The 121,896-nt window shown below is 37.9% G+C and overlaps 1 protein-coding gene across 3 annotated transcripts; it reads right to left on the bottom strand.

Moving 5' to 3' along the window:
- Positions 1 to 2,141: 2,141 nt before the first annotated feature.
- insyn1 (inhibitory synaptic factor 1) lies at positions 2,142 to 75,495 on the bottom strand. 3 transcript variants are annotated; one of them, XM_026913489.3, is made up of 4 exons: positions 74,990 to 75,495; positions 74,129 to 74,478; positions 73,008 to 73,905; positions 2,142 to 3,087 (listed from the first exon to the last, which is right to left on the bottom strand). In XM_026913489.3, the coding sequence occupies exons 3-4, from the start codon at positions 73,149 to 73,151 to the stop codon at positions 2,287 to 2,289; spliced, it is 945 nt and encodes a 314-aa protein (XP_026769290.1). In that variant the 5' UTR covers positions 73,152 to 73,905; positions 74,129 to 74,478; positions 74,990 to 75,495; the 3' UTR covers positions 2,142 to 2,286. The 3 variants fall into 3 exon arrangements, with proteins under 3 accessions (XP_026769290.1, XP_026769289.1, XP_053090971.1); XM_026913488.3 differs by having other exon boundaries at positions 73,008 to 73,489; XM_053234996.1 differs by having other exon boundaries at positions 73,008 to 73,489; positions 74,129 to 75,495.
- Between the last annotated feature and the right edge of the window lie 46,401 nt (positions 75,496 to 121,896).

The following is a 121,896-nucleotide window of genomic DNA, read 5'->3' as shown; positions in this document are numbered from 1 at the left end:
TTTTTGTGGTGTTCCTATTGGGTTTCTACTAGATGAGTTATAAACAACATAATACTATAGTTTACAGACAATGCACTGTGAATCTCATATGGACTCTATAATTTTAATGGTCAGTCTGGAAATTGCATGGAAGTCACATGGTATCTTATAGGTTTATGAGAATTATGGGGCTGCCAATTGTGCTTCATGTCAGTCCCAAAGACACTCTATGTCTTTCATGTCAGGAGAAGTGGGAGTAGCATAGATTTTCATATATGATCGCATTGGAGCCATGAGGGCCCAATGAGTTTCCATACAGTTCCAAATGATAACCCATGGATTGCAATGGAAATCCTACAGGCATTTTTTTTTTCATATTTTTCCATAACTGATTAAATTAGAAACAGTTATTGTTGGTTGGCTCAACTGTTAGGACACTCCTGTACCTCTGCTGAGTGGTGAAATCTGCCTGTGTAAAACCCTTTAAGATAGAGCCCGTTCTTATAGATCACTGGGGAGAACCTAGTGCCTTTCCCATGCCCCTGGGAGATGATTCAGCACTAGGTGATTGGGAAACAAATGACCATGTTTGGGGGGAAAATTAAGACCAATCTGTCTTCAAATGCTCCTTTAAAGGGCTTCTTGGCCCTTCATTCATAGTATTCCCCAGTCTCTCTCTCTCTCTCTCTCTCTCTCTCTCTCTCTCTCCACCTGTTTCTCACTTTTTTTCACTATCTCACTATTTCTCACTTCCAGATAGTTTTCCCCCTGTAGATTAAATACCAAGCTCTCTGACGGAGAGGTGGGTTTTGTTAAAGAATCTCTGAGCACACAGAGTAGAAGCCCACTTGCTGGGCCTTGAACCAACGCTATCGATCGGACGCTATTGGCATCATCCCTGTGAATAAAACACAGTACTATTGAGTCGCAACTCCCTGCTGGGCCTCCGAATAGAGAGACATAACCTTTTGCATCTTGGCTTTATGCTCTGGGTTTTAAGTCGTCGCCCCCAACAACCTTGGCCTACTACTTCATGGAGAGGATGGGGGGTGGTGCTGGTGGCTAAATGTCACAGAGGAGAGGAGGCACTCGAAAATACAGTTTTTCATCCCTCTAACCACTTTCAAACTCAGCAGCAGATGAAGGGATTCATTGCTGAAATGGTTTTTAAAAATCAAGGGCAACAGCAATGGTCTAAGATCAGCTAAGATCATATATGAGTGCTCAGGATAATATACTGCAATATGTTCAGTGTGCATAATACCCATGATATACGTGTTAGGCGACAGCTAAGTATGACCACTTAAAAATGAAAAAAAAAAAAAAGGTATTATACTGAGTTTTGCAGTATGGGTCGTATTCAGAGAAGGTTCAAAAGATACAGTATGTCGGTATTTATGCAGGGAAAGCTACTTGTGTTTAGAGTCAGGTTACATTGGTACTAAAGTTGGTTTTCTAGGTGGACCACTGAAATAATTAAAATTGCTTGCGTGCAATTTGCATTTTGAAGGTTTTGAAGACTTTTCTTGAGCAGGAACATTTGAAATGGGGTTACTTGTTAACATCTGGACCACTGTTTTGAAACACAAGCACTTGCCTTCAAGTCCAAAAAAATCATTTCTAGAAAATGTGGACTGAAGTAAATGACATTTTTTATACTTTAAAATGTAATACGATATAACATAAAAGCAGGAGATGATTAAAAATAAAAAAAGACACATATGACGATATATGACTGAGAAAATGGCAAGCACTGAAATAAACATTTGATAATAGTCTAGTACACCACCATGAATAGTATGCTGCATGAGTAGTCCTAATTGTAATTATCATATTAGTAAATGCAAATTTGGATTAACAAAATGGCTTTCACCCTCATTATTGTGAGTAGTGCTTCGTAGTAGTTACCTCTGAGATCGGAATAGCAATGTCCACAATTTCAGTATTAATTCCTCACTAGACATGCATAACCCAATTCTGAATACGGCGTTTAAGCATGACGTCAGTTATTCATTATGCATAGCAGGCATAGTAGAAGACGACCTTTATATATGAACATTATTAAATAAATATATGAGATTCTTTCCATAAAAGTTGGCACCATGTTTTACAAATTGGACCACTGCTTACTTCCTGAGCTGTAGAATGACTTCAAAGTCAGATTGTTTTCCCATATATTATTTATTTATTTAGTAATTCATTTATTAATTTGTGTCTTAATCTAGTATCTATGTATTTGATATTAAATAGTATACAGTCACTCTAATATTCATTCAGTTTGCTTTGCTTTTTCTGCTGAAGGTCTCCTTAGGGCTCCTTGCTTTTCTGTTTCGCTGGGATGTATGGCAATACTGTTTGCGTGCTTTTGTCTGATACTGTCTGAGTGCTGCTGTTGCGCAGCAGTTTTTTCCTGCTGCCTGGTTTTAATGGACCCTTCCTAGGCAGAGTATGTGGCCCGAGCATGGCCATCTTAACGGGTGATGGCCCCGCTGAAGAGGTTTCCCGCCATTTGTGAAGAGTGGTTGAGCATTTGGAGGAGGAGAGAGGAGGGACAGGCGAAGAAGCCAAAGGGCTCGGTTCGCTGTCTGTGTCAGGCATCCCGCAGTCCACTTTATCTTCATCCTCTCCTCCTTCCTCCTCCTCTGGTTCGTCTTCATCGTCATCGTCGCAGCAAAGTGCATGGTAGAGGACCTTATCGCTGAAGCGAACTCGTTCTCTCGTCCCAGAGGTGCGTGATGTTTTCTGACTGTGCGTGGAACTTGATGCCTCCTCGCTGGAAGAGTCCGGAGTGACCATCAGAGGTCCGTTGGGGATTGGGAGGCCACCGTTCATCTGCGAATATGTGTTGACCGTGGGGGTAGGTGTGGCCGAGGCGGAGCTCCCCGGCTCTTCCTCTTCCAGCAACTCATCTTCTTCCCGAGCCGTTTTGCGGTAGCCGCAGAAATCCCAGGCGTCGGAAAGCACATCATGGCCGAGGAAGTCGAGCCGGAAGGCCTCAGTGAGGCCACGTTCACTACTCGACGTGCTGCTCGCCGTTGCCACTGTCCATTCATCTGGCTCTGGGTCGAAGTCAAAGTCCGCTGTGAGCTTGTCGATCTGACCCACCACCTGGTACAGAAAAAAAGACAGAGATCAATGACTGGAGTTGCGCAATACATCCTAGGCAATTGTTATTTATACGGTTTATTGTCAGTGGAATAATATCTTGATAACATGCCTCTAATTTGGTTTACTTTGGTTTTTGGTACACTTAGGCTAAAAACTTTGCTTTACTACAAACTTTAATTATTGATTGCTGTTCTCACCATTGTCCAGTTTGGTGCAAATATACTAAGTACTTGTAATCCAAAACTTTTTGTCCTAGTTTCAACTCCTTTTCTTCTTGTCCTATTTCTATATTCTAGTCCTATGTGTTTTGGAATTATTGATAAATTGCAAGGCCTAAGTGCATAACAGGGGAATAGAAAACACCACAAACTAGTCATCATCAATTGGACATTGTCAAACTCAAATAGAAACAAAGGAATCCAAGGCTGGGATTATAATTACAGTCTGTTCTCACTTATATCCACTTATATCCAAAGCAACAAAGCACTTGTATGTACAGCAGCTTGGCAATCCTAACTTAAACTCTTACTTTTATTAACTTCCTGTTTCTTTCTTTCCCAATTCCTCGTCATATAACCCACACTCTTAGAAAAGTTTTATCCAGCAAAAAGAAGGGTTCTTTAGATTGTCCATAGAGGAGAACCTTTAAAGGTTGTGTGTTGAATGCTACAAGAGAGCACCCCACCAATCCATCCAAAGAACCATGGAGGATTTTTTTTTTTTTCTGTAAGTGTTGTGATGTGCATTTTAGTAGTATTGGTTAAAAAGTGAAAAATGAATAAAGGCATCATTAGCGAAGGAAAACGCTGTGTTTTAATTGGAGGGAACACAATTAGGAGCTGCATCCATACATACCCTGCAGTCACCCGTGGTCAGTTTGGTATGAGGGTAGAAAGACTTATACACTCTTAGAAAAAAAATGTTCATCAAGGGTTTTTGGATAGTTAAGGGCTCAAAGTTACTTTTATAAGTAAACAGTCTGTTGTAGGGTTCTACATAAAATCTTTAAGGGCTTCCCCAAACAGACAACCAAAGAACACTTAAGGGATCTAGATTCCACTTCTTTTTCTGAGACTGAATGTTGCTCAATAATAACTCCTTTATTCATTTGTTCCTTATGTATTTTTGGTATTTTTATGTTTTGTTTTTTTTGTTTTTTTATTTAGACATCAAGCATGGATGAAATATGTTTTTGCCAGTGATCTGTCCCCTGACGCGGACCCTCGTTGTTTCGAATACTTGAATAAATGAATAAAGATGTACAGGACATGCGCATACATTCAGTTGCCTCTAGATGCTATGCATTACACAATTTCAGAAAGCGTGTCATTTCTTTCAGTATTCTTTGATTATGAAGGTGTTATAGTATATAGGAATAATGTTAATGTTAGGAATAATGCTATGCATTACACAATTTCGGAAAGCATGTCATTTCTTTCAGTATTCTTTGATTATGAAGGTGTTATAGTATATAGGAATAATGTTAAACAAAGTTGCCTCATTGTAATTTTTCAGTTTGGATAATATTCTTGCTACTTATGGAAGGCTTTTGCCTATTAATGACAGAAATGATGAGAATCTCAAAAAGCTGGCTTTGGGATTTAAGTCCCAATTTGTTCCCCAAGAAAAGTGCCTTTAAAAGAGCAATTACAATCTCCGAAGTCCTGCCTATGCCACAGTACAGATTAGAAAAGGCACAATGTATCACTGATCAGTGACTTTTCAGTGATGTGTTAAATCAGTGATTTTCTGACTGATTTAACAGATGAATGGCTGCTGTGCGTTTGTCTCCTCTGAGTCTATAATCACTCAATGTGCTTTTAATACGCTTTATGCACATATACACTGTATAACAGTCAAAAGACAAACAAAGAACATCAACAGGGAATTACTTGTTCATCATTTGGCTGCCAGAGAAAATCTCTGTATCTTGTGGAGACAGTTGCTTCATTGTTTCATGAGGAGTGCTATTGATAGTTTTTGTTTGGCAGTGTATAGAACGTTGGTCTGACCGTGTTTAAATGTGAGTCACGTGGAAGAGGAGGCCGATTCGTTTATGGCTATAAATAAGACAATTTGATGTGGTTATGTTTTGTTTCGTACTCACACTTCATGTTATCACTTTTAACTAGCACCATATACTCTGAACTGATGAGACAAATCAGTTTTGAATTTGATGCAGGGAGAATAAACATATACGTACCTCTTTGTGTATGCATATTTAAATATGATCTGCTTTTTTTAGTTACAGAAGCTGTATAGTTTTTTTTTTTTTTTTTTTTTCCCCAATTTGCTCGTCTGCCAATTCCCACCCACTAGCTAGCTCTATCTCCAGACGGGGTTAAGGCTAGCAAGTGCTTCATCCCAGACATGAAAAGCCAGTCACCACAACTTTTCTAACTACTGCACCACAAGGCAGCATAACACACTTGGAGGAAAGCGCTATCTACCCTCTTCCTTATAAACAAGGTCACATGACTGGTTAGTGTCTCACTGATTGACAAGTGAGAAAGAGTTTTACGTCTTCATCTTCTACAATTCGTCTTCTTCATCCATTCATCTAAACATGTTTTAGATTACCAGAGAGGGGTAAATATAATGAAAACTCTATGAATGTCTGTGAAAACTCTCCCCTTTCTTTCCTACTGTCTCTAAACTTGTAGCTAGTCTTGAAACTGATGCGTTCATTCGTTTATTCATTCATCTTCAGTAAGCACTTTATCATGGTCAGGGTGCCAGTCCATCACAGGGCACTATGGACACACATTCAAACCTAGGGGCAATTTAAAGGGGGAGGAAACTGGAGAACCCAGAGGAAACCCACATGAACATCAAGAGAACATGCAAAACTCCACACAGACAGTCACCAGAGATCAGGATGGAACCTTAGACAGTGGAACAGATGATCTTCTACATTAGCTGAGCTGGTTCAGAACTAGAACCAAGTCTAGAACCATCACTGAACTATGGACAGTTTTTTTTTTATTTCATACGTTGATCTGCTCTGCTACAGTGGGTTTACAAGTACGCGGTTTGGTCCGCTGAAATACTTTTTCTGGGTCCACATCCAGAATGCGGTTTGCCAGTTGATAATCCCTGGCCTAGAGGATGGACCATGTTCTAATTCCCTTCCATTTCAGACAAGTTATTGTTTTATGAACAGATGATACAGTATATGGCTGGTTTGTTAACAAAATACTAATCCCAAAAATAGGATTTAATTTAATCAGTGAATTTTCACAAGGTCCAGAAGCTTGCAGTTCCAAAATTATTTCACAATCCTCTGTCAATCAAAACGGTGACCTAATTTCCTCCGCGTCTGGTCCATCATGACTCACACTATTTTTTAATATTAATTACTACCATAACACAATAACATATTTTGCCTGGAATAAGTGAACTGTCAGTCAAGATAAAGCTCCATTTAATAACATTATCGTAATCTACTCAAGCAGCACAAGCATCACGTTTTTCTAAAGTAGAATGCACCAAATTTCTACAGCTGTCTACACAACTGCATTTAGTCCTGCTCTAGAAACCCAACTCAGCATAGAAATTATGTCGGAGTAGTTTCCTGGGATAAAACCAAATCACACAAATGAGCATGCATTCAGCTTTGCACCCGTGCTATAACGTAGCCTGCAGCTCCACCAGCAATTCAGCTAGATAACAGTGCCAAAAGCTTAAAGGGGATGCTAAAGCTTTCTAGGTCACAGATGGGCTTAACAGAGCTACAATGAGAAGAAATTCCTGAGCTTTTTTGCCTTCAAGAGGCGCACTGAGCGGGTAGGCTATGGAGTAAATTATTGGGTAAACAGATTGCCTAAGTGCAAAAAGGATGAATGAACACATCAGGAACAAGTCATTAGCAAAGGGACACAGTGTGTTTCAAATGGAAGGAACACAATAAGGACCTGCAACCGTAATTGCAGTCTATAGACTAAAAATCACATCCTTTTGTTGGCCCCGTCCCCCAAAATGGTGGAGATTGCAGCTGGATTATTGAAGGTGGAAAAAAAAAGTCCTTATCCTCCTCATCCTCTGGCTCTCAGATATACGTAGATACAGTGTGAGCTAAATTATATGCACCAGCCTGCATGAAAAGAGCTTTCGGGCCACATATGACGCTTAGAAAGAGATATAAAAAGAACGAGCCAAGGAATACTAATGTTTAAGTTCCCTAATAGGATCGAATTGTAGCAGAATCTTGGTTATTCTAAAGACAGACAAACATTAGCTAAGATTAGCACCTTTAGCAATAAAGAAACTCAGCATTTTTGTTCGATCTTGCTTCTTGATAATAAAGTACATGACGTGTGAGGTTTCCGGCACCTCTTTGTGCAGTGAAATGTGCAGCTTCATGTCCTTGCTGTGCAGTGTGTATGTGTATGTGTGTGTATGTGTGTGTAGTGGTCTGAGTGTGACTCCAGCTGAGCTCCATCTGCAAAGATTGGGTCGGGTAATTGCGGGTCAGAGTGGAGGCGGCCTCTTTCCACCATTTGGGCCGAGTGCAGGCTGCTGTAACTGAGAGTGACAGTTGACACTCTGACTGCGATGGCTGCAAAATGGCATTGGCAGCAGTGATCCATGAACGTAACCCACTGGTGCCCATGAAACAATATCCACTACACCATATACGTCATGCTCACACACTTCCTATGGATTAAGGAGTCCCTAGGAGTCTGTGATGCATAGCAGGGACGGTCCATGATTTATTTTTATTATTTTAGCTCTATAGTGGTTTAAACCACGACCCACCATTATCAAAGGTATATATATATATATGTATATTATTGCATTCTTATCATTATTAGTCTGTTTGAATAAAATGAATTAGGTATCAAATGCCAATAACTGAAAAAACAAGTGAGCCTATAAATAACATCAAATTGGACCTAATGTGTTGTGATTAGTGTTGATGGTGTTGATTAATTTTCTATAACAGCAGCATAATTCCAGGGGTAAGGCAAATTGCAGGTTTATATTAACGCACTCCTTCTTATTCTTATCATTTCTATAGTACCAGCGTACACAGCAGACGCTCCACAAACCGGGTGTCATTGTTCATAAGGTGAAGTTTTCTGTTCGAAGTTTATTAAGCACTTTTGGAAGAAGTCTCCAGTGTCAGCTCTTTGTAACAGTCAAAGGTGAAGCTGTAATTTTAAGTTTTCCCTCATGGGAATATCTTCAGGATGGAGTGCTTTGTGCTTTCTCTGTAACATAACCAGCTGCTTTTTTTTCTTATTAACTTTAAGAGAGAGAGAGAGAGAGAAAAAAAGACAGGCTGCTGCCAGAACAACTGTTTAGATCTGCTGTAACACGAGGGATAATATTAACTAACTTGATTCATGGATATTCCAAAACATTTCTAACTATAAATGGATTAAATGTACAATGTGTCTTTCTGTAAATGACATAATCAAAAGACATTATAAAGAAATTGAAGCAAGAGAACAGAAGTGATTAAATGAATCGGTGATTATTTCCCCATATTTCCCCATGTTCATATGTTAGTATGAACAGAGCTCAGTGGAGTGAAGAGACAATGATGAGCCTTGCATTTAAACTCTGTGAGTGACTTGTACCTCAGCTGATGAGACAGAGATTGATGTGGATCTGATAAACTTATAGTTCTTAAAAATTTGTCAGTATTGTTTGTTTTTTAGATTATGAATATAGAAGTAGAAATCCTTAAAATGTGATTTTCTACTTTTTTAGTTTTGGTGGTAACTAGACTTTAAAATTATCAAATTTTACTTATGGTTCAGAAACAACAGGAAAGGGAAACATATTTAACTATATACAGTAAAAAAAAACAAAAAAAACATTTGACCATATAAAAGGTTTTCCTAAGACTCCACACATGTGCTACAATTTGTCTAATTATGATTTTTACAGCTTTTTTTTCAAATAGATCTACATTGTTTCCAAAAAAAATAAAGTCACAACCTTGTCGATTTTCACATTTTAAACAAATTTACTTCATGCCTTAATGTTTAAAAGATTTGACTTTTATTGTTTATGCATTTAGGGTTTGTTGTCTATCCTTTAACCCTGCTACTGTATATGAGAGAGAGAGAGACAGAGAGAGAGAGAGACAAAGAGAGAGAGAGAGTACTTATTCGCCATGCTCTGCTTGATGCGGATCTCGTGACTGACTATGCCTTCCTATATTAAACTCTTGTAATTCAAAGCCAAAAATGTGACAAGGTGTGCATGTGTGAAGGTGCGCGACAAGCTAATCAAGCCCAGATTTTATTTAAAGATCATCCTGATCAAGGAGACTGCATTTATTTAAACATAAACATCCCATATTTAAATATGGGAAATTTGTTGATGATCCTGATTCATTACATTTAATCAGAATAAAAGGATAAAGAGTACTTCGGGATTTGTTTGTGCATCTGCTCTGTGCTACTTTTTATTTCTCAGGCTAATATCATGATTTGAATGTGTTTTTGTCATGCTTAATCACATTTCTTCTTGAACTGAAGAAACTCTGTAGGTGCAGTGCATTTCGACTTCCACAGAGAGACATCTTCAGCAACACGTTGTGTCCCAGTAGACATTAAAGGAAAGTTTGTCAGGCAAAGTTTTTTTGATTCTTTATATAATATCCAGCCTCTGGTGTGAGCTTTCTCAGAACCTGACTGAAAACTGAACATCCTATGCATGATAATTAGAAACTGCACATGATTACAGCGTTTTTTTTTTTTTGCCTGCTGACTCCAAAATAACATCCCGGCAAACAGCATTCACTCATCCTGTATCCCTGTTGTCTTCTTAGAGGTTTCCGTGGCTTTCTCTTCTCAATTTCACTCTTTTTTTCCCAGTGCCCAAGCAGAGCGGACTCTGTTGACTCTTCCTCTGTACTGTTTATTATATCCCGCTGAGGGGAATTCATCATCTTCCATATTTTTCTGAGCTGCAGGGATACTCCATTACTGCCGGTGCAAAATGTGGAGTAGGTCTTTAGTTGATTATGGATGCTCCTTGTAGAAAGTGTGTACTTCTGTGTGTTTTTCAATCATTTTCTGATGAGTTTTAGAGGAGGGTACTCTCTATAAGTGTGCATGTGAGAATGAGAGAGAGAGAGAGAAACAGATGCTGCTCTTTGAGCATGTATAGGAGTCTGATCTAGGCCTGGTTAGACATGTCACTTGCACTTGGCTTTGCTATAAATAAATTGGGTCTTTGAAGTGCTCCTTCTGACCGTTAGCGGCTAATTATCATGTCATACATGGGAGTACCGGCCAGTGCATTCATTAAGAACGCAACTCCTTCTTTTTCATCTCACCTCCAAAATTGCACTTCAGCCAAGACCTTAGCGTGGGTGTGAGGATTCTTAAAAAAAAAAAACACCATTGTGACGAGTGCGTTAACAGGCCTCTCGACAGCCGGCTAATCAAAGGCAGCGTCAGTACGTTAGTGGGTAATGGGCATCGGGCATCAGCCGGCTTGGGCAACATGGATTTGCCACAGAGTGTCTGATCTGCTGTATTCGGATTGCGCTACTCCTAATTGCTTGTCAAAACAGGCCATTATTTTTGCATCTCTTTCCCTGGACCCTAGCGTTTGAGAACTTGCACAGTACAGCTCACAGTTATTGTATGTGGGCCACTGCTATAGATATGGGTAAGGCTATCTTTAGATATGGGTTTGGCTATTTCAGGATGTGGGTTTTCTGGTTATTAATGGAAGTATGCAGATGGTAGTGAGTGTCGAAATCCTTTTACATAACTCCAAACCTGCAGGAAGCTTAAAGTAGGCTACGCATTAAGTCAATGCTGCAAGCCTAAGAAGGTCATTGTAAAATATAGTTATTTGCATGTTATCCATTATTGAGAATCATTTCATTCATTATGAAAAACTAACACCATTCCATTAACATCGAACAAACTTCCATCACACAAATGTGTATCATATAAGGGATATTAATTGTGTTTATATAGGTTGTGTCAGGAAAGATAGTTGGAGACGGATGCAAGTGCAGGCTTTTATTTAAACTAAGAGATACACAAACACATAACCACAACAGGAACATGAACTCTAGATAAGTAACAAACCACAACATAAGTGACACATGACAAAACCTTGACCACAAAACACATAGCCGACACAGATGAGAGTGATTACTGAGGCATGTGACAAGCTCATGTGATGTGCAGGGGATGATGGGTAGTGCTGTTCCACGCTACCATGACAAGTTGTTAGTTGTTGAGAATAGGCGTGATGAAACATTTCTCATATTTCTATCTACATATTTTGTGATGCTTTTATTGTAATGCTGAAAAATGTGTATTATTTATTGAATAAATTAATAAATAATAAGCTATTGGTTTAAGAGTTGTGTCAGGAGTATAAACATCCTGGACAAACAAAATTAAAGAAGGAAATGATGTCAGAGCAAGATATATGTCCATGTTTCAGTCTTATATGGATAAAATTTTGCAAACAGCAAAGTAAATAAATACATAAATTTTATTAACTGACAAAAAAAGTAGAATTTTGTTATTATTATTATTATTATTATTATTATTATTATTATTATTATTATTTGAGGTTTTCTTATTGTTTTATAATAACAGCAACTTTTATCATAAAATAATAATAATCATATTTGTAAAATTGTATATTGTATTATTTCTGTTACTTTTAGAAAAATGGCAAAGAAGCAAAGAATTTGAAAATTTGTCGATTTTTATCCTAATCAGTACAGAGGTTCACACTGTATTCACACCAACACCATGCAAATGACTCAGTCACTGAGTTTCTCTCCTACTCTCAGTATACGAACACTGTGTGTGTGTGTGTGTATGTGTGTGTGTGTGCATGTAGGAGGAGAGTCCTGACCCCTGAGTCATGGGTTCAGGAGGAGGGAGAAATAAAAGACTTATGATCTGTATTTCTGTATTTCTGAAGCATTGCATGCATATATGAGTGCAGATCTACAACCAGATTCACTCAAATCCTCGCTGTTGTTGAGACAAAGCAAAAAAAAATCATTTTGCTAAAATGATTTACAACTAAATGGATAAATACATGAGAACTGAATGAATCCTGTTCCTGCTGATTATCCTATAGTCAAGTCATTCTCAGAATACGAGGATAAACATGTCTCTTAACTTAATGGTCGTGATATAGTTGAAGAATTTTCAAAAAATCCCACATAACAGATGCCATTGTATAACATTAAAGGTTCCTAAGCAATAAAAATGTATCTGTAATTTATTATTGTGTACATTGTTTTTCTTCTGATTTTCTGGAGTGCCAAATGCTGGAAAAGTAGCTTGTCCCTCTGTACAGCCAGTTGTACTGCTTTAGACTAAATATGTAAATTATCAGAATAAATAAGTTTATAATAATACAAATAGTTTAAACAATATGATTTGTCCTTGTATTTCATGGTATTACCCCATCAGGGTGTCCCCCGCCTTGTGCCCTCAGTTCCCTGGGATAGGCTCCAGGCTCCCTGCGAGCGACCCTGTGTAGGATAAGCGGTACACAAAATGGATGGATGGATGGATTTCATGGCATTGGTCATATGGTCATATAATGGTCTTACGGTGCTATTTTAACAACTCGTATGTTGAAATCACAAAAAGGTGCAGAAGAAGAAGTGCTTCCAGGGTCAAAGTTCAGAAGAATGAGCAGCCATTTTAACCAGCACTAGTAGTGTTTCCCTCCACACTCTACAAGTTATTCACTTACTTCTAAATTATTATTTTTTCTTGTGGATAATTTAGATGTGTCATTGGAGTTGCATGTTATATGAGTTATATGTACATATATATATATATATATATATATATATATATATATATATATATATATATATAAATGTGTGTGTGTGTACATATAACTCCAGGTTCCTCCCCAGTCCAAAAACATGCGTAGTAGGTTGATTGGCATTTCCAAATTGTCCGTAGTATGTGATTGTGTGTGCATGGATATGTATATGTATTCAAAACGAATTTCAATACAGTCATAATTGTGAGCAACTAACATGAAACCATAATCAAAAATTTGAACATATTGGTCAGAAATTTGCCATATTTTGAGAACTACTTTGCTAGGCTTGGGATGATTGACAGTAGTATCAGGATTCACCGACTATTGCGATGGCTATCAAGTTGGACGATTTAAATATCTGTCAGAAAATGTAGTGTGTCTGTAGCTTTAAGCACGACAAAAATAAATTGTGTTATATCTCATCATATGTGTTTCCTTTTCTTATAAATCTTAACAGCTTATGTTGTCTGACTTCAGAGCAGAGCATCTAAAGAGCAGAGCATCTTTCTCTGATGCATCTTTAGCTTCCCTTGTCCACGCTTGCTAAACTGATAAAGCAGTGAATGTCTTCCCTTGCACAACATGAGCAGGGATTTAAATTAGGAAATGAAACAATGTGTTGTTTATCAGGGCGACTTCACTATACAAGAATTCAGTAAGTATCTTTGCTGCTGTTCACCACAGCGCACATGCATGTGTAGTGTATATAATTTTATAATCAGCTCAGGTACAGCTAATCACTTGTTAGGTTTATTTACTGTCCTGAGTTCAGTTTTGCAAACGTTCCTGACCTTGTTAAGTGGTAATTAATCTGAAAAAGTGACTAAATGCTATTGCTAGTGATTAGCAGCTACAGCCGACTTGTAACCTTCGGTATTCTTTTCCACTGTGATGACATCAGGTAAATGACATGGGTTATGTATGTCTGACCACGCCCCCACCAATACTAGTCAGCGATGGTTAACAGAAACTACGATATCACATAAAGACTGTTTTTTTTTTGCAACATGTTTACCCTTAGCCATTTATTTAAGATTTTCTTTTCATGTTTGAAGAAAGAGTAGAGTTTATTTATGCATTTAATGATGGCTTAAAAAAGAGTGAATTATACATTACAGGGAAATCGACTGCCCTGTCTCTGTGGTCGACAGCTTTTACTGCACTTCTCTCAGATTCACACTGTGTAGCGAAGAAAATTGGAAGCAAGATGAGGGAGTGTGTAAGGAAAGACTTAATAAGACCTCATTGTCACTAATGAATTCGCATGCATTTCCTTTCCCCTGACGCATTCATCAGCTTTTAAAACCTTCCGCATATTTCCAAGTAAGAGAGATTGGCACCGGTGAATTGAGAGAGAGAGAGAGAGAGAGAGAGAAAGATTGAGAGAGAAAGATTGAGAGACAGCAAAAGATTGAGAGAAGGAGACAGAGAGAGAGAGACTGAGAAGATGAGACAGAGACAGAGAAAGATTGAGAGAGAGAGAGAGAAAGATTGAGAGAGTGAGACAGAGAGACGGCAAAAGATTGAGAGAAGGAGACAGAGAGAGAGAGAGAAAGACTGAGAAGATGAGACAGAGACAGAGAAAGATTGAGAGAGAGAGAGAGAGAGGGAGAGAGAGAGAGAAGGATTGAGAGAGTGAGACAGAGAGACAGCAAAAGATTGAGAGAAGGAGACAGAGAGAGAGAGACTGAGAAGATGAGACCGAGACAGAGAAAGATTGAGATTGAGAGAAGGAGACAGAGAGAGAGAGACTGAGAAGATGAGACCGAGACAGAGAAAGATTGAGATTGAGAGAGAGCGAGAGAGAGAGAGAGAGAGAGAGAGAGAGAGAGAGAAAGATTGAGAGAGTGAGACAGAGAGACAGCAAAAGATTGAGAGAAGGAGACAGAGAGAGAGAGAGAGAGAGAGACTGAGAAGATGAGACCGAGACAGAGAAAGATTGAGATTGAGAGAGAGAGAGCGAGAGAGAGAGAGAGAGAGAGAGAGAGAGATGGGTAGGTCAATATGAATTGGTTTACTAACTGATTTTTAGCAGAAGAACTGCTGTGGTTTTATATAGTTTTTTGTTGTAGCACACATAACATCTGAACAAACAAGAACAACATAGCTGAATTTTGGCAGAAACATATGAATGCTAACCTTGTTCCTAACCCTAACAATAACCTCTGTAAGTTATCACATGACTTGAATTGTTTCCAGTTTGCAATTATGTAAAATGAACATTAATGCCCAGATTTCAAATCACATCACGACACACATTACACACTGATTGTCAGAGCTCATGTCAAATCATCTGCTACTCTAGAAAAAAAAAGCACCAACAGAGCACAGATGCAGATTAATATTTGCTTTATGTAACAGAAGCCAATGTGGGACAAACCATTCCTTTACGTGAAGCTGAATGTGGCTTCATGTATTAATTAAGAAACACTACTGGGCATGCTTTTATAGGAAAATAATCAATGACAGGCTGGTGTGAAGCGGCCTGACCCGAAGCAGAGCTCCTGTTACTGTCCCACAGTTAATTATTTTCTAATAACAGCATCCTGACATGTTATATTCCTCTTATACCAGAGAAATTTGCCAATTATGCAAAACAAATTAGTTCCTCTTATCACTTAGGTTATAGCAGCTATAAACTCATTTCCTTATACCAGCTTCTTCTCTCTCTCTCTCTCTCTCTCTCTCTCTCTCTCTCTATCATGTTACCAAGACACTAAAATGCTGGTGTTTCTTCAGCCTTTCTTCAGCCCTCCATCCTGAAGACTTATAGATTGTTATGAAGCACTGACATTGGAGACTTCTTACATACATGTCATATAACCATTTCCTTACAGAAAGCTTCACCATATAAACAAATATTTATTTTGCTTAGCTAACTAACAACATCTATTTATTATTATTAACATTACAAACATTAAGTGAAAACCATTTTAGAGAGGAATTATTACAACGAGTTAGTACAGGAGTTAAAACTGAGTACACGTTACGTTTTTCCCTCATGTTTTTAATCCTTGTTTAAGTGGGCTTTTAGTCTACTTTTGACCTCAACCGGTGACTCAGCAGTTTGGTCATTCAACAGAAGTTCAGTTTACCTCCTGGGTGCTAATGCAAAGAAGAGTCCTGAGGGATCCTGGGAGATCCTGGGTCAAGTCAAGCCTTGCTAGAGACTCGAAGGAAGTGTAATGCCTTCAGGCAGGAGGGGGTTAGTCATTTAACTATATATCTGTATATAATTATATAACTATGCCATATAACTAATGTCATATACAATAACTATGTATAACTATGTCATGTTGGTGCAAATAGAACAATTATTCAAATATGTAATTATTCAATTGTAATAGTCAATTATTTGGTTTAGACAATAGCCAAAAGACAATAGACAATATGTTTTTCAACTAAGTTAAACTATTTGCTATATGCCTTCAGTAGTTTATTAAAATAATAGGAAAGATATTTTAGATATCAATGACAGTTTTTTATTGGGGTCACTTTCACTATCATCTTCATTAGTTAACATCCATAAGTCATTAACTTCTCCATTAATACACTTTACGTACTGTAATATTAACCAAGTGACACATATTGTTTCTACGGGTTTGCGAACTAAATAATGAGCATCTATGGTAATAATATTCCATTTCTTCTTATTTCTATTGCATCTACTGGTCTAATCCATCAATCACATAAATACTTGTGGCGTGCTGTTATATGAAACTAATCAATGACATAATGGTGTGATGCAGCCCAAAATAAATTACCGTTACCAACCCAAAGTTGATTATTTTCCTATAACAGTATGTCACAAAAAGTGGTTGATTCCATTTAAACCAGAGTGATCTGCCAACACTCTATTAGTTTTAAGCAGCAATAATCAACAATTGTACGTTTCTTAGATTATGTACAACGTCCACCATATAAATTCCTGTGAATATGTTGTTACTATAGAAATGATAATGTATTAGAATTAGTACATTGATGATGAACCATGATGTAAAACATTATCCATATTTTCTTACCATGATACAAGTCATAGTGATATACTATAATTCTTCTAATTCTATATTCTATTCTAAATATCTCATGAGAAAGCCAGGATTTGCATTATGTGTCCAGGGACCACAGTAAAAAAAAATGCAGAGGCTGAAATAGAAACTAATTAATCAGGTTTAGACCTTACAATATGTTGAGGAAAGGTTGTGTTTGGTCATAAATATGCAAACGCTGTAACTAAGCAGCCCGAGGCCACGGCTCGAAAAGGAGAATAATGCTTGCAGTACAGCAAAAGTCATTTTTTATGCTCAGGTACTCAGAAAACCCAAATCACTGAACATTAAGGAACAAATGAAGAGCGTATTGTGCAATGTTTATGGAGTATGGTAAAAGCTCTTTTGCCAAAAGTACAAAAAGTTAGCTATACACTGGTCAGCCAAGCACCAGGTAATATAAGACACTTGCTAATTCCGAAAATTCAAATCTCATTTAATAATATTTTATGTTAGTTTCACAAAGTTTATCAAGCTTTTGTTACAGCACAACATATTCATATTCTAGCCACAGTTCCTCAAAGGGCAAGGCAAGCCCTTAAAATAGAATAATGACTACAGAGACATTGCAAAGCTCTTTCTCTCATATTCTCTCTTTCTTTTTTCAGTCACTTATTCTCTCTCTGTCCAGTATAGGGCAGTGGATCAATTGGACTCTGGCATTTCTCCGCTTTTTCTTCTCTTCCCTTGGCCTACAGTGCCGTTTTAATGGCACCCCTTTCCCATTCAGTTTTATTGTGCCGTTTTAAGTTCCATATATCATTACCCTACAAATGAAGCCAGCTCGACCATAGCAAAGTGGAAATACCTAGGCCCAGGGAGAAACAATTTATGCAATTTATTTTTATATTCACAGAGCTGCTCAGTTGTTTTGGGAGGCATGGCTGCTACAAATTTTTTATTTCTCCTTTTATTTTTTTTTTTACTTGGTTCTTTTGAAGTCAAGGCCTCTGAAACCTTTATAAACTGCATATCTTTAAAAAAAATGTTCACAATCAATGATGCACTGATTATTATGTGGAATGTCTCCCCTCAGACTGTAAAACAGAAGGAGTGAGCAAAACATCTAATAACACTCAGTGAAACATATGGATATGTTCTTCAAATAATTTATTTATATAATGTCAAGACAGTTAGAATAATGAAGGCTTAATATTCAGTATTTACACCACAGCGCTGTTGAATTCACAAATCCGATTGGTCGGAGGGTGTTGATTTATTTTCTATAACAGGTGTAATTCAGATTTATGTTAATGCAGTTGTTCTAATACATTATAGCTTCTATAGTAACAGTTAAATCATAATCTACGCCTATTGATGAATGCTGTTATTTAACGAACAAAAATGTGTATCATTGATATGGTGACGCTTTTTCTAAGGAGACGTTTATGTAACATTCATGGATGGAGTCTCCAGGGTCAGGGTTTCAGAACAGGAAGTAAATTTTCCTCTGTTGGAAAGACTACAAGACAGAAGACTTTGTGCTTTGCAGTTTCTCTGTAAGCTGGATTTGTATGCATTATTAACTTCAAGAGAGAGAAAAAAAGAAAGGATCATGAAGGAATGGCCATTTATAGCTGCTATAAAGTAAGTGATAACAGGAGCTAACTTGTTTCTCTGTCATTTCACAACTATAAATGCATAAAAAAGTACGACATGTTGTGCTTTAATTAAAAAAAAAAGGAATCGTTGGCAAATTGCTGTGCTATAAGAGGAATAAAACACTTTGGGACATGCTTTTAATGGAAAATAATTAACAATGACTTGGTGTGATGTTGATTTCTCGTAACAACACATCCCAAAGTGGTTTATTCCTTATCTGCCTTACTGTTGCTCTTTCTGTAAAGTCTATCAAGGTTGAAGACACTTATAGAGAGATGATGGTTCATTCCTTCATGCAGAACATTTCAAAATCCTTCATGTTTTTGGCTTGTGCATATGAATACAGTAAAACATGTGGGTAAAACATTAGACTTAATACACCAGTTTGTTTGCCCACATTTTTGCAGATATATGTTTAGATGATATTTTAGTTTCAATTCAGAAATGAGTTAAAAAAATAACTTAAAACTTGTAGTTTCCATGTTATCATTATTTCCTGGTTTGTAGTTTGGAGAACAGCTTTAGTTTGGTTGATTTCTTAGAAGTGTTGTTGATTGAATATGTAACTGATTGTGCTGTGATACAAAAATAGCACCCTCCGGGGTGGTATCACACCACCCGAATGTGTATTATATTCACATGGTGTTATTCTGCTTACACCACAGATACTGGCAACAATTACAATGTTTAATTTAATAATGAATGAGATGTCACGCAAACAGTTTGTAGTTAGATTTAATGTTGTGGAACATCAGTGAGACAAGTTAGATCCTGTTATCACTTATGTTATAGCCATTGTAAACAGTCATTCCCTCACCAGTCTCTCTCTCTCTCTCTCTCTCTCTCTCTCTCTCTCTCTTTCTCTCTCTTTTGAAAATACAGCTTGTCATTTTACTGAGAAACCAGAAAGTGTAAACTCCTCTGTCCTACAGACTTTCCTGTGCTGGGAAACTTTACCAAGCACCACGAATGTTGCAAAGCATTGACACTCAAGACTCCTTCCATAAATGTTAAATAAATGTGCCCTAAAAAAAAAAAAAAAAAAAGGCCACCACATCAACAATTGTAGCTTTTTTTTTTTTTTTTAAACAGCACATGTTTTTATCTGTTTATTATTAGTCTTAGATTATGTGGAGTATTCTCCATACAAGTCCCGGTGTATGAGCTGTTACTATGGAAACCATAACATATTAGAATGAGAGCATTAATATAAACCTATAGTTCATGTTACAGCCAGAACTACTGTCTGAGCCATGCACAGCTTCTGACCAATCAGGCTTGAGATTTCAACCATGCTGTAGTAGAATAGTGTATTATTGAAAAATTGAGGTTCTTATTGGAATACTGTGATTGATAGCTCTATCTACAGTCATCATTTGAATTTGAATTACTCATACATTACAGAATTAAGCTACGTTTAAAAGTGTTAATAATTGTTGCATAGGTCAGATATTTGTCAGACACTGACTTGTAGGGCAAACCAAGTTAAAATGTCAGTGGAAACCCAGTGATCAGATGGCATGAGATAGAAAACATCAGAGGATCAGAGTTCACTAATGCTGCTGAAACTGTGGTAAAATTAACCGGTTTCAAGATAGCGCCCCTGTGAGATTGTTTCAGTGGAGCACAGATTACTGTCACACGCTTGGCATTGAAGTAATCAGTGAGTCTTCTTTTTCTTTCTTTTTTTTTTTTTCTTCTCTTCTGGGGACTGAGTTAAATCATTTTGGCTCTAGATTTATAATAGTGTGTTTTTTACTGGCAATTACATTTTTCAATGAGCTACACCTAGATATAGCATATACTTTATATAAGTAATTTTATATAAGGAAGAAAAAATGACAAGGCCTTCTGTTATAAGAAAACAGTCAAAGACGGTGGTGTGATGCAGCCTGATGCGAAGTGGCGTTTCTGTCACCATCCCCAAGTTGATTCATTTCCTATAACAACATGTCCTGAAGTGTTTTATTCCTTTTATACCTCAGCAATGTGATAATTACGATTTTAATTAATTGAACAATGACGCATACTTTATATGTTTATAGCTACATTTAATTGTTCCTGTTGTCGCTTACGTAATAGCAATATATCTCTCTCTTTTGAAATTAACAAGACAAAAAAATGGAGCTAGTCATGTTACAGAGAATCTGGAAAGTGCTCTTTTGTCCTAAAGACATACATTGTTTGCTTATAGTTACGTTTAATGTTATGCTACATTCGCAAAAACCTCTGACTGTTACAAAGCGTTGACACTGGAGATTTCTTCCAAAAAATGCTAAATAAATGTCTCCTTGACAGTAAAAATGTAAGTTGTTACTACAAAAACAATAACATATTAGAATGAGTGCATTAATATAAACCTGTGATTTATGCAGCTGGAGCTATTGTCTGAGCTATTGTCATAGAAAATTAAATCAACACAATTAATCAATGTACTTTTTTTTAACCTGTAAAACATCTATACGATAGGAAAATTCCACTTATATATTGTTATGTGAGCACTGGTTCTGTGAGGCTACCCTATGGAGATTCTGACAAATTCAGAAATAGTACAGAACAGTGTAGAATTCAGTAGTGACATTCAGCTATATTACATGAATCAGCAGATACGTGATGAAAGGCCTATCCTATGAGATGATTATTCATGATTTTGCAAGAACAACTCATTATGGAATACTCTAGTACAGGGGTGTCAAACATACTGCCCAAGCTTCAAATCCAGCCCAGAAAAATACTTTAATGTCTGTGTTCCAAACTAAAATCATTGTGTGGACGGTAATTGAATTGAAATATTTTGGAAAAAAGTCTGTTATTCCATTAGTGGGGCAGAATAGAGCAAGAAACTTTGATGCTGTGACCTTCCAAAAGAACTAATTTAGGAGTTTCACAACAATGGTGTCAATATTCATGCACTGATGCAAAGTTTTATGATTTTTATTTGCAAATAATTCTGCAAACTATACTGATTTTTTTTATTCTTAATATATAATCCAAACCAGTGGGGGGGTTTGGGGGGGTTGAATACTTATGCAATCTGTTTGCCAATTTATACATGGTAAAACAACAATTAGATATTTTTTCCTAAATGGATTGCAGTCTGTTCATGTGTTTTATAGGTAATACTGTATATGACCATCTGTCGGTGCATTCAGAGTGTACATTTAAGATAAATGCTGATTAAATGAACAGCTGTTACAAGGAGTTATTCATGTGGTATTGGCCACTAAAAGTTTTTTTTAATTTATTTTTTAAATTTTTTTATTCCACTTGAAATTGGACTATTACCTAGGAATATTAACTAAAATGAGGAAACATACCATTTGTTCTTATAAATTTAATAAATATATTTTTTTTATTAAATAAAAGTGATCGTGTTGATGGAGCTCTCAATGTCAAGGCCAAGAATGTCACTGAGATAATCCAAGATTTAAATAATAATGATAATAATAATAATAATAATAATAATAATAATAATAATAATAATAATAAAATTAAGCATAGTCTTCAAAGCAAAAAAAAAAATCCTTTCAAATCATTATTGTATTGTCTTTCATGTAGGTACTGGACATGTCTTAAGGTTTAGAAATATACAGAAGCATAGAAGGTTAAGAAAACATTTTTAAGTAAGGAATAAAACACTTGTCCTGAAGTTGTGAAGTGTTTCATTCCTCTTATCCTCAGAAATTTGCAAACATTTAAATGCTTTTAATTAAAGAACAACACATTTTATACATTTAAAGTTAAATTTAATTGCTTTCACAAATCAAGTTAGTTCCTGCTATCCTTTACATTATAGCAGCTATAAATAGTCATTCGCTCACTCATCTCTTTCTTGATGTTAAAAAGACAAAATATTTTATGTTACCGAGAGACCGTAGAAGTCCCTGTATAAGTTGTTACTATAGAAATAATAATGTATTAGAACGAGAAAATTAATATACACCTGTGATTTGATTGATGGCCAAACTATTGTGAGAGCTGCTGTTATAGAAAATTAATCAACAGTTTCTCACCAATCAGAGTCAAGCATTCAACAGAGCCATGAGATTTATTTATTTATTTATTTATTTATTACTGAGATGAGCTGAAATAACCTCAGGTTTGACTTGTTTGACATTATAAATATTTGTACATTTAGTACAGATTTTCAAGTGGACAAACCCTGTCCATCACCGGCCAATAAATTACCCCAAGAAGTGCAGTTACCATGTTGTCATCATTTTCTGGTTTGCAGTTTGGACAACAGCTTCAGTTAGAAGACAGAACGTTGATTACTTGTCACAGAGATCCTCAATTAACTACCTTTAAAATACAGAGAATAACACATTGTTTGTCAGGGTTTTCTTTCCTGCTGACAGCCTGCTCAGTGCTTTACAGCCCATAAACTGGCCATTAGTGTCATGATTCTATGGACCATGCCACTCCGAACGTCTTTGCATTACAAGCTGAATATTTCAGACTTCTTTCTTGCAAGTAAGCAGGTTTTCTGGATCTATGTCTGGAATTATACTAATTAATAGCTGCTGTATATAGACTTACATAGTAAGAACACTGTGCGCAGAACTCCAGGCTTCTCACAGGTCATTGTCAGGACCCAAAATCTGCTTGGGACCAAATTCTTTTTGCGTATCAGCATATTTTATCAATAAGTGTACGCCTTATTATTGGAGTCATGAATGAATGCATAGTTATGCAACAATTAAAAACTAACTAACTAAATAAAACAAGCAAAGAAACCTAAACATAGCGGTAATAAATATTTATAGAGATATATTTGAACACATAATTTTTGCCACTCATAAAAAAATGTACATAAAATTTTTTTTGTACGTAAAAAATGAACAGAATTTCTGAAAAAAAAAATCTCTGTCCACACTAAAACTCAAAAGCGATTTGAAAACGCTCATATGAGCATGCCAGCCCAGTAGGTGGTAACAGTATGTCATAAACCGTTATGTCAGATGCCTCAAGAATAACATTAAGAGTATGTGTATCGAGCAGTAGAGAAGGCAATATGTGGAAAAACACCAACATGGCCAAAAGATTTAAACCAGAAAATGACACAAGGATTGATGTGTAGACTGACAATGAGGTGGAACTCTTGCTTAAGGTTACACTTGGATACAAAGTGTACATTCAAAATCTCTGTTTAAGGTACAGTTTGTATATTCTAGTGTCTCCGCACGAAGGTGTAACAATAAAACAAAATAATTTAAATAGGAAACACATTACCAAATAAGATATTACAAACTACAAACCAACAACCAAGTCGTATGTGTTTTCAAAAACATATGTTTTTCACGTCCACATGAAAACAGCGAAAATGTAGTTTTAAAATTTCAAAAACCCTCAGTTTCAGTGACACAGGAGGCCAAAACACAGAAAAAACCCCACATTTTTAAAAATATCCATATATATGTGGACAGAGCCTCAGACACAGCACCAGATCAGCTCCTGAAAGATTCACAAGCTTTCTGTGGCAATAAACACATTTCCACAGTCTCGGGAGTTAGCGTGTGTCCCTCCTGAGCTTGGGAACAGCGTAGGAGAGCGAGGTTTCTCACTGAGCCTCATGGGATGTTTCTACACGGCAGACGGCTGGCGACAAAAGCGAGAGAGAAGAGCTCTATCCTTCCGGGAAAGGCATGGAGGGAGCACGATAAGTGACGTGTTCTGGATGAGTCAATGAGTGGGATGGGCTTGTGGCCCTTGAAAAGAAGGAGGGAGGTGATGTGAGGCAGAGAGAACGAGTGTAGAGAAGCAAGATAGGGAGCTGAAGGAGGAGAGAGTGAGAGAGAGAGAGAGAGTGACCAAGGAGAAGAGAGAAGAAGATAAAGGATGAGTGATGAGAGAGAGAGAGAGACAGAGCGATAAAAAGGCGAGAAAGATAAGTGAGCACAAGGAGATTAGGAGAGCAGCTTGGCCAGAAAGATGGTAAATATAAGAAAAAAGAAAGGATGAACAAGGAAGAGAAAGGAGAGATTGAAGCGTGGTGGTTGAGAGTCTCACAGCGGGGTTCCGGTTACGCACCACTACCTCCATCTTGCCCCTCTCCGTGTGAAGAAGATGATGACATCACGAGGGATCACCGAAAGCTCAGTCAGAGCCAAGAGGGGAGTTAAAAACAGTTCAGAGTCACAGAGAGAGACAGACTCGCTGCACTCCATCTTATCAATCTTCTAACAGAACTCGCACACACACCTTAAATCCAACGTGAACTGTGTGTGCATCATGAAGCAGTACAGTTTGACAACTGCGGTACTCATAATGTTATTTCCCTGGACGTATGCTGGTGTTTTGTAATTTGTAATTTGTCTGGTGATGGATTGACTGTTTATACATAGCTGCTATAACATAAGTGATAATAAGAATTCAATTCTTCCACAACGTTCTACAAACTTAAACGTGAATATGACAAGCGACAGCTCCACGAGTAGAAATGCCATGTTGATGACAGAGGTTCCAGAAGAATGGTCAACTCATCTTACTCTTTACAACCATGGCGTGCTGAAAAGCATCTCAGAAAGCACAACACCTTGAACCAGGAGGCAGATGGGCTACAACAGAACCACATCAGGCTCCACTCCTGTCAGCCAAGAACAGGAATCTGAGGCTACAGGAATAGCCTCAGTGGGCACAGGCTCACCCAAACTTGACAGTTGGAGACTGGAAACAGACCAGGTGACATTTTTCCAATCTTCATTTGTTCAATTTTGGTCAGCCTGTTCCCACTGCAGAGATTCTTGTGGCCACAGTAGAGACTGTGCCCGCTCAGATTCATGCTTTTCTGCTCAACACTGTTGTAAAAAGTGATTATTTGAGTTACACTAGCTTTCCTGTCAGATGGAACCAGTCTGGCCATTCGCCTCTGACCTCTCTCGTCAACACGGCATTTCTGCCTACAAAACTTCTGCTCACTGGATTTCTTTTCCACTATTCTGAAGCTTTTGTCCTGTATCTGCATGATTTTATCCATTGCACTGGTGCCACATGATTGGCTGATTAGATAATTGCATGAATATACAGGTGCACATGTTCCTATTAAAGTGTATGAGACTATTTGAACCTACAGTATATAAACCATAAATTAATCTGAACTGCACTGTATACATCGGTATGTGTCTATGTTTGATCATGTATTGTTCTCTCTGTGTGTGTGTGTGTGTGTGTATGTGTGTGTGTGTGTGTGCGTGCATGCATGCGTGCTGGTCCTCTTTAAATAGCTCCTGATTCTAATCTGCAGACAGCAGCACACTCCTGACAGCTTCAGCCTGCATGCCTCCTCCTCCCACCGCATGACACATTCTTTATTTATTTCTCCAGTTCTCGCTCTTTTTGTGTTTCTCTCTCTCTCTTCTTTTTGTCTATCTCTCTCTCTCTCTCTCTCTCTCAGCTCCTGTATTTCGCCTATGGTGCACCAGCCCCTGAAGCCGTTGTCACTTCTATTCTGCTTCTCTGTCTGAAAAAAACCCAATGGATTTACAGGCTTACTGCTTACTGTCTTCTCTCTCTCTCTGTCTCTGTGTCTCTCCCTCTCTGTGTGTCTCTGTCTCTCCACATGCTTCCTGCTTTCTCACTCTCTCACTCTCTTTTTCTCCGCCACATGCGATTCCATTTTTCACGCCATCTTCTCAGTCTGTTGACACTGTCCTTATTCTCATTATGGTCTCTGCGCCACTGATGTCTAGCTCACTGGAGAAAGTGCCACTATCACTTGGATGTGTCTCGCGTGTCTCAGTGTGTGTGAGTGTGTGTCTGTGTCTGGGTGTTTATGTGTCTCCATGTGTCTGTGTCTGTGTCTGTATCTGTGACTATGTCTGCGATTCTTCTCCCTTTTCTCTTCCTCTGTCTGGTGTTTTAATAATCATCATAGAATGAAGAACTCACTGTACACCAATAAATACACCTCCACCTGATACTGCTGATGCTTCTGTCAAGTCTGTAGGTAACATATTCCTTCCAGGACACATCAGCCATTATGACAACGCTACAAAGGTCCCGCTTGGTTACATAGTGCACACAAAATAACTTTGAGATCACCACCAGAAAACACTCAAAATGAGGGTTGACAGTTGCAGATTTATGATCTACAGTCCCCTGGAATATTGGAATGCCAAGACCAATTCTGTTGTTTTTGCTATACGCTGAAGACATTTGGGTTTGAGCTCAAACGATGAATATAAGACGATAGATCAGAGTTTCCTTTCATTTCCTGATATTTACATCTAGGTTTTAATTGATTGTTTAAACAATCATTAGCTCTGATTGTCTACTCCTGGATTAAGACTATATTTGTTGTTAAAAATAATAAACCAACATGAAGACCAACAAGCTGTCTATGGGACAAAAGCAAGCCTTTTTGAAGCTGAGAAAAGAGAGAAAATCTGTGCCTGTGCAAGCCTGTGCATAACCAATACAACAATTTGGAATGTCCTGAGAAAGAAAGAAACCACTGGTGTATTATCAAACAGATATCGAACAGGTCGGCCAAGGAAAGCAACAGCAGTCAATGGCAGAAACGTTGTGAGAGCTGTGAAGAAAAACCCTAAAACAACAGTCAGTGTCATCACCAAAATCCTCCACAGGGCAGCAGTGAAGGTATCACAATCCAACATGTGAAGAAGACTTTGATAGCAGAAATATAGAGGCCAAGATGCAAACCACTCATCAGCAGTAAGAATCAGAAGGCCAGATTGGAATTCACAGAGAAATACAGAGATGAGACTCAAAAGTTCTGGAACCAAGATTAAGGCCAAAGTGTGGAGAAAGTAAGGATCTTCTCATGATCCAAAACATACACAGTGTATGTCAAGCATGGTGGAGGTAGTGTCATGGCTTGGGCTCGCATAGCTGCTTCTGGAACAGGCTCACTACTCTTTATTGTTGATGGAACTCATGATGGTAGCAGCAGAATGAACTAGGAAGTCTACAGAAACATTCTGACAATTTGCAGAGAAATGTATCAAATCTAATTGGGAGGACCTTCACCATGTAATGACCCAAAACAGACTGCCAACACAACAGGGGAAAAATTGAAAGGGTTTAGACTGGCCAAGTCAATCACCAGACCGTAGCTCAATTGAACATGCATTTCATCTCCTGAAGAGGAGACTGAAGGGAGAAACCAACAACTGAAGGAAGGTGCAGTAAAAAACAAAAAACAAATCACAGACCTGAACTTGAAAAAAAAAAAAGCATATCACATTTTTAGGGGGCTGCATCACAATCCACGATTTTATCACAATTATTCACCGAGCAACCTAACATATTTCCCTATTGATGAAAATATAGCTTTACAAAGAAAATAACCTCAAAAAAGAATAACTGAGACTACACAGGCCGAAGTACCTTTTCCAAAAAATAAAAAAAGAAAGAATGCAAAATGCAAATAATTATTTCTAAAATGAAAACAATCAAGCATGGAGATCATATTAAAAAAAAGTTTAAATAAGAAAATACACCTCTACTAATGTCTTCAGTACTTAAACGTGATAAATGGAAAGTTGATTTACATTACTATTTCAATGTTCAAATACTGACTACACTAGCTGAGTTGGTTTTATATTTCTATTTAAAATTTAAATAGATTTTATGTTATTGCACTTCTCACAGCATCAGTGATGTCTTTCCAGTGCTTGCTTGTTTTCTCATAACTAGTGCCTTTTTCATTTGTTATTATTGTCTGTTTCTCCACTGTTTCTGGATGTGGCAGCGTTACACTCACGCATGCTTTTCTTTCAGCGAGCGCTTTGGTGTCCTTTTTTGGTGGTTAAACCAAGAAAATCTCACCTTTGTATATGTTGCCATGATGCTATGCTTGGCAACATAGCAACATGGCTGACAACATGGAGGAGTTGGTGTTTAAAAATTGACAATCAGTTACTTGGAACTGCTGAATTGTACATAACAACAACTGTTTGTGTCTGTTGTGTACAGTTCAGCAGTTCCATGTAACTGATTGTCAATTTTTAAACACCAACTCCTCCATGTTGTCAGCTATGTTCCTATTTTGCCACACAAAAATAAATAAATAAATAAAAAAAAGCTAAGAATCTGCCTATTTTTGGCTATTATTGGTTTCTTTATGTGTTTGTCAGGAAGAACACAATCTGGACTAGTGGATAGAGTAAAGTCAGGATTATAAAATAACTTGCGATGGCATATATGAGTGCAACTGAGAAAATGTGTTTAGTATCACAATACCCTCTGTAAAAACATATCATGGAGACATTTTAATTGATTATAATCTAAAATCGTCAGCTCACCCAGCCCTACCCCTGGCTATGAGAACCACTGCTTTAGGTTAAGACTTTGATTCTATGTAGAACCATATCTCAGGATGTTTCTGTAACACCGAGCATCCTAAACGAACTAAAACCAATTTTAAGGAAGCTAAGAAGCCTTAACTACCCAAAGAAGCTTTCAGGAGCCTTACATTCTTCAGTAAGATCTTTAGCATTGGATAAGTGGCCTATCTATGGAACGCTGGACACAAGGCAGAAAAACACACACACACCTAGGGGTAATTTAGAATCACCAATTCACCTACTGGCATGTTATTGGGAGGTCGAAGGAAACCAGAGAACCGGAGGAAACCCAAATGGACACATGGGAAATGTGCAAATGTCCACACAACTGGGGACCTGAGAGCTGTGAGGAGACAACGCTACCCACTGCACCATCATACCACCCTTCTGAAAGTGTAGCACACTGAAATACAATCTCTCAGTATTATAAAGTGAAATTTATTGTTTTAATAACTGTATTACTGTTCTCTTTTTCGTGGTTTTATCTTTTTAAAATTATGTATGAAAATATGTAGATCTTTCTGCTCTGCCTTTTAAAGATTGAAGCTACAGTACCCTGCAGTGTATAACAGTATGAAAAGTATATATGCTTTTTTTATATAACTACATGCTTTACAGTGATCATAACTTTGTGGTTAGAAGTGAAGACCTTCCAGTAGTGTGTAATTTTAATAGATGGAACTGAAATATTAATAACAGATAGAGGGAATGGTGTCATTTTTACTAGGGATGTAACCAAATATGAATACATTATTCAGAATGAACGGATAATGTTCAGGTTTATTTGCATTTTGATAAATACAACCAATACATTTGTTAGAAAATACTGTATAGTGGCACAGACAAAAATATTAACTGCAAGCAGGATTAAGAAAAAATAGTCCAGTGGACATCTCTACAATTATGGACTCATGTGAAGTAGCTGAGGTTGAGAAACTGTCAGAGCCAGAACTCACAGATTTCACAACTTTTTACCTCTAGATTTTTTTTTTCCAGTGTTTCAGTGAGCAAAGTGATAAGGGTCATATTTAATAAAAAAAAAGAAAAATATGGCTTAGGCCACACATACTTCAGGTTTAAATTCAAATACAGATAAGGATATTTGGAGCACTGAGCCGATACACATACAGATTGTGGCATAGTTTTACATCCCTAATTTGTATTAAGTGGAGGATTTTTTGTCGTTTTGGATTTTTTAAAACCGAGATGATGTCATTGCTGTGCATCAAGATCTGGTCCTGTCTCATTTCTACAGGCACATCAATGTAACTGCTGTCAGTTCTTTCATTGCAGTGTGGTTCAGTTCAACCCCTGCTTGCGCTAAGGACAAACAACTGCAAACTGTTCCCATGGCAGAAAGTCTGACCGCCAGAATCACCTCTCAAGAAGAACCAGAAAGAAAGCTGAAAAGATCATGCCAACTGACATGTTTCTACCAAAAAGTAGTCCTTGTCTCTCATCTACTGGGGAAAATAACTCATAAGCACTGCACTGACCAATCCTGGACTCAATAACTATATTCAGTTTGGACTTATTTACAATGTGCAACAGGCCAGGTGCTTGATATTTATCTCCAACAGCATCAATTCAGCAAAACTCAACATGTAGCAAGGTGAGACATCAGATCTGACACCAAGTGACAAAATATCTCCCCCAAATTCTCTCTTCTGACCAGACAACAGAAATAAGATCCTGTAAGATCCTAACACAAATAAAACACTTTGAATTCTATCTAAATCTAAATCCTATTTATTTATGAAACTTTATTTTTGTAATGCAATATAGCAACACTGAATTCTAGATTATTCTATTGACAGATCATTTTGCTTCTTTCTAGAAATAAATAGCAAAATTAGCTGCCAATATCTATATCTATATATCTATATCTATCTATCTATCTATCTATCTATCTATATCTATATCTATCTATCTATCTATATATATATATATATATATATATATATATATATATATATATATATATATATATATATATATATCTATATAATATATATATATATATATATATATATATATATATATATATACATACACACATATAAATAGTTAGTTAGTAAGTTAGTTAGTTAGTTTTGCAGGTCAGTTCTCAGGTCAGTACCTAACTGGTCTAGGTCTAGATTATTTAACTTGATCCCAGTTGTTGAAGTAACCAAAAATGTTTATACAGATCAGGATGTTCAAAAACTCTTGACTGGCAGTGTATAATGAACCCTCACAGCAACAGAACATGGCGGAATAGTTAGCAAGGCTGCCCAAGAAATGAAATAGTAAACTGATTAAAGGCCTCTAGCAGATGAATCTGTAAGAGCCTGGTTTTCTCTTCAGACTGATACGAGCTAACTGAAATACTGCACTTTTTTTACACACCCAATATTCTCAGTGTCGGTGGGAAATGGTAAGCACAAAACATATCAAAGTGTCCATCATTTCACTCCAGTAAACAATGAATTAATGACACAACAACTCAGCTCTGCTTATCACTAGTGTTACACCAATACGGTCTCAAACTTTTGAATTCAGAACAACTGACATGACTTACGATGCATGAAATGTTACAAAGGTTTAGTGTAGGGTTGGGGTGAAGCTTGCTCTTGTACATTTACTTAGAAGTTTGTTTATATGAATAAAAATGATGTTGTTCTTTTGAATTTGTATAATCTGCTCACCTTATCATATTGCATCACTTTAATTTTGGCACATGTTACACTTTTTAATCTCATGCAGTCATATCTTATGTAAGGAATAAAACATAACTAGGCATGATGTTATAGGAAAATAATCAACAATGGGGTCTTGTGATGTAGCCTGGCACAAAGAGTTCCTGCTACCACCCTGAAGTTGATTATTTTCCACTATCAGCACAACCGTGCTTTATTCCTCTCAAACCACAGCAATTTATCATCTTTTATTATTATTTTTTATTATTATTAACTCAATTTTATTCATTTTATCCATAGTTATGTTTAATGTTGTGGAACGCATAGCACCTATAAACAGTCATTCCCACATCAATCTCTCGTTTTTCTCCCACTCAAAGTTAATAAGACAAATTGAAAACTTTCTCACATTGAAAGACTTAAAGGAACAGCTTTACCTCTGACTGTTACAAAGCGCTGACACAAAAATGCTAGACAAACGTTCACTATAAAACTCTATGTGTAAATTGTCACTAGCTGGAACTGCTGTCTGAGCTGCAGTTATAGAAAATTAATCAACACTTTCTCTCCAGTCAGAGTTGAGAATTCAAAAATAATACTGTTTTTTCATTTGGTTCCATCTGAATTATACAATTATTACTTAAGCATTACTTCAACACTAAGAATTTGGGGACGTGTTTGTAAATGCCGTACATCTTTCAGCATTCTAAGAAACTCATTCTTCCACAATGAGTCTTTCATCCCGTTGCAGCAGTAATCACACAGCTTATGAGACATGCTCATACAGGTGCTCACCGCTCGCAAAAGCTGAGCCAGGAAGAAAGCAGCTCTTTCCCAGCAGCGTGTGACTCACACAGGTCTAATTTAGCCCGTATTAACTACACATCCAGCGTTTACACAGGGATAAATGTCTCATCCAGAGAGGAAGCCCTTCATCACAACAACAAATAGCAAGTGATACAGAAACAGGTAGGCTGGGGAGTTTCTGAGGATCATTCCACTGAGATGCCTGTGTGCTTATCTCTCCACAGGTGTTTATAGAGGAGAGGAAATCTCAATCCATCATCAAATGCATGTGACATATCTCCTGTAATTGAAATACAGTATGTTAAATCTGTAGCTTATAACGAAAAATCAGTTGTTGACTGAAATTGAGTTGTTGTTTTTTTTTTTTTTGCTAATAATATACTTTGACATCTCTACTCTGAGAAAGCGTAAATATATTTTATATATTTTATAAATATATTTATTTTATATATTTCTCACTTGTGGTAGTGCATGTTTCTGCATTGATATTTTGTAATAGAAACTTACATTGAAAAATTCACTATTTTTATATGAGCTGAAATTTTGAAAAAAATTCTAAAGAAAAACATTAATAAGAAGAAATCTGAAGTACTATTCAGACAGGATAAGATTTGTGGACATACCGTATGATTCTTAAGTAATGTTTCAGTTTGCACAGGATAAGTGATCTCTTTATGAATCACAGAGATGAGTGTGTCTTCTCTATTTACACACTACATTGTCACACTGAAAATTCCATGAATACTACACTTTACTGTAATACAAACATTGTTTTGACCTTTATTATAGGCAATAGTTGTGTGGATTGTGCTTAATCATTAATAGGTGACATGAACATAACATGTTCCTAGACTTGGAAATCAATTATTTACCTAAAGCCCCTGGATGAGTCGCTTCTCTGCCACGTCCTTTTAAATGTCCTCTATATTTCATTGGTCTGCATTTTAAACTCAGCTTAAATACTCGGTTTCATTTTGGTTTCAACAGAAAAGAGTGAGCACTTCCTGGAGTGTCTTTATATTAAAGAAAAAAAAAATGCAAAACTTCAGGATCCCACAAGCTAAAATGGAATCTACACCAACATGCCAATTTGGACAGGATATAGTATAGTTATTTCTACTGGGCATCACCCCACCTCCCCATGTAAAACTAGTCAAATCTGAATATGCCTTTATGAATCAGCGATTATTTCCCCACCAATATTAGCGTGAGATCAGTCGAGCAAAGAGACGGCGATGAAGCCTATGTTTAAATGCCTTGAGTGACTTTTACCTCAGGTGAAGAGACAGAGATTGATGTAAATGATGCTTATAATCAAAGTGAGAACTCACTTCCCATTGTAAACATATAATTCTTTCAAATTTGACAGTAATGTTGTTTTTCCAAGGGTAGATTAGGTTATAAATATAGAGGTTATGGTGCAATGGAACAGGAATGAAATCTTTAAATGCAGTTTTCTTCTTTTTTTTACATTAAGGTGTAATCAAAATTTGAAATGCCAGAGCTTTACTTACTTCTAAAGCTATGTGTATATATATATATATATATATATATATATATATATATATATATATATATAAACATTTGACCATGTGCAGGATTTTTCATGTATTATATGGATTTTCTGTGTATATGACTTTGTGTCCATGGCGTGAGGTGAACATATGGGAGGAAAATATGAGCACACCAGTCATCAGTCATACAGTACGAGCGTGAAAGATGGCGCGTGTGTAAACCGACCTTCCCTCGACCCTCAGAGGTGTGTTAGGCTGTAAAGTCCCTCGAAGCGCAGGCTCTAATCTCACTAAATAACATGTACAACAGCAGGACATGCACACACATTTGCAACCTGGGCTTTTCCATTATCTTTGTCCCTTTGAGTCATGCAATTCCTCAAACCCGGTGAATGATTTCCCTGCCCTCGAGGAAAGCCAGTAATATTTAAACACTCCCGTGCGTGCGCATCCACCAGCTCTGTGTGCATCGTTGCACCATCTTTTAGCATGTTAATTCAGAATATATTACACATGAGGATAGATGAGTGAAGTGTGTTGAGCATAGTGCATATTTTTTGAGCAATAGCACAAGAGCAAGGTGAAATCCATTGCTGTAAGTTATTCTTCTTGCCCTGTTGCCAGTATATGCAATTAATTTAATACAAGCCCCCAACATAAATCCCCTGATGATTATTTGATGTTCAGGAGAGAGGAGCGACGGATATTCCAATCTGCTTCCACACGAGGAAATTGTTTTTGTTGTATTATGCAAAGGTTGTTGCATTTGGCAGGTTCCACAGGAGAGGAACAGTGGAGGAGGGAGTACAGAAGGAGCAGATATTAGATTAAATATGACATAATTCATAGCACTCTGGTTTGATGATGCATACCAAAAGGCAATTCGTGTTCGTGTTCGTGTTTTCCATTCGCTGCTTCAACACTTTAATAGGAACCCCTTTTTGTCTTTTTTGTTGCAGGTTGGAACACTTTCCTTTTTTCTGCTCCATTAATAGTGTGTGACATGGAGAGCCTTTCTTTTATTCATCTGGAGCACACTTCTGTTCTTACCTTAACAAGTGAAAGATTGCCCAGTAGCTTTGAGTGTTTCTATGATTTTCCACACTGCAGTGCAGTAAATGCTTTAAAAGGTGCTTTGCTGCTCTGTAGACTTATATTCTGTGAATGCTGTGAGAGACAGAAAACTGCTAAACCATTACAACTTCTTTACCACATTCGTATTTTGATAACTGGCACAAGTTGGTAGTATTTTGCCTCTGAAATTATAACAGATATATTTAAGACTTTAAATGAATCTATGAATGATTATTTCAATTTATACCACAGTGCTGTTGAATTCTTGATTCTGACTGGTCAGATGGTTTTGATTCATTTTCTATAATAGCAGCTCTACAAGCAAATAACAGCTTTATATTAATGCAATTGTCAAAACGTGTGTAAACTGTTGGTAATATAGTGACATTTTCTGTGAGATGTTTATTTAGATTTTATGGAAGTAATCTTCAGTGTCAGAGGTAAAGTTTACAACCCATTTACTTAGATCTAAATGCACCAAAAAAAAAAAATTGTCAATACAATTCGTAGAAGTTTTCCAAAGACATAGTAGCTGTATTGAAACACACAATTCAAACTAAACCTAATAAAACACCTTTTAGCATTTTTTATAGAGCGTGTGAGGATGACTAACCTGAATGCATAGAACAAAATTGCTCACATGGTCATTAATAATGGGCACAAGGCACCGTGAGTTACACCTTGACCTTAGTGAGCGAGCGGAATGGAAGTGCGAGTGGTTCAGTGCTCAGTGCTCGCAGAACTGAACTGTTCATTCTCATGTATGACAGTTCCAGTGCATGAATGAATGAGTCTCTTCATGAATACCTTTGTGTGCATACAATTCATACTGACCTGCCATTCTCAAGCTCTCTATTAAAGACCGTTTAAACACCAAATGTTGTTTTATCATGTTACATGTGTTAAGAAAATAATCTAGTTTCTCCTCTTGATATTTTTCACATAGCACAGTTTGCAGTCTGCTTTGATTTCATTGCCATCAGTAATAGTATAAAAGTCCAGATTGCTGTCTTTTCATGTCACCTGTTCATTTGCACAACGGCATACATGTTAGTACTGGATGTAGTTGGAATATCGGATGTTGGTATTGGAGCAATTTTTATAAGTATGAGTAAATGAGGACCAGTACCTGATACCAGTATCATTATCAATACATCCCTAGATAGAACCCTTAACCTTTCCCCTTGTTTTAACCTTTACATCATAACAGGTGATGCAAGTTGGCTTGTGTAAATTCTTACAAATTTGCACTAGCAAGACCTTGTAGCTTATGGAGAAGGTCACAATTGGACCCTTTCGATACAATTAAAGCCAGATGTTGAGAATAAAGCAGCTTCAATTTGAGGTAAGTAAATCCCTGCCAGCTAACATCCATATGGCCAGGCAGGCTGCCGTGAAAGCTGGCATGTGTTCAGCTGGAGGTATGAGAGGAATTTCAGTGACCTTTTCTTAATCACCATCCACATGATCATAACACAACACAGGAAGATGTAGTGGAGGGAGCAGGGACAGGGCTGGAGCTGAAACCTGGACGAAGGCCAGATGTTAGAGAATGAATGGGTCTTGGCCAGACGGCGAGTTGACCGCTGGCGATGTTACTCCAATGGACGGACGGACGGACACACACACACACACACACACGCACATATTGAGACACACCGTCACACACTGCATGACCGCTGTGCTTGTCATTTGAGATGATGAAGCACCTGGACACTCCCTTTCCTTCGTACTCATTCCCTGACTCACTCTCCCATCTGAATCTCGCTCTTTCGCCACTCTCTTTTGTAATTCACTGTCCTTTCTGCTGGCTCTCATGCCGGGGTTATATCTGGATTTCTCTTTATCCTGGTCATCCTTCAATATCCTTCAACTTTCTTTGCTTCGTTTTTGATTCTCCTTCACCACCTCTGTCTCTTTTTTTCCTTTTCTCTTTTCTCACTCTTTGATTTCGATTTATCTTTGACCAACCCCCTTTTTTCTTCCTTTCTCTTCAGGTGTTTTTGTGCAAACCCGTTTGATCTGTATCCTGGAGCACTTGAGCTGCTGCACAGTGTCTCTGAAACTCAAACCAGTGCTACCTAAATGATCTGTGGGTACTTTAGATCATCCATGTATGATTTTACTGAATTTATACATACACAAAGTGGTAACTACAGCACTACAACTTCAACCCAAAGCTAATCTTGATCCTCTGTAATCTTGATCATCTGTAACTTTCCATATGAGATGGCCTGTGCGAATTCTTACACCAAATAGATAATTGTATCGCTGGTGTAGAGTTTCAACTTTAGTGGAGGAGAAAATCCATCTGGGCTTTCCACTGTTTTGGCCTAATTATCGCTAAACTTCAGTGGGTTGTAAAATACCCGAAGGACATAAGAAGCCCATCGGCTTCCGATAAGTTTGAAAAAGAATTTCAAAGTGAGATGCATTGCACAACATTGTCAAATATCCATAAAAGCTCTAGGGAACTGCACAAGGGAACATGATATCTGAAGTGAAAACACCTTCACTATATACATTTTTCAGCCCTTTCTCTCTCTGATTTTCTACAAATCATTTTCAAAGCCGCAAGGCAGAAATGTCTATTTCGTTGTGTGTGTACCACTTGTATGCCATAACTCTAGCAAACCGCTAACATCATCTGCTCGGATGGTTTTACGCAGATTGCATAGTAAACCAAACTTCTGAAGCCTGAAGGCCTTCCTCCACACGATAACCCATTGAATAACATTCTAAAACAGGTTGTGATAACATTGTTATGGAGTTATACTATGATTTAATCTGGGAAAAATGATATATTGTTGATGTTATGCTACACTACTATAGATTTTGACTTCACAGTTAAAGTGACTTTGGGGTGGAATTATTAAATTATCTAAATAGACGGCATAAAACAGGGGTGTCCAGTCTTATCCAGAAAGTGTGGATGCAGGTTTTCATTCCAACCAAGCAGAAGCCACACCTGAAAGGCTCTACTGAAAGCCAAGATCAACTGATTAAACAGGTGGAATCCACACAAGCCATTAGCCTGTGCATAAGATTGAAAGGATGTGCTGTTATTAGGTAATAATAATAATAATAATAATAATAACAGCAAGTCCTGAAGTGTATTATTCCTCTTATACCACCAACACAATTTTAGTGCCACTAACAATTTTTTACTTGTTAATTTATTAAAGAACACCATATCAGACATTTGATCCATTTATAGTTATGTTTAATGTTAGGGAATGTCTTTGGAGCAAGTGTTATCACTGGTATTATGTTACAGCAGCTATAAACAGTCATTCCCTCACCGAGAGAGAGAGAGAGAGAGAGAGAGAGAGAGAGGGAAGGCTGACAAAAAACACACACACACATTAATGAAACCACAATGTACAAAGTCCCCTGTCAGGAGTATCCAATGCCAACGCTTTACTTTTGTCTGCTGGAGACTCATTCCAAAAATGCTAAAACGTCTCCTCACAGAAAACTTACCAACATACCAATGATTTTATACTTTTTATATGGATCAGCCATGGTTTATATGGAGCATCCTCCATGTGCAAGTTACTATAGAGAATTATATTGTATTATAACAAGCCAGAATTGCTGTTGTAAAAAAAATACAAAAAAATAAAAATTATTTAACACCTGACCAATGAGCATCAAGAATTCAACATTGCTGTGGTATAAACCACAATGTTGGTTTTTGACTTGAATATGAATGCATCAATTTTGATGTAGTATTTAACATCAGCTTCAACATAACATACTCTCTCCTCTGAATTTCCATATTCAACATCTCCATGCTGAAGCTTGCCTAGATACAGCATCAGTCATGCAGGTGCATTGATATCTACACCTCTGCCTAATGTTGCCTTTTGGAATCTGCTGCTTTACATCGTCTGAGAGAACGAGAGAGAGAGAGAGAGAGAGAGAAGTGGGCACACGAGAGATAAACCAGACTCGGGAAATGAACAGCTGAGGTAGGCTGGAACTGTAAACCTTGTGAGAAGTTGTGCTATTTGAAGACAATTTAAACACACTGAACCAGCCACAGCTCTGGCACACAGCACTATATCCAAATACACTATATGGCCAAAAGTTTGTGGACACTGACCATCACACCCAAATGTGGGTCTTCCCCAAACTGTTGCCACAAAGTTAAAAGTACACAATTGTAATGAATGTTTTTGTATGCTGTAGCATTATAATTTCCCTTGACTGGAACTAAGAGGCCCAAACCTGTTCGAGCATTACAATATCCCTGTGCACTAAGCCAGCTCCATGAAGACAACTTTGCCAATATCGGAGTGGAAGAACTTGAGTGGCCTACACAGAGTCATGATGTCAACCCCACTTAACACCTTTGGGATGAACTGGAATGCCTACTCAACCCCAGGCCTCCTCTCTCAGCATCAGTGCCTGATCTCACTAATGCTCTTTTGGCTGAATGAACACAAATCCCCATAGTCATGCTCCAAAATCTAGTGGAAAGCCTTCACAGAAGTGTGGAGGTTATTATAACAGCAAAGGGGGACTAAATCCGGAAAGAGATGTTTAAAAAGCACATATGGGTGTGATGTTCATGTGTCCATAAACTTTTGGATATACAGCAAACATATGTTCGAGGATTCTACATAATTCTCAAGAGAATTTGTGAATTTGATCTGGCATGTATAACATTGAAGTAAAGGCTTAGTCTCGAAAAGGATTTGATGGTTTTTGGTCTTGATCTTGACTCAGTCTTGCTTTCATCTGGACTCGATCTTGACTTGGTCTTGACCCCCTTAAGACTTAGTCTTGACTCCATCTCAGCTAGTCCTGGTCTTGGACTTGACAATGGCAGTTTTGAGAACAGCACTTCTAAGAACAATTAACTATCCAATGAACTGTTGAGGAACCCTTGAAGAACCCTTATTTTTGGAAGTTGTGTTCATTCATTTATTCATTCATTCATCTTCAGTAAGCATTTTATCTTGGTCAGGTTGGTGGGTGATCTTGGGAACATTGGGTGCAAGACTGGAATACACCTTGGTTGGGGTATCAGTCTATCATAAGATAAGGTTAATACCATCTTGCTTTTACTTGCTTTTGATTTCAACAGGACATTATTACATAAAAATGATTTATTTCACAATAGGGTCATGTCAATCAACTTTTTGGGTCAGCTATTATGATTGCTTTATGGAAGACTGGACCATACTATATGTCATGTCTAGGTGGTGTACAACAAGTACAGTGGCATAACCAGTGACACTAAGCGTTTAGCAGTCAGTTAAGTTAAAAATGAATCGATTAAACTCAGATGGCCTCTGGTCAAGTTAGATAACTATATTAGTGAATGTTAGCTAGCTAATATTATTGAAAATAGGCTTATGTTGATTACTTAATCAAGTGTACTTAAGTTTGACCCGACTCCCCATCTAGCCGATTGGCTGCTGCTCTAAGAACATCCAGTATGGAAGGACTGTTAACCATCAACCATGTTCCTGGGACTTTAAGACACACAATATTTTGAAAATGATCATGGATGTATTACTTTGGTTGTACTATAATATATGTCATCTTTGATTGTGTACAAATACTATACTATATGTCATCTCTAGGTGGTGTACAACAAGTACAGTGGCATAACCAGTGACACTAAGTGTTTAGCAGTCAATTTAAAAATGATGTTTCAGTGAACATTCACTGATTGTTAACCATTTCCTGCGCTTACGTCTGTATCTTCCTACACACCTTTGGGGTTGTGCAATTTAGCCATACTAATTAGTATGTTAGGATGGGATATCAGCCGTGTCCACAGAGAGCCTTGAACACACATTTCATCTGGCTCACTGCTTTTTCGAAAATATGTGTTCATCACCGTTTATAGCGTCATCTCTATAAAGGTTGATCAATATCCCAACTCAGCCGAGCGTAAAACCATTTTGGCAATGTTTATCCTTTTTGTTCTCATTTTTTCTGGCATTCTCTTTCACTCTTTTTGTATATCAGAACAGAATTCACAACGAAACAGGTGGATGGAAACCCCACTAGAGCCTCTGTTTCATTCTCCCAACCATATTGGTGAATTTAACATGTGAAGTGAACATTATTGGGCTGGGAGATTATAGCACACTTGGTGTGTGTGTGTGAGTGTGTGTGTATGCATGAGCTTAACGGTGCAGAAAGATGAGTCTGCCACTTGCTATCCACTCTGGCTCTGGCTTCGCACAGTACTCATTAGTATTCTATCTGCAGAGAAGCAGGCCACTCTAAATATAGCCAATGAAAACAAGTCCAGTGGCACGATGCTGTGTGTAGCAGAACGCCTGACCGGCCGAGTGTGCGGAGCCATCCAAAAAAATCTGCACATTTCAATATTGATTTCAGGATTGTCCTCCATTGTCCCTAACAGGTTATATATTATAAAACATTATACAGTGATTTGTGTAATAGGTAAGCAAAACCTGAGCCAAAAAAAAGCTTGGAGGAGAAGAAAGAGGACATCATAATGCTATGACAAGGACTCATATTTTTCATGTTGTGTTAGAAAAAACAATATTCTCTCAATATTCTAAAGAGGTTCTGTGTGGAACACTCTACATAGACCTTTTAAGCTTTCTTAAGCCCTTTTTGTTTTCTAAAAACGAAATGGAGTTAAAATTTGCAATAACAAAAGTTGAATCCTTTAAGATGTTTATAAATGAGCCTCTGAAATTTAGCACATAAAAATAGTGAACCTGCATTCTTAGAAAAACAAAGAAAGAACCCCCAAAAGAAGCCTTCAAGGTCTCTTCAAGGGTTCTTTGGATAGTTAAGGGTTAATAGTTGTCTAAAAGCCAGTAACCCTAGTTTCATACAACCTTTACGGGTTCCTCATAAGGACAATCAAAGAACTGTCAAGTGTTCTAGAGGAACAGGGAGAAAAACACATCAGGGTGTTGAGTAAAAGAAGACAGATTAAAAGGATTGAAGTATTCATCATAATGCCCTTTAAATAAATAATCCAATTATTAAGGAGATAAGTATCAGTATTTGAAAATTACTAATACAGTATGTCAGACTGTTGAGAACAATGCTTACAACAGGCCAAGCTTAAGGGTATCTAGACAAAAAAAGAATTAATTAAAAATGACAAATATAATTTATGTAATCATTTTATTCATGTATTTATTCAGTAACATCAATGAGTTATTATTTATTATTGCAAAGTGCAAATGTCATAAACCCTCTCAGGCTATTAAACTCTATCAGTGCCAATCAATCACAATGATGCAGCCAATACTAACAAATCCAACTGCATAATCCATCGTGCAACAAATTGTCACCTTACAGAGCACAGATCACTGCAAGTGCCTCAGAGATATTTATATTTCAGAGTTTATGCTCAGATCAATTTGTAATTATTGATATGGTGAAGTCTTAAGTCTTACGGATTCTTTACAGAGATGTTAGAGCTTTGTAACAGTCACAGGTAAAGAATATGACAAGCTGCTTTTTATTTTTGTTCTTTTAACTTTGAGAGAGAGAGAAAAACAAGAGGCTGGAGAGGGAACGACATTATCGCAACAGATAAAAATCATGATGTGGCATTCTTTAATAATTAAAAAATTCCTTCAATTAAAAGCACTTTGTGTGTGTGTGTGTGTGTGTGTGTATAGAACATTTGTAAAGATATACCAGATACATTTTGCCTTGAAAATGGTGAGTCTAGAGAGCAGCAGAAATAAGGATGAAGATATATGTTAAATTACAGTAATAGTGTCAAGTGATCTGGAGATGATTTACATCATTTTCCTAAAAACAGCCTTAAATTGCATGTCCATAAGTGTAGACATTATGGATAAAAGGGTTAAATATTAAACTGAACATACGAGTTAAAACGTATGTAGCTATGTAGTTCTGAACAATGATCATGTCTAACCTGTGCAGCAGTACAGAACAGTAATTTATCTTGAATACCAGTAAATTCCTGGTGAACTCATAAATGTCATCACTCTTCCATCCAAAAAATGGCATCAGCAAAACTAAATTTTTTAAATTACATTAGTAATTTAGAATATTTGTAATCAGTCAGTACATTTGTCCTCTCTTACATCAAACAGATTATCCATTTATGTTTAACTCATACATTTAGCAGGCACAACACAGAGAGGTATCTGCATATTTAGGGTAGATAAGGTATATAAAAACAATTATTCTGTCTCAAACACTTGGAGAGGAATTCTACCCAAGCCATGGTTGGAGCTAGACCTGGAGCAACATGTAGTAATTTCTCAAAGATTTACTTTTACATACACGTACATTAAAACAAAGGTATCATACTGCAATATTAATATTAATAGTAAAAAGTGCAGTATTACTGCATATGACTATGAACAGATGTGTGTGTATCTGTGTCTGTGTGTTGGCATGATCTTACAAGGATAAGAATGTATGACAGTTTTGACCTTGTGAAGACATAAGGGGGAAAAAAAAAACAAAAAACAAACAAACAAAAAACCTAAAGTACCCAAAAATGTTTCAATGGTTCATTTTGGTTACTGAGGTTAAGGTTAGACTTAGACTTCGGTGTCGCATAGCATTAATTAGCTTTATGCATTAATATGCATAATGCACAACAATGCATTAATAATTATCTCAATGGACAGTCTTCGCAAAGATGACATACAGAAACTGGGATGAATGATTTTGCGTGTCAGGTGTAGGAACATTACATTACTGTTTTGTAAAAAAAGTATTATCAAATGATCTGCATGGATGTATCAGATAGAATAGATAGAATAGTAAGTTTGACTAATCAAGATGTAATAAAGTTGTTTAGAAAACCATGTTTATTAAACAACCTTTATAATTATTAATAAAAAAAATGTAATGGCTTGATTAATAATCTGTGTAGAATTCTCAATCATTTATCAATGAGCAGGCCATAAATGTGTGAAGTGCCTAAAAAATAAACAACTCTTCTTGTGATGTGAAGATTAAAAGATTAATACTGTATAATGTAAGGAATAAAAGAAAGGGGTTGTGCTCTTACAAGAAAATAATCAATAACAGCATGGAGGGTTACTGTGATTTTCCAATAACTGCATGTCTAGAAGTGTTTTATTAGTTAATAAGACAAAAATAGAGTGCTTATGCTACTGAGAAACCACAAAGGAAGTCTTCTGTCATGAAGATGTTCCCATGGTGGGGAGGAAAAAAGAAAAAAAAACTTACTGACACTGGAGACCCCTTCCAAAAATAAATAAACCTCCTTATACTATACGATTCCTTGTGTAAGGTGTTACTATAGAAATGATAATGCATTAGAACAAGTGCATTAATATAAACCTGTGAATCGCCTTGCAGCCGGAACTACTGTCAGAGCTGCTGTAGAAAATTAATCAACACCTTCACACAGCTCTTGTCACCCAGTGAGGGCGCACACACACACACACACACACACACATCGAAACACATTACAAACTGGGACACAGTCAGTCTATTTAAATGATAGCAGCGGTGTGCTGTTAAATCTGAGCACAGCGATTACTCGCTGGAAAGGCAGCGTGAATCACACGTGTGAGATCTAAAAGATAATCACTACCTTTGTAACCAATTTAGGGATTTTAATTTATTTATTTCAGCCACAGTAGACAGGCAGGTAGGCAATAAGCTCAAATTCTTGCCTGTGAATACGACTGTCTGTTCAATGTGCCTCAAAACCCCCGATGATTTACTCACTTATTTACCCATCAGTGTCATGAAGCAGCTTTCAACATGTTGACGTGTTGATATGTGCCGTGATCGAGCTGTCGTGATGTGCCTGTCGTTTTGTTTTTGACTATTCAGAAATCAGTTAGCCGTTACCCACAACGTTCTTCTGTCAGTTATTGTGAATCATCTCCACCTTGGAGAGGGAACTGTTCTGAAATCAGCTTCCATCCACTTCAAGCGTCTGCCAGTCATCCCAAAGCAGGAAACACTCCTGACAGATTTCTCATAAAGTACTGCCAGTTTGTCCTTTTTATTTGGCTCTTCCTTTTAGAAAAAATAAATAAATAAATAAAATAAAAAAACTCCACTGTTTCCATCCCTCTAAACCTCTTTTAATAGCTTCATGTACGGATATGATGCCATGAGCGTAATCATGCTTTGTCTTCAGTTCTCAACTATTTTTCCTCTGTCTCAGCATGCATGTGTTTTTTTTATTTATTCAATCAAATAAAGCACAGGGAGAGTAAAGCCTGGATGCTTATGGGTTGGAATCTTTACAAAAAAAAAGGCCCACACTAAATGTATTAAAGTGGCTCTGAGGTAGTGGTCGCTCTCCAAAGAATGCCGCTTCTCAAATATTATCCAAGCTGGTCTTGAGCATTTTACAGTTGGCTGCTGAGGGGTTCACGCCAGCACACACACGCAAAGCAAATTCACTCAGAGAGAGCAGGCTGTCACGCTGGCCTTTACTGCAGTGCTTAAATACTCACCGCACTGTGTTCCCCCATTTACTCTAATACTTATTATGACTTGTGAAATATTGGATTTGTCATTTTCACTACTCAGAGCTTCACTTTAGCATTGGTGCTATTCTAAAAAAGTTTTCTAGGAGACGCTTCAGGCTCCTAGGTTCTAGGTTTTAACTGGGTAACTGGGTAAGTACTGAGTCATTATTTTGGGTAAAAAGATGCTAAATACCAAGACATTTTAAGAGAAGTACTCTGAGATGTAGAACATTAAGCAGGGAAATGTGTGCTGTATAGTAATCAGGGTGAGAAGGATGATGCTACTCTCTCCCCTCTCAATCACAGCGACACTAGCCAATCGTGTGCATCTGTCAGCTTGTATATGCAGAAAAGGGCAGATAGCACATCCCTCTGTGCCTCCATGTGTGTTATGCTGCTCTGAACAGCATAAGCAGCAGTTTGAAAAAGATTCAGTGGCTGGTTTTAGGTGTCTCAGAGGAAGCATGTGTTAAAATTTACTCTCCCTGGTTGGTTGCAGTTGTGTGATAGGGAAGAGTTAGCTAGTGGTGGGTCAGAAAATGAACAAATTGAGAGAAAATATGGTTAATAAAAAAAAAATAATAATAACAATATTACATAAAAAATGCAGTTTTTCTTTTTTTAAAACAACAAATCAGTGGTCAGGAAATTAGCAAGAATTAAACAAATACTGTAGATCTCTCCCTGTTCTATCAATCCTAGTTCCATTTAGAAGTTTGTTTGTTTGTTACCAGGCCTTTGACGGGCTGCATCAGGTGTGGCAGATACACACCCAGACATGTGTTAGATTGGATTTTACATCAAATATTTTAATCATTATCACGATTTTACTTTTGCATACAATAAGACTATATAAGTAAATTTCCCGGTTTCTAGCTTTTCCCCAAACAGTTCACTGCAGCAAAAGTAAATGAGCAAATGGTGGCACAGGAGGTCTCACGAGTGCATTTGTTTAATTCTAGCTAATTTTCTGACCAATGATTTGTTGTTAAGACCATTAAAACCTTAATATTTTGCCCAGGAGTGTACTACTCAATCTGATACACCCATCCAGATCAATTGGTGAGTGCTTTATTACACACAGTATACACAAGATCAGTCATCCCAGCTTCCGTAAGTGAGTCATCTTAACACTTTACATTAAGCCACATTAATACAGTGGTTAGAACGTTTGCCTCGCATCTCCAGGGTCGGGGGTTTGATTCCCGCCTCCTCCCTGTGTGCATGGAGTTTGCATGTTCTCCCTGTTCTTTGGGGATTTCCTCTGGGTATTCCCGTTTCCTCCCCAGTCCAAACACACGTGTTGTAGGCTGATTGGCATTTCTAAATTGTCCATACTGAGTGAATGGGTGTGTGTGCAACTGTGCCCTGTGATGGGTTGGCACCCTGTCCAGGGTGTCCCCTGCCTTGTACCTGATTCCCCTGGGATAGACTCCAGGCTCCCCCTGACCCTGTGTAGGATAAGCAGTACAGAACATGGATGGATGTCTTTTTTTTTTATAGCCAAATCATTTTTTGTAGTTTGTACTGCACACTTACATGTTAAATGGCAAAAACTTACCCAGCATTTCAGTGTACTTCACATAATAAATGTTTGGTACATACTTTATTATAACTCAAAATAATTGACCAGGACTTTGCAGTTTCTACCACACATCTACCTGCTCAGTATCTAGTGACAAAATAATGTTACTGATATTTTGCATTTTGTTTTATAGTTATATTCGTTGCATTTTATTTACTTGTACACTATTTTGAATGTTTATGCATCCTGGATTATTTCTGCTAACCAAAATGCCACTTTGATTCTGATTAGCTTGTATTTGTGTTAAAGGTGATTACGGCTAAACACAATGTTTAGCGCTGGCACATTTTGCAACACTGAGACTCATTCACCAGTTGTTAAATGCTTCCCTCCTGTATGAATTATGCAAAAAGCTGAGTCCTTTTAGCGCGGCATTATTATTTTACATGATGGATTAGATGTTACAAACAGCAGCTTGGAGATTGCATGACTAGCAGCTGCTATTGCCTCATACTGCCACACCTCGTTGGAGTTTTACCTCAGTCTATCCCCCCTCCCGCTACCTCTGAATGCCAACGGCCCAAAACACCCTGATGGAGATGGTACCTTAGGGATCCTTCAGGCCATCACATCCACCTGTCAATCAAACCATAAGGGAAGTCTAGTGAGATGATATGATACCAGTATGATGGGCTTTTGGTCTCCCATGTTTTTAAACATGAACAGTACAAGCAACCACAATGTATCTACTGACGATGTGTGCATTTTATTACTTTTAATAAAAAGTAATATGGTTTCTGGACCTACTAATCAAGAAAATGGTAAATTTAGCCCACAGAACAAAACTCACTGAATTAATCCGTGATTAGTCAGTGATTATTTCAGGACAGATGTTAGTGTGAACAGTGAACAGTCGAGTCAAGAGCGATGATGAGGCTCCTGTTAAATGCTGAGGTTAAATGATGCTTATGATCAAAGTGATATCTTGTTTTCCATCATTAATGGTCATATTTATTATTTTTTATATTGAATGCAAATTGAATCAATAAACAGTACTTGCTTTTAGACAATACTTTGAATCGTCAACTCAACTGAATCATTAAATATAATTTTCTCCCTTTTTCACTTTTACTAAAGTAAGTAAGTAACTACACTTTAAAATGTTACTTGTGGTTGAGATTTGTGCATAAAATAAAACATATTTCAGTTCAGAAAAGTGTGTAGTTAGTGTTACACAAGCAGTGTTAGGCAAGTTGCAGTATCATAATGCACATAATTGTACACAAATTACATCTGAATGCATTTATCCTCATGTATTTACCTGAGAGTTGCAGAGTCAAGTACACTTGTGTGATTAAATGAGTCACAACTGAAGTTGATACTTGAGTGATTTGCATAATAATTTGCATAGCGCAGATATCCACTGCACTATACAGTTACTATATAATATATAATACTGCATACTGTATAGTTACTATATAATACTATATACTATATAATAATGCCACTATATGGTTACACTATAATGGCATGTACAGTATAATCAGTACATAAGAATGTAAATGTAGAGATTTACATAAACAGTGACACCTCATATCACATGATATTACATTCACATGATAATACAGATATGTTTAAGTATAGAGACTGAAGTTTAATCTTTAGCGTAATCTGAGCATTTCACCTAATGTGTTCCAGTCAGTAATGCTGTCATCGATCAGTCTTCTAAAGTTAAGGAGGAGAGGGAGGGATCTGATATTGTAGAGATGGATGAGAAATTCAAGATGCAGGTTCACAAACCAGATGCCAGCTTTATTTTCTGTTTTTTGGTCCTTGGAGTAAGGTAAACATCACAAATTTGCTGTAGTACAAGAATATGGTTTATAATAAAGCACAAAAGTGTGTTTGTGTGTGTGTGTGTGTGTGTGTGTGAGAGAGAGAAAGAGAGAGAGAGAGAATTAACTTATCCTAACTACTTGTGACCTTTCATAATTAGCTTCTTTTTTGCAATTATGTTGCCAAAATGTATTATTCCCTACTTTTGCCCCATTTTAACAAAATTCATTTTGTCACAATATCAACTCTGTGCCTTGGTTCACTTCCTACAGTGTTCTTTTTTTTTTTTTTCCTGGCTTCACTCTCCCCCAGGTGTCTGGCTGTCCCCTGCATGCCCAGTTTGACTAAATCATCTCATAGTGTGAAATTTCCTGCAGGTGCACCTTTAACAACTCGAGACCGCACACCGGAGTGTCACACTGAGACACATTTTGTTTTTCTCAGCCCGAGGCATTAATTAGTGGTGATGTAAAAAAAAAAAAAAAAAAAAAAAGTAGAAAAAGTAGAGATGCAATCTCAACATTGCTGTGTGTGGAGCGCAGAGAGGCTTTATTTAAAGGCAGAGCTCCATCTGGAAGGCACTTCAAACTTACATGCACTTGGGTTCCGCAGTAACTCAGTTTGACAAATTAGAGTCCTTTTTTTAGAAATCCACTTTAGCCATCTAGGTCATCATGGCTTCCTGCAAATACAGTGACTCATCAAGATGTCCTACCATGTTATGAGATAATAATTGATCAATAGAATAGTAGCATAGCATGATTTGCACGGATGCTTAAGTCTCTTGAGTCTGGTTCACATCACTGCCGTCATGTCGCCTCTAGCTTTCTCATGTGGGATCTGAATCTATATCCATATGCTTTGAGACAATATCTATTATTTTAGTGGCTTACATAAGTATTCACACCCTTGGACTTTTTTTTACAATTTGGATTGTTACCACCTGGAACTCAAGTGATCTTGGATTATATGATATTCACATACACAAAATAGCTTGTAATATTGAAGTATCACAAATTAAAAAAAAAAAACAGAACAGTTCTGAGTGCATAAGAATTCACCCCATTACTGTGAAACCCCCAAATTAGTCACATAATTACTTGAACAGAGTTCACATGTGTGTAATTAATGTGTCACATGACCTCAGAATAAACACACCTGTTCCTGGAAGACCCTAGGGTTTGTCACAGAACATACCTAAACATACCTAAACAGCATCACGAAGAACTAGAAGATCTAGAAATATTAATCAGGGCTTGGTTCTAAAAAGTACCCGAAAGTTTGAACAGAGCACCAACAGAGTGCCATTAAATCAGTTATTAAAAAAATTAATGGATATGGCACAACATCAAATCTGTCATCCACCAAAAGTCAGTGACCGGGTACACAGGGGATTAGTCAGAGAAGCAATCCCAATTAAGTCCGTTTCAGTTTGTAATGCTACAAAATTCTTGAATACAAAGTTCAAGGGGGGGGGAATACTTGTGCAAGGCACTGTAAATGTGCTATAGAAATAAAATTGAATTAAATAGCATACCAAAGAATGCTAAAACCCTGATTTTCTTAATGGTTAGCATTTTCTGTTTATGTTTAATCATGCGATATAGCAGAATTTATCAGTCTGATCTTCTATTCCCACCAGACTTTTACTCCTTACATACAGACATGTTGAGTGGAAATGATGATTATACATAAGCTTAGCTTGCTAATATTCCAGTAAGGACAGCGAGGATTTTTTCTGAGCACCATCTCTAGTAAAAGGACGGATTCTTAGATCTGACATGAGGATTGGCTGTGTATGTATAACTGCAAGTACAACAATGTAATGCACTGTAGATATACTCAGCAAAGTCCTCCGAGAGTTCTGCTTAGTTCAGTGAGTGCACATGAGGTCAGTGAGATCCTGGAAGAACATGCCTCCAGTGCTTTTGGAAGTGTGTGTATTTCTATTTCCCAGACTTCTTTCCAGAAAATACGAGACAGAGCCACAGGCGCAAAATGGGATGAAACGCCAGATTTGACTTTCAAAATGCATTTCTGACCTTTTTTTTGTAGTTTCTATTTGCTCAAAGTACAATTCGCTGCCCTTGTTGACAGATGCTGTTTCCACCCACCATTAGTTAGCCATATTTTTGGGCCTTAACTTCATCTAAATGATAAAAACATAACAAAGCAATAATACAAAATAGACATTTGACTGTTTATTCTATTATGTGTATGTGTTGTAAATGCTACTTACATAATATTCATAAAATAAAAGTGTCAATGAGTTTAAATTGTACTTTTATTATGACCATTTATACTGTATTTTGTTAAACAGTTGGTGTTAAATTGTGATGGGGACCATTTTCTGAATGAACATTATAACTGAAATATACACTATTTATATACTTATGTATACTATTTTCTGTAAAGATGTTTATGAGACAAAAGGGAAAGAGCTGTTTCTTTTTTTGTATTCTAATAATTTTTTATTACAAGAAGTCTGAATGCAAAAAAAATAATAATAATAAATCCTCCAGTATCTTCCAGTTATTTTATGTAAATATGTATGATATTTTTACTACAAAATATGAATTAAATGTATTAAAGAATATCATGTTGAAAATTTGAATCTACTTTGACCTCACTGGGAGTCAAATCTCATGTAAGCATTTGATATCCCGTAAATACAGTGTATGTATATACAGTATGTAGGGAAAAAAAAAAAAAACCCTTATACTGATGACACTTCAGCTCAACAGTTTAGACTGTTTCATTAAAGCATGGAGCACAGAGGTCTTATTGATCTTTGTGGTGTTATATTAAGTAGCAGGACAAAGATGTGGCTGTAATTTACATAGCAATTGGTTACGATATAATGTTGTGGTGCACATCAGGGCTTGTTAAGGAACATTTTAATTAATTAGCGAATGCAGCAACATAACAGAATGTGTAATTTTCCATAAGAGTGCAAATGTCATCTCAGGTTCACGTGTACCGTGAGCTGAAACAAGCCTGAGCGTGCGGTGAAGCTGTCACTGTAAATGTCACCAAAGCCAACAAATCACGATTGATTGCAGTCATCAGGCATATTTGAGTGTGAGTACTTATCAAAGAAAAGGTTCAGCTTTTTGTATAATTATGACAGTGATCAGACAGCAGTAAAAAGTCCATGTAGCGTTATGCCTTAGAAATACAGGGATAATATATATATATATAGATACACTCATTGTCTACTTTAATAGGAACAACTGTACGCCTGCTCATTTATAGCAGTATAGCAGTAATGCATAAAATCATGCAGATACAGGTTAAGAGCTTCAGGTAACCTTGAACTCAAACATCAGAATGTGAGCACTGTGACTTTAACCCTGCTATGGTTGTTAGTGCCAGATGGGCTGGTTTGAGTATGTCACTGTATAATCACTCTTTACAACCGTGGTGAGCAGGAAAGCATCTCAGCATGCACAAAACATCAAACCTTGAGGTGGATGGCTACAACAGCAGAAGATCACATTGCTTTCCACTCCTTTCAGCCAAGAACAAGAATCTGAGGCTTTCATGGGCACAGACTCACCCAGCTTGGACAGTTGAAGATTTCCAGTCATCAACTGTCCAGTTTCGGTGAGTCTGTGCCTCACTGCAATAAGCATAGCTTATTTGAAGGTAAGAAGTGCTACTACGTTTTCTGCTGATGCTGTGAGCAGCCATGTTGATTTGACATCACTTGCTGAACTCAGAGTTGAGGAGACCGTCCTGAGTTTCTGATCAGGAATTTTGAGTTGAGGGGGTACTTTTTTTTTTTTTGCTTTTTTTCTAGTAGGAGGTCAGAAATGATTACCCTTAGTCAAACGCAGCATTAGTCCTGGACTACTTATAATAGCTCGACTCAGTAAGTGACTAAATCATTGTGACTTCTGATGGCAACTGGTCGTACCAGAATTAATTTAGGGTTTTCAAACCAATGACTATGAATACTTTTACAATTTGTACTTGTAAATTATTAAAAAAAACTATATAGATCTTCAAAATTATTGGCTATTTTGTGTAGATTCTTGACAAAGTGTATAATCCCAATGATTCAGGTTGTAACACACAATACAAAATGTGGAGTTCAAGGTGGGTGAAAGCCAATGTATGAGCTCTTGACAATCCCTTTGCTTGTGAATTGTATATCCTTTTCTGTCTGAGATTGTGTGTGTGTTAAACCTTAACACCATACTTTACCCCTTAACATCCATAAATACCACTGACCTTCAGTCTTCACCTCAAGGCTATTGTCTTTATGGCCGTCGCTAACACACGGCACTTTTTACAACCATGTCAGACCGGGCTCTTAGTCCAATAAGCACAGGAATTAATGTCTTCACCCATTAGTCATTTAATTGCCTTTTGGGAGTGTGACATGCATGCAGAATTAGTGCTTGACTGAAATTGTGGGGTCAGAAGAAAAGGGTTTATGAGAGATAATAGGGCAGTGGCTAGCTATCCACTCCTAGTTTCCATCTTACTGCTTTCTAATGTATTTAAGCTGGAGTTGCACGCTCAAGAAATATTATTCACCTTTTCTTGGCAAATTATCAGCTTGACTAGCTTGTAAGGCACAGCATAGCTCAACACGATCACCAGACCAAAGGCAAAGCAAGGTGACAGCATCTGAGGTGACAGACAAATTGCGTCAGAGTTGAGCCGAGGACAAAATGCGTTTCTCCTGTCACTCAGATGGATCTAGCATGCGCATGGTCTGTAAATAATCACAGCAAGCTCCATAAACTGCTCCAAGCCTCAGCTGTTGATCCCCGAGGAAAACCAGCATCGTCTGCCCTGTCACCTGGAAATGAACATTCAGTACTGGTAGAACAGAGAGAGCAGAGGGCAACAGGACTGGGGCGTTTTCTGATATACCACCTTAGCACACATGCAAGCTCTGGAGCTTAGTATCAGGTTTATTTGGTTGTCTGTGGTGTACTCACAGGACTTTGTTAGTTATTTCAGAAGTTGTTCTCTTGATCTAAGTAGAAGGTATAACAGAGAAAGAGAAGGAAAAGCAAGCTCTTATAAACTGGTATCTTGTCAAGCTGTCCCCTCTGGGTTCCTTCAGCACTGGAGGATGCAAATACATCAAGTCGAAAGGAGACTCTGACACATCATGTCCCTTTGCCTTCCACGGTGCAGCGTGAATAATGAATCTACGCTGGGCTCTGCAACCTTTTTCATCATAGCCTGCCCAAAGCAGACATGCGAGCGCCAGATCTGTGACATGGACAGAGACAGGGACGCAGACTGGCCACCTCAGGATTGACATTCGTGTATACACAGCCAGCTGGCACATAAACGCCTCACAAGGTGACAGTAACATTGGGCCTGATTTATCAATCTTTTTGCAAAGCTGTTTTTTTTTGTGAGTGAAACTGAACTAAAAATTCATGCCAGATTTACAAATGTTTCTGGCTGATTTTCACCACATGCACATGTTGATAAATGCCAATTAACTGATTCCCAAGCACCGTCACGGCACGACTGATTTGCATTTAATGATGCCCAAAAAAAAACTCCATAAAAGGCAAAACTGATCTGAAAATGACAAAATGACAATTAAACGGTGAAAAAGTGCCTAGTAAGTGAAGTGTGTGCTAAATCATCCAATATTGCAGCTCAGCCATTGCACATACTAACTTCTTTTATAGGCTGCCATTTCTTTTATCCTACTTGAATGGCTAGTCTTATTTGTCTTAATTTATGGATTTGTTTTGGATTGCTCTCTTTCAAGTCATTTATACGAAATGACTAAATTTCACAAAATTTACACAAACTGAGGATTTCTTATTGGATTTGGACGTTTTTCTAAACTAACTGGATTTTCTTGAATACCACATTTCTTGTGTAAATGTTCCTGTAAACCATTTACAAACAAATTAATTCATATCCAGTTTGATAAATGAGGCTAATTGATTATCTGGTCAGAGACTATTTTTAGTAACAATGTCAAATATCTCTCCAGTGGAAATCAATGATATCATCGTCAAATTTTATTTTCTGCACCACCAACTAGTACTATCCGGCTATAACTAGTTACACATTACATATTGTGATCTGAAATCCTACAAGTCTAACATGCTAGAACTAATACGTCAAATCCACTAATATGTCAAGTCTTTAGATGAAGTAGATGCCCAACCCAAACTTGCAAGCTTCATCAACTCTTAATAGCTCTCAACTCCAACTATAACTCTCTTGCTCACTTTGCCATCATTAGTCGATTAGGTGTTTCAAGCCTGTAAGATTAGAGAAACCCACCAAAGATATGTTATTAATGCTATCAAAAAGCTTATCTTAGTCTAGGTTTGCCCTGTATTTTGTGGGGTAGCTGCAATGGAATACTTCTCTAATTTTGGTAAACTACACCAAACCTTGATATACAAAAGTCAAAACCAAAACAGATTTCTGATGTCTTTTAATGTTTCAGGTTCCTCTGTGGAGTGAAAGGTTTTATAAGGTTTTAAATCTTTTAAAGTCTGATTTAGAGGCTTCTGTACATAAGCCCTACCTGTATAGGTCTAGATGGTTTTCTCATGATAATCACATTATAGGAACATTTAAAAGTGAAAAAAAATGATAATACAAATTCCATTTTCTAGGATCCTCAGCCAAACAACAAAATACAAACCTAGTCACATGACCAATCCCTTGTATCCAGCCCATGTTCATACCTGCTAATCAGCAGATGATGCATACATCTGGTGCATCTGGTACACTTTATTTGAAGGGTGACTACATTGGAGCTTCATAACACCTTCATACTCATTGCATGAATCTTTGCATGAGTGCTGAAGGATTTACGGGAGGCATATATCAAAACTCAGGAGGTGACATTAAACTTTTTATGTAGTCTGAGAAAGCCAGAAAATGTCTCAGTTACCATGCTGGTAGAAGTTATTAGATTATCTTTAGTAACTCATAAAGCTTTGTGGCATCTTCCAATAAGTATAACCTGTCATTTTACTTCTTTGATAAATGTATATTCCATATCCAAAGTATATAGGAGAATGAAATTGGAATAATGGTGGGTCATTTGCATTAAAATCTAAAAAAAAAAAAAAAAAAAAAAAAACTAATGCACCATTTCAATGCACCTTATCTATATTTCAGAGAAAAAAATAATTTTCTCGTCCTTGAACTAAAGTGATCAATTCCAGATTTGTAAAGTTATTTTGGAATTCAAACTTCATCAAATAACATATGTCAATTGAATGAATATCAGTGGATATGGCATAGATATTGTCTCAAAGCTTCACGTATTAAAAACATATAACTAATACAATTATACAGTCTGAGTATGATAATGGAGTACTATTCTCTTTTGATATAAGCTTTTCACTCCATCATTGCGTTATAAAGGATTTAGGCAAGGCTTATGAATGTGATATGAAGGCCCAAAAAGATATCAGATCTTTCAAATAAAATCTTGCCCATGTCTGTAGATGTAGAGCCTTGGAATCGCACACAAATGCATACCTGAAATTAATGTATAACTCTAATAAGGAAGGCATGTTATGGCACATACAGGGATGGACAAGTCATTAAACCAAGTGCCTGGGACAAGATTTCATGTCCAGTCTATGAGTTTTTTATTCTTAGTTCTCCATTGGACAAATAGAGTTAATAACCAGAAAAAGAAAATACATAAATAAATAAATAAAACATGTTACATTTTATTAATTTTCACAAAACAAAAAACATCTAGGTTATATTTGATTAGGTTACATATACTATAGCACAAGCTATTTCAAATCCTACTACCTGTTGCATTACACACATAGCCCAAGGTGCGAACTAACTGTTGGTAGAACACCTTTTACTAGACGGGTTAATTAGTGGGCACAGATGACAAACAATCTTTTTCATATCAGGAACACCCAGGTGGAAACACTTAGGAAAATGAGCAAAATAAAGTTGAGAAACCATCATCAATGGTTCAAGAAAATAAAGAAGCTAGCCGGACTTGAACAACTTTTACACGCGATGTGAGGACAGAACATAAAATCTCAAAGCTGAAACTTTGGCTAACGCCTTTTTTTTCTGAACGCACAAACACAATGTGCTATGAGGATATTAATAATACACTTGTTCATTTTACTTAGGGTGTATTGATGCATTTAACTAGCAAACTAGCAAGCCATATGCCATTATGCTAGATACAACTTTTTATCCTAATCACTTTCCAGTAACCAATACATACTGAGCAGCACATATCTTTCCCTTGAGCAATGGACTATCTAATAAATTCATGATTTGTGCACCCATGCTATATATTCTGTGAATGTACCTTGCAAGTATTACAACACTGTTTCTATCAGCCTATAGTTCTCTCAGCACCTGCAAAGCTCATGTTTTTTTAAAATTTATTTAAAGTTCAGCTCTCAGTCTGGACTTTTAATCTGCACTGATAGTTCACTGGGCAGAACAGTGTGCTGTTGTGTTATTTATTTATTTTATTTATTTATTTATATTTCTGAAAAATATGTTTGCTCTGCAAAAACTCATCATGCATTCAAGCCTTAACACAATCCTACTCGACGCTGATAAAAGCATCCTTTCCCCACTCTGTGTTAAGCATGCTTGAAAAACAATTAACTCGTGTAAAAGTCAGAGTGCCATTTTTCACTCCATTAAGTCCAGTCCAGTGGTTTAATTCATAGTGCAAAAATGAGGCAGAACCGTTCCCGAACACGCCCATCGGTGCAACTGCTGCAATTGATCACAGCCGGTGTGCACATGCTGTCAGCATCCGCTGCTCTGTTCGAAAGACAGAACGGGTGGAGGATAGAAGGACAAGCTGTTATCTCCTCAAGTCATGGATGTACCAACATTATCCCTCCCCTGAGAAGTAGCTGAACAGTGTAGCGGCCTTTTGTTATGACATAAACATGGTGCTAAGCTTATAGTTATGTCCTGGGTGTAACTACGCACATAACCATATTAATTATAGCTACCATGACCCTCAGTTTGTCACATAATAATAAATGGATAAGCTTTGCTGTAATGCCTAGTAAAAAGGTCTTCTCCTTTATGGTATAATCAGTAGTCTTTGGAATCTATTATTCATTATTATTAGGGGTCCAAGCACTTTGTTATGGGAGAATTCTGCAAGAATCTGCAACCCTCCTGCCATTTAATCCATTGTTATTGCACACAACACTCCTGCCATTTAATCCATTGGCATTGCCACTGGACAAACAACACAATACTTTTCAGTATAAATCAGGAGACCATGCTGGAGAGTTGCACAAGTGAGTTGCTTTCTTGTGTTCCTGAAATCAGAATGGGTGTTTCAGACCTTTTTGTGCCTGTTTCTTACTGTTTTGGACACCAATACTAGAGTACATATATCTAGGGGGAAAAAAAATAGTTTTGGAGATGTCATATTCATTATAGTTTGTCACTTTTTTTTTTTTTTTGTTGAGTCATCCTGTACTCATCTTCTGTTTCTCCAAGTTAAAGCTCTCCAGAATATACAGTATACGTCCCACCTCTAGGGCCAAGTATTGCTCTACAGTAGCTGCTCATTTGCAGCAAACATGGTTCTTCAATGTGTTCTTGGCAGTTCATCTTCCTGCCCACTATTCCCTTTTCCAACCATCCCTTGGTTGATTTTTAACAGAGTTAAACATGAACAAGTTTGTGCAAGTTGATGGTTATGTAACATGCACATTTCAGAGGAGTCAGGGCTGCAAACTATTATTCAGACACGCCAAATGCCTCCTGGTGATGACCCTGCAGCTTCCAATCACCATCAGATCAGTGCCTCTGATGGTCAACATGTACACCATAAGTCATCGTCTAGGATACCACCTCCGTTAAAGTCAACAGGCATGGATGAAGACAATAGTGAGGAATCCTTGATAGTTAAAAAATACTTTCACACTCTTCAATGTTCTCCATATTTAGCTAGTCTGCTAAGCTGCTGTGTTGTCTAAATCATTCAAGGACTTCAATATGCCTGACTTCCTGCTTCAAAAGGAAATTTGTCAATATACAGAATCAAATCATGGATGTTAAGCCATTTCATGGGGATCTGAATTTGATTAAAAATGCTACATCCAGACGGTTCATGCTGTACCATTATTTCCTTTGGGTTGGGACAAATGCACTGCAGTGTAGTGGATCTACAGGGTCTTGGAGAAGGAGATAAGCAGACGCAGAAGGCTAATCCTGTGGATTTTTCCCAGTGTGAAACTGGGCATAACAGCCTGCCTGCCATGAAGCACGAAATTTGGAGCTCTTGTATATTCTGAAATTCATGATCACACTTAACATGGGGTTAGGATTGCAAATTTGTAAGGATTCACCCAAACCAACCTGCATGTAAAGTTACACGGTTATGGATAAGGTAAGGAGTGGGATTACTAGCTGTAGATTTTCTTTATCCATCACAATCATTCTCACTCATGAAAATTTGTATGAGACCTGGTTGCCTTTTTTTTTTTGCTTTTTCTGCTAAATAAGGTAATATTATTATAATAGAGGTTAGGCGATTCAGACAAATGTTTTTTTTCTTTCTTGTACTTTCATACTTTAAGTCCATTTAAGAGTTTTCTACTTTAACTTGCGGAAAGATTTTGAACTGTACTCCATCTTTTACCAAAGAATTTATTTAGATGAATATTTATACGTTTACTTTAAGATTATGGGTACTTTCACCACCTCTGCTGGAACATAAAACAAATTTTCGAATATTCGTCTTAAATTGACCTCAAAGATATTTACTTTATTACATGCCAATATCATTTTTAACTTATTTCCACATGATTGTCTGTGTTTTCCCAGAAAGTCATGGTTTTGCTGTTATTAAATTATTTATTCCATCAGGGAAAGTGCATTACACCATGACTGATGTGTTATGATGCTGGTGACATGAAGACAAACAGGAAAAAGCTTTCTGTTTTGCTAGTGAAAGATTTCACAGTCAGAGCACAGTGTGTCCTTTTCTACAGGTTCTGCCACAGCAATGTTCAGTGTTTAACCTTCTTATTTTAGTTTGGACTCTGTGAAAATGATGAGAAAACAGACCTTGTGCACATCTGCACAATGCATCTGGTTAAATGCAGTTGGCCTCTGGATTTAATTCCCTAAACTGCTGTTAAGTTCAGTAGTTTTCTACATTACCCCCAACGCTGAGAGTGGTGCCAGTAGAATTTAGCTCTTGCTTCATCTCTACTTAAAGAGAGCGATGCAGCGGCGCTTTAGTCCAATCCAGTTATTTAGCCTATCCAGCTCTCTCACCTTCTCATCCGTAGACTTTGCTCAAACAAGATCAGCTTCCAAAGCTTCAGCTTTCATGCTAATATCACAGTCAGCACCATCATGCTTGCCATCTCTTAGATTGCTAACTAGCCAAGCTAGAGTCTCCATTTTGTATAGCTAGAGTACATTGCATTCTGGGTCTTCCAACGTATGCAGCAAAGTCTCCACTACTTCTACGCTGGATTTCTCATAAATATGACGTTGAATGTTGCTGGAAAATGGTGAGTAAGAAAAGAAGCTCTGAGGTAACAGACAAACCTGGTCATTGTGTTTGAGATTTTTTTCCCTTCTATTAAACGCCACTGTAACTCAAAAAGTGTCTCATTAGCACTAGCAGACAACTGCTAACTTCTCACTGGAATAATAAAAGAAAAACAGCATCAACCAACAAATTAGCACCAGAATCACTAAACACATCACAAATATAAAAAAATAAAGATTTTAAAATATGTGTTACATTGTGGAGTTTTTCTTTTTTGATTCATGCAAGTATGGAAACATCGCCAAACAATGCCTTGTGAACTATTTGAATGCTTGTTATATTAACTTTTTGGAGTGATACCTGAAACTTCCTCAGCATATACTGTACTCTGAACTCAATCACCTCCATTTTGTACCCTGGTGTGATTAGCATGGAAGTTTGCATTTCAGTTGATGTTCAGCTCTGTGGGTTTTTTTTCCAGTAGTCCTGCCATTTAAAGCCATTTGTGCATCCTGACATTGCCACTGGGCACAGAGCACAATTCTTTTGAAGCACTTGGGTCAGGCTTCAAAATCAATTGAACCCTAGCCATCATCAGTTCTGCAGTTTAATGTGGAGTCTGTACAAAGAACCCATCTGTTACATGCACACATTTATGATTTTTATTTATTGTTTTATTTTTTGTGGGGGTTATTTTAGAATTATCAGTTACCATAAATTTATACAATCTCCTAATATATCTCTTATACGATCTCCTTCTCAGTACTTGGCCTACAGGATATAACATGAAAAAATAAACCTTATTAGAAGTAAGCCTTATTAGAAGCGCAAAAGGATCAGGTAACAATTTACTTCAGAGCTGTGTTCATAGGACAATAATAAAATTCATACATAAATTCAACATAACTACATTCTTAGGCTTAATACAGGTGTTATCTGTCATAAAGCCTGATTGCATAAGGACAGAGTCATTTGTATTTTTCTAACCCTAAATGAGATTTTGTCACATTATGACTATTATATGATTCTGACATACACTGAGATACAAAGCCAGTTGTCATAACACAAACTTATGTCAACAAGAATGCATGTCACAACATCTTAACTGACAAAAAATAATTTTAAAAAAACTTCATGACAGCCAGTGTCTATATGTAGATTCATGAAGTAATTTTGCACTTATGTAAATGTCATGTAGACTTATAAGCACTGCCCTAAAACAACTAAATTGCAAAGAGCTTCAATATAAACTATAAGTATGCGAGAATCAAAGAGTTCCTGTACTTTCATAACACATTCATAATCACTGTATGAATCTTTTAAAGTAATGCTGGGGACATTATGCAAGTCTTATGTCAAAAGCCATAAGATGACATAACCTGACATAACATACATGCTTTGTCTTTGCATTAAATAGAAAAGCGTGCAGACTGTTATCATTATGTGTTGACTGTTTGAGACTGGTGTATCAGTTATTTTTATCCTCATCTTTGAAGTTATTATTTTGTCTTTAGTAACAGCTCATTCGTGACATACTATATTTAGATATCTTACAAAGTGTCCACAGTGTATTTACTGTATCTACTGCTTATAGAGAATCTGGTTGAAACCAGGACGCAACAAAAAATTCACATGAGCAGGAGGGATTAACTTTCTTGTGGGTGAGGTTGAGTTGTCAGATATGGAGCTCGAGGGACAAACTAAGCCCACATTCATTAACATGCATTTGCAGCTTTCATTCATTCATCCTAAGTAACTGCCTGGTTAGAGAGGGTCACAGAGGTTTAATTTAGGCTAGTAGCTTATTAAATTCATTAGAAAATATTGCACTGTTGCAGGCAGGTACAAATCAAAATAATAAAAGTATGGGTGAAAAAAAAAAAACAGTCCCACACGCATCTCTAGTTGAGAACAGTTATGAACTGGAGTGACGTAGCTGAGGTTGAGGAACTCTCAGAGCCATAATTCACAGACCATGCTGACAGTGCTGCCAAAACCACTGCGTTTGTTTCCATGGGCGCATAGTGGTAGGGTTCATATTTAATTAAAAAAAAAAATTCTCTAGAATTTGGTCTTTTCAGGTGTGTAACGCTGCTAAAAGATATTTATATTGGCACAGATGTGAGTAAAAATACCTTCCACTTCTACATCTGAGAAATTCCATACACAAACGATATGTGGTGTGCATGCACTTTGCATTTTTAGGTTATTGGCATTCATCAACATACGCATATGAGTATGAAGAAAATCAGCATTACGAAATCATTTGTGGAATTTTTATTGGAATTTTTTGTTTGGTTTGGCCTATGAAAACATTTGCACACAATTTTGCTAAAATTTTGATAAATGAGACCCGCTGTTTCTAAAAGGTTTACGCAATCCTTATAAATGTATTATTAAAAGATTGTGAGTTCAAGATCCAATACTGGACTTATTTAACTGTCAGCTCTTCCTCACTTGCATAAAAGCACGTTGTAAATGCAGTGTAATTGTTCGTTTAATGGTGTTATGTCACTGTCAATGTCAATATCGACCAGCAGCTGCTTGTGATGGCTGGATTGTTGTAAAATATAATTAACACATCCTCTTTTGACAATTGGTATATGAGAGAAGAACAAGATCAAAACCATTGATGTGCATTGGCAACGATGTAAAAGTATTGGTTAAATATTAAACAAAGCATGGGGTATCTACACATTAAGCATGTTTGTGCCTGTAGTGTCTGTTACAGTAGAAACAAAGATATTTTTTTTACTTCATTAAAAAGAAATCAAATAATATAAGCATATAATTGAGTCTCCTTTTCACCTATAAGTATACAGTATAAGAATAAGCTTATACCAGGTTGCTGCTGTTACCTTTAAGGGTGTTTTCACACCTATTCATTTGTATGCAGAGTCAGAATCAAAGTAAAAAATGATACTTTTGGTTCGTTTGCTATATGATTTGTACGGGTTCACACTCCTCACAACAAAACACAGAGAGTCAGTGATAAATAAACATTTAGACAATTCTAAAAGTAACTTGTTCAATACATTTTATATAACACATTCAGCATTTACTTTTCTCTGTTTGTTCATCAACCCAAATATCCAGGACGTATTGCATTTCTGCATACTACAGCTCTGTCCTTTGGATCAGTTTTCACCTCACGGATCAGTTTAATAGCTCATATCAACAAAAAAATATTTCCCCACAAATATCACACACAACATGTTTGGGTCACGTCACCTGCCCAAGCCAGCCACAAACCAGCCAAGGGGGAAAATGTAGCAGGGTTTGGATTTAAATGGACCAAAGCACCCTAAGAGTCAATAGAAGTAGTGTACATTGTGAGTGATCTTCTGCTTCAGCTTATGCACCCAATTCTGAGGTGGGACTCATTAATTTTAGAATTTAATTTCAGCAAAGAAATGAGGACAAGAACAAAGAGAAATAGGTCTGGACAAGTAACATATATAAAGACACAGAGGTGGCTTGAGGTTAGCTACAGCAAAAACATCCATGGGTCTACAGAGAGAATTATGATTTATTTGGGTCAAAATGGATTATGATATTATACAATACAGAGATTATGTTTAGGTAACAAGATAATGTTTTTATTTATTTATTTTTTTAATTCACTTCATCATATGGGGCCTTTGCTGTAGCCAGAACCTTTCCCTAATCTCTAACAAATCTGTCTGTAACACACTGTTGAGGACAAGACAGTATGAAGCACTGATCTGGAACAAAGCAGGCAGTCAGATTTGGACACAGCCATAGCACATGGAGAATGGGACAAAGGGGAAACTGGCTTACATCTGTCAAGGCAGTTAGTGATTTGGTGGTTGATAATCACCATCTGAGGTGCAATAGCTTGTTCTCACTGAAAGATCATTAAATGAAAAGTCTTACATTATGTGTGCTCAGATCATTTGATAAAGGTTTAGTCACTGGATTTATTTTAGTCATTTTTTCATTAAGTGAGTTTCCAGCCACTTATACAGTAAAAGCAAATGCAATAGCAAATGTAGCCATTTTTACCTATTTAAATGGCATCATGGAAATTTCAATATTGATGCAATCTAAACAAGAAAACAACACAAACCCAAAACAAAGCAGCATGCTTATATAAAACAGTTATTGTATCATGTCACTAACTAATGTCATGCTACTAGCTTCAGGATGCAAGAAGAGAGGAATGGCACTGAGTTTCTTAGTTTCAAACCATTCACACCAACAAACTGCAGATACAAACCAAAATCTGTTGTGTAACTATGAACGTCATCGTTCCCTTTTCACATTTTCATTCATTCATTCAGCTGCTTTATCCGGGTCATGTGTACAGTCAATCTGAACCTTCTTTAGTTGGTACACTTTCAAAGATAAAAATACATCAATATAAGGTTTCATTTTTGGCATCTGCGTCAGATTACTTGCTGTTAACAAATGCATTAAGGCGGATGGTTTTGGACTTTTGTGGAACCAAGCGACTATGGACAATACACAAAATGGTATGAAGAAGTGAGGCTGGGGCTGATTTCTTTCTAGTCCAGACTGTAAATTCATGCAGCCTATCAGTGACAGTCATGTCCGGTGAGTATACAAAAAGTGAAACACCCCCAAGATTTGATTTCCATTTGGGTGAAACTGTAAATTTTTTGGTTTGAATGAAAGGGTTACAACTTTTCTCCTTACCATGTTGGGTATTTGGAGCAAACATGGCATAAAGCCAGTAAAGCATTACAGACTTGAAACACTTAAATACAATCTAAAAATCAAAATGATGCTAACTGTTTGTCTTTAGGTTTGCGTAATAGTTTGCCTCACATCAGTCTTCATTGAGATCATGTTATGTATTGCATTGCTCAACCCTAAAAGTTTCCTTATCAACATATTGATAGACATTGCATCTAATATCACAAACAGCCGTCAATGCCTTGGTGTGTTGCCAGTCCATACCCAGAGGAAACCCAAATGCACATAGAGAAAACAAGTAACCTGAGCTCAGGGAAAAACCTGGGAGCAATAAGGAGGTAAAGCTACCTGCTCAGCCAGAGTGCAGCCCTTTTCACGTTCTCAACTTTTTTTTTTCAATACACACAATATTGAGGTTGTGAACATGTCTGCAAGATTACCACCATATATTGCTGTACAATAAATGAAATGCTCAAATATAAAATATTAGTTTTGAAATGCTCAGTTACAGTTTGGATGGGGATCCATGGAATATACATTTCTACAGTATATTTGATATATTTTTAGTTAAACTGAATTACTATGACTGAGCACTCAAATGCAAATGGCAACAAAATCTTCTTCTGGAAAGAACATTTTATCTCACAGCTCTGTTAGAGCCTGAAGATGAGATTTTAGTGGTGCTAACATGGAGATGTGATTTTAGCGATCACGGCAGTCAAGCATTTTTGCATACTACTGCAGAGCAAGATTACTTTCCACTCAATTCCACCATGGCAGACATTTTATGGAACTCAAGAGGTTTGGAATCAAGGATACATGCACAGTAATGGGTCTTGGTCCTTTTTTAGCTTCCCTAGTGATGAGTATGCAGTCACTGCACTCAGGGCCAGGTTGTCTTTCCCCTGTGTTAGAGGAAGGGAGATATAACAGACTAAACCCTGTAACAGAGTAAGCAGCAGCCTTTGATTCAGAGTTTAAGGCGTCCTGTGGCTCTCTGTGTGCCCTGAGCTGATTCCCCCGGGCGCAACACCTCTGCTGGGCAAAACACAGGGGGTGAAAGACTTTCTACTTGGCATTCTTTCTCTGTCTGCCTGTATCCTCACACCCCCTCGATGCTGCTTGCTTTCTCTCTTTCCCAGATTGAATGTGGTCCACGGTGCTATGTGATCCGACTCCAGATGCATGCACCCCCAGTCTCTTGTTTGCAAGAACATGCCACATGCTGCTTATGGACTTCCTTGAGGTGGAACATTTTCCCCTTGTTCTCTCCATCTGCCACCATTTCTCTACTGACTTCTCTTTGTTCTCCTCATTTGTGTTACTCGCTCCAGAGGACATCCAGTTTTGACATTGCATGCATACAGTATGTCATACAGGGTGGCCAATGTGTTCGGTTTCTGCCAGAGTGTTTTGCTTGATTGTGAGGTGTGTCACCGATCACAAAGCGTTTATCGAACCAGAAGGCACTCAGTGTGAACTGGAACACATCATTATACATTGCACTGCAAATATGTAAGAACTTGGGCTCTAACACAAGGCCACTATCTGTGCCTGTTAAGTGCTCCAAATATTCATAACCATATCCAGATTTAAACCCAAAGTAGCAAATTCAAACACAAAATTGTGGCTTTATTTCTTTGTTTGTCCCACAAGCTTAATTCCTGACCACTCCCTCTTGCCTCCATGAAAGTAAAAATCTCCCACTCTTGACCTATGAACCCTTCTGGCAGAAAAAAAGGGGAAAAAACAGGGTGCATTGTGTACATGATCTCTAGGAAGAACATTAATGGAGAACATACTACTTAAAGGTCTTTACATTGCACTACACAAGTACTTAAACCTTTCAGCCCAACATATGGCTTTGAATCTTGTGTGCAAGTTGCAGACAGACTAGACTTTCATGGAACCAACCAGACAAAACATAGTTATACAGTTGAATATTGACTAATTATAGAACGAGCATTCACTATCTATTATTTTTCAATTATCTATTGTAGTGTGAACTACAACCTTCAACCCTGACCAACTTGCTAAAGCCAGAAAAAATTTTTAAAAAGTGTCTAAATTCTTATTCTACACATCACCAACAAAGATGACTGATGAAAATTCATCTATATACAAAACCAACAGAGCGAGCACTGAACCAAGCAGAAGGACAAACTATCAATTTTCTCTGCAAATTTACACTGTAGTTTGATGACAGAAGGAAATGGACCACACTGACAAACTGGGGTTTGCTAATTACACCAATAACCATTGTTTTGCACAAAGAACTGTGAAAGAGCAATAAGCATAAATGAAATGTGAGTTTTCCCATCTGCTTTAAGGGTACAATTTAGATCCATTACCCAGTTGCACCAAGTTCTATCGTAGCCTAGTTTGCATGACAATGGCCACTGCGTTTGTTTTTCTTTACGGACTACTGCACCAAGTGCCGTAGTTTCAACATATATACAATTACAGTTTGCTGTTTGGTGCAGATAAATATACATCACCCATCATTAACATTAGCTGGCTAGATTGATGCTAACAAAAGACAAACATGGAGGCATCCGAGTTTTTTGTCCTACTTTGTAGCTTTAACACAAGGAGGTTGAAAATGACATAATTCCAAGTTCTGACTTCCGAGGTAAGTCGGCAAAACGTAACTACGCCCTGACTTACAAGAGAACCTACGTTCAGCTGGTGCAACTGGCTGCAGATATCTGTCTGTATCCCAAACTATCATTTTGAAGTGTATTATGACTGAGCACATACTTGAAGCTCCCGACAAGTATTTTTGACCTTTCAGAAAATAGTTGTATCTCAGATCTTTAACCTTTTCCTACCATGAGACAGCAAAGATCTAAGGTTGTCTGTACAAGTGTTATTACAGGAGATACTTGGTAGTAGGTGTGGCTGAGAATGCAATGTTCTTGGGAAAATTGCTAGCACATTAAATTCAGTATGTCTGTCCTGTTAGGTGTCCTGCTATTGTGTTTCTCTCATTATGTCTTCAACATTCTCTCTTACTCATTTCTGATCAGTTTATCAGAGAAACACTGACTGTCCTAGGTAAATGCTTCATGCTGTAATTGCCTTTTATTTAATAAACCTTGTTTGTTTCACAAGTTCAAACCTGATATCTTTGTAGTAGCTTGAAGGACATTTCCCATCTTACTCCCTGGGAGTTCATCTGTGGGAGTGTTATAGTATTGAGAAAAGAACTGCATTATTTACTTGTTAATGAAATGTATTGATTATTCAATTTGTGTGTAACTACTGCAACGCCCAACCCCCTTTTGAGAACATGTTCATTGTGGCAATGACAACAATTACTTATCCTTCAACCACAAGAGACTATTTCTCCGTCCACCTAAACAAAGTAATCTTAGATAAATCTGGGCATTTTTAAACTTACTTATCAATGTGTCTGCACTCAGAGGTAAGGCATCATCAATGCATTTGTGGAGCATTATTTTCACAGAGAAATATTCAATCCAGCTGTAAACCATTTTTTTTTATGTGGACAACATCACTTTGTTTATTAATGTCCCTTTGGTCTTGTTATCAACATTCAAACTGTGATGAATATGCTTGTGTTTAAGCAGAACCACCTGCAAACGATGCACCTTTTTTCATACTGATTGTGATAATATGCAAGCGATCCTAGTATTAGATTTAAGCTACAGGATGTACAATTTTAGAATTTCACCCTCTCTGATAGAAATAAATCTATTGTGCCGAGTAATTCACATTCAAAACTGCATCCCAAACCAGAATACTTGAACCAAATTGAACATGACTCAAGTATTCCCGACTTGCAACTACTCAGTATTAGAAAAGTGTCCTGAGAATAAAATAACTCTATGCACATCAATGTGACCATCAAAGTTACCGAATACCAGATGAAAGTGCAAACCCTCTCAGCAGGAGCTTGTTTTTTAGCTACTGTCAGCGGGTTAGCTCTCATTGTGACTGCCTGATCCAGGAGCAGTGTCTGTGCATTGCTGAAGGTCACAAATAGCACATAGCCTACAGAATAAACTAGTCACCTAATGTTAGCTTGCTCAATACAAGCTCTGGTTGTAATCTCACTGCACAGTACATGGCTCCTACAGTAGCATAAATGTAGAAGCTTTCACCTTAGGATCTGTGCATATCTGAGGCTAACTCTAGCTAGCAGGCAGAAATATAGTGTAGCGGAAAAAAAAAATCTATTACCTCTTATTATCTAATCTGTGTATTTTGTTTAGCCTGTCAAAAACCTACTACTTTTCAACACTACAAATTCAACAACAAGGATAAATCAGCTGACGATCATCTATCATTCACTGGCTACCCACTAAATTATTAATAAATGCCTTGAATATTCAGTAAGAAAAGGACTGACCTTTTTTTTCCTCCTATAATATTGAACTCTCTCACTACTGTTTGTTTACCCTCACTCTCTATCTCGCCTCTGTTTGGCTGCCAGCTCCTGGCTGTCACTCTGAAGTCTGACTTTTTTTCTGCCTAAAGTTTGACTTATCTGAGCTAATATATGATATATGCATCACAAAAAGTGGTGTATGGTTAACAAAAATCCTAGATATACTCTATATGGCCAAAGTGTTGACACTTGACCATCACACCTACATGTGCTTGTTGAACATCCCATTCCAAAACCATGGCCACTAATATGGAGTTAGTCCCCCTTTGCAGCTTTAACAGCCTCCAGTCTCCAGTCTCCTGGGAAGGCTTTCCAGTAGATTTTGGAATGGGGATTTGTATCCATTCAGCCACAAGAGCATTAGTGGTGTCAGGTGAGAAGGCCTGGCATGTAGTCTGCATTCCAATTCATCCCAAAGACGTCATTCAAACATCACTTTTCTGCTATAACACTTAAAGCGAACCCCAGTCCACTGTGCTCAGGTGAACCACACAATCGAGAACACCTGAGCAAATGTACCAAACTCTTTTCAGCAAATCTAAGCAATGAATAATAATAGAAGATCCAGTCTTGACCTTTAGATATTTGTGTTGCAAGTGGCTGAAAGGCAGTGGCCAAATTAAGCTCTTGTAGTGTGTGTTGCAGTAGCAATGTAGCAACATGAGTAGATTTCTGCCATGTGTGAGATTGCACACTCTTCCAGAATGGCAGGCTTGATGACTAACTCCCAACTGCTTGTGTTATTTTATGTAAGTTACCGGCTGAGTTGCATAAGTCTTTTCTCTCACTTTCGCTCTCTCCTACACACACACACTTACTTTATTTAATTTTTTTTTTTTTTACCTACTTCATGTCTGAAGGGACATCTAGGTCAACAACAATCCAGCCATGCTGTTCTGCCAGGCAGTTAGGCAGTATTTGGTCAGCAACAGAGCAACAAGTCTTTAAAATGGATAATATATTGACTGAGAGGCCCAAGAGAGGTTCTCTAGTCTCTCCCCCACCACATACACACATACACAAGCACACACACACACACATCGCGTGTATATCATTAAATGTATACAAGCAGTACCATCCTGCTTATATGCACACAATCATTTATCACTGATTTAGCTGACACATGCGATACATCTTACTCCGCATCTCGTATGGAAAAAGATTAAAGATTTTATGGAACATTAGTAATCGGTACAAGCAATCACACTCTGAACAAGCAGCCCATGGCTGTAACTGCAGTTAGGATGATGCTACGATGTCATCACCAGTACAGCAGGCAGTATTTGTCAACTATTTCTCAGAGTGCTGCATTTTTTTTAAATCGAACATGTTCCTGTGCAGTGTCTATTTATAGTACTTATGCATATGTGAAGTGGGTGCGTGTGCAGGACAGTGGCTAGCTCTGGGGATTATAAATAGCTGGAGATAGCATTATTTCCACTGCTTGCCTCCGATGATCATCAATCATGTTAACGTCTGGAGAGTGAGCGTGTCACAGCAGTGTTGTACAATGCACTGTAGCGTGGCCTTTTCCTTTCTTGACTGAGACACACTCTGGTGAAAGGGATGATGGGATGCAGAGGCGATCAGCGTGACAGAGTGAGGATGTGGAGGTCCGGCTGCCTCAGGGGGTCCTACATGAGGCTATGTGTTATTGCTGAGTAGAGAACGGTGTTGCAGGTGATGTAGTGAGCTGGACGCATACATATAAGGATAGAATGGTACAGAAATTTCAGATAGAGATGAGATACTTCTCTTGAGAATGCCTTCTCTGTCTCACTCTCTCTATCTGTGTGCATACACACTTTTTTTCACCTTTGGTTCTTTTTATTAAGCTTTACGGCACCTTGCAGCGAAGGACAGGACAGAGTCTAGGACAAGCAGATCTTATTCTGGCATTCAGGGTCAGACATGCTTTGTTATTCTATACAGACAAACACACACACACACACAAAACCCAGTCTCTTTTTCATGTAGAGTAAGTAGCTGACAAACACCTACGCACAAAGACAAAAAAAGAGGAATCGGATCCTTTTATTTTGTGTCTTATATACCTTGAGAGACTTAAATATGCACATTATGCCTTCTCACTTAAGCCACGTGAACTTCCTCTTCTGTAACTGTTATTCTAACACCTCCATCACAGCTCTAAACAAACACTCTCACATCTACTTATCGCTTTCTGTCATGCGTGAATATGCACACACACACACACACACACACACACACTCTTTTTCAGCTCAAACGTAACACAGACACATAACATATTTGTAGTTTTTTTTCCCACACATACAAACACACACAATGGAATCTTTTGATCTTGTTTCCATGGCAGTTGGTAGAATACAGTAGGAATCCAGCTGATAGCAAAGTGCTTACATAACGATTGCTGTGCCAAATCCTACCTAGCACACCTCAGTGCTTTACCTCCCTTTCCCAATTGCACATATTTCCCTGCCTCACATTCTGTCCGGTCTAAAATCCAAACCATTTCGGTGAATCCCCATAAACAAATCCTGTCATGTGGTCAAGTAACAAATTAATCTCACCATTATATCAAACACTCACTTTTCCCTCACCCTATGAATCCACGCCTTTACGAACACCCCTCCAGCCATTCCGGGAATGATCAGCAAGTCACAAAGAGAGAGAAGGACAAACATTTGTATATGATTATAGCCAAGCAAGCCATGTTCTCTATTCTATCCATCTGGGTGTGTAACATCAAGAAACTATTGACTGATACCACCAAATTTATTTTTTCTCCCCATCCAGACATGTAACAGTCTCATTAATTGAGCTATTGCAGAAATGTTACTCCCTGTAGGACAACTTTGGTTACTTTACCTGGGATTTAGGGCTAAGTGGGTCATGTTTGTGAGGGTGCTCAGGGGGATTAGTTTTGGAGTTCATTTGTTTGTCCAAAGGACAGTGTAAAATGAAGAAGTGGTTTCCAATCTCCATCCTCAAGTACCTCTTGTGTTTTCCCTGCTCAAACACAGGGAGAGACAGAGGAAAACCAACTAAATAGGCAGGGCAAGGGTAGTCCAGGACCAGGGTTGGAAACCACTCATTTAGAAAATACTTTCACATGCTGCACTCCAACCCAGGTTGTCAAAATCCACAAGGGTTCCCACTTTCCTATTCCCTCTCTGAAAAAGTATAAAGTGGTCCATATTTTGGTTAGGTTGTATGTCCAAAGGGCAGTATAACCAAGAGGAATCACCTAGAGGAGTCAGCAGTTGGAACAGACATGTTAGAGCAGGGACCAGTATGAAATATGCAAAGCAGGGGTACTCATGTACCAGGTCTAGGAACCACTAATCTAGAAAACCTTGAATTGCTGAACCTCAACCGAGCTTGTCAGTAGACATAAACCAAATTCCATAAGTGTCCCCACTTTTCTGTACCCTTTCTGCAAAATGTATGTTGGACTGTATTCTAGAGAGTGAACAGGGTTGGGTTGGTTTTCTGGGTTACCTGGAGACACCTTTAGATGCTTGTCAATTTGGCAACTAGACCAAAATCCAAAAATCTTAAAGCATCCAACTTCTCCATTCTTATATTAAATTAATCATACATTTACGGCAAGGGTGTATAAGTGTCTAAGCAATTTTGCAGCTTGTATACAAGATCAGAACCCAAATTATTCAGAAAACCCCAAAAAGCCCCTACAATTTCCAAGCAGTCTTACCTCCCGCAGCTCTTTGGCCACATCTTTGAGCTCTATGAGAATACCTTCCAGCTGCTCGATCACCATCTTCATGTGGCTGCGGATGCGCTCTCTCTGGCTGGGGATCTCAGAGGGTTCCTGGGCAGGAGCTCGACTCTTGGACATCCTTCACAGGCGGAGCAGGGGTGGGTGGGCGGAGGGCTGAGCACGGGGGCAGGCCGAGCCGCGGCCCATGTCTGGGGCCACCAGGAGCCGCAGTGCTACTGATCCGATCACTGATCCGATCTCGGGCTCGGGCCACGCAGGCGGGCACCAACATCTTAAAAATACCCGCAGAGCCAGGAAAGCTGGTGGGGCCTGGGCACAAGCCTCCTCCTGCACAGCACTGTGGGATGTCCAAGAGCTCCGCAGGAAGAGGACAGTAGACAGGAGAATGTAGGAGTCATTTAAAATGTCTTAAATCCAAAAAAAGTGCTGAAGGGTGTGATCCAGGTACATGGAATCTAAGACAAAAACAATTGTGGTAATGTGGAAAGAGGACTAGGTTTTGTTACATCATGTATTTCTGACCATGTGTGCCTTTATACACTAAAATCTGTTGCCACTGTCTATATAATGAATAGAGGGCTAGTGAAAAGAAGGAGGCACTACGATTGTCAATGGTCCACTTTGAACACCCATACAAAATCCCGACCAGAAGGAAAGACCCTATTTTTGAACAAAGCTCTGCGTCAGAAATTATTTTTGCTTTCAAAGGGCTGGAGAGGCTAAGATTTGCTTAATTTGCTTAAAAATTCCTGCTTTGTTAAATTAATGTCTTTTTGTATAAAGAGAGGAAAAGGCAACAGATTCCAGTAGAGGAGATTTCCCAAGGCGTCCTGCACACGCCTTCTTTAAGCAGAGTGTGGGTTTTACAGACCTAAACCAAACAGAGAAAACTGGCAGTCAGATTCAAGGTTAGCTTATATAAAAAAGCAGCTAGTCAGGTGTTGCTGCATGCAACCATTTCACACAAACAATTCAGATGTGTTCTTCCTAATTTGAAGGAAGAATTGCATAATTGTCTCTGTGTAGGTGTGCTCTTCTGCAAAACCTAATTCATCTACATATCGCCAGCAAAAGAGAAGTGAAATTATACTTACAATGGGAGCCCTCTGAGGAAGAGTATGATGAAGACTTTTTTGGACAATGACGTGTGTATCCCACTCCAGCCTTAAGCACCATTAGCATGTCCTTGATCCAAAATCTCTTCTTATGCCTCTCCTCATGGTGATGGAATTGTGGATTTCCAAATTCATTAGAAAACACTTCAAATTCTTGCTTTCAATTCAATTCCATCTAAAAATGAATGACATCCAGTCCACATGGAAATTGTTTCCCTCGGGAGAAATGCTGTTTTCTTTCTTTTTTTCAGTGGCCAGAGGAGGTAAATCCCATATCTGTTCCCCGAGGGTGATTGAGAGGAGAGGACAGTTCACTCGTCACCTGGCACCTAAGGAGACACGAAGGAGAACGGTTCATCCTCTTTCTTTCTTTTACCCCTTCTGTCTATATACCCATCTATCATTGCCATACCTTTACCTACACTATCTCACTTATCTTGCTATCTTTCTCTATCTCTATCTCTTTCAGAAGCAGCTACCCAACTTTTTCAGCACTGGGATGGCAAACGGAAGGCAGTGCAGGCTTAAAGACAAGAAAAAAGAAGATTTCACTGCCCCGGCCTCAGACAGAAAGTAGAATGTGTCCTAACACAGCATGCTCAGGTGGAGACGGGAACGACTGACTTGATCTCTGCTCTGGTTAGCAGCTGAACCAGAGCGAAGCCTAATTCTGTCTCTTTTTCCAATGAGGCAATAACTGAGCACCTTACCCCTCATCCTGCCAGCACTGTTGCAGACTACCTCGTTCTGTCTGACACTCACACACATGCACACGCATACACTCATGCTCTTTCCTCCTTTCATGCTCTGTTTCAGTATCTTTTCTACACCCTCCCATACCTCTCTGTCCTTCCAGCCAGCAGGAGAATTCCATCCATCAGCAAGAGGAGAAGGGGAAGAAGAAGACAAGGCACAAGAAGAAGAACAAGAAGAAGAACAGGAGCAGAACCCTGGGACTCCCGTCCTCAAGAAAGCTTGTGTTGCTGCGGTGACGGCTGATCCAGGGTGTTGAGGCTGCCGCCGCTGCCTCCGTCTCTACGGCGACGCCTCCCCTTGTCCGTGACGACAGCCTGGGTCTGAAGAAGAGATGTACCCTCTGCCTTTATGTGTGAGCCCTGTAGCTCACACACACATACATACACACAACCATCGTCCCTCTCTCTCTCTCTCTCTCTGTCTCTCACTCGACACTCTCTCTCCGTCCCTTCCTCTCGCCCCCTCACTCACTGGCGGATGCGGGTTGCTAGGAGCAGGAGTTTATCGAGTGGTTCAGGTGGCTGCCAGAAACGACTCTCGCTCTCTTTCTCTCCCTCTGTCTCTCCCTCTCTCACCAGTCGTGATGGGAGGAGCCAGAGAGTTTAAACAGACAGCAACAGCTAACAGTATCTGCTGAGAGCACAGCCTCTCTCTCTCTCTCTCTCTCTCTCTCTCTCTCTCTCTCTCTCCCTCTCTTGGCCTCTCTCCCTGCCTCCCTTTCTGCCTCCCGTTATTCTGAATTCACAATCTGTATCTCTGTATATCCCAAATGATGTGTTCTCCTTCATGCCTCAAATCAGATCATCCATATTAGTGTAATATATGCTATTCAAAGAAAATGCTGCAATGGTAAAACTATTTCCAAACCACCTAGTAGCCTTTATTAGATACACACAGTTTTCACAATCTACACTCAGTGGCTAATGTATCAGGTATGCTTGCCATATAGGTCACTTTGTATGGATACAGTAACTGACTTTAGATAATCTGTCATTTGTTCAGTCCTCTTATTGGCCATCCATCAATAAATCAATTGAATCAATTGACCATGAGCATAGATTGTGGTGAGGCAGGATGACATTAATAATGACATACAGTAGCCACAAACAAAATAAAGTCAAGAACAACCCTGCGATTAACTGTCCTGTCCACTGCTCCTCCTCTACTAAAAATGTTCATAAAGCAAGCATGGGGCAGCGTGATTCCTGCCCCAATGAGCCTTTATTAACACGTTGCAGTTCCCATTTTTTTCCACTAGGTGCAATAATAACTCTAAGGCAACTAAATCAATGGAAATCAGCTTATATCTATCAAATAGCAACAATTTTTTTTAATGTTGGTCACTCCAAAGAGATAACTGGTATTCCAATGGAATTTATATGGAGTTGTCAAGATTAGGACTATGGGAAATATGAAAACTAACATCTGTTGAGTGCCTGATATACATGGTAGAGCTTATACCATTTATTTAGGGAAGACAAGAGATGTAATTTTTTTGTGATTGCACTACTTGGTTTAATAATAATAATAATAATGATAATAATAATAATAATAATAAAAGTAGGTTCATAAACATAATAGCATTATGATGCAAATATGCTGTAATCATTCTTTTTCATTAATAAAACAAGCATAAAGCAACATATCATGCCAGTTTATGCAGGTGGTGTTGAATTCTCAAATTCAACAGAAGTTGTTCATTGATATTCCGTAGCAGCAGCTCTGACAGTTGTTCTGACTGCAAGGCAAAACCCAGATCCTTCTAATATGTTGTCAGATAAAGAGTGCTGTTATTTAACAAAAATAAATATCTTATATTGTGATGTTTTCTGTGTGGAGACATTTATTTAACATTTATAGAAGGAGTCTCCAGTGTCAATGCTTTATTACAGCACAGTCAGTTTATAGCTGATTATAGCTGCTATAACATAAGCGATAAGAGGAATTACATATGGTTAAAAGTTTGAACATAATGTTCTTTCATTAATAAAAAGTAAATCTTTGGCAAATTGCTGTGGTGTAAGCAGTATAAAGCACTTCGGGATGTACTGTTATAGGAAAAGAATCAACTTTGGAGTGGCAACACATTATTTGCCTGTAACAGCACACCATTTTAATCCTTACATATACAGTGTGCATTGTTTATTCGTATTAAGTACTTTTACTATAATTTTGTATTTTTCTATGTTGTCTTGTTTTAAAGAAATGTAACCTACACATGGTGTATCATTGTTATTCTTTTTTTTTTAATGTGTGTTAATTAAAGCTTTATCGATCGGCAGCTAGGAAACATCTCTTGGGTTCATTAACAAAGGGAAATGTGTCCCAGTGGCTGTGTTCTGGCGCTCTGTGAAATAAGCCTATCAGCTTTCCTAAGCCAATGCAAGGTGCATGACTGTGCATGTGTGTGCATGTGTGTGTGTTTGTGTGCGTTTGAGAGAGAGAGAGAGATATCTACACACACCCTCATACTCTCACGTGTGTAGGAAGAGGCAAAATCAGTCCTATTCACGCTTAGTGCTAAGCTACACTGAACAGATGTGGTTCTTTCAGGCAGTGCTATTGAACGAAACACAGAAATCAAGTACTGATGTCCTTGGGAGAATCTCTGACTTGCTGCCTGTGTACATCCTGTTTTTTTTTTTTTTTCACACAGATAATTGCAGTCAATCTCTCATATTCTTTTACTGTCTTCTGCAAGCCTGATTGGCATAGTTTCTAGCTAATACATATTGAAAACGTCAGTTGTTTTTACGTTATTAAAAGAGCATCACAGCAAAGGACCCCAATGTGAATAAAAATTGTGGTGCATGCATTCAGCATTCTCTCTCTCTCTCTCTCTCTCTCTCTCTATATATATATATATATATATATATATATATATATATATATATATATATATATATATATATATATTATACATACATACACACATACATACATATACAGTTAAGGTCATTTTACTAGGAGACCTGGAGAGGTGCCAGGAAATGTTGGCCCCACTTAATATTTCTGCCTTGAATTTATTGCACCTGCCCGTTTATGGCGAAGTTTTATAGAACACAATATTTTCCTTGCAGGTCTCCTGCACATGCCTTCACAGGTGTACCTCTAGAGGAAATCACCCAGGTAATGTGGTACTACAGCAGAGAGAGAGAGAGAGAGAGAGAGAAAGAGAGAGAGAGAGAGTTGGCTAGCCACTGCTTTATTTGACTGACACAGTTTATTTGAATCTGAGCAGTCACACGTCAGTCATGTGTTATTTCATGATCAAGGATCTCATCGTTACATAAGCCAGCACTTCTGCTTTAAGTGTGTGTGTATGTGTGTGTGTGTGTGTGTGTGTGTGTGTGTGTGTGTGTTTGTGCATGTGTTAAAGATGTAACCGAATACAAATACTTTATTCATAATGAACAGCTGTGTTGTAAACAGATATAAATACTGATATGAATAAGAGGAGCACTATTGATTTTTTGTTCGTTTGTTTGATTGTTTGCCCAAAATGTTCACAGGGCATCTGGGTAGAGACTAGAGTTGTGCACTGGAATTGGGATCCTGTTGGATGCGACAAAATAATTGTGCGAGCAGGTTTTTACTTTTCAAATTGTAAATTTTATTTCTCCATTGTGGGCTTAGTGGTAGGTTAACGTAGGTTAAAAAAAAACACTTCTAGTTAAGGCCTCACCCACTTCAGGTTTAATGCTGCATTCAACTAGACATCATATCTCGTAATTCCCAACCTCCAACCAAAGTAAACACCACTTCAACTCTGTAATCGTACTCATGAACTCTGGGTGGTGTCCTCAACTCAGAGCTCCTCCAAGTTCAGCAAGTGACGTCAAATCAACATAGCTGTGCACGGTATCGGCACTAAACAAAGTAGCACTACTTACATTTAAATGAGTTTATATCGTATACACAAACATTTGCTTTAGATCAATCAACCTACAGACATATCTGATTGTGAAATCTAAAGCACTGACTATACAGTTCCCTGTTTTGAGGATTAAAAATATATGTTACTTATCACAGGTAGCTGGCTAGTTTGTTGCTAACAAAAGACAAACATGGAGGCTTCCTTTTTATTTGAGGTTGAAAATGACATCATTCCACACTCTGACTGCCCACTTCCGAGGGAAATCGAATGCAGCATCAGCATGGAACACTAAACAGTTACAGACACAGACAGATATGGTGTGATATGTACAGCATTGCACTATATGACATCATTAGCAGTGTCAAGGCGATGCTAGTGTGGTGTTAACCCCTGTAATGTGCTTAGCCCACCCAAAGCATCCGCAGAAATGTGTTTCATCAATGTTAATTCTTAAAAAAAAATCAATATTGTTGATAGTTTCATTGCAGCTGCATTGCTAATCTTCAGCTCTCTTTGAGTCTCTCTCGTTTTTTCTTCCTGTCTGCCAGCAACCAATTAAATTAAGCCTTGGGGCACAAACAATCATGCTTGGTTAAGCGTGACCACCACTGAAAACAGAGAAAAGGAGGGACTTACTGCACTTTCACCTTTAAAGGTGAAATCAGCTATTTTTATATCAGAACACTGCAATATTTGGTGAAATTCCTCTCATATTTTAGCAGATTCAATAAAATCTGGACCAGGAGGCACCTCTGCTCACCTGTCAATCACGTTGCTTGTTAATTCAGATTGCATGTAGGTTATGTGTTTCAAAACAGCATTCAGCTAACTTCTGCCCAAATTACTGACTGTACCTTTAAATAGATAGCCCAAGTCTGGTCTGAAATTGTTGATTTGTTGTTTGTTAATAATGAGATCTAAATCAGAATTTAGGCAACGTATTTAGGCAAATATGTCTGTGCATTAGTTCAGCTATCCAAAAAGCACTCATTATCAAATATTCCTGACTGAGCCATGCATATTTTCTGTATTTACATTTTTGTTTGTTAAAACAGCTGTATTTCTACAATTAAAACATCACACGATCATCTACACACCATCAAGGCTCTATCAAATGTGAAATTTATACATTTAAAATTTATATCCGGAATTTATATATTTCTGTAAAGCTTCTTTGTGACAATGTCCATTTAAAAGCGCTATACAAATAAAATTGAACTGAACTGAAATTGATTTAAACCAGAGTTCTCCGTGTAAATGAATAATCTGCTTCAAATGAATTAGGTTTACTAAGACTGCTGTTCTGCTGCACAACACCATGTGGCACTGTGGTGTAAAAACGCCTCTCGTACAAAATACTACACTGATGTAGTGTGTAGAACACTGCTATAAAAGAGTGTGTTCAGTACGAGTGCAGTAAGATCTGACGCATGCAGTGATACCCTTTAAATCTCTTAAATGCCCTTAAATGCTCTGCTTGAACCATATTAATTCATCAATTACTATAAATTACTCAGGAAATACAAGGAAAATAAGCAGGATAGCTGTTAGATCTAGATCTGCTGATGGCTGCTAGGACTTTTAAAGGGTTAAATGTGAAGAAAATGGTGTGGGGCATTTGATAATGGGAATAAAAGTGCCAAATAATAAACCGCACATATTTGATTGTGTGTTTGCAGTGGCGTATGGATTATACATCAGCCTGTATAATCACGCTGTAAAATTCAGAAAGATTAAGGAACTGTAGCTGTAGATGTCGCATATTCAGAGTGAGCGTAGCTGTAAATACAGAGATGTATGCGCTCTCTCTCTCTCTCTCTCTCTCTCTCTTTATAACCTCATGCTTCAGATCTTTTTTTTTTTCATACACATCAATGGCTGGTCATGATATTAGAAGGGAGGGCTAAAAGCTAATATCTATCAATACCTTGTCAATAAAACCTATTAGTCTTGAGCAATGCATATATATCATGAGGTCTCATTAATGGCATAAGAAGAATGATGCAGGGCGAACTATTTTACACACACACACACAGACACACACACATACACTTAATGACAAACAGACAGTTGCATTTGCCATTTCTATTTTTTTCTATTTCTTCTTTTTCAAGTTCATAATGCCCTGTGTTTCCTTCAAATGCCACAGAAAACTGTTGTACCCTTTTCGTTCAAACCAAAAACGCTAAACTTACAGTCTGTCCTCTGTCCTTTTGTGTAATTTGTCCATTAATTGGACAATTAATATTTAGTCTGTCTACTTTTACTTTCTACTTCAAATGCATTTTGGGAAAAAAAGGGTGATAAATAATCCACCTCATTCATATTCATTGCATCCATGTCTGTATTTCACACACACCTTGTCAATCACAACTGATGTGTTATGATTGTGTCAAAGAAGCACCCTGAAAAATATCAGGCCAAATGGAGTTCAGATCTCGGGGGGGCGTGTCACTCTGTGTAATCATCTGACACAAATGTCACAGCATGAATCTACAGTCAGGGCTATAAAGAAATCAGCCCCAGGCTCACCTCTTCATACCATACCGTTTATTTTTCTTACAACCACTGGTGGCGCTGTTGTGCGTAGTTGCACAAAAGTCCAAAATAATCCACCTTAAGACATTTGTTAACAGCAAGTAATCAGACATGGAGACCAAAAATCAAGTCTCATGCTAATGTATTTTTAGCTTTGAAAGACAGGGGGGCTTAGTGCTCCTGTTCGTACACACAGCCACAGCATAAGCAGTGCACTTGCTTTTCTCATTCTTACCTATGACACTTGACTGTGTGCCTCAGGCGTGTGTTTGTGTGAGTGAGAGAGCGATTTGAAAAAAAAGAGAGGTCAAAAGGAAAAGAGGATGAACATGTACTTGTGTATCCTCTTCTGCCCTTTCTCTTTTCTGCTCTTTGAACTATCCTGCTACCTTTCTCACTCTTTATTTCTGTTTTCCTTCCAGCTCTTTATAATCACTATCTGCTTTTCTTTGCACTCCCTATCTGTTTCATTGTACTATGCTAAGCAGCGGCCATCCTCTATCACATACTTTCTCCCAGAGCTAAAGTGCTAACATATTACACACCCTTTATTCCTCAGCTAAAGTGCTAAAGTATTGTTGTGCCAGCAGCCATAAACAAGTGTAATAGAATTGCAGTGGAATTAGCAGCCACGCTAGCTGACTAACTGCACATCCCCAGTCCCCTTCGCTTCCCCAGTGGGGTGCTAACAGGGCAAAATGCTTCATTGTGTATTCAGTAGCAGTTGCTCCAATGTGGGTCATCACAGCACTGCTCTCATTCTTCACTCCTCTCTCTCTGCCTCCTCCTGTCTTTTACCACAGCTGGTCAACTCGTATGAGGTTTCAGTTTTACGAGGCCTAAAGCTCATCAATGAGGCATCAGCTTACACTGCTTACATGCTTACTCTGTAAAATTTAAAATCCTAATGTATAACAAATAACATTTGCAGCAATATTTTACAACGTGCTCAGTGGTAGCTGAACTTTATAGGGCAGGGAATCATTTTTAAGCCAAATATATGTGATGTGGGAAAGTAGGCTAGCCTTCAATACAGAGTGGGGTTTAAATTGAGATTTATGAGGTGGTGAAGCCTTCTTTCATGGGTTCCAATAATATGGGAACTGCAGCATTCCATCTGATTCTACGACTGGGGCTCCATTTGTGTCCCACTGTTAATACATTTATAAATGTGTATCTAAATTAAAGGTAAAATACATGTTTAAAAACAGTTAAAGTGTCCTTCACAACAACCTATGTGCATGTTTCAGATAAAAAAAAATCATCTACATCAGCTGTTTGCTTTGAAATATAGTCATCAAAATGCTTCAAAAAATCTTTATTTTTGCATTAATGTGCAAATCAATTTCGCACATCATGATTGAAACGTCCTTTTCCCGAGAGTCATCCATTATAAATAATGAAAAACGGACATTTTAGGCCCACAAAATTCACTGTTACCTTAACACATCTGTTCTATCTGTTCAATCCGAATAATGTATTCATATTCAGTTACATCCCTAATAAACATGCAGTGCCAAAAACTGTCAGGAAACAATAGAAGGACAGGGTTTAGTGCATTGGTTCCCACCTAACTTATTGTAAGATAATCTATTTATTGGCAAACTACCAAAAATGGTAGGGAGAAGCTCCAGTTTCTATTTATTGTTTACATTCAAAAACCATCTCTCTCCAATATGTGATCATTGCACAATGTTGAAGAATTTGAGGTGGTGCTGTGTGGTAGTTGCAGCACCCCATAGGACCCCTTACATGTGTCCGAAGACCGGTCATATACTTTTCCTGTTTTGTTCCTGTTTCCTTCTCCAGCTCTGCCTTATCAGTGTCACCTGATCCAGCCTGAACCTTGTCATTGGTTAATAGCCGTGCACCTGGAGTAGGCTGTATTTCTTGAATGTTACATCACTTAAGACTGTCCCATTGTGGAAGATCCCCAAAAAAGAAGCAGAGAAAATACAGCTGAATTTCAGGGATGCAGCTGGAGTATACTTTCAGATCTTCAATTACCCACAAATGTTTGCATGCAGGTAAAGTTTTAAAAATAATTTTGGAAAAGGGTGGAAATACTGGTGGAATACCAACTGAATTGTTATGAAATAAAGATTGTACATGATCTTATCATTAAAAAATTGTATTACAGGACATACTGCTTAAATAACGCATTAGATAATAATAAATGTATACATTAATCACCAATGATAAGGTGAGTTTGAAGATATGAAACATTCAGAACAGTAAGACAAGGCAAATCTTTCATGTCAAAATATCCTCCACTGTAGCGAGCACTGTATGTTGTACTTTTCTACTCTAGTCTGTGCACACACATAGGGCACATTGGTACAAACACCAGTGCTCAGTTGTACTGATCAGAAAGTCATGAGTTCAAGCCCTGGCACCAAAAAGCCCCACTGTGCAGCCCTTTAGCAAGGCCTTAACCCTCTTTGCTCCAGGGGGACCATATCATGGCTGACCCCACGCTCTGACCCCAGCTTTCTAACAAGCTAGGATATGTGAAGAAATAATGTAGTGTACATGTACAGGTGATAATCACCACTGTTTTGTGTTATCTGTCTTTGTAAAAAATATTGCATCTGTCTAGTTTCAGAGCTTGCTTGTTTGTTTTCTTCTAGTGTGATAGTCCCTCTGGTTTTGACCTTTGTCTGTTTTTGGACCTTGTACAGTATAGTGGCTTTATGTATGTTGAGCATGTCTGACTGTGTTTTTATTCCCTGCTACTGGCTATTCCTTTCAGAAAATGCACAACAGAAAGAAAGAAGCGCGTGACCGAAAAGTGTTTGCCATGTTGTCAGCAAAGTGAAAGTTCAAATCCTGATAATGCCATCTGTGGCCGGGAGTCCAAGAGAGCAATATAGGCCATTCTCTCTGGGTGGGAGGGATGGCACACTCTCTTCCCTGTCAATCAGAGTGAAACTAGCCAATTGTGGGACACTCTGATCTCATGCATGCAGAAGAGGGAAGCTATCGCTCTGAGTGTATTCAGCTACACTGATGTAGCATGAGCAACAGTTAAAAACAAAAAAGTGGATGGCTTCATGCATCTCAGGGGAAGCATGGGCTAGCCTTAACCCTCCCTGGTTTGTAGTTGTTGTGTGATCAGGGAAAGCTAGCTGGTATGTGAGAATTGGCAAATGACCAAATTGGGAGAAAATGTGGTTAATTCCACATGATTCCACTGTGTTAGAAGACCAAATACCTTCACTTGAAAGATATTTATAAATCAGAAACAGAATCTTTTATTCTCCAAGTATAAGTGTACATGGAACTTGTCTTGGTGCTGTAGTCATCAAAAGAGAACACAATTCACACAATATACCTACAATGACGTACACAACATACTGTAATGTACAGTAGATCAGCAGTTGTTACGTATAATTACCGTGCAATGGGCTGTTAAATGTAAGTTTTAAATGTCAGTCCAATTAAATGTCAGGTTACAGAGATGGGATGTGATTCTTGTTCAGGAGGATTATGGCCTGTGGAAAGCTTATATTTACTTGTATATTTGTCATTATTCCTTCATTTTCAGTAACTATTTTATCCTGGTCAGGGTCTCAGAAGATCTGGTCCCTATCCTGGGAACACTGAGTGCAAGGCAGGAATACACCCTGAATGGGAATAAATCGCAGGGTAGCATACACACACACACACACATTTGTATACTCATTCACACTGAGGGGCAACTTAGATTAGTCAATCGACTGAAACGCCCACAGAAACAGGGAGAACATGCAAACCTTAGAACAGACACTAACCCAAGCTCAGGATCGAACCAGGGACCCTGGAGCTGTGAGGCAGTAATTCTACCTAGTGCAATATTGTGTGTTTGGCCTTGGTGCATCACAAAATTTACCTTCTGCTTTTCTTGATGAGGGTCATGGTGACAAAAGGCTGATAAGGTCAGTCCAGACTTCTTTATCCCAACTGTGTGGTATAATCTCTCTAGCAGGTCCTTGGCTTACCCCAGGGTCTCTGGCCACAAGGACTTGCCTGATACAGTTCTACCAGGCGTTGACCAAAGACCATTATTGCAAGGTTCCCAAACCACCAAGGTAAAGGAGCACTGGCTCTGCTCCAAGGCTTTCCTGGATCGTCAAGCTCCTTGCCCTGTCACGGGGAGTAGCCCAACAACCCTGTGGAGAAGCCTCCTTTAGGCCACCTGTATTTATGACCATATTCTTGGTCACTACCCACAGGCCATGAAAGGATAGGGATGTAGATTGATCAGTAAACAGAGAACTTTGTCTGCAAACTGAGCTCCTGCTTCACCTTCACAGACTGTAACAGCAACTGTAACACTGCTGCTGTTGCCCCGATCCCGTTATCTGTCTCATAAATAAGATTCCAAGGTACTTAAACTCCTCCACTATGCCAAAATATAATTAACTGTGGTTTTACTAACACAATCAAGTCATTAGAGGAATTTACACCCTTAAAGGCTGACTTTTATATTAACTACAGAGAAATTACCAATGACCGATGGTGCCATCATTTTATGTGCTCTCTCGGGTCCCTCACAGGTAAATGTACATTAGATTATATCAGTACTTCCATAATCACATCATAGAGCAGGAAAATATCACAGAGACTACAGGAAACAAGAAAAAGGCCAGCACCAAGAGTACACCAGAGCTAGATTTCAATCGTCTGGGGGCCCATAAAGTTCACCTTCAATGATCTGTAGCTATGGGAACCTGAAATCTCAGTTTAAGCATCTGCCTGTATGAAAATGTGGTATATGGAAAACTGGAAATCAGATAATAAAATGCTAGTCAGATAATAGACTCTTCCTGTTGTCGCCTCAGGAAGTTTTTCCTTTCCACCATCACCTCCGGCTTGCTCATTAGGGATACATTTAAATTTAATAAAATATATATATATCCAGATTTCTGTAAAGCTGCTTTGGACAACTGTTAAAAGCGCTACACAAATAAAATTGAATTGAATTGAATAACGGTGATGGTATTGATGATTTATAATATGATTGACAGTAGTGACTGTGGGATGATTGCAGGTTTCATAAATTATAAGCAGGTATGCACACCAGTATGCCATTTCCTTGTTTTATACTGGCAATATAATACAATTACAAAAAAATAAAGTAAGAGATTTTATTGTATTTATTATATTGTATTTATTTTATCTAAGACACTAGGTGAATAACTTAATTTTAAAAAAATGAATATCACAATCAATCATTACCAGTTGATTGCTAAAATTCTTACAAATACTTTTGTGTATTTGAACTTTTTTTTTTTTTTTTTTTTTTATTAAACATCCATTAATTTGTATACTTCATGAATGCAATCACAATCTGATTTTAAAAGACAACATGATTTAATGTATTTCCACTCTAGGATGTATGCGTTATAAGGTTTATAAAGGAAACTGAAACACATGTTTAAGGAAACAAGCTTTTTAGGTATATATGATGGAATATAAGTGGGTGGAGCTTAAATCCTTGTTCAAAGTTTCAGACAATGTACTGGTCGCTAGCAGACAAAAAATTTCTTCTGAGTTTTGATAGTTATTACAACTATATTGTGTTATAGATAATTAAAGATGCATTTTTCCAAAAATCTGAAACGATCAAAACAAGAAGAGTAGAATAGCTATGCCTGGTAACTGCTAATCCATTTTTTCTATATTTAACTAATAATAACTTTCCGCCAAGTTGGTTTGTTTCAGTCTGGACACATTTGCAATCGTGGGATTGTGTTGGGTCATCAACACACTTTCTGTATGAGCTGGGAGTGAGGCTGAGCTCTGTGTGTGTGTGTGTGTGTATTGGAGGATTGGGCCACATCACCCATCACCCAGACAGCGGGAAGTCATAGTCATACGCTCATCAAGGCCTTCTCAGTGCCTGTCATCCCTGCTGCAGGTTCATATCTGTTAGGCTAAAGCCAGTCAGCCATGTCCGTAGCTTCGAGCATGGGTTCTCACGCACACACTCACACACACTCACAAGCCGGCACACAGCGGGAGAGGACTCATTCTCAAGACAAAAACATTATGCCATACAGCCGCTCCCCTAGAGAATGAGAACTCCGTTCTGGGAGCGCGGAGTTTAGCAGAGCTGGAGGAGAAAAAAAAATGGCAGAGAATAGATTCAAGCTCAGCACTGGAGGAAAACTGATACAATCCTCCCATTAGTCAGTGCTCTCCTCCACTCGGCACATGGAGTACACACTGATGTATGTGTGGAGAGAGATACAGAACACACTCACAAGATACTGCAGCACCAAATGCAGAGAGAAATAACAGATCAATGGATAAACCACCTGGAATGACTAATAACTGTTGCTACGTAGGCTGTGCGTGTAGGAGAGATTAAAGTAAAGAGAACACCAAATATCTGAAATCCTTCTGCCATTTCTAAAGCTGTGACTGTAAGTGCTATTACAAACATTGTATTCAATGGAATTAGACTCAAATGGCAAACCAAAGGTCTGCAGATCCCCAGCTATTTAGCAAGAACTACAATTATATTTACATGCATTTATCTGAGAGACTAACAGCACTGCCATCTGCGTTGTTTCCTCACAGAGGCATGACATCAAACACTTTTTTACCTCCTGACCAATCAGGTCGCAAGCTGGAGTTACAAGTAAGAAAAAAAAAACAATTACGAAGGCTAAAGTGCTGATAAAGAATTCACATGGTTAGTGTGTGAATATAGAGATTTAAGATTTATAGAATCAAAAATATTTCATTGCCAATATTTCAATTTTGCAACACAATTAAAAATAATAGCACCTATTTTTGGGCCATTCACTAGTACATGGTGTGACGTTCCTCTTTAACTGTGGCTGCATATAGTCAAGTCACACAAGCTGCTTAAAATCTCTTGATGTTCTGCCTCCAAAACTACAGCGAAGACAAACAACCTCCTCATCCAATCTAAACCAATCTAAACCAATATTTTATTTCATCTTCATTACAGATTATCCAAATCTAATCTAAATAGCAAACTAGGCTAGTTAGTTTGCCAATACTAGCTAGGAGTGGTAAGAGTGTTATGTCGTGTTTTTTTTTTTTTTTCTGGCATTCCAGGTACCAATTTTTTTTCTGAAAAGAAACAAACAAACAGAAACAGACAATAAATAAATAAATAAATAAATACCAAGCCTGAACCCATTGCCTAGCCTTGTGAGTTGTTGTACTTACCAATGTTATTCCAGACGCTACATCGTATTATTTATGACATCATCAAAATGGGACAAAGACCAGGCAATGTTTCTCCTGTCCAGTTTCGATGCCCGCTGTAGCCTCAGAATCCTGTTCCTGGCTGACGGGAGTGAAACCCAATGTCGTCTTCTGCTGTTGTAACCCATCCACCTCAGGGGTCGACATGTGCATTCTGAGATGCTTTTCTGCTCACCACGACTGTAGAGTGGTTATTTGTGTCAGCTGTAGAATTTCTGTCAGCTGGAATCAGTCTGGCCTTTCTCTTCTGACCTCTTTATTGTGTGTGAAAATCCCAGGAGGTCAGCAGTTACTGATCAGCCTGTTTGGCACCCACAGCCATTTTTGATAGAGATAGAGACTGAATTGTTGCCTTGTCAGAAAATGCTGCTAACTGTGGATGCAAAATCTATGGAGAAACATGCTTTTTGCTAATATCTAATACTAGCTGATGACTAGGACTAGCTGGGTAAATCCAATCAGCCAAACCCTGCAGACAGCAATCTCATTGGTCAGTTTTTTTTCCCCTGGATATTCTCCAAAATGGCTTTGAAGGTAAATACTGTACATGTTCCACTACAGAAAAAATAGCCAAATATGGCCATTTCCCTTTAAAAGACTCAACGCTCACAAGACAATGTGCCACAAGACAACAATGCACCAAATGAACAGAGAACTAATGGAGAGCCATCATAAAACCTGGTGTAAGTGCTAGTCTTCAAGAGTGCTATAAACACTTTTATAAGCTCTTATAACCTTCCACTCCAAGTAGAACTCCTTCATTACATGGAAGCTGATGCCATGTCGAATATTTATGATATATTCGGTAAAGAGCTGAGTTCCCAGATTTAAGAATTGAACTAAACTGGAAGCCAAACACTCTGAGTTGGAGATGTCATATCATCTTTTTTTCATATTATCTATCTGTCATTTTGATTCTGCTTTATTCAGCATGCAGTACAAGGGCAAGGATATTCAAACCTGCAGGGCTCCCATATTTAATCTTATTTCTGTACCATGGAGGGATGTGGATATAAGAGTATAAAACTATTTCACTAGTCCATGCCACAGGTCATATTGCAACTTTCAGAATTTTATTAACATTTTATTGTTATAGCAGTCCTGTTTCAGTGGATTTTTATACAAAAATATACTAGAAAAGGCAGAATGCTTTGAAATATTTAACATTTTATCATTACAAATGCCAAGAGTGTTATTCCCTTTGCTCTTTACAGGTAAATCACCCTTCTTTCACCGTGTACTTTTCATTCCTATGTATTATGGATAAAGGGATAGAGAGCTAGATAGTGCAATTGCCTTTTTGCTAGCTTCTTTTTGCTCCTTTTTTTTTTTTTTGCCTCGAAACCCTTTTTGAAATTCATATGCATGGTTTATGATTAAAGAAAAATGTTACAAAGCTATACAGGTCATTACCTTGAGCTAGGAAACTGACATTAAAAAAGCAAGTTTTATTCCCAGGTTGAGAGAAAATAAGCCAGATAAACAAATTTGAACAAAATAAGGTTCTACAGAACCTTAATTATAAACTGCTAGCAGTGATTTGAAGTTTTGAAATTAAGTCTAATATTCACAGTTTTTTAATTTAATATTGTATCCGGGAACAGCATGGTTAATGACTTTATATGTAATATAAAATTATCTGAAATATACCATATGTGCTGGCCTTGGAAACCCGTCGGATGTTGCTGCAGCTTAATTGTTCTCAAAATCTTGTTGGTTTTTCAGTCATTATTAGTATGCATGTCTGAAATCTCTATCTGAGATGCTTTTCTGCTCAGCACAGTTGTAGAGAGTGGTTATTCCTGTTAATTAGCAGTTTCTGAAATACGCAATCCAACTGGTCTGGCACCAACAAAGCATTGGATCACCTTTTTTCTCCTATTTTGACATTTTGATGTGAACAATAACTAACGTGTATCTGCATGATTTTATGCAATGTGCTGCTGCCATGCATGAATGAGCAGATGTACAGGTGTTCCTATGCATTTACATATACCTTTAAGATGAGTGTTGCTCAAGGGTCCTCTGTCAGTCACAGGAATCAAGCTCACAACTTCGTTATTGTTATTAGCACCAACCTCTAACCTCTGAACATCCACTATCCTCATAATAAGGTGCCTTTAAGAGAAGGTAAAGTAAATATAGACAGTGGCGAAGAGAGTAATTCAGTTAGAACAGCAGTGGCAGTAGTTTTCCATTACACATCATGGCATGGCTGAAGGCTCTTCAACAGAAGTCAGGAGCACAGCGGTGTAAATGGCAAAGAGAGATGCATGACAGAGAAACGGAAACAGAAAGAGAAACAGATCAGTTTGTTATTGTTCTGTTTCAGAAAATGTGCTTTGAGGTACAGCCAGACATGGGGCTTTTTTGGAAAAAAAAAAAAAAAACACCTATGAGGAGAAGTATCAGAAATAAATACACTCCACAAAAGGTAAGACGACAGATGGACACTTTACACTTTGCCAAACCATACTGTTGTGTATTCCATGTAGCGACATTTCCTTAGAGGACGGAATGCTAAATGTTCTTGCTAAAAATTAATTGGGTTCTACTGACCACTATATTATTTTTACAAACACTGGCCCTTCACAGGTCAACTTATTTTTCTCAGGCATCATATGAGACATCTTTTTTTTTTTTTTTAAATATCTTAAGTTGATTTTATGTTAAGTGACATTTTATCCAAATCCCTCATCCTTACAATCACCACATTCACACAAACTCTCAACTTTATATCCTTATATCCTTTGATTCACTCAAATGAGCATACAGGTGTTGGCATGCCTTGTTCTGTTGCAGATGGGTGTACATTGTGTATTTTACAACATGTATATTTATTTATTTGTGTATATTCCATATTGCGTCTGACTGAATACCTTACACATGGTCCAATTTTGTCATTTTCTGTTATAGACTACAGACTATAGACTATAAACTACAGACATTCCTGAACTGAAATTGATATTATATACAGTGGATATAAAAAGTCTACACACCCCTGTTAAAATGGTAGGTTTTTGTGATGTATAAAAAACATGGAGCATGTCAATCATGTCAGATCTTTTTTCACCTTTACTGTGATATAGCAACCAATAAAATTTCAAGTGAAAAAAACGTACAATAACCTGGTTGTGCAAGTGTGCACACCCCTTAACTAATTCTTTATTAAAGCACCTTTGGCTTGTAATACAGCGGTTCTGTTTGGTTGGCTACATTTCTTGTTATTAATGTCTTTATTAGGTCATTTAAACATTTTTAAAAACTTTATTCACTGTCATCTGTATGTGAGTGCTCTTCTCTGTTTTGATGATGATATGAAGATGCAGGAGCATCATGGACATTTTGACAGCCAGCATCTGATTACAAACTCAATTGATTAGGATTATGTCCTATGTCATGTAACTATCTAACAACTTGATCAAATCCTGACATTTACTGTCTGAGAAAATCAGTTATTTATTGCAGACATTTTTTAGATGTTTAAATTTTGTAAAAATATATCTATGAGATGTCAGAATATAGCACTGGCAGAAAAACAGTAATAACAGCAATAGTGTAATACAAGTGCTTATGCACATACACTATGTCCATCATCTTTTTTTACCAGTGGATTCATCCTGATCTATCAGGTTTTTACCAGCAGTAATATCCAAAGTGTATATTTAGTGACGTTAACATACACTGACCACCATGATGAAAGCGATGCAGCAAGTCAGATTGATTCCGAATTCAATCTCATCAATAGCAGTAAGAAGAGACTTTCACTCAAAATTAAATGTCACTCATTAATGATTTTTTTTAAATGTCACACTGTAGATCAATTGAAATCTGTACTTATTATAGATGTGAAGGAAAAAAAATTACTTCTGCTTAAAAAAAAATGTTATAGGAAGTGCAATCTCGGGGCAATTTTTTGGCCTTGTTTGTTCTTGGATTTATGAGTCAAATCAACCTTTACCAACTTTTATTACAGTGCAGAGTTCAAGGAGTAGCTGACTGCCTTTTAATGAGCAGGAGAATAATTGAAGTGGTTTTGAAATAGGGAGGGAAACACTGAGCATGTGCTGTGTAAATGTCAAATGACCAATGAGACAAAAGAAAAGGAACGAAAAGAAAGAGAGAAAGAGAGTGTGAGAGAGAGAGAGTTATTAAACACCTAATGGTGAGGATAGTGTACGCTGCCCCATCCTCCGCGTTTTAAGGTCTGGAAGATTTGCCGTACTGTAAATCATAACATTTAATGTGGTACTGGCTTTGTGTTCATTTGACCTTTCAATTGTACATTATATAACATGTCATGTCATACAGGCAGTACTGATGCTGATTATAGTTAAAAATTTAGGCTTATGACTAAATGACATTATGACCATATGACTAAACCATTTGTTTTCAGCAGGTAGAGGATCATAGCTTAGGCGTATGGTCTTATGACTAATACCTCAACTTTTACAAATGCATAAGTGAAGCTAGAAAGGTGACTAAACTGGACCTCATATGAAATACAAATGGTGTTGTGATAAAATATAGTATTATCGGTAAATCCACCAATAACGGTTATGTCGTTCTAGCTAGTGTGTGTGTGTGTGTGTGTGTGTGTGTGTGCGTGTGTGTGTGTGTGTGCGCGTGTGTAGTTTACCTCACATTATTCTTATTACGTCATTGATGAGACTACGAATGATTTTAGTCCTCCCATCTAAACCAATGTCATGTTACAATGATTATTTATACTATGAGGATCTACTGGAAAGAGGAGTGTTTTTAAACTTGATTGGTTGCTGACAGAAATTCAGTCTTTTAATATTAATATTAACTGATGGTTCATTTTGGATTTTGGATGGAAAATGGTAAATTGGATGGACAATGTCCATTGTTAAAAGTGTTAGACAAATAAAATTGAATTGAATTAAATTCATAGTAGTGAGGATTTGCTCAAAACTTAGAGTTGATTAAAATGAAGTCATGCATTTGTTACCGTAAACACACAGATTACTGCTTCAATAATTGTTAATTCAGGCTAAGTGTTGAATAATTTACATTTACTGAGTCACTGATCTTACAACCAGTCTAAAATCCAATTAAATAATATCAGATAATTCTGAATTTATTTCTTTGTAACTCAACAAATAATTCAGAAGTCTAATAACTCTAAAATGAACCCGATTTAATTAACACAAAATTAATACTATTTACAGATATAATAGCTATGAAGAAATAAAACCTATGACGACTAATCCTTGTTTTTTATTAAACTAGTGCTTTCTCAATATCTGAGATCAGGTTTGAGATCAAGATTGAAACTCAAACAGATTCTAAGTAGTTTAACATCACAGTGGTCATTATAGACAGACGGTTCATTTCAGTAATTAATCTGTGTATCCTGGCAACAGTTAGCCTATTCAGTAGCCCATTTGCTTCATGTGGTGTACCTCAGAAAATAACAGGAACAAAAGAAAAAGAAAAAAGCAAAGAAACCATGACAAATAATTCACAGCTTACAAATTACAAAGGTGGAATTGCTTGTGTTGAGTGTGAGTAGTCCAGCTGAGTGTCAGCCCCACAATGCAGAGTATTTCTACATTTTGCAGATTTGTTTTATGAACACCTAAGCTAATTTCACACTGCTTTTCCTATTTCATCTAATTTCCTGTCATGACCAGTTTGACTGCTCTAGCCATTTAATGTGTTTAGTAGATATTTAACAATTTAGCTAGTTTCACATGGACATAAAAAAAGCATTCTAGGCCTCCAAAGTGGCGCAACAGAAAAGCATTCGCCCTATTGTCAGTTTTGAATCCTGACGATGCTGTGGAGTCTAATAGAGCATAACTGGTAATACTGTCTGGGTAGGAGAGATGGCTTTATTGTCTCCCCGTCAATCAAAGTGATGCTAGCCAGTAGTGGCCAGCTGTGATCTCATGTATGTGGAAGAGGGCAGATAGGGCTTTCCTCCGAGTGTGTGCAGCTGCACTGTGACGCATCATGAACACTGGTTTAAAAAGAGGCAGTGGTTGATGATGTGTCTTGGAGGAAGCATGTTGTAGCCTTCACCTCCTCGGTTGGAAGCTGGTGTGTGATAGTGGAGAGCTAGCTAATGGGTTGGAATTGACAAATGATCAAAATGGGAGAAAGTAGGGGTACAAAAAAAAAAAACTGCACTTTTTGGACAGAAATATTAATCCTGCGTGCTTATGGAATAAGTTATAATTTTTTATATATTTTTTTATATTTATTCTTTTATTTTGTGAAATTTAAATGGCCAAAATAACCACTATTGCCATTCTATTATTTACGAAATGCAATATATGGCCAAAAGTTTGTGGACACCGGGCCATCACACCCAAAATTGGAAGCACACATTTGTATAGAATGTCTTTGTGTGCTTTAACATTAAGATTTCCCTTCACTGGAACTAAAGGGCCTCATACATGTTCCAGCATGACAATGCTTCTGTGCACAAAGCAAGGTCCATAAAGACATGGTCTGGACTAGAAAAACTAAATCTAGTGGAAAGTCTTCCCAGATGATCGTAGGTTATTATAACAATAAAAGGGGGACCAACTCTGTGTTAATACCATGGTTTTTGAATGGGCCCATATGGATGTGAAGGTTAGGTGTCCACATACTTTTGGCCATGTAATGTATCCTTTAATTTTAAACCAATTCATGAAACGCTAAGAGCCGCAGTCTCGTCTAGCAGAATGTGTGAAATTGGCTGTCCGCTGACTGCTGACAGCTGAAATAGAAAGGCAGCAGTAGTGTCAGGATCAGAGTGACGGGGATCTCCAGGCTGATGAGAATAGATGACCTGACGACCATGTGCCTTCTGGCAATTAGAGGAAATTGTAAAATGAGGAAACAAAAGGGGGAGGCTAAAACAAATGAATTTTTAAACAGGCCAACTCAGCTAAGGAGAATGATGGGACAGGCTCAGCTGTTTAACACAGGCAGTGAGTCTCTACATACCACTCGGAGAGGACATATCCTGTATGAATTACATACGAGGACAAAGGACTGACCATTCTCTCTAGGCCAGGGGTAGCCATTCTCGGAGTGAGGTCTGCTGAGTACATGAAAAAATATCAGCAGATAACTGTATGGAAAATATTGCCAGGATAAAGCGATCACCAAAAATGAATGAATAACTCCTTGACATTTTTTAAAGCAAAAATCCTGTCCACGATTACGATCTAACAATTGCTATGGAAGAATGATCTGTCTGCCGTTGCTTGAATGACAGTAACTATCATACGTTTTTCCGCAACTTGTTTTTAATCCTCATCTGACATTAATCAGGCACCAGGTGTGCTGCTGTGAATGTGGATCAGATTCCTGTTCACCTTTCTGGAAACAAAAGTAGGATATTTAGAGCCTTTCCCTCTGGAGCCAGACAGAACCGGGATGTTCCATTCCGGTCGGCCAAGCAGGAGACAGAGCCACTTTCTCGGTTTGGATGGAAATGCACCCCGCTTGGACACTGATATTTAAATAAGGCTGCCACATCTGTGTGAGCTCCGTTGTGAGGTGCTGCAAGTGTGTGACGAACAAGGGATGGGGAAATTGAAGGGGTGGGGGGTATAGTCTGGACAGACATGAAGAAAAAACTTTGACATCTATACTTTCTTTCATCTCTCTTCTTTACTCTGTGACTTTCCTTTTCCCTTAAAGCTAAAACTTATTTTCATTATTAGCTTCTTACTATTAGCTATAGCTCCTGTGGTGATTATTAGTAATTATTATCAAGTGCAAAAGAAAGGATGACTGTCTTTTCCATTGAGACCTTTACTATTATGTTTTTTTTTCTGATATTTTCTTCTGTCCCGTTTGAGTTGGGAAAGACTATATTAGGATTATATGGTTTTAGGTGGCACCATGTACAAATGAGAATCTGCAATATGCTTACGCCAACTACCCACTGTAACCCACTGTAGCCCACACACAAAAACCAACATGATGTCTTTCCTGCTCTTTCAACCTTTCTTCATTAAAAGCTGTAATCAAAACTACATCCTGCTAGCATTTTTATAAACCATTTGTAATGCAGTACTTTGCATGGTTATGGCAAATAGTTATACTTCCTCAAGTTCCAGACAGCCAGAACACTTTCCTTTGGAACTAGTTACTGAACAAACTTCAGCAACTCCCAAAAATGTAGGAAACTGTCAAACACTAGAATTGGTCTTCCGAAGGTGTATGTCAAATTTGATTTGAAAAAAATGGAATTAGGTTTGGTGCAGTACATTTCAACATCTTTTGATCCTATTTTTCAGCTCCTCAGAAGACCAGAGTGGAAAAGAGGACAAATATAATGTAGGTTGTTTTATTTAACATTCACAATCCCCTTTTATGGGTTATCCACATCAGGTCATGATCCCAAGGTGATGGCTTTGCTATTGGTACATGTCAAGGAAACAAGTATACAGAAAGGCTCCACTAGTTCCACAGGAAAACCCCCATAACAGTCCTTCACTTAATCATAAATAAAACCTTTCTTTTATTTCTTCTGCTTGTCCTGATGGGGTCACGGTGGCTACAGACTGAAATGTTCAATCAGGACATCGCTATCCCCAACAACAGATTCTAGCTCCTCCTAGATGTTCCTAAGACAACTGTTAGATCTAATCTCTCTCACAAGTCCTGGATCTGACCCGGGGTATCCATCCAGTGAAACGTTCCTGAAACAACTCTAGTGGGGGCTGACCAAGGGGCATACTTGCAAGTTGCCCAAAACACCTCAACTTGCTCCTCTCAATTCAGAGGATGCTCTACTTCGAGGCTCTCCTGGATTGCCAAGCTCCTCACCTTTTAATGGAAAATAAGCCCAGCTACCCTGCAGAGGAATCTAATTCCCACCGCATGTACTCATGAACTTATCCTTTCAGTCACTTCCCACAGCTAGTGACCATATGTAAGAACGTAGATTGACCGGGTATTGTCCACAAACCGAGCTGCTGCTTCACCACTGTAACACTGCTTCCACTGACCCGATCCATTTGTCGGTCTCTTTTTCCATTGCTTGTGAATAAGATCCTGAGATACTTAAATTACTGAAGATGAAATGAAATATATTTCTTGAATTTACCTCCCGTTAATTTTATTTTGAGCTGTGACAGATTTTTAGTCTCCCAAGAGATTTCTTTTTTTCAACATTTGGAGCCATGTTAACAGAGGATTTAGCATTCCCTCATCCCTCTTTTTCACTTCCATAAGCTTTTCTGCAAAAGTAATTTAATTTGCATTACATGCCCAACTGGCATGCTCGGCCGTTTTAAACAGGGAATTTGCAGAAGCGTTTCTCTCTTTTCTGTACACTACTATCGAGTGTGAAATGTGCCAAGCTCTATTGGGTGAAGTATGGAGCAAGACTGCAAAGTCAATGCTGCAGCTATTTTGTCACAAAAAGCAAAATTACTTTCAATTTCTCTGCAGTTCTGCTGTGCCAGGCTGTGGCTTGTAGAGAGGAAGACAATGAGATGGGATCGTTGAGCTATTTAGGAGAGAACAGGAGAACATATCTATTTTACAGCATTCAGGATCTCTATTAAAGGGTTACTCCCCCTCCTTTTCTGCCTCACGCTCTCCCTCTCTCTCAATACAGCGGCACCTAACACAGTCCGACGTGAAAGAGCATTAGGCCAGGAGTTGCCGATCACCCAGTTGATTGAACCTGTCACCTCCTGTTGTCACAGAGCCACTGAGTCCTCATGGCATCGAGCTGGCAGCGCCGTCACTTTCCCTCTCAATGAAACTCTGCCCTGCTGTATGTGTGTTTTCACCTCTCACCCACAGGTCTCATAAACAGTGCCAGGATTTTATGGCCAGCATGTCTACCAATCAATCAACGGCAAAGGTTCTGTAAACCTGGCATCTCTTAACAAAACTGGAAATGTGAACTACAGCTCAAACTATAATAATGCAGCATGCGATATGTTACATGATCTGTATGTACATATGGATGTAATCATTTGCAATTTATAAATCTAGTTTTTATTATTTACATGTTAACATTTAAAATGTATTTTTTAATACTAAGGGCTTATTTCATAATCAGTTCGACTTATTAACTTCAGGCGATTAGTTCTGGATAACTTGTGCATGCTTTTGTTTGCCTCCCCAGACCAGGTATAAATTGGCCATACATGTTTCTCAAAGCTGTATATAAAGTGTTGCCAGATTTCCAGTTTTCATGAACATCACTATTTTATTACATTTGTGAAATAACTATTCAGGCAAACTAGATGCTTCTGTATTGGATGTTTTTGTGCAGATCAGGCAACCATAGCCATGAGCCATGTGTCACAAACTTGTATGCCAAATTCTGGACTTTTAGTAAAACAACAGTCTAAACGGCACTTTTGTGACATTCCTAATGCATTCCTAATTTCTTGACCACATAAAAATGAATACACTTTAATGATACATTTCTATACAAAATTAATTATTTTGACCTACACACCATTTATTTGTTTTCTTTTCAAAAAAATCTTCATTTATCAACACATTTATACCTTCTTTACTGAACTTGCATGTCCGTTTAGTCCCAAGCTTTGACAGCTCTATGACTGAACATTTACAGTGAATTTTAAACTGCAATTTATGCCTCATGGAAAGCGCATTTAGGTGCAGTTTGCATGATCAGCTACAACTTTTGTAAAACTGAACATTAATGTCAGATGTATTACAAGCACAATTTGCAGCTGCATCAAGTCACATAGTACGTAAATCTAGCCTAGAGTCTAGAATTACACTCTATGTACTTTATAGTGTAGTAGTTAGGTTAGCTGTGTTGTAGTTGTTTCTCTAAGCACAGTGGAGAACTCTTCAATGCAATGAAATAGATTAGAGTTCAAATGAAATATGCTAGCTGGTACATGATTTGAATACCCATAATGGGCTCAGGTTTGTAGGAAATTGTGAGTAGGACACCATTTTGGACACACTGTTAGTTTCTACCTGTTTTATTGATTGGATAATCAATGTCATGTGATCAGTAGTAAACCAATTGTGTGGTAAGTATGATTTTATCCTTCACCTATAAGAGCACAAGACAATTTAGTAGCAACATTTGTGAGGTTGGACACGCATCCCATCGAGGGTGTATTCCTGCCTTGCCCCCAGTGTTCCCGGGATATGCTGTGCATCCACTGTGACCCTGACCAAGGTCAAGGGGTTACTGATGAATGAATATACATCAACAATCAAAAAACCATGGACTTCAGCATTCATAAACAATAAGTCTGTTAACAAAGTAATTACATCCATGAAACAATTAACAATAACTGCAATAACTAGCATTAATTCCACCATTAACAATATGAACTAATGCTTTGATTAATATGTTCCTGTTTATTAGACAAGGAATTAAGTTTTCTTTAATTAACAATACTTATTGCATCAATTAACATTAATGAGCTACATCATGAATACACCATAAGTAATGATAATAATGTAATTAATTACAGCATGTATTTGTATTACAACTTGTATTAATTGATATGTTTAAATATTAAACACCTGAATTAAATATGATTGAAAATCTATAATATAGTAACGAGCATGCATTAAACTGCACCTAAGTAAAGAATAAATCACAGCAGGGTGACTCGTTATAGGAAAAGAATCAGCAATGGGACTTTACCTGTGGAACAGATTTAGCCCTGTCTGTTATAAATTACTCACAATGGAGACTCCATTCTAAATGCATACTGACATACATGTTCACTATAGCAACAATTATTAAAAAAAATAAATAAATATTAGTCATTAGTCACTATAGAAACAATAACATAAAAAAATTATGTATTAGTGCATTAATATAAAGCTGTAATTTACATCAAATCTGGCAGTAATGTCAGAGACATGCTGCTATAGAGAAATAATCAAATAATCAATGTCATATAACTACTCAGAATCAAATATTCAACAGTACCATGGTATAAATGGTGATATAATCAATTAAACCCACTGGGTGTAAATGGTATTTTTTAATGTTTCCCGATTAACCATCAATAACATATGGATCAACGTGTTGAGAGACGAATTAAGAGTTGTTGGTTGCTATAGAATGTGGAAATGGATTGTTCAAAATAGTTCTCATTGTTGAGTCATGTAAAATAATACCTGATATATGTATAATAAATGTTATTTAAGAAAACTTCAATTGAATTGAAATCAGTTATATTTGCATACTATAGATAGTAATAGATATTGTTACAAAGCAGCTTTACAGGAATGTGAATGTAAATTTAGATCCCTAATGAACAAGCCAGAGGAAACAATGGTAGAGAAAATTTCCCTGAAATGACATGACTAAGAAACCTTGAGAGGAAACAGTCATAAAATGGAAGCCATCCTGTTCTGGGTGATTATAATTCATGACAGTATACAGGTGTAGAAGAGCAAAGACAAACAGGACTAAGTGGGTTGAAAGGATTTTTCAGTATGAGCAAATCTACAGTATCCAGAACCTTTAATGTATAAAGGTATTAGCAGTTAGTTAACCTTAATGTAAAGATATTAGCTGTTCATTAAACTCGCAGGAGAGTTCAGCAGGTCCTATTAGTTTCACTGTAGTAGCTGAATAATTTATACCCCATTTTCTCCTGGTCCTTTCATGTGCCTTTTATCTGCATTGTATGCTGATAAGACTTTAACGATATGTGAGTGTTAATATGCTAATCAGCTAATTACAATTGAACACTAGCTTCCAGTGTCATTCTTCATTTTTAGTTTCTCATGACTCATGAGGGATATGCAATCAAAATCAATACTTTTCATTGTGTTTTTATTATTATTATTATTATTATTATTATTATTATTATTAATCTCACTAATGCCAAAATCAGAATTCAGCATGTGTATTACTGATTGGCATGGGTTTTGGTTTTCAAATGTGACTTGTAAGGTATATAATCCTGATAATCAAGACACACAAATTGACCACATGTAAACAGAGTCCTAAATAAGCTACTGAATAATGTGCTTTAAGATAAATATTGAATAATAAGACGAGAGTTTAAGGGATTAAAATACATGAAACGTAGTCTCACGAATTTTGTTTAAGTTGCCATGTGCTTGTGTTTTGGTTCTATCCTAATGTGTGCACCTGTTCCGAGTTCAGCTGATTAGTTTGTCTCTACGTACCCACATGTTCCTTTGTCTCATTGTAAAGTCTTATTCATTGTCTGCATTGTCTGTTTCTGGACTTTCCTTGTTTCTAGTTGCTTCCATGTTTTGACCTGTGCCTGTGTTTTTGGTGATGATTATGGATTGCTCTAGCTTCTTGTCGTGTACCTCTTTTCTTACCGCTACCTGGAATTACGAGTATGATTGTTGGATTTTCCCAAAAAAAACACATGCCTTTTTCGTGCACTTGTGTCCCATCTTATCTAACCAACACACTTTACAGATACCCTAAATGAAGAGTTAATCAAATCAAACACTCGAAAAATATTGTAGCAGAGCTGATCAGTGTGTGAACAATAACTGGTCATATTTCAGTTTTTAAACATTAACAACCACAGCATATGTAGCAGATCCTCTGTTGCAGCTTATCCAATCACATGCATGTCTATAAATTATGTAACCGAAAAAAAGAAAAAGTTAACAAAAATGCTTCTGGACAGAAAATTGTGTGCTGATTCTCCAATTCAAAACACATGCCTCATCTGTTCTGGGTCCATGGTGCTACTCAAAAGTGGCAATTTGAAGCACCACTACAAAACAAAACAAAACATAACCACTTCAAATTGAATTGTTTTATTTATAGCCATAAAAAATTAATCATTAATGGTTAAGCATGAAAAGGTACCAGTTCAGACATGTTAGTTGCTTATCTAGGTGTTTCTAAGCAAGAGATTTTATGTAGGAAATTTAGGTGAATACCCCTGGCTTAAACTGTGCAAAACCAATCGAAATGGTTTAACTTTAAGTTACTTGATTTAACTTTAAGTCAACATAAACTGACCTGGTCTCTTGCTCTTGCTCTCTTTCTAAACTCCCACTTGGACAGCTCCTGTATTTATTTCATTATACTCTTATTGAATATTTGGGTAGCAATGGCCACCAAAGGAGTGTCTTTCCAATAATACAAAAATGTGACCTCATCTGGGTTGGGGTCAGAACCAATAAACAGGAGCCACAGGAGAGGAGCAACAGAGCTGCAGATTCTAATTTTCTGTCTGGATGGAGAACTCTGAGAAAGAGGTCACATCCCAACCTCTCCCTCATTGACTCGATGTCCGCCTGTTCTAGTTATTTCCTTTCTCATTCTCTCTCTCTCTCTCTCTCTCTCTCTCTCTCTCACTGCTTCTTTTTCTGTCTTTATTAAAACTGACCTTTTGCTGAAATTAAGCTCACCGACACCTAGTCATTCAGGGCAAAGTTTAAACCAATTAATGAGCATTTCAGCAATCAGCCTGCGAAAGGAACTGTCATAGCAATGGGAACAGTGACATTAGGACAATTTGTACAATGTCAAATCAAGGCTACAGGGGTTAAAAAAAAATCTCAGTGCCTTGACATGTGTAAATGCTTTTAAATGAGTGGCTAGTGGTACACTGTGAGTTTTTAGCATGATTTCAGGAATGGACCATGGATTTTGGGTGGATGCCATACAGTTGTACAAGTGATGATGGCAGGAATTTGTTATTAAATAATTTAAGGGATAATCTTGGATCAACCAACCCTGCCACATTAATAATGTTGCCATAAAATTCCTTCATGACAGTTCCACTGAAAATGATTGGATAGGTGAGGTTTGAGAATTGTAAAAGTCTTGATACACACACCTGTTCCATCATTACGATAAATGAATTCAGGTATTAGTGTGCCAGGATTTAAGACATTTTTCTGTCTATTGAGCACCCTAATCTTTGTCTGCAGTGTTGCTTGGCAACCAGAGTTTACTGTTAACACACTACATGCATGGCAGAAGAATTGTTTATTGCAAATATTATCAATCATACTAATTTTGAAGCAGTGCTTTACAGTGATTTTATCATGTGTAAGGAGGAGGTTCAGGCTTTGTGTTGTGCCTAAGTACACCCCTACCTGTTATAATGGACTCCATTTCATGGCCTATTGCTTTAAAATTACATGCTAGAAATGAATGAAAATGGCATTTTATCTTATAAAACCAGATCTACCCTTCTTTTTCTCTCCCTGTACTTCATTAGCTGTGAGGTCGATGTCCCTGAGCTCTAGCTGGCTACTATCTTTCAAACAGAAACAGGGCAAATGCTTGATTCTGATTGGTTTATCCTGTTTCTCTGGTAGCCGCTGGAAGCCAATAAGATGTGATTAAACAAACAAAGAGATGCATTGATGTTTGGGAGAGATAAATCTGGAAGAATCGTAATGATGACTTTGTTGATCTTTATTGAATATAATTATATCACTATAATTATATGCGATTTGATATGCAATCAGGTATGTCTCTGACAGTGGATAACCTACTACAAGTGTCAACTGTACAGGGGATTTACCGTGACATTGCATTGTCAAAAGGTGATGATTATCCCAGTGAGCGAGCGCATATAATAAGGTTGAGATTAAAATTCCATTGAAACGAGTGTCATGATATTATGCGATTGCACTCTAGTTATCCGGGGCTTTTTCACTGATAAGGGACCGGCATTCAAGGTGAGAGGTAATGGAGTTGTTTTGATGTAGGCCATGCTCTATGTACAGACTTTCAATTATTACTAATGAGGACCTCAGTGGAAAATGGCAACATTTAAATATGGCTAGCTGATTATAGAAGCCACACATCAAACAGGCTCTTTCTCATCAAGTGCTCATGGAGAGAAACTGGCATCTGCACTGTGCATACTGAGGAACTGGTGTGGAGCTGAAACCGGATAAGACATGCAGCTCAACTTCACACAAAAGGATTTACAAATGAAATATAGATAGCCTTTTTTTGCAGGTCTGTTACTTTTAGATAATTTCTTCATCACAGATTAAATATAGTGTGACAGATGACAGATATTTTATGTTTCTATCCAAATGTTTTTGCATATATTACAGAGGAAAAGCCAAGCAGGGAGATAGTTTTGTGCTCATCCCAAGATTCTTATTCAATATGCTCATACACTATATCTGTATACTGTAATGATATATAATCCCACTATCCGGTGTCACCCAGAAGGCAATCTCAAGATTTCTTCCTCATGTTGTCTCAGGGAGTTTTTCCTCACCACTGTCACCTCTGGCTTGCTCATTAGGGATCTAAATCATCATCCAAGGACACAAATAAAACTGAATACATTTCTACATATTTTATAATAATATACTGTATTAGTCAAGTCATTTCCACTGGCAATTTCTGTTATTAACCAGGCTAGGTAGGCAGCATTCGGTGATGCAAGTAACAAGTAATCTTGCACTAAATGTTATTCAGAATAATTATATTCCTGCATAATTTTATTATTATTATTATTATTATTATTATTATTATTATTATTGTTGTTGTTGTTGTTGTTATTAATAATAATAACAACAATAATAATAATAATAATAATAATAATAATATTTACTAAATATATTATCATTACTATATATTATTGCTATTATTTATTATATATCACAAGTGTTCCACTCTGTTTAATGCACTCTGAACAACATCCAGCTGCTCTTTCTACATCCACTGTAATGTAAATTACAACTGAGCCTGCCATTTCCATATTTGCAATATTTGTATATTAGGATGGAAATTGTGTTGTGCTGTCACAGATATGTGTGTTGATTGTATCATATTGTGACCAAACACTAAGACAAATTCTTAATACATGTAAATGTATATGGTGAATAAAATGATTCTGGTTGTGATAAGGTGACTTTTTAGAATTCCATTTGATAGATAGGAATAAAGCTGATGTTAGTTAGCTAATGTTTTCCCATGTTCCTTATCTATTTGGTGAAAGTGCCTCCAATTTACCATCATTAACTAAAAATCAGTGTTTACTTTTATACTTTCTACTTTAGCTTCAGTGAAGAATTTGAAGCCATACTTCTCCCTAGATGAGTAATTGCACTTTTACTGGAATAAATAATTTGGGCATTTCTGCCTGTATCTCAAATCAGCTCTTCGCCCAAACCCGAACAGAAGCTCGTAATACTACACTCACAAGTTTTTGTGGCAGGTATTCTGCCTCGTATAAACTGCTTCTCAGGTGCACAGTGAGCTGACATGTCCCTGATCTGTCCCATGAGGAGTAGCTGCGTTGAAATTATAGCAGCCACTCAGTATTCTCCGTGCGTGATGACTCTATCCCCTTATTGACAGCTTTTATACTCAGTGTCACCTTGTGGATCAATCCAACCTTGCCAAGTGGAGAAGTGAATGCCATTAGTTCTCAGGGAGAGAGCGAACATATATTGCATGTCAAAATCCTTCTATCCCTGATGATGTGTAGTGATAGGAGACCAAAATTGGAGGGGGGAGTGGGAGGTATGGGGAGGTTGGGGGGTTGTGTATAGTGGGTGCTGTAAGATCAAATCATCTTCTCGAGCCAGAAAGGCATAATTTCAATCAAAAACATAATCTCTTAAATGTTTGTCCCATCTTACCCATCATCTTACCCGTGAAATATTGACCACCCGTGTTGTGCTTTCTTCCCTTTAGTCTTCTTATTTCCTTCTCGATCCAAACAGAAGATCATTTATTCACCTTAGAGAATATTTTATTACTCTCAGATGTGACTTGAATCATTACAAATCAACAGCCTGGCTGCTAGTGATTCACACCCATAATCCTTTCAGCTTTGTTTTTTTTTTCCTATCAGAAACTGTTGATGAGCTCTCCAAATCACCTGCTGGTAAACCTGTTGTTTTTAATACAACTCACTGCCATGTTCTTTTTAATTTGGAACATCCATCACAACGATTTTGTCTGGAAATTTAGTTTCATCATCATAACCAAATAAACATTTATCCAAAAGCCAAAATTTCAGAATCAGACTTGATGACTCTGTAACTACATCCCAGGGTTATCAGGTGCGAGAGTCAAAACAAGCCTAAGTCCAATGGTCCATAAAAGAAGTCAGACTCAAAGTCTAACCCTCCCAAACCTGGATTCAGGTAATTTGCCAAGTATATTGCATTCTTGAAAAAAGAGGGGAAAAAAAAGTATATTGCCTTATTGCATTAAACCTAATTTCATAACTACTGTTGCCAAATACTATATATTGCATTCTATACAAGATAGCATTGTATCCATCATTTTTAATGAAGCAGTATTAAAAGTAAACATCAAGGTCTAATTTTATTTCATATTCTGTCAGAACACTTATGAAGATGAATGAATCAATTCAGAGATGCACAAGTAAGCAAGTCAGAATAACCCAGTGTTCACACTAGTAAGCAACAAAGCGACAAGCAACGTTATTTTTCTATATACGCAAGCAACAAAGCAACAGCACAACATGTGAGCTGAGATTGTAGATTCTCAACTCTATGTGAATTATATATGACACGGAAAGGTGACAATTTCCAAACAATTGACTCAAATGATTCTTGGCGTATTTGGTCTGATCTTTACTCAGTTCCCCATGCACAACTTTAATTCCTAACTGCAATTAGCTCCCGTTTACTGTTTAATGCCCAAATAATGGAAGAAAACCCCATAACTGTGGTTTATCCTGTCATATTCGACCTCTTATTAAATATGCAAAGAGACATTACACTGTGAATGAAAGCCAAATTAATACATTTAAATGTAGTAGTTTGTTGCAACTATGTTATATTTCCCAAATTGCATGATGTCCTTTTTTCAAGATAGCTATCTATGCTGACTTTGAAAGGATCAGCACAGCGCTGCTTTCCTCATGTGTGTTATTAATGGCCCTGTGGCCTCGTCCTGCAGCACCTGGATTAACTTGTCTGTGATGAACCTCATGAGGCCATCAACAGCACACATCAATCGGTCCAGCCAAGCGCCCGAGTACACCCCCAGACACACACGCGCACACACATCACTCCACGATGAGGACAGAGATGAGGGAGGATGGGCCATGGAATTAATGAGTGAAGGGGAAACAGGAAGAAAAGGATCAGTGATGGAACGCTTCTGTATGCTCTGTGTCTGAAAGTAGGCGTCTCATTTGTCAGGGGTGAGTGAGAGGGCAGAACATACTCCAGTCCCAGTGTGTGTGAAAATTATGGTACAGATTATAGCAATATCATGATCCACCTGCCATACTGCGATCCACATGATGTAAAATTGCTATGTCTGCTGTAGCCCTGTATTAATCTGTGTCCTATTCATGCTTTAGTTTTTCATGGAAAGCATGAAGTGTTGTATTTGTTTTCTGCTAAAAATGTGGTGCAAAAAAGCTGATAAGTGTGGCATCAAAATTAGTGGCCCTGAGGTAAACATGTGTCTTGTAATCTGTCCGAAAATCTGGCAGTTGCATTAAACCACGTCAATGTTCTGTATTTCTGTATTTTCACAAGACAAAAAAAAAAAATAATAAAAAATGCTTATGGTGGCTGATGTGATTCTGGTGCATTTTAGAGCAGGTGCTTACACCAGAGCTGCTACGTCTAGAAATGAATTGCTAGCACCGTAAACTTACCACAAGCTAGCTTTGCCAACAGATTGTGAACAGTGCAACAGGAAGCAAATGTGTTCACTGACTCATTCCTTTCCCAACATGTTGCAAAAAAACACGACTATTTTTACTAGCTCAATCATAGTTTTTGCTCATTAGCAAGCAGAATGCTAGCTAGAAGATCATAGCAGCTTCATTTGATAGCTACGCGGATGTAATCCTTTGCCCACAAATAAAGCACAACATCAGATTAACATGTGTGGTACTTCACAAAAACCAAAAGACACATTGTAATTGATTGACCTTCACAAACTCTGTCTGATGATTTGGTCCAGCCCATGACATGATGATTCAAATATGGAGGGGAAAAAAAAACTCATTACAGTTCCTGATTTATCTACTAGTTGTCGTCTTCTGGCTTTTATTGATGGCCGGATGCAGTTGCTAAGAAGAAGTCCTTACTTGGCATTATCTGGCATGTCAGGAAGGCATACATGCTAATATACACATACAGGCTACGACTGTGCAAAGCATTGGAAGAAAGTACATCTTTGTCAAAGTAACAGAAGGCAGATCCTGAATGTCAAGTGTTCAAGAGAAATTGACAACACTATATTTCTTCTGGGAAACAAACCAACCCATTTGTTTAATGTGCTCCCAGCAAGTAGCTGTGCCCAAAGAAATTAATATTCGAAGGCACTATGAAACCAGCAATGGCGCTACAGACAAACCAGGTAAACAAGCTAATTACAGCTCTCTAAAAGCAACAGTAGGTTTTCAGTCGTATTTGTGAGATGAATGATGCTGCTGTGAAGCCTAAGAAATGTCAACAAGAGGTTATAGCAATTTATATGCACTGTTTATTCATACATAAAGTATTGATAAGCTGCAATATCTGTTGTAGTTATATGAATAAGTCAGGCACTGATACCAATTTGAATAAATCTTTTAAAATTAACAAGGCACATATTGCTAATGGCAAGTGATTGGAAGGATTGGCACGGCCTCATGTGGCCCTCAAACCCAAGTGACTTTGCCCTTGTTCTACTGATTTCTAAAGGATACCTAGCATTAACAGTCATGCACAATCTGATCTCCTTATTCCTTAATCTTATGACGGTTTTGGTTAGGGTTGGGGGTGGGGTTAAGGGACTTATAGAAAATTGAGCATTCTTGCTAAAAATCATATGAATGTTTCATATAAAGTTCATCAAAACCCATGTTGCTGTATTTTTGCCCATTCCTGAGCTTGATACTGAACAGATTAATTGTGATCCAAACGTTTTGCAACAATTACAAAAGCAACTGAGAATTTTCATCATCTTCTGAGCTGGAAATATTCTTTAGAGGGCACAATCAAAACACCAGTCGACCACATAAAATGGCGGAAATACTAAAAAAAAAAAAAAAAAAAAAGCTTCACTACAAATCTGTCAAGTCTGGCTCCATCATCATTTATCACAACTTCACTTTATTGACACCCCGCAGCTAAGTTCTAAAGTCTTCCCAGAATAACAATCCCTGAGGTTCCTCGCTTGAGACGATGTGTTTTCCATGACTGTGAAATGTCAAAGATTTACAGTACAAACCACTTTCTGAAGCCGTGGCCTCATTTGTGGCAGGAAATAATGCTTTGTAAGTACAGCCAGTAAAACTGCAGCTCTAAAACAGCAGACCAAACAGAAACAGAGGATACATTTCAACAGTGAAAGAAAAAAAAGGAAAAGGAGCGGTTTTGAGCAGTTAGTGAGGAGGAAAAGAGGTGTGACTCATTTGTGGAGATGATGTTAATGGAATATAATGCTCATCAAAATAATAAACCAGTTTGTTGTTTTTTAAATAAAGGGATAAATTTTGTTTTAAACAGAAAATCTCCCCGCGTCTACTACTAAATAATTCTTTTTTCAGCTGCAGGAGTTGGAGGAACACGCCAGGAGACCTACATTGTGAATTCAAGTTCACGAATTGATTGTATTCCCATCTCGATATCTGTAAGGATACAAAGGCAAAAAAGAGAAGAAAAAAAAATAACAAAAAACTGTGCTGACCCCCCCTTCTCTCTCTCTCTCTCCCTCTGTGTGTGTGTGTGTGTGTGTGTGTGTCTCTCTCTCTCTTTCTCTCCCCAGCAACACTTCTGTCCCTGCTCACAGCTGGTGTTTACTCTGAAGGGAGGACAGGCGGACGGACATGTAGCGCTGAATGCTAATGTGCTCTTCTACCACATTGCTGGGCTACCACTGACTATGCATGTGTGTGTGTGTGTGTGTATGTCTGTGTTAAGAAGGCGTGCATAAATACATATGTAGCTTCGTAGACTTGTTTACTTGTTCTCCTCTATTTCAAGCAGACCGATGTGGGTACGTGTGTGTGAGAGAGAGTGTGTGAGAGAAAGAGAAAGAGAGAGAGAGAGAGAAATACGAATGCAGCTGTGTAGGCTTTGTGTGTCTCTACTGCAAGCACCACATACATATGTATGCATGCAGGCATGTCTGTTGACCTGTCATCATAAATGAAAACACCAGGTAACACAGATGTGTGATGTTGGTGTGTGTACAACCTCTGCCAGCTGTATGTAGAACGTCTGATGTTTGTAAAGTGGAATTTGGACTCACCTGTGAGGAGGTTAAGTAAAGCCAGAGTTTACAGGCTACCTGGAAATAAAGCACTGCTGCGGCTCACTCAGATTTTCTGTCAAAACTAACACTTTCCCAAAGGTGATTAATGCCAGGTGGAAACTGATGAGATGCTTTGAATAATCGACACTCAGCACAGATCCAGATACACGTTTCAGTCAAAACAAGGACTGTTATGACGGCGTGTTTCGCAGAGCTGCCAGGCAGAGTAATGTGAGAAGTGAGAGTTAAGCAATTTGGCCCGCAAATGCCACTTAAATAAATAAATAAATAAATAAATAAATAACTCTTATTCAGGCCATTCCTGAGGCAGCCTAATTTCAGCTATCCGTCAATTGATTCCGAGCTTTTTACAAATAGCCACTGTATTTGAATGCTCTGTGTCGCCTCCATGCCCAAGAACTCTCCCTCGAAGTAATTTGATAACACAACCTGACTATTTTACAATTATCTCATCAATTTAGGGCCTGCATGCATGTCAGGGTGTAATTACTGAAGTGCGGTGAGTTCGAGTTGAAATGCTGCTGTCAAACGTTTGGAACTGATGAGCCCGAGCACCACTTCTTTCCTTTTACATCCCATAAGATCTACATCTTCGTTCTGTGTAGATCTCTGCCTCTCTATCTTACCATAATCTCATTTTACATCACACATCATATCTCTGGCACAATCTCTCCCATCTCTACCTCCATGTGTTCTGTGTGGGCCAAAATAGACCCATGTTACATTTTCCTGGAATTTGTATCATTACCCAGTTGAAATGTTGTTGAGCTCGAGAACCCTTCGTAGCTGGTAGTGATTAACGGAAAGAGTTGGTGAGATTTTCTGTATTTTAACTTTGATATTTCCTGCAAACATGAGTGATTCCAGCCCTGTGCTCACCTTATTTATGTAATTTTATCCTCTGGTATGGGTTTTAGTTAGCATGCTAACACTCTCCAGTTTGGGACAAACCTTGTTGACAGGTTAGACAACAAAATACACTGATTACATAGAGAACACAAAATACATGTAGAACACAGATTTAAAAAAGAAAAATCAGGAGTGTAGCCATGTTTAACTACCCAGGAGATGCATTGAGTCCTGGGGTAGGCTCCTAGATTCACCCCATGGTCTGGTGCATTCAGAGTACTGAGAGTTTTACTTCAACCAAAGCTTATATTTTAGTTAGACAACATTAGGCGACTGGTTCATTCTGAACATCATGATCTAAATGAGCACAGTTACACCACGGCAGATTGATGATGCATGAGCACTGCAGCTTGACCACGCAGTCACAGTTAAGCTAACCAGCTAACAGTAGCTAAAAGACAACTGACAGGTTCCTTGTTAAGATGCTCGCTAAATTTGAGAGTCTACACTGATGTGCACAATAAAGTTCCTGAATTCAAGTCAAGTGCGAGGAAGTTGAGGCCAAGACAAGACAGATTTAAGATCAAGACCAAAAACTATCAAGTTCTTTTCAAGAGTCTTTAACAAGTCTTTACTTGGCTTCATTTGTGTATTATGCCATTAATTTAGGTCTGATTTCTCCCATCACGGAACAACCAATGAGACTCTAGGGTTGTGTCATCATGTCTAATATTAATAAGTTATTAGCTTTAACTAAGCTAAACTAAGATGCATCAAAGAAAGATATCATTGACAGCAGGATATTAAGGTTTGTACAGAATACAAACTAGGCGAAAAGGAAACACATTACAAAATACAACATATTTTTATTTTGTCAATCTTAAAGTTGCAGATGCCAGAGATTTAAATCATCTGATTTGAATTGATAGTCATCATAATAGCTGAACTCTGTTGGGGATTTCTGATACCATCGACAATATCATCCCAAGCCTGAGACTCTGAAAAGAATCAATTGTAAGCACAACAATGTTGCTTTTATAAGAAATTATTTGGCATGCCATACCCAAATGGTTGTTAAGAGCTTTATGCACAGTATAAAAATAGCTATGTTTCTTTAACTCCAGTTCTATGTTACTATACCCCCATTTCTCTTTGCGGAACAGGCAATTTTTGCTGCCTGCATTCCCCCAACCAACCCATTCTCCACATTTTTTCTTTTATTTCTCCTTTTTTGTTTGTTTACATACAAAATAGCACAGAAAGAACCATTAAAGTCAGTTGCTTAGGCTCCATCTTGAATAAATCAAATGATGGATAGCTTGTGTTTATTTTGGTGAGAAAGCAGGATTTAAAGATCAAGCACACCTTGTCTGGGATCTCTCCAGGTAGAAAGATGGTGTTGTGTGTGAGCTTCATCTGCGATCGCTTGCATGGTGTGCACACTGCTACGTCCACAAAACAACAGATCACCTAGATAAAAGTTGCCTAGTGTGAGCAGTATAGCATTTCTGAGAGGCTTGTTGTGTTCACTAGGCATTAGCTTGAACTCACAGATGTTAGATTAATGAATGTATTGGAGGAAGAGTTCAGCCCAACCCATGATACAAAACGCTCTTCCACAAGTAACTTCTACCAGAAAGGGTGAAATTCCAACATCATATAGCTTTAATTTAATCTAGAATTAGATTTAAAATGAAGCTAAAACATTGATCATCCATCAGGACTCTCCATTCATTTCATGCCTATCATTTCAAGGATGGTTAATCTGTAGTATGAAATGATATCTCTATCTCTAACACAGATTGCAAGTTGGAAATCTTTCCCTGCTCTTTTCCTTATTTTTCTCTCTCCAAAGTGCTGGACAGTGGAGACATTTGCAGTAATTAGTGTGTAGCTTGTCTAGAAACTCGCTTGGGGCATGCAGGCAGTCAACACAACAGTGCTAATGTTGATGTGTGCACCAACTCAATTAGAAGCTCACCCAAAATTTTTAAAGTCATACACTCTCACAAAGGCTATATATATATATATATATAAATAAATAATATTTTATATATATAGATATATATATATATACACATACACATCAGCTGTATTAAACTTTGCTTACTCATTTCCTCAGTGAATACTTTGTTAGAACTGTGGGCGATCCCAAATTCTCCTTACCATTTTGCTCCAAATTAATGCCCCTGAGATTAACACAATGACAGACTGCCCAAAAATTCAGACTGATACTGTTTGCTCCTTGCTCTGTGTGAAAAACCGACAGGCATGAAATGAATGGAGAGTCCAATAGACGTTCAATCAGTGCTGAAAAAATGCAGCTCTTCAAGTATCTGACCCTTAAATGGTTGAAAGGAAAATGACTAAGGGATCTAATCCATTATTGGACATGTGCTTGGGGTCCCTCGGGCTATGAAAATGACCTCAGATGCTTTTAGGGATCTAATGCTCTTAAAATCCTGAGATTAAAGCATGTGATTTAAGCCCCAAAAATTTATAATGAGTAACCAAATCTAATATTGACACTGTGTTTATTCCGGAGCCTTCTGTTCTCTGAAATAAAAAAAAATGCCGGTGGACCTGCCAAGATATCATAATATTTTTCTTGAACTTAGTTTGGTAATGCAAGCTCAATTAATTAAACTTGTAGCAAAGTTGTGGTTAATTTGTGCTCTGATCTAACAAAATGTCAGGTAGTGGTGGAGTTGGATGCAAGGTCAGGCTCTTTATCTTATAACAGGCAAAACAAAACTAGCAAAATCAAAAGAAGATTCATAAAATGAGCAAAACATGAACTTGGAGAACATAGCATGAAGCACACGACAGACAGCAGAAGCTTAATGATGAAACAAACAGCTCTCACGACTTAAATAGGGACACTAATCAAGGGGAAACACAAAACAGGTAAGTGTAATCAGAAAGCCAAAGACATGTATAATGGTCATGTGATCTGGGTGTAGTCTGTGAGGTTGATGGGAGATGAAGTCCAAGGCAGCCATATTGCAAAGTCCTGATGGTTCATAGTCAAAACAGGCACTGATGTGATATGAAAACATGCTTATGATTTAAAGTATAAACTGAAGAAATGGGTCATGCTGCAGGATTTCACAAGTCTCCACTATAATAAAGTGCCCTTTGTCATGGAGACAAATTAAGATCATAATAATAAGAAGAACAAGAATAAGAATACAGTGTTATCACTTCACACAACATTATTATTCTTTCATATGAAAGCTGAATACAGCGAATTCTTTTTTCGAATAAATTAGAAAGAGAGGTGTTCTTGAGACAAGACCACAAATTAATCAAACCCTAAGCACAATTTTAATCATTTGAGAGCTGTAAATAGAAAGTGGACAGCACAAATCAGGTAAAGTGTGCACAAGCAGTACACTTTTATGTAGCTAATCATTAACTTACTTGACTTGATTTCAATCTGAAATCTGTATAAAATCTTCAGACAAGAGTGAGGCTCTGAAATTGTATGTGTAGCGCTGCAATGAAAAAAAAAGAAGAGAGTTTTCAATACTAAATAAAACCCAATCATGTAGGTTTTTACTACACATCTGCCTTGCACGTCCAGGGTTGGGGGTTCGAATCCCCTGCCTTGTGCCCTGTGTGCGTGGACTTTGCATGTTCTCCCATACTTCGAGGGTTTCCTCTGGGTACTCCGGTCTCCTCCCCCAGTCCGAAGACATGCAATATAGGCAGATTTGGCATTTCCAAATTGTCCGTAGTGTGTGAATGTGTGTGTGATTGTACCCTGTGATGGGTTGGCATCCCGTCCAGGGCATCCCCTGCCTTGTGCCCTGAGTTCCTGGGATAGGCTCCAGACTCCCCCATGACCCTGTGTAGGATAAGCGGTGCAGAGAATGGATGGATGGATGGATGGATGATTGGTCATGTATAATTGAGGCCATGTACCTTCACACCTATTTAGCCCTGCCAGCTGAAATCATGTCCATTAGACTTCATTTCACTCCTCAGCTTCCTGGCACATGACCACTCGCTCTATATGCAAGTTTTGAAAAGGAAAAAAAAAATCACACGTTCAATATTTTTATGATTGCTGATACTTTGAAATGGTCAGCGGTTCTGTCAATAAGGCCCAGAAAAGTGTGAATCTGCACCTCGGTAATAAGCCTCTGAGTTGTGAGCACGGGCTTATAACTCACTGGAGCATTGCAGAATCCTTATCGAGCACTTCTTTTATTTTCCAACGAGGCTTCAGCGGCAGCAGCCTGCCTGCTTTTGAAAATCACCACTGTTTTTAATTGTTTCCGGAGGCAGGAGGTAACCTCGGCGCGACCCTTAGCATAATAATAACATCCCGGCACTTGGAATTAAAAGCACCTCGGCTTTCAAGTACCTCTGGCCCGATCCACCTGATTAGTACATAAAGAGTAAAGCCGTAATAAAATAAGCGCAGAGATTCTATGTGATTACAAAAGCCTGTTTTAACCATTAACTTGTAATAATGTGCTGATAGCTCGTGATTAAGTAAACACGGAAATAAATGGAGAGCCAAATACTTCGCACCATTAGCTAAGCTCATTGGAAATCTGTGAGGCATACGCCAGGGTCTTGCTAACAGCACAGTGCTCATGTAACTGCATTCATGAGTGTAATGCAAGATAAATGCACATCTTGTAGGAATCTGAAGCCTGGAAAATGTCACTCAGTGGCATTTTTGCTGCTATAGCAGTGGACCATGTGGGATCAACTACAACTATATCTACAAGAAGAAATCTTGGCAACCTTTTTTTTTTCATTTATTTCCCCAAGGAAAGCAGCTAATGTTGTATATTTAAATGCTTCTATTAAAGTTTAAAGCCATTAGTGTTCCCGTGTAGCTCTGTCACCTTGGGAGAGCCATTGATTCAGCAGTTTCTCACCTCAAATGCATTAGTACACACATCAATAATTGCAAATCAGCAGGGAAGCTTCCTTTTATAATCCTGAGTGGAAACAGAACCATACGGTCTGCCCTGCTATTTCTCCCAAGAACAATTACTGTAACACATGGGAGCCTGAGGCAGTTGCAGACATGTGCTGAGTCTGTTCATTGAAGCAATTCCCGAAGTCATCCTCGAAATCTAAAACAAGGGTCAGCGCACTGGGGTAGACAGACTTATGCACATCCATGACTATGTTCCTCAACATAAGTCAGTGAGGTCAATTATCAATTATCAATGAGGTCTATCAACTATCTGTATCTATCTGTAGTTTTGGTTTTTTTATATGAGCCCTACCACAGTGCCTGGAAACACTGGAAAAACACAGAGGTAGAAATGCCAGCACTGTCAGCATGAGCTGTGAATTCTGGCTCTGGCAGTTCCTCAATCTCTGCTGCATCACTCAAATTCATAATTGGTCTCAGCTAGAGATGTGTGCAGGACTGTTTTAATACTCCCCCATGTGCAGTTGGATGCAATATTTTCTAATGAATTTTGCTGAATCTATTTCCCAAAATATAAAAAAAATAGTAGCCTAATTAAAACCTAGTGTGCCTCCTATTCATATCTGTACATGTATCTGTTCAGAACATATTACACTGTTCATTGTAAATCAAGTATTCATATTCACATATACATGCAGACTAGAAAGAGACAAGTAACACTAGAAAAAAAACAACAAAAAAAACAAAAAACAGCTGGGACCAGGGCATAGGAAACATAAAGAAAGAAAAAAGGATACACAAGGGAATAGCAAAGAGTGAAGAAAGAAAACACTAGAAAAAGCTATAACCAAGGATTAGAAATCAGTGACATAGGAAACCAATAAAATCAGCAAAGACTCGGGGCTAAGAAACTGGGAAATGCAAAGGAGTGTGTGATATGGAACAAGAAAATAAGAAAACACTAAAAAAGGAAGGGTTCTGGAATAGGAAGGAGAGAATCAAGGAAATCATGGAAACATGATGGAACAGGGGGCAAAAAACTGACAACAATAATGGCTAGTATTGAGTGTTAAGACACAGGGTAATAAGGAAACAATAGAAAAGAAGAAGAAGAACCAGCATGAAGGAAGGAAGAACTGGTATGAGTGAGTGAATGAATGAATGAATGAATGATGAGAAGGAAGGAAGGAAATGCAGGTGTCAACGAATGATTAAATGAAGGAAGGAAAGAAGGAAGGAAGGAAGGAAGATGCGGCATGAAAGAAGGAATGAAGGAAAGACGTCCATCAATGAATGAAGGAAGGATGGATGGTCTAGCATAAATGAATGACTAAATGAAGGAAGGTATCAATGAAGGGAGGAAGGGCGGAAGGAAGGAAGGAAGGAAGGAAGGACTGCTACAAAGGAAGGAAGGTCAAGCATGAATGAATGAAGGAAGAAATGACTGGTTCATGGCATGAATGAATGAATGAAGGAAGGAAGGAATAGCATGAATGAATAAAGGAAGGAAGGGAGGAAGGAAGGAAGGATGGAAGGAACCACTAAAAACATGAAGGATAAGAACTATGAAACAAAGAAACAAGGGGTGCTTCTTAAACTGCACCTACTTGTTTCCTTCCCTTGTTTTCCTTCCTTGTTTCTTCACTCCTCCCTGCAAGGAAGTGGAGACACAGTAGGCTGCAAAGAATGAAAATGATGACAGGAGGAATTGAGAACAAACATCTTTACGAAATGAGACCTTCTTGCCCACTGAAGCATAATTTTAAAGCTACTTTAGTCTGTTCACTTACTGATGACATGTTTTCCAGCCATATTTACTGTAGAACTGATCTGAATATACATTACAGTGAATACACACTTATCAAGTATCATTAATTGAAACATTTTTGCACATGTATATCACACACTTAAATAGTGATAGTAATTGGCTATTTATTCTTGATTTGGATTGTGCAATTAGTTTCTTGGAGGGGTGCAGCATTTATACCGTAGGCTTACATCACACGCTACAACAAAAAACACTTCCGCATAGGAAACACACTTGTATCCTTTCTCCACAAGCCTCTTATCTCCTCTCTCCTTGATTCCTCTGACTGCATTTTAAGAATCAGTACATCCTTAAAGATGGCAGACCACAAATTTCTTCAAGTTCTCAGTCATGGGCTAAAGGAAGTAGAATCGAGGAATGAAGGAGTCAGATAGATTGGTGTGAAGCACCCAAGAAAACAGAAACAAGAAGGACTAGGATCTAAGGAAAAAGCACAAAAAAAACAAACAAAAAAAAAAAAAACCAAAAGGAACATGTCCAACCATTTCAAGCAACATATAGCACACTTTATATGAATATGGACTCATAAACAAATAAAAACCAGTAACTGGAGTGCACATGAAAAACTAAGCACATCGTTACATCTGGGAAAAATATGGGTCTACAAAAAGCTCCTTAAATTGGCAGCTTTCTTTATTTTAAAATTGACTTGTATCCATTACAAAGGCTCTTTAATTAATTAATTTATTTATTTATTTTATTTTTATTATTAGGTAGCACTCTTTCCTTCTCCTCTCATCGCTTATGCATTCACTTTCTGTAATTCTGCTAATGAGGCCACAGGCTTGGCAGACATATGGTGCAAAACCAGAAGCAAAGATATGCAATACTCTCGCTTTTTAGTCTATGACACATGCACAGATACACACACACACACACACACACGTAGGATACATCTGAGTCAGCAAAGATGACCTGCTGTGTCCAGTGACCTATTCAACAGTGGCCTAAATGAGGCTTCTTTAAAAAAAAAAAAAGAGATGAAATCATTTGCTTGAAATCTGAGATGCGTTGAAATTTCTGCATCAGTGTCAGAGGGCATGGGATTGTAACATGCAGGAAAAGTGCTTAAGTGTTCAGTGCTGCCGAATGGCAAAATGTTCACAGACATATTTCATATGCCGCATGCATAAGAGAATTGCAAATCCACAGATTTATTGCCATCCATCCATATTTCACATCTGCCACCATTTCTTTACAACTGACAGTTTCACTGCGCATCTCGGGCAATTGGCTTCATGGTGTTTATTTGTTCGACAACAACAAAAATGCAATTGCTGAGCTTCGCTTAATAACCGTCGTATCAAAATTGCAATTGTATCACGGCCTTATAAAATCTTTCCGTCGCATGCACTCCGACGTCCTACATCCATTTCATTTAGATACATGTCACTCTTTAGGTTGTTCCAAGATGTCAGCATGAGATATGAGGAAGCAGGTCATTCATCTTTCCTGGATGTTTATTTAGCACATGAATAAGAGAGATTTCCTCTTCAGGCACTTATGTGCCAGGTTTGTGGGTCGGCTCATTGTGCGCGTGTGTGCGTTTTAAACCTCTCAAAAATGTTAATCTGTGCATTTCCAGGGATCAGTGCTTCTCCAGCAGAGCTCTAGACACAGAGACGGAGGAAGACGGCAGCGCTGCCTCCAAAAGCTTCTGATTACACGAAAGTCAGACACTGCTGCGATGCGTTTCCTGTTTGCTTTGAAGGAATTTCGCTCGCAGCGCTTGATTTCCTGCTCTGGCACTTTTTTATTTTCATCCCCTTCAGTTTTTGAATAATGTTTATGTTTCTAGAGATCCCCTCAGGCGGCGCACCCATGTAAGCCATAAATCTTTGATACGATAGAGGATAGAAGACATTATCAAATATGAAAGGAGAGAGTTGATATTGCTAGTACTGCCGCACAACACATTGTGACTTCAGAATGCTGATAAACACATTATATCATGCTTCTGGGCTGTCCATCATGCCAGCGTTCCAAATTTATTGGCAAGGGAGGAAAAGAATATCATGATCGCATCTTCGAGAAAATAGAAAATGGAAAATTATGGGATAACAGAAATGCAACACTATCCATCGTCTTTTTTATCTTATCTAAACGTTGTTACCACAATGAACAGCGGCGGGTGGTGCATTTTATGTTCCTTTACAGTTTCATTCCTCTGCCATGAGCGTAATTCAGCTCTTTAGAGGCGCAGGAGGCAAAAGACAGGTCACAATCAGAGAACGCAGTGCTTTATCCTCCTCAGACAGATGGAGCCAGACCTCCATCCAGCCTTTATGACCTGCGGGATCTGTCACAGCAAGCTTTGCCTTGGGCTCGGAGCAGATGGCTGGGGATAAGTACTGCTCCTGTGTCTGGTCCCTGAGACCTGCGGCATCAAGCACACAGCATGCTGAAGTATCAGTATTGTCCATCGCACATGTCCGTGTGTAGAAAAGCCATTACTCCTAATGCTATAGAATGTAAATATAGTTTGTCTAATGTCGATATGGTCAAAACATACAGTTTTATTTTTCTGTAAATGTTCTCACCCAGCAATGTCACTTCATACCATCACCATCCACTCTATTAGGAAGACCTGTACATTTTCGCATTCATGTCATTATCCAATCAGCCAATCATGTGACAGCAGCACAATGCATACAGTCATGCAGATACAGATCAAGAGCTTCAGTCCAAATGTTTCGGTGAGCCTGCATCCATTGTAGCCTCAAATCCCTGTTCTTGGCTGACAAGAATGAAACCTGATGTGCTCTCCTACTGTTGTAGCCCATCAGTCTCTAGATTCAACGTTTTGTGCATTCTGAGATGCTTTTCTGCTCACCGTGTTTGTAAAGAGTGGTTATTTTTTGGGCTTGAATCAGACGGCCATGCTCCTCTGACCTTTCTCATCTACAAAGCTTTTCAGTCAGAACTGCCACTGTCTGGATATTTTTAGTTTTTCACACCATTCTGCAGATGAGCAACATCTGTCACAGACAGATGAAAAACATCTGTCACAGAGATCACATTTTTCCCCCCATTCTGACATTTGATGTGAACTGAAGCTCTTGGCCTGTATCTGCATGATTTTATGCATTGAACTGCTGCTACATGATTGGCTGATTGGCTGATTGCACAACCAGGTGTCTCTAATAAAGTGGTTGGTGTGTGTATACTGCTCTATACAGCAATAATTCAGAAACAGAACATAATATTAGTCAGAAGAGACAGTCTTCATTAGCTGAAAGAGTAGAGATTAGGATTTGAAGTACATAATTGGCTGCATTTTCTGTTTTATCACAAAGCAATTGTGTTTCATTTTCTCATAACAGCACTGCAGCTGTAACTGGCCTGCTTTCAGACAAGTCAAAAATAAAGTAATAAAAACAAAACAAAAAAAAAATTTAACAAAGATCTTCAATCGCTCTAATGAGAAGTTCACGCTGACCTATATATACATAATAACTCAACTGTATGAATATTATGACAAAAGCCTCCAGTACAAATTTGTCTTTAAAGAGTGGAAAGTAGAAATTACAATCATCTACTTGAGCAACAAACTGGGAAGAAAGGGAAGGATATCAGAACA

The sequence above is a fragment of the Pangasianodon hypophthalmus genome, chromosome 6, assembly GCF_027358585.1.
Source record: "Pangasianodon hypophthalmus isolate fPanHyp1 chromosome 6, fPanHyp1.pri, whole genome shotgun sequence".
NCBI lineage: Eukaryota > Metazoa > Chordata > Actinopteri > Siluriformes > Pangasiidae > Pangasianodon > Pangasianodon hypophthalmus.
The sequence above is the reverse complement of the archived record's forward strand: the minus strand, read 5'-3'. Positions and strand labels throughout refer to the sequence as shown.

What these genes read in the sequence shown, in the direction of transcription:
- insyn1 (XM_053234996.1), bottom strand. Translation starts at nt 73,151, where the DNA reads ATGTCCAAGAGTCGAGCTCCTGCCCAGGAACCCTCTGAGATCCCCAGC. An exon ending in TGGCCAAAGAGCTGCGGGAG is followed by an intron (nt 3,088 to 73,007) that starts GTAAGACTGCTT and finishes TTTCTGTACCAG; the next exon opens with GTGGTGGGTCAGATCGACAA.